The 120005-nt window shown below is 39.3% G+C and overlaps 2 protein-coding genes across 4 annotated transcripts; one reads left to right on the forward strand and one right to left on the reverse strand.

Moving 5' to 3' along the window:
• Positions 1-551: 551 nt before the first annotated feature.
• Positions 552-9557, reverse strand: LOC146509568 (protein phosphatase 1D-like). The gene is made up of 6 exons (XM_085175318.1): positions 8867-9557; positions 6989-7217; positions 4814-4938; positions 4518-4699; positions 4054-4281; positions 552-2724 (listed from the first exon to the last, which is right to left on the reverse strand). The coding sequence occupies exons 1-6, from the start codon at positions 9381-9383 to the stop codon at positions 2287-2289; spliced, it is 1719 nt and encodes a 572-aa protein (XP_085031444.1). The 5' UTR covers positions 9384-9557; the 3' UTR covers positions 552-2286.
• A 5176-nt stretch (positions 9558-14733) lies between these two features.
• Positions 14734-112830, forward strand: LOC146509569 (roundabout homolog 1-like). Of its 3 annotated transcripts, XM_085173928.1 has the most exons (31): positions 14734-15021; positions 22015-22146; positions 23498-23584; positions 48520-48846; positions 84951-85108; positions 88467-88587; positions 89976-90114; positions 90224-90354; positions 92983-93107; positions 93206-93377; positions 96652-96857; positions 96949-97030; positions 97115-97283; positions 97402-97568; positions 97670-97791; positions 98769-99003; positions 99137-99258; positions 99409-99580; positions 99912-100109; positions 100756-100782; positions 101438-101477; positions 101669-101823; positions 101973-102332; positions 102429-102548; positions 102639-102774; positions 106160-106312; positions 106405-106850; positions 107529-107669; positions 107763-107984; positions 108175-108329; positions 108461-112830. In XM_085173928.1, the coding sequence occupies exons 2-31, from the start codon at positions 22062-22064 to the stop codon at positions 108473-108475; spliced, it is 4788 nt and encodes a 1595-aa protein (XP_085030054.1). In that variant the 5' UTR covers positions 14734-15021; positions 22015-22061; the 3' UTR covers positions 108476-112830. The 3 variants fall into 3 exon arrangements, with proteins under 3 accessions (XP_085030054.1, XP_085030055.1, XP_085030056.1); XM_085173929.1 differs by lacking the exons at positions 14734-15021; positions 22015-22146; positions 23498-23584 and adding an exon at positions 27108-28371 and having other exon boundaries at positions 108461-112827; XM_085173930.1 differs by lacking the exons at positions 14734-15021; positions 22015-22146; positions 23498-23584 and adding an exon at positions 27109-28371 and having other exon boundaries at positions 90227-90354; positions 108461-112825.
• The last annotated feature ends 7175 nt before the right edge of the window (positions 112831-120005 follow it).

Genomic DNA, 120005 nt, shown 5'->3' on the forward strand with positions numbered 1-120005 from the left:
GTCTGGTAAAGATGGCATTCAAACCCTTTACATTGCTGCCATCTACTGGATAATAGCAGCAAATGCATGGTCTATTACCTCTCTTCTCCCCCTCTACAGCAGCGGTCCCCAATCCCCGGGCCTTGGACCGGTACCGGTCCGTGAGTCGTTTGGTACCGGGCCGCGAGAGTTGAGGCTCAGGTACGAAATGTATGGTTTTCAGGGTTTTTATCGGTTTTCAGCGTTATTTTGTTATTGTTTTTATCGTTAACTCGGTTTTCCTTGGTCTTTTCACGTGTGTTATGAATAAATCTTCCTTTTTCCGGTACCGGTACTAGTTTTATTTTGTTGTATTTATCCGCGACACCTTAAAGGCCGGTCCGTGAAAATAATGTCGGGCATAAACCGGTCCGTGGCGCAAAAATGGTTGGGGACCGCTGCTCTACAGTATATCTCAGCGCCACGCTAACTCAAGACTATATACTGTGCACAAAAGTCTACTGATTAAGCAGCTTTACCGAACAGCTAATCTAGTTATCAAAGTTGGGAAACTATTGAATGATGACGCTGTGTGAAAAATGAGAACTTTATTACAACACGCAAACACTTTATACCCAGTCAACTTTCAAAGTCTGTAACTTACACAGTCAAATCTTGAAAACCGGCAGCATTTGGATACAAAGTCAGACCAAAGCATTTTAATTTGTCATAACACACCACATGCCCATTAACACCCATCTGGACACGTCACAACACATGGAATAGATCTGAGCATGCCAGACTCCTGAAACACCCCCATTACTTTGCATAATGATGTACTGTACAAACTTCTATTGCATATTGACGCACCGTACAAAAACGAACAAACCGCTCAAAGTAACAGGAACAAAATATTAACCACGCAGAGCAGATTTAGTGTGATGCAGTGCAAATGGTAGAATTAGACTAACTGAAGGTGCGTGGCGTTCGAGGCCGGGCCACAGAGATTGTCACCAGTTCGGTTCCCGAATATGTAAAATAATGTGAAGAGCACGTCGGACTCGGCTGTGCTAAGGCATCCATGACATTTTAAAATGGAAAAAGAAGGCAACGAATGAGCCGGGACTTTTGCTGAGCTGCCGTATAAACACAACACCACGAATCGGGCACTTAATGTAGTCAACTCACGGAACATAAAGTGTTGCCTTCGCAGAGTCAAACAAGCTGCGGATGCAAAACCATGCATACAAAAAGAATACAGTATAGAACAACAAAGAGGAAGACATGTTGAAGTTGTTAGTTAGTGCCTAGTGGACAGGTAGTGTGCTTGGCTTTTCCAATACGTAGACACCCGTTCGAGTCAATAACCTCTTTTGCTGCCTTTATTAATTAAAGTTGTAAAGAGGTCCAAAAGTGTCATTCAATTGGCCAAATGATAAATAAAAATAAATTAAGGCGAGTGGAACAGAACAATAGGAAAACCCAAAAATGAAAAAAAGAACTTTAAAACAGTAAATGACCATTTCACTCAAATTGTGTACAAACAAGTACAAACTATTATGAGAACATGTAATCTGTGTGAAGTTAGCTTTTAACACAACACAAGCTATGCATGAAATTCATCAATCATATGAGTAAAAGCTGTGATCATAACAGCACATAATTAATACAGATTAAAACCCGGAACCTGCATAATTTCCTCACACCTGTTGCTTGAACCCTAAAGAACAAGTACTAGAGGCATCTCTCCAAGTGAATACACAGAACCTGAGCCTCCCCATTTGATGTGAACTGGCTCTGAACCCTTTCCAGATGCTGAGTCAGTAGCACATTTAAACTCAGCAGGGATCCAAACAACTGATGTGAAATATTAAATCTAGTCAAACAAAGGCTAGCATGTAATACCATCCACCAAGTTAAAAACAACAACAACAAAAAAAAACCCAATCTACAATAGTTCATGAATAGTTGATTAAAAATCTCGAGGATCACATGCTTAACAGTTCTGCTGAACTGATGTTGTGCCAGATTTTCTGATCTCCCATTAGCTGGCTTCTGAATATATTGTACAAACTTAAAAGTATGACACTCGGTAGCGTAAACAGGGCAAATCAAAACTCAAACACAAAGTGGGGGCAAAAAAAATATAAAGGAATAACATATTCACAATATCTGATATATTTACAAAAGAAAAAAAAAGGACTTTGTAGTAAAATTATACATTTAGGAATAGGCCTGTGGCACACCTGGTTCAAAGTCACATGTGCACATCATTAGTTCATTAGTTCAGCGTCGCGGCCACAAACCACCTTGTGTATGAGACCGGATTCAGCACACGCACAAGGCAGCGTTGTGGTGCTGTGAAAGGATGCTGCGTTCCTCAGAGGAGCTTCTTTCTCTGCTTTGAGTTTGAAGGGACTGTTCGTTTTCCGGCTCGCCGTGAGGCGTCTTTGGGGACAAACCTTTGTTGGGGGGCCGGCCGAGCCGACGATGAGGACCTTTGAGTTCTGGGGAGACGTGCGAACAGCGGCGAGACCTTTTTATTGGCGGAGGGGAAGTAGCACAGTCCATCTGCGTGGTCGAGTCTTGCTTTTCAAAAACATTGGCTGAATCGTCTGAAGGGGGCAGCGCGTCCCCGACGGAGTCGATGTCGGGTAAGAGCTGTGTGGTCGCACAGAAAGCGGCTTCGTAAAACCCAAATGCCTGCTCCAGAGTTGTGGAACTTTCTTTGAAAGGCGAGGGAACATTCAGTGGTTCGCCACTCCACTGAAATAAAGCGAAAATTAAAAAGTTAGCATTATTATTGAGTGATTAAATAGAATTCCAAAAACTAAGTACACATTCTTTTATTTTGAAATCCAAACACAGTTGTCAAGAATAAACAAAACAAACAAAAATTTGCCATTTAATAACTTACGACTAAAAATGAGATGGACCCATGGAAGCTATATTATATGAATGGAGACATGGAGACAAACTCAGAGATATAAAAATGAATCTACACTGAGTTTTATGTGTATTGCATGCACATGTGATAAATGTGCAATTGATGCAAACAGTAAATATCGATATATGACTGGCATCTGAAAGAATGATAAAGGTGAGTAAATGCAGTCCTAAAAATTCCCGTCGTCCATCTGTCCGCCTAAATAAACTGGTCATCGTTAACAATGATCATCTTCTCTGGAAGTGTAAATATACTCTCCCAATGCCATCTCACAGCATTAGATGAGCTGCAGTTCAGAGTATGTGTAAAAGCGCTCATATCATAAACTCATCATCAGGGTTACCGTCTTCTTGACTTTAAGGATGCTAAAGGCACTGGCGTCAATAAACACTGAAAAATTTGACATTTTAAATAAGATCTTTGACAGAAACTTGTAACACAATTCCTAGACTGATGCCAGCTGTTGTGCCAGTGCAACCTGGGAATAATCTGAGAACAGCAGCCGTTTCACCGTCTCCCACCACTGGTGCTCATTTGTCAGTAATGTTCTGGTAAATACCAATGAACAGATTTAAATAAACAAAAGCGCTACATTGGAGGTAATAATACCAGTATTTCAGAACAAATTAGCTTAACCGGTTGAACAGAGATGCGGTCATCCTTTGATCCAAACAGCTGCGTTTTCCTATCAGATTCAGTAAGACCAGCCTGGATCTTGAGAAGGGCAAATCATGGGCTAATCATTTTTGACACATTTTCATTACTGAGTCAGTCACCTCACTACCACTCCAGGCATGTCCATCCCTCATGTTCTTCTCCAAATACCTCATCTTCTTCATAAAACATGCCATCCACATGCTCCGCCTGTTGGGCCCCGAAAACAAAAAGTGATTTGGTAAACCATCGGTCTTCTGATGGAAACTGGTTGTGTGACCTTTGGCTAATTTCTCTAGGTGTTTACCAATAATCATATTCCAACTGGTGAAAGTATTAAAATGATAATTAAAAAAAAATGGACTGAAATATATATATATAGAGGACAATACAGTGAATAGCCAAAGACAAACACACACTGTGAACACACTGTGTATATATTTTAATGGAAACGGAGCAAAAGGAAAAGGCTAAAGAAAAGCTAGGGCACTGACCTTTGGGACCTCACATGTGTTATAAGTTGTCCCTGGGCCAGGAACGTGGTCAATTCCTGTAGCCATGTCGACAACAATCTCATCTCGATGCATAGGGATAGGTGGGCCACCGCGTTCCTGTAGGGCTAGGACGATCACTGTCGTATTATCTGCACGGAGCATGCGTTCCTTCCAAAACAACAGAGCTGTGCATCCCAGCCGGCGGGCACAAGACATTCCCTTTGGCCCCTTAATAAATTAACAGATAAAGAGAATCAATGTTTTCAGGTTTCCAGTGATACCACTTTAATTGAAATTGTGTTTACTTGAGGTGAAAGTGTGAAAATCAATTCAAAACTGCCCCACTCTAATAAGTACAGCAGGCATCTACCTTAAGAAACGTTGTGACCGTTTTAAATTCCAAACCACTTTCTATACTGCATGTAAACATAACGTAAAAATATTAAAATGGTACTATTACGTACCACCATTTTGTCGTGACTATAACACATATTAACAGCATTCTTGGGTGGCATCATGTTCCACAGTCCATCACTGCCGAGAATAATGTAGCGATGCCGTTTGGGGTCAAGGGTCATCACGGTGGTATCAGGCTCAGGAGAAACCACAAACTCTCCACTGTAGAAATCATAGCTCCAGAGGTCACCTGTCAACACACAAGAAATTATAATTAGTGGGAATAGATTTTTTTAAAAAGGCCATTACTCACATCGTGCACTTACATTTAAACATCTCATAAATAAAGAGTTAAATTTCTCACCAAGGGATCGGGCTACAGCCAGGAAAGGGATCTGGTCAATGACTGTACTCCTCCTCACAGGGCCATTATGGGTCAGCCTGGGCCTCTTCCACACAACACGGTTCACCCCAGATTTTTTCATTACACTACAAAATAAAACAAAGAAACGCTTCAATACAAGGTTTTGCTCAAAATCATTGTTATTAATGACACCTGCACACATCAAGTGAACTGCAGTCATCATTCTACTGCTTGCAGTTAATTGCAGCTTGTGTTCACACAGTGTTGATAGATATAATCCTGCACAATGCCAGTTAGGCTGATTTGGGCATGATAAAAAAAAAAAAAACACATCTAGTTAGTTCCAACTTGCTGGCCAAACATCCTCTGACTATTACTGTAGATAGATAGCTATAGATGCACCCATTGTCCAGTATGTTAGGAACACCTGTTCAGCTGAGTGTTAATGCAAATATCTGATCAGTCAGTCACATAGTACCAACGCAATATGTTTAAGGCATGTAGACATGCTCAACACGAACTGATGAATTTCAAACCAACCTTCAGAATGGGGAAGAAAGGTGATTTAAGTAACTTTGAACATGGCGGCGTTTTTGGTGCTGTCTGAGTATTTTGGGAACTGCTGATCTACTAGGATCACACACACACAACTATCTCTAGGGTTTATACAGAGGTCCCTCCCCAAAAAAGAAGAAAAAAAATCCAGCAAGCTGCAGTTCACTAGGTCAAAAATGCCTTGTTGGTGTCAAAAAAGGGCCAAACTGTGTCAAACTAATAGGAAGACAACACTAACTCAAATAACCACTGGTTACAACGAAGGTAGAAGAAGATGATGCAGAAGAGCAGTTCTAAATCGACCACACACTGAACTCTGAAGTAGATGGGCTACAGCAGCACAAGACCACACCCGGTGACAGTCCTGTGAGCTAAGAAGCCTCAGGAAACTGAGGCTACAGTTCACTGGGCTCAGCAAAACTGAACAAGAAAAGATTGGAAGAGCCTTGATTTCTCCTGCAACCCATGGATGTCAGGGTCAGAATCTGATGTAAACAACACTAAACCATGGCCTGGTGGTGCAATAGTGTGTGGGGGAAGTTTTTGTGGTACACTTTGCGCCCTTTAGTGCCAAGTGAGCATCCTTTAAACACCACAGACAACCTGAATATCGTTGATGAACATGTCAGTCCCTTTAGAACAATGTATCTAGATGCTTATGGCTGAACTTGTGATGCTCATCTTGTAAACAAGGACCGAAATGTCTGAGGAATGTTTGGTTGCTGAATCTATACCATGAAGATTTTTTTCAGTTCTGATGGTGAAAGTGGCTCCAGTCCACTACCAACTAGGTGTACCTAATAGAATGTCTGCTTAGTGTAGTCAGTATTATGAGAAATGCTAGCTAAAGTTAGAAAAATTGATTTGAGAAATCCCAAGCTGATGTATCAGTTCAGTCTCAAGAGTTTGGACGAAATAGCCATACCCATATTTATCTGAAAGGTTACAATAACACTGTTTATCATCTGGTTAATGCTAAGTAATATTATCTAATATGCAACCAATGCAAATTGCTCAATAGCCGAAGGAGTAGCTAGCTAGCCTTAGCAGGCTAGGTTTCTAAAGTTCCCACTTGAAAAATGCTAAATGGATTCTATTTTATGCTGGGACCAAGCACACTTGGTTATGTTTATTTCATGATTAACGGACTCCTTTTCTGCATTATCATTAACCAGTTTACGAACAAGCATAATCAAGACAGCTTTTGAACTTCCACTGAGAAGCCAACCTTCAACCATTACATGTGGCTTAAAGGTATAAGACGCCACCCACTGAGACATTAAAATATTTTCAGACATTGGTAACAAAAGGTGTTTAATACATGGACAAGTTATCCAAAAGACATTTAAGCTTGACAGAAGATCAGCAATGCTGGAACTGAACAAATGCCTGGATTTGAATGGTAAATGGGCTGGTTCTTATATAGCGCTTTTCTACGCTAGCAGACTGGAGCAGACGGGGATAGAACCACTAACCGTCTGATTACTAGGTGACCTGCTCTACCTCCTGAGCGAGAGCCACTTTACATTTATTATTTGACTATCTGACAGAGCCTCTAACTCTGTAGTCTTGACAAGTTCCTCACAGAAGAAGTTCTCTGAGGTTCTGTTCATGACTCACCTGCCACCAAGTCGTTCAATTCTTTCCTTCTCTTTAGGGAGTTCAGGTTTATGGTCTTGTGTTACTTCAAGTGCCTGGAGCGTGATGTCAGAGTCATTTTCTTTCACTCCAACCACTACAGCTGAATCCCCTACGTGGGCAACATACATGTGAACCCCACGGATGACAATGACACTAGCTGTGGTGCCCGATGTACTGGGCAGCCCGGTAATAGTCTTTGGCCACTCAGCTGTAAGGGGAAAAGAAAAGTCAAATGTAAGTCAGCTTTCTGAGACCACTTAGCAAAAATTCTAGACAAGCGTACCAATATAACAAGACATGGTACATTAAAAGGTAAGCAGAAGTTACATTAACATTATGAATATGATACTTAGAAACTTACTCCAGACCTATGAAGCATAGAATTATAACGAATGCAAGGATTAACAGTGGATTTCTGTTTGTGTGTTAAATCTATGCCTTAGATAAGTTGTAAATAAAAACCTTAAGCTGATGTAGGTTATGCCGTTGGCTCTACAGAGATTCACAAGTCTAAATGAAGCTTCAGTGAGTTAAAAAGCTGATCCAATAAAGGTGTTAGCACTATCAGAACTAAAGGGAAGTGGTTTCAAATGGTCCAATGATAATTGAGTTCATTGATTCCCATTATCAATGTTGGTATATGTTTTGTTTGTTTCCCCTAAAGTTGCACTGGAAAATAATGATGTTAAACTCTTACCAATGGAGCTGCTCCCTGCATAAGTCACACACAAGAGTATTTTTTTCTTTTTGTCAATATTGTATGATAATAAAAACAGATGCATTGACTGTAAAACAACAAAGAAACAGAAAAATACAGGCCTGCTTTTTCCCTGCATCGAAAAACAAAAAAAGAAACTGAATTAGAAATCTAGGCAGAATCACAGTTGGAAAGCTCATATCTAAAACAGCCTACCACATAAAAAGAAAAATTACAAGGTCAGCTTGCATAAGCGTGAGAGGCATATGTTCACTTTTGAACCCCGAAATAAAATTTTATAAAAACCTCTACACTGCCTTATAACCTTTAGGGAAACCACAGGAAAAAACACTGTTTTTTCACTTTTAAAAAATCCAGTCCCATAAAGCTCATGTTACCATATATACTTTAAAACCCGCAGTCCCATGCTATTTGGGAAAGACTGAACATTGACTCGTGGTTAATTGCATTTCATTCCATTTATCAAAAATAATGAAACTATGGATATTTTCTTCAAAGTTCTCAGAAAAAATAATCTCTAAAACAGTATTTTCCCTGCGTTTTAATCATTAATGTCTTTGGCGACCGGGCTCAGGGGGTTGGGAAGCTCATCTGTAACCGGAAGGTCGCCGGTTCGAACCCCGGGCTCTCTGTCCTGGTCGTTGTGTCCTTGGGCAAGACACTTTACCCTTCCGCCTACTGGTGTTGGCCAGAGGGACCGATGGCGCGATATGGCAGCCTCGCTTCTGTCAGTCTGCCCCAGGGCAGCTGTGGCTACAACTGTAGCTTGCCTCCACCAGTGTGTGAATGTGAGAGTGAATAAATAGTGGCATTGTAAAGCGCTTTAGGTGCCTTGAAAAGCCCTATATAAATCCAATCCAATCAATTAATGTCTTTGCATCCTATCATATCAACATCATATTGTGACAGCCTCGAAGGCTGAGTCGAGGTCAGATGACAGCTCGCTGTTCATTGTAACGGGATTGGCCGTCGGGGGAGCAACCAGCTGAGTGGGATGCTGCCTCACGTGACAGCATTTTGCCATCTAAGATGTCGATACTCGTAATTGTTAGATTTTACGCCCGTCGTGCTGCAATAAAGATCACAAGCGAAAAAATATGAGGGAATAAAGTGCAAGTTAGATAACTTGGATGACTCACGTAGCTCTTTCCACATTGCGTGGTGGCAAGCGATGAAGCCTTTCCGTAGAGCGGTACACACTTCGCTGTGATCCTTCGACCAAAACCCCCGTTGCCTTTTCAGCAGACCCCACAGATTCTCCCTGGCGAAATGTGCTGCTTCTCGGCCCCCGTGGCCATCGAAGACGGCGAAAAACGCCACGGACCTTCGAGTATCAACTAGATTTTCCGCGTCTTTTTGGTCTGATGTTGGTGCACTGATGTTGCCGCTATTCCCGTCTGATAAACTCTCTGTCCACGCTGCAGTAGCTGGACTCGACTCGGCGGAAACCTCGTGTCCGTGGGTCTCACTCTGAGTCTGTTTGATAGCTTCACTTTCCGCTTTCCCCGGTCCCCCGTGTCTCTGAGAATTTGGATAATCTTCGGCTGGCGTCGGCGTCGGCTCGTACTCGAGTCTTATCTCGACAACATCCTCCATGTATTTTCTCCCCCCTTGCTCGGAAAATGCACTCATACGGAATATCATTGCGTCGTCCATGACTGTGAACTCCGTGTGGCACGTACCTAAGCAATAAAAGGCTGCATGTAGTTGCGAACTGCAGCTCCAAGCTAAAATTTTAAACCGATTTTGCCGCGATTGTGTAGCCGAAGGCTTCCTGTCTTTTTTGTTTATCTTCTCAGCGACGTCCCGCTGTACGTAATGACGTCGCTTTACTCGCTCTCTCCCTCTCTCTCTTTAAATGCATCAACTCAGACACTTCGCTTGGCACTCCCGCCTGTCGTGCTGCCTTCATGGCAGCTCGAAAACCTTGCAACGACAAGCTCATGTTATATTACACCTGAAACATTTGCTTTGGTATTATAGTGGTAACAATAAATAATTTTCAAAATCCGACTCTTTATTTGGCTGTAGAAAATCACCCTAAGATGGCAAAAAAGTAGACTTATTAAACATTATTTATTAATTTAATTTATTTTATTTATATAACCGGACTATCAGTGACTATGTGTTCAGAAACTTCAGTTTCTATAAATTGGGAAAAGACATTTAAACATAACTGGAAGTTATGCAAGGTTTTGGTCTCAGTTATGAAAAACCGATCTGAAATAAAGCCAAAAAACCTTGTGCTTTTCAAGGTAAAGGTTTCCAGTTCACACAAAAATTACTTACTAAAATAACTGTATCCCACTCAAACTAGTTAAGTATTAACTGCACATAATTTGATGGTGGCTGTAACAAAAGCTTATAGTACTAGAGATACTCTACAAAAAAATAAAGAAATAGATAAAAAAGTTTTTAAAAAAATTGTTTTGTCTCCCTCCATGGTTCCACCCCGCTTTGCTTCCTGTTAAAAATGAGTTTTTCCTTTCCACTGTCACCAAGTTGTTGTTCATAGGGGTTCATCTGACTGTTGGGTTGTTCTCACTATTACTGTAGGCTGTACTGTCTTTATCTTACAGTATAAAGCACCTTTAGTCGACTGTTCTTGTGATTTGGAAATCTATTGAAAACTAAAAATGTATTGGAAACTGAATTTAACTGTGTTTTTATTGATTGATTTAGTTATTTTCCCTTCATACTCAATACCTCAAATTACACAAATTTATCATGACTAAGCTAGCAGTTGTTCCAGTATCCTAGCATTGTGTATAAATTGTGCTATGAGAAACAATGTTTGTGCTCACACAAAGCTACAACTGCTGGACAGAAATCTCCAACACATTCCAGATAGTGTGGAGGTGTGCGCTGGTCTTGTTATCTCTATAAGCTTTTTTTCATTGCTTGGGTAATGAAAACATTAATGTAAAAACCCACTGTGGAGATGCTTCTTACAGAGAGCTTATTACTGCGAGTGTTTGTCGATAGTATTATAATTTTGGTCATAGTAGACATTTACTGGCATAATGCTCGTTTCTTGCGTAGCACTTAGTCTTTCCTGGCAATGGAGATTGATCATGTTGTAAAATAAAACCACAGATTTCATTAAAACACACCACATGAAATAATGTACAAAGTTTAGGACTTCTTACTCCAAAGCTGTGGTGGCTTTATGAGCACTTCGAGTAGTGTTACAGTAATGCCAGGTGGAGGCAGTGTTAATCCAGCCAAATAAACTATCCCTTTTTTTAACCTTTTCTCTCATATTCAAAGATTTCAAAGCATATAATGTATACTTTCATTTAATATAAGAAAAGAAAATATTTGATCTTATGTGTCATGGTAGGACTATCATGGTTTTGTTGTTCTTCATATAAAAGGTGCTTCCACATTCCCTGTCTTGCTACAAGTAAACCAGATACACAGTTATTTATGATTTGGTAATCTCATCATTGACTCTGGCTATAGTGCATGTTTAATGTGAATGTCTAAGCAAACATTCAAGTTTGAGGTCACAGGTGCTACTGTGCATGCATGCAGCAGTTTTGCAGCAAGCATGGAGAAGCAAACAATAGATTGGCTTTGTGGCTTTCTGAAGCCTGAGAGATGTGTCGATTGTTTTACTCTTATCCCACCTCACAGGCCTTATTTCTTTTGGAATATTGACATTTTTAAATATTGGTTTAATTTGTGATATGATCATGGAGAAATATTTGATATAAACACGAAAGGAAAAGAAAATCTTGCATTCAAACATGTCTTACTGCAATCTAACAAGGCACTGAAACATAGACTATATGCATTTTCAACAAGTGCTTAGATGTGAGCTTTGTGGTGGATGTTTGCACTTTAGGGGGAAATCTTTATGTCTCTTTTTAATGTGGGTATGTATTCCTGTCCACATGTGTGTGTCCGTGCATGCGAGAGAGGGGGAAGGGGAAAGAGAGGATCCAGGTTTAAGTGGAGAAAAAGGAATTTCCAACATTATGCTTTCTCTCAGAGTCTCTTCTGCTGCTTTATCCCTTAATACCTAAAGCTTTGACCTTGACTTTAACCCAGAAAACCCAGGTTTTAGTATACACCCAATTTTCTTTCTTCTTTTTCTTTCTTTCTTTCTTTCTTTCTTTCTTTCTTTCTTTCTTTCTTTCTTTCTTTCTTTCTTTCTTTCTTTCTTTCTTTCTTTCTTTCTTTCTTTCTTTCTTTCTTTCTTCCTTGTTTATGTCCATTAATAGTCCAGCCCTCAGAGAGGTCCTGTCTGCGTATAGACCACTATTACAGATGAAGAGGCAAAGTGATTTCCATGTAAATGGTGTCAGAATGTCATTTTCAAGTGAAGCTGCTGAGAAAATGAATTCCTGAAGACGAGAGAGATTACCAAGGGGCAATGACACCTGGATTGCATTCTCACAGATTCCCTGTGCAGCTCTTGTATAATAGTCCATCCATAAAAATAGCTTCTTCTTTTTTTTCTTTTGGTTTTCGCACAGAGTAGATACTAAAGTGTCAGTCAGGCCAACCAAAGAGGGTAAAGGAAAAAGGACTCAAATATTACCATATAAATGTATGCTAATATAGTCATTGGTCATTATTTGATATGAGCAAATCACAGTTAAACTGAATGTGAAAGAATGTGAGCAATCTTACCGAAGAAATGTATTTACACATCACTTTGTAGTATAAGTACAAGTTGTCCAAGGTAAGTAAATAGATAATGTAGAAATCACTAGACCTTAAATGTATGCTTTGTCTATGTGACACGTTCACAACGAAGAAAAAAAAAACCCAGCAAAGGAAAGACAAAACAATTAAGAATGAAAGATGCCAAAAAGGCTAGGACCAAACGTCAACATGTTTCTCAAGCCCTTCAGGAAAAAGCCTGTTGCCAAATTTCACAAACGTTGATATAGTTCTTCATCATTGCTGTGTGACTAACCTCATGGAACTTGATACTGAGAATTTAAATGAATTTGAGATTCTAGGAGGTTTCGCTTCTGCTTTGAGAAATATGCAGTGGCGCATTTCATCTGTGTCTGCAAATGCAAATGAAATGCACTACCACACAGCTAATGCGGATACAAATTTCATTAGCATTACGATTAGCTGTTTCCTTCATTTAGTAATAGCTTTAAATAAATAACTTAGATCGAACAAAATGCAAGAGGATATCATTCACAACATAGTGCTTTTTCTGGAATAATGCACCTTTTTCTCTTCAAAGTAATTTGTGCAGCTATTGCTGTTTTCACAGAAGAACTCCAGAAAACTTACTTTATCATTACCACAAAATACTGCATTATATAAATACCTCTCACGTAGGTATGAACAACTGGACATCGCACAGACTTTGTACCATAAAGCTGTTGGGTTAACAATGATTTAATATCTGATCTGAGTGCATTGAACATTTGCATCGGCACACGCAGCTCTGTCAAGTAACGGCTAGAAGTTTACGATAATGAGTGATATCAAAAACAATAACAAGAATGATAGCTATTATAAAGGTGACGAGGAGCTCAAACACCAGATTGTGTTCATTTTTATCAGCCGAACACTTAATAGACATAAACAGGGTTGTGGCAGTCATTTGCATTCATTAAAATACAAATATTTTGCTCTATGATCAGCTTCTCCACACGGCCTCTCTTTTGTTGATTCCACCTCGGGTTCAAACTGCAAGCAGCCTGGTCATTCTAATCACCGAAGCAGCATTCCTGCCAGATACAGCCATGTTTCCTTTTGATTATCTTTCCACTGTCACACTCACAGGTCTGCTCCTGTTAGATCGATGACCGTGATATTGACTTGAGGTTAATTCAAAGCTGCACTGCCGAGTTAGATGAAGGATTTCGATAAAAGTGCTGATGATAAGAGTGCAGTTGAAAAGAAAAAGGCTTTGGGTCACATGCCCTGACATTCCTTCATTGCAGCATCAGACTATGTACGGTTCCCCATCTTTTTTTTTGTAAGAGCACTTAAAAGCTGTTATTATATGTGGTGTGTACTTGAATCTACAGTGCATTGCACATGTTAGCTTAATCCTGCTGATTTACTGTTGCTGAATCCGGTATGACACATAGCTGTTCAATAATCCTGCGGATCAATTTCTTTTGTTAAACAACATCATTTCACACAAGAAGATGCATTTATCAGTCGACATTGCCCTCATTAAAATAACATAAAGCCAGTTGCTGCTGCTGCACAGGTGACGTGTTTCTGAAAAATGAAAATCACACAGAAGTGTATGGTGGGAGACAATAGAAAAGGGCAGAGCTTAATAGTCATGCGAATCAGGTGGCCTCAAAACCTCTAAAATTTCTATAGGTGAGAATGTGTTTGTCTTTGTTATCTCTATGATGAATTGGGTATTTTCCTGCTTTGTGACCTATGCATCTTCAGGTTCGAACCACCCCCCTCAACGTGTATAGCTGAATAGAAATGAGAAAGAAGAAAAAAGCATTTCAATTTCACTCACTGAGAGCACCGGCAAGAGACGCAGGCTGGTTTTGCTGCAGGTAAACGTGGATACCCTGTGGGATACTTTTTGCAGATTGTGAGCCACAAAGCAAGGCTGTTTCTCCACATTGCAACAACACACCATGGTTCTTTGCAGGTATCCTGAACTATGCATCTTTATCGAACAGGTATACACAAATGCACTTGTTTCCAAATTGTGCCAAATCATCCAAGATGACAGAGCTTTCTGCTATACATAAACAGTTGCGATATAATCGTTTTTGTAAGAAATGAGAGGGTGGTGTTGAGCACAGATGCAGTAAAATTAATAAAATGCACATTCATTTAGAGTTGAGTGCAAAATAAAGCACTGGTATTTCTGAATACAAGAATATATTTCCTTCTCTTTTTAATAATCCCAGAAAATAAGACCAAAAATATTATTTTATTTTAGTTGAACAGTTTCTAATGTCCTTGAATGTGTGGGGTGTTAGTCCTCATCTGTAAGAATAAACTGTTAGAGTGTAGCCTTAGGACCCTGAGGATATTGGACCTAGGTTGCTGCAGAGGTAGGTCTGTGATTTGTATTCACCCCAACTGATAGCGTCTCCTAGATCACAGATGGATTATTTAGGCTCTTCCTCCAGCATAGGATCCCTCTTTTAACCCCCACCACCACCTTTTTAAAAAAAATTTTTTTACACACGTCTAAAATGAACCCTCTTTTTCTTTTTCTTTCTGCTTTCATTGTGGGCTACTTGCGTGCCTCAACAACACACAGTGGCAGAGACTTGGCTTCACTGGGAAAAATGAACCAGTAATACTTGAGGAATAACCTGGAGGGGTAAGTTGTAAAGTTGTACTCATTCATATTACTCATTGCTTAGTAATTTTGCTGCTGTTAGTGCAGTTTTTTTGGCATAGGTGGCTTCAAAGGCAACTGAATCCTTTTTCAATTAATTTAGACTTACACGCACAGACAGTCCACGTGGTGTAGTGCTGAAAGTTGTTCATGTAGGCAGTAATGCTATAGCGTACCTGTAAACCTTAACCTTTTTTTTCATTCTTTAAATGTGTTCTGATTATTAGTAAATCATCATTGAATGATTCTACAATTTGCAATCTACTTCACATTACATCTTAAATAATAGCTCAATCATAATTTTTCACCTTTGTTATTAGGTCTTAGATAATAAAATGCTAGTCTATACTGTAATCCTAGTGGATTTGAATGATGTCAGACCAAAAATAACCCATGCAAATTTTAAAAAGACATAACAGCCCTTTAAGAGAACCCCTTTGATTTCTAGTTCTAAAAATACGTTGGTGGTTCTAGATGCATTTGGCTGTGAATGTGTGCAATTTAATTATGCTAGAATTCAAAAGAATAACTCATACGTTCCAGCTTCTCTTAATTTGGTAGTTTTTGTTTATTTATATGCATTTTAAAAGTTGCTTTTAAATGACTTTCCCAGCCAAATTAAGGTAAACAGAATTATGATGAGCATGCTGTACTACCCACTGAAAATTAACAGTTGTCACACTGAGTGGAATTAGTGTATGTATTTCCCTTGAAATCTCTTGATCTGTGCTTGTGCTGTATCAAGTACTCGTTGCTGTAATTTATTTGTTGTTTTCTTGATAAAATCTAAATTCTTGATTACATTTTTACTGCTACGAATCCAATAAATCCACAGAAATAACCCATATTTTAATAATTATTTGTTAATAGAAGCCAAGAACATCTTGGACTATGAAAACTCTTGGTCCTGACATGCAGGGTAATTCATCCTCTGGGGTCATGCCCTTTGAGGCTGCTCCCTGGGACCATCAGTTATCTTCTTGCTGTGGTTCCTGCTCCACAGTGCCTACTCAGCTGACTGTGACTTGTTACTATGAACCCTGACGGAGCTCTAGACATATCCTCTCATACTTTTAATATCTTTTGTCTTGCTCTGATAGCTCCCTTAATGCATTATAGTGGCAGTGATGAAAGCTTGTATTTGTCTCCCTACCATCCATTTCCCCCAAAAGACATTGATATGTCACCAGTAACTGCCAAGCGTTGATAAGAACTCCACAGAACTCCTTAGTTTTTCCCCGAGAAAACAGTAAGCCCTGTATAATGTAAAAGTATGTGATGTATGACTTTACCTGAGTGACACTAATATATGCAGGTGGGATGCGTGTTGTGAGTACATCAAATATCTAAGCCTCTCCTACTCAATAGCGTGAGCCTCTTCCTTTACATACCACCCACTGTGGCCTTGATTTAGACTCCAAAATTGTCAGCGAATCATACTTCCTGGTGGTGCCCCCTGCTTTCAGTTAGCACCCTGGAGCTGTTGCACTGGAGAAGTCCTGATCAACCATCACAACCTGTGCATAGTGATTTAAATATGCTTGATGTTAAACCATGTAAAAATTACGTAGTACTTATTAATCATATGCAGTAGAGTCCTGCAAGGTGCATTGGATATGTCTCCTTTGCATTTTGTATCCATAGTTTCTTGACAGACGTTCTATGTATCTAAGTGTCTACACTCCGCCTTTTGACACGGTACACTTGGCAGCATATTGCACTGCACGTTTCTGTCTCCATGAGGACATGGGATTAAATTTTTGGAGGTTGAAAAGATGGGAGCGTGTGTATGTGGGGAGGTGTTGAAAAGTGATTTTGTTCACGGTCCAGTGCACTCTACAGTATTCGATCTCTCTGCTCGGGTATAGGGGGAGTTCTAGTCTGCAGCATCTTATTGACAATATGTTAGATGGTGAGCCGTGATTATTTCCCAATAGGCAGAAAACGGAAGGGGACATCAGCACTTCCATCTCCTGTGGACTGCACTCTCTTCCCATTAGCTCAAAGCCTGTGCAGATGAGCCTAGTAGATACTGTCTTTCAGCAAGGGCAGCTCTGTAATCAAATCATCAAATCATCAAAGTGTCACACAAAGTAGAATGCAAGCTATTGAAATGCTTCTCACATACAGTAGAATTGTACTATTATGATGATTACAGATACTTTTAATCTTTACATAATGCAACTTTCTCTCTCTCTCTCTCTCTCTTTGCTTTTACTGTAGATTTGTTGGTGTGATTTTCTTTCCTATGGAGTTTTCAGCATATTATGCATAACCCTATATGCCTTTTCTGGTTGATTCATATTTTTCTTCCGCTGGCATATTTTAAAATTACATTTTGATTTATACATCCACTTTCTACCATTCCCCTCAGTATTCTCCAACAGATGTTGGATAAAGCTAAACAGTGCAATGTTTTTATTACCACCCACATTTAATATTCAGCATACTGCAAAAATCTCCCTCGCTCATTATGTTAGCAGTAGATTTCAATATGAATGTTATTCATATTTCATATTTTATTCCTATGAAATATTATTGTTTCTGGCTCACGCTTTTTGAGACATCAGCATCTTTACTAGATTTGCAGAATACTGAGCCCATCACAGTAGGATAGCTTTGAAGTACCTACAAATATGTCTAGCACACAGTGTTTTGCAAGACTCTGTGAATAACTATTAACTGGATAAAAGAAAAATAAAAAACAACTACATAAAACTAACAGTTTGTAAAACAGTTCATTGGAACAGAGATGTTTTAAGCTAGATCGTTTTTGGTTGCACGTTTAACAATTCAAGTTGTTCAAATTCTAAATCGGTGTGTTAAGCTAATTTTTACTCCTTTGTGTTGTGCCACAGCTGGCACACGAAGGGTTAACTGATGGCACGACCGTAGCTGGACTGGCCATCAGCATACCAGGCATTTGCCCGGTGGCTCGATGGGGATTTTTCGGTTTTATGGGCCGATTTTTTTTTCTTCTTCTAACGGTATAAACAATGAAAGGTGGTGGATTTGCCAGATACTGGCATTTTTTGGTGTAAAAATCACTCAGTTGCTTGGCGGTGGCTATGGCGGAGCTTCCACAGAGGCCAGCCAGCGGGTGGATGAGGGAAAGGGGTGGCTGGAGTGTCAGGTGAACTGAACTTCAGGTAAGAAGTTATGACCTGCAGTCTATCTGGGTCAGATATAAACCAAGTTTAGGTATAGTTTATTTTCGTTGTGCTAACCTTTTACAGTCAGTTACAATAACTCGTACTGCGTACTAGCTAGCATGACAGAGTTTCTATACACCTGGGTGGGTGCTATGATGTTACTGATAATGAACTTTATTTTATTCACAAGGTTAGTTAGTAGAGTTGCTAACCGTCCCGTAAAAACCGAATCGTCTCTTATTCAGAGAAAATATTGATTTGAAAAGGAACACAGTTTGTCCCGGACTTCAGCTAGAATGGAAAAAGACACAAAGCTGGAGTTATATGTGTCTTCATGCTGTCAGCTGCCTCTTCTTCTCTCATTCTCTCCCCTCCTTCTCCTGTTGCTCCTTCAATCATAAAACTGATCAATGATCAGCTGATCGGCTTTTCTCTCTTGTTTGTTTATCACCCACTTTGAGCCAGAAAGAGGAAACCAGCAGACGTTGTGCTAAAAAAACAGCAGCACGTTTAAGCTTGATCAGCTGTTGTTAGAATTTATTTAATATTAATTTCTAGTATCAGCTGATGTTTGCTGGAGCCGTAAAGCTGCTGGTCATTTTGTCGGTTTGGTTATCTGGTGTAAGGGAAACATGAAGATGAAACCAGGAGATGTCCTTACTGAATCATCAGAGCTGTGATGGAGAAACAGGTTTACCTTTTAGGTGACATGAATGAGTTGAAGGGAAGTTATGAACTGTTTCTGAGAGACAAATAACACCAGGATCCTTTTTTTACATAGCTGACAGCTGGTAACTGTGCAGGGGCGGGTCTAGCAAAGTTTTGCCAGGGGGCCAGGTAGGGCATTAACAGTGAAAAGGGGGGCACAAAGAAATACTTTTCTTTCTTATTCTCATTTAAAATTTCTCGCCTTTAATAAATAATTATCTGAATCTTACAACCAAAGTTTTTATCTGATGTAAATTGTATAGAAATCATGCATATATCAACAAGACAGTGTTCATCACTGTCACCACAGCGTTTGTTTTCATTCAAAGGCTTTATGGCTTTTCCCATAATACCTGGTGGGCTGGTCTCTAGTCAAAATGCCAGGGCCGATTTTTTTGTCCCAGTCCAGCCCTGTGCACGACACGCAGTGAGTTAATCTGAGAGGGTGCATTAAAAAATAAATGGCCGGGCCAGCGGTGCACATTGCAAATTAGCTCGCATAGACACATTAGTTGTGCCGCTTCCCACAACAGGTATCTTAGCTAACAACCCCAACTACCAGATTCAACTTGTAATTGGCTAAAAATCACTTAGCCTACTGGTGACAGGGACGTTGCTGGCTGGCAGTTTTTTTCAAGCGATGTTGAAATTTCTACATTCCAACATTTCAAACGCTTCAGGAGCTGTCTGCTCAGCGCAGCATCAGCACTGCGAAAATACACGGATACATCCATACGCTCAAGACAGAATTCACAATGCTTTTTCTGGACTTTCAGGCGTATGGACCAATGTTTTCTTTTCTGATCAAACCAGAAAGCTTTAATGAGCAGCTGGATTTGTCTCGCATTAACTGGCTGAGTTAATGCCAGTTAATGCGACATCGAAATGCAGCTGATTAAAATGAAAACCTCGACTCTGTGGGGATCAAAGTTTGCAGAACTACGAACGCAGCTGGAATCCATAGCTGTGCGTGTTCATGGAGCTTTTATTTTCACCTGCTGGACATCATTACCTGACAAGTTTAACTGTCTTCAGAACATTGCAGAGGCCTTATTGACAGTATTTGGCTCTACATATCTGTGTGAGCAGATTTTCTCTCACACGAAGAGTGTCCTCAGGTAGCCGTCTGAATGCTGGACACTCAGAGACCATGTAACATGTGTATCTCTGTATTAACAAACATGCCATATTGGCCCAGTTCATTTTTCTTATCACTGTTGTGAGGAGACCATAAATAGCATTTGCATTTTCTCTTGTACAGTTCATTTGCTGTTATGGAGTTCTTGTTATGGATAAAAAGTGTCTTTTTTGTTTCAAAATAGCTGATAACTATTCGCTGATAGCTGCCAACATCTGCAAACAAATTCTATAAAGTTGTTCTATATAGTGTGTAACTGTTAATATAGAGTGTTATTAAATTTATTGCTAATGCAGTCATATGGCACACTGACCTCTGAGGAAATGTTAGATGGCACTCATCATCAGAAAGGTTAGCCTACCCCTGCTCTAAGGTATCACCAACTCTGCTGTTGAAATATTTAAAAATCACAGATGTCAGCTGCTTGAGGATGCTGCGGTTTAAATATCCATCCATCCATGCATCCATCCATCCATGCACCCATCCATCCATCCATCCATCCATCCATCCATCCATCCATCCTTCCTCTTTCCTCGGGCTGCACCTGAAATGCCGGCTAAGCTAAGCCACTGTTCATCTGCAGAAAAGATACCTGGCGGACCACCTGATCTTTTTTCTGAGCTTAAAAAAATGCCAACCTCATTGTGGAATCAGAAGAAAAGAAAGTTATAAACAAAGTAATCTGAATTCACGCTCTATATCTCTCCAAACCTTCTAACAGAAGAATTGTAAAATCAGTAATTGAGATATTTTAGTCCGGTGTGATTAATTCACATACCTTTATACATTCCAACTGTCATATCTACAAGTTGACTTTTATAGAAGCACAATCAATTATTTAAGTAAGCAATTATTAACAGTCTTCAAATAGTCCAGCTTGATTTGATTTTCTTGGTTCTAAAAAAAATGAGTTCAATTTTAGATATCTAAATTAAACAAATCAAATTTTTAAACGTGCAGTCATGAATCTCATGAAACACTCACAGTTTGTCAAACGACACAAAAAAAACCCAGAACCTTAAGCTAGTACAGTACCCCTTTACATGCCAAAACCCATATCTTTTCATTGCTATGTGCACAGAATATTCATGCTTCATTCAAGTTTTTGGCACATTCACAGTGCTGGCTGTTGGTGCGTAATTCTCAGAACAATTAAAGTGGTGCATGGAGTTGATGGCCACAGGGTGCCAAGACATCCCAGGAATCTGGCTGTCCATCAGACAGCTAGGAAGAGTTGCAGTGCTGTTTGTACCACAGATGGCTGATCAGTAGAACTGATTTCTTTTTTTTCCTTGCCTGGAGCTGTCATTGTGTCTCATCACCACACTCACTTGAGAGTAATGGTTTGTTTCATTTCACTTTGTGTGTGAAAAATGTGTATTTGCAGCATTAGGATGGGCTATGCAGCAGGTAAACGTGACCATATTTCAATGGTGTTTGACTTGGAATATGTATGAGCGCATGAAATTTTGATGGAGCACTTCAGCACAAAGCGTACTCCTACTCACTTTTCCACAAAACAGACAGAGAGCGTCTTTAAGATTTAGAGGCTCGCCTGTGTTGGGGTTTGAAAGGAAATTCAGCACAGACACCACAGCAATCTGCATTCACTTGTTAAGGTTGGACTGGATCAGACTGAAGCAGGCAGACCCACAGTTTGTCTGTATTCTGGATGCATTTCAGAGCAAAGTCCATCTGTCTGCCTCTTTTTCTTTATTGTAGAACTTTTACACAGAGACACGCCTGCACAAACTAGCCAGCAGCATAGATGATGGAGAAGGAATGATTTCACTTTGGAACTGTAATAAGAATATCTGTGGTAACAATTTCCTACATTTTTTTAGAGTTTAAAATGGTTTAAAATAGCAATAAAGCACACAAGGAACTACACATATAGTACATTGAGCCATTTATTTCTAAAGGATGTTCCAAATTTGAAATGTGCTAACACTCTTTTCCCCTATCTTTTTGTCCAAGCTTCTTTTTCGAGGTCTTCCCGAAGACCCACTTTGCCTTTTGGGACTATGCTGGTTATTCAAATATTCATTCTCATTGGCCTGCTTTGTATGAACAACCTGCAGCAGGGCTGTGGCATGGACTTTTTATCAGGTGAGAATCTCATACGTGGGTGTGAGAACGATGAAGAGTAATATATTAGAACGCACTATTGTGATTTACTAACTTGAACTTCTCCTGTAGGTGCATTTATGTTGTCCTGGATGAAAACATGAAAACAAGGATCACTTGCATCTGTTCTTGTCTTTTTCAGTGAAATGCACACCCTGCCTTACTGTACAATGCGCATTGCTGCTCTGTGTATGCAAACTTTCATTGTAATCGAGCTCACTGATTATAATTATATACACTTTGAGCTGTCTTTGAGTGAGATTATCTTCTACCAGTTATTATGTAAAATAGATTGGAATTTGTAATTTTGCTTGATGTTCTGTTCTTTTATTTCAGTTTCAAATGACTAAATCTCCTTGTCAGATATGTAAACCTTTAGCTTTTCTTATATATTGGCGTTTATGGGCATCGTTTAAAAAACTTAAACACTTAAGGACCGAAACTATGAAAGCCCAAACATTATGCCTCTGTTCCATTTTCTTGCACCCAGCTCTGCTGTATTGATTAGGCAGTGGCGCCCTCTAGTGGTAGATTTTTAGAAAATATCTGAAACTATACAGCATATCACTCCCATACCACTCACCATTAATTTCCCCCAAGATTGGGACGATCTTGGGGGAAATTAATGAACACCTTGAGGTTGATCTATGTGAGCATACGCATATGAATAGAATGACTGCTCACAGTATTGCAAACACACCTAAAACATTTTGAGAAATGTTTCATTCTCAGTTTAAGGTCATAATACACATATATGAATGTCAGTAAGCTATACAAAAGTTTTACTGCATACCAAGCTAATTTTTTTATATCATAATTGATGTTGCATTAGATTTAGTTTCGGCTTACACATAAAAGATCACATTCCTCTTGTGACTAAGTCATTAGGAAAACTTCTGCTACTGCAGGATTAAATTTGAATACACTTCACAGGGTTGGCATTTATAAAAATGTGCTTCCAAAGCAAAATGTATTTATCTACTGGGAAACATCTTCTTAACTTCATCTATTTATTCACTTCCACCAGCCCAGTCATCATTTCAATACCATTAAGTCCTTTTCTAAAATGTCAACTGAAGTTCATAAAACTTCTTTGTTAAAAATGCTTCTTTCTTTCGGGTACTGAGAGATGATTTACATTTATTTGTTCTTTTTTTTTTTTTTTTTAAACCTATCTTACAGTGTTCACAATCATTCTGCAATAATTTTCAGTGTAGTTACTGTTTGTGGATACATTTAGGCCATGAAGATATAGATTACATATATTATGTAGGTCAAAAAATACTGTATTTTTTTTACACTTGCTGTTGTTTTTCCTTGCAAACAAATATAGACAAACACAGAGGAAACCACGAGGTCATCACCCAGTCGCCCACATCTGAACAGGAAGTTGAACAAGGCAACAACCAGGGGTATAAAGGTATGATCCACTCATCAGTCTTGCGTAAAGCATCGTGTCGTTGTGACTACAATGCGCAGAATGCTGGAATTAGTTTGGTTTTATGCTTGCATGTTCCTAGTTTGCATTTACTTTTCATTGCATTCTCTATTGCCAGTAGTTGTTCAACTAATCCTGTTGCTTTTGCTTTGGTTTTATCTTGCAAAATAGCTTCAAAGAAGCGTCTGAAATAAGCTTCAACAAAGCTGCCGGTGAAGTGTTGCCCCAGGATGTGCTGATTCTGTATTTGTCCTTTGAAAGACACAATTTTGATCCCATTTTCCCAGGAAGAATACCACATTTCCTTTTGCTGACAAAGACTCTAATACCATTTAATGCCAGTTCAGCAGCTGTCGACCGCAAGTCCTGTGTCCAAAGCCAACACAGTTCAATCCTCTATCCCTTTGCTCTGACATTTTATGGTGAGGGCTTTGACATGGGGGTATACTGTGGTGGAACAAAGCTAAACATTTAAGTGTTCTTCTGTCTCTGCAGTCTCTGTGGTTTCTGAAGATGAAAAAATCGCCCTCAATAAACTGATTTATATGCTGAGCACTCTTCCTAGCCTCTGAAGCAAAGTTAAATTAAACACAAACAGAAAATGACACGCCATAATAATTATGTGAGTGTGTTTTTCTAATCCATAATGGGCACCATGAAGATGTTTTCTTTTTCTCTTATGAAATCAAAAGTGGAGTTCCATTGTCAGCTTATGTGGCACTAATGGGTGAAAGTGGAATTCTTGATCCCTTTCTCACATCTAAAATCTTAGTAGACCAGCAAGGAAAGAAAAAAAAATGTGAGATGGCGCAAAGTTGAAAAGATATCCAAGTCTTAATGAATGATGAGACCATCCGGGCAGCTGCCAGTTTGCCAGTTTGGAGGAAGACCGAGAAAAACAGAAGGCACGGCTGTTGCATCAGCTTTTCTGACTGTGTTGTTAAATGTGAAGGCAAGGGCCGCTTCTCATTTTGCCTCAGTACTTTGCATGACCCTGAGCAACTGTAGTGAAAGGCATTTGACAACTATGATGCAAACAAGACATGAAAAAGCCAACGAACTGTCAGATGAGGAGCAAAGAGCGGTGAATCAGCATGGAAATTACAGCTAGTAATGGGTAAAATATGTGAAAAGGAGCTGCTAATGCAAAAAATATCATGAAAGATCTTTTGTGTGTGTGTGTGTGTGTGTAACAGCTTTTAAAACCTGTCTGCATCTTTAGTGGATAAAAACAGTTGATAGTGCTTAACAGACGATCGAGGCCAAGTTTATTGCTCTGTTGAGATTCCAAATTATTTATTTTTTTGTAAATATTTTTTTTGGGGGAGGGGGAAGAGGGGCGATTTGGCTTTGTGCTTACTGGAGATATTTTCTCCCTTGGATGAGAACCAACTGGATATCCACTCTGGGGTGAAATAAATAAATAAAATTAGGTCTCAGTACTTGGCACGCTCTCCTTGAATTCCTTGCCATTTTATGCGCTGTGTTGTCGTGAAGACGTGCACGTCTTTGTGTTCATTTTTTTTCCCATTTTATACCATCTGTTCCTGGAAATATTGGTGCTTTGGGTTGTGAAATACACAACAGAATTCACAAACTCTGCATTTAGCGGCGCACACTGCACCTGGCATTATGTAGAGGCCACGCATGCATGAAACAAAAGATGCATGGGTGAACCTCCGTTTATCTTCTTTTTGTTGTTCTTTAGCTCTACTGTGATTCCAGCCAGTATATTCATATTAATGCAGTAAATTGAGACTAATGATGCAGTTATTACATCACCAAATGATATGTCTTGCAATACAATCACAGGCCTGCTCTTCCTTATAGTCTCAGCCAACTGGGTTGCCAGAGAGTCATATTGCAGGGATGATATTTACGTGCGAGTAATGAAAGAAATGTGGGCAAACAGAGACCCCCTTTGGGAAAATAAGAAGGAAAATGCAATATGTGCAGTAAATAATTCAAAGCGAATAATGGAGGAAAGCACTGTCCAATTATCTTTTTTAATATCACTGTGTTGTTAAAATTATTTTAAACACTATAAATGGTTTAGAAAGGTAGAAAATGCATAAAGGCGGCAGAGAATCTGAGGTGTTTACAATGAAAGCCATTGAGTGCGTGTTTTATGAAGCCAGACGAGAGCTCATAGTGAGACTGTAATTTCCCATATTTTACTGGTTGTTTACCAGCTGTGATGTCTTGGCATGGAAAGCTGAATGCATTCGACAGAGCCACCAGAGGTCCACAATGGGCAATTACAGGATTTGAGGCATGAGGGCAGGGACGGCTGAGTAAGTAAACTTTGTTCAGTCTAAATGTGACTTAAAAGAGCAGAAGATACTGAAGATTACCACTTCTGTGGCATGAGAGTAGGCTGGGGTGGTCACATTTACCCTAAATGCATAATTACTGTTTACTCCTTTTTTGTTACTAATTTCAGTCAGATATGTGGAGGACTTTTTTAATTGCATGCTTATTTATTGCAAAAATTGAGGGGTACCTATTATGCTCATTTCCAAATTTATTATATTTCTGTTTTTTTTCTACTCTGCTAGAGTGGCTTTGCATGATTCACGGTTCAAAAGAATACTTATTTATTTTTTAAAATCTGTATGAAACAAACCATTTTAGCTCCTTTTAAGCTAGCTTTCTTAGATTTGAACTGCGGGTGGGTGGAGCGTGTGTGCATACAGAAAAATAAACATATAAGTTATTGCTGTGCCATACTCCAAATTTTGGTATCAATCCAATGCAAGTAATTACAGGGCTAATATTGCCACTACCACTATCAATACCAATACTTTTACCCATCTATAAAAGCAGCATATGTAGGAGAGAGAGCAAAGAGATTAATGGGATGTCTCATCATTAATTTGGAAATTCTGAACACACTTTAATGACTAGTGACTTTGACTTACTTAGTACAGCAAAACACACCATTCAAGTTTTTATTGACTTTGGCTATCAATAAATTAGATATGACAGTCAACACAGAAAGGTTCATACACACACACGTGCACACACACACGTGCACACACACACACACGTGCACACACCTACACACACACACACACACCTTCACACACACACACACACACACACACACACATTTAACATACTGAACTTAGAAGACAAAAACAAAGTATTAATCCTGTTGCATTAGTAATGATCCGGGGTGACAGAGTCAGAATTCAACGTTAACATTTCTAAACTTCTAAATTTCTAAAGGAGAAGCGAAATTTCTCAGGAGCAATCCTTCCCATGGACTGTGCTGCGCTCTTGCAGCCAGCAGAGGGAGCCCTGACCCGCTCAGACAACAAATACATTTCTTTGGTTCACTAGGTTAGAGAATTAGACCAACTGCCAAGTTTATAGTTTTCTTTATGGATAGAAAGTATTTATTTAATCGGATTATAACTGAGGATGTCCAGTTATTACTTCAACGTGACATTAGGACACAATCCACGAGATATTACATTTCAAATATCATCCAATTTCACAGGAGTATGAGTGGGGGTCAGAGGGTGCGATCTGGATCGATTTTTTCAATTTCCCTGAAAAGCACAGTGACTCTTCAGCCTCACAGATGAAGGCACGCTTTACCAGCTCATTAAGATTGTAGCAGTTCTTTGTGTGTTGCCCGAGCCTGTCCCTTTTGGATATAATAAGAACACAGTGCACGTCTCTCTCCTTGATGGTGGGATAAAAATAGTATAAATCATTCATCAAGGTCATTTGTTCACTTTCAGCAGTAGTCACACTTTAAAATATCGAGTGTAGTTTAGATGGGGGAAATCTGCATGTGACTAAAAGCACTTCTTAAAATATTGGGTAATGATGGGCACCTGACAAAGGGTTTAGTTGGAGTTTACTATAGTCCTCTGCAGGCTGCCGCCGTTCATTAAACAGGACTGATGTTGCTGGAGTTGCCTGATGTGTTACATGATCTTGTGACACTTTGCTATTTAATTTATTAAACTGGATATTCCGCGTTTCGATGGTTTTATGACATATATTAGACTTCTTCAGCCTCATCTTTAAAAAAGTTGAGCACGATGCAAAGCCTACTGGAGCCTTTTTGCTGTCAGTGTATCCGTATGCGGTTAAATGGTGCCTGATTCGCAGGAATCTCCTCTGCACAACAGAAAAGCCTGTGACTGGGTAGGCAAGCCAGACCAGCTCTGAGCGCAGAGACGCACGGCGCCTCATCCAACCAGCGTCAGTCCCACTAAATCGGGCTAACACTACACATTTTTAAACCATTAAAGTGACTGCAAGTGGACGTTTCGGATCTTTTTTTTTTCTTCTTCTTCTCGATCCTTTCTCTTCATTCAGCTGCGGAAATCCTCTTTCGAAGTCGGACAAATCTGATCCCAGATGAATTCCGTGAAGTTAGCGGCATTTGGAAGTGAGGAGCTGGGTAGTGGGAGTGGAGAAAATCCAAGTGGTGTTGAGTGGATTAGGGCTACTTGTCGGATAACCCGTAAGGATGTCTCCGACTGATTCGAACTTTGATTCAAACACAAACTCAGTGTCCGAGGAGCAGTTGTGAACATTACTGTCTGTATTACCGCGGAGCTCGGGAACTCTCCCTCCGCCCCGATCCCCCCTCTGTCTTCGGCTCTGCTGTAGAACTTCCTAAATTAGATGAAATAGACAAGAAAACGCATTCTCACTGGATTAACACCGTTTCCAGCTGCTCTTAGAGATGCCTGCTTATCTCACAGGAGTTTACCTTCTGCTGGTATTTCTAAACATTTCTTCAGGTATGAGTTGCTTATTGCCTAAACATTTTTCCCCTCTTAGCCTGTGTTCTAGTGATGGAAAGTTTCCAAATAATACCCGATGGGCACGTGCATATGCAAAAATGTAGCGATGGTGAAACAGAAAGTGAAGGGAAAGAAGATGATGGATTTTCTCAGTTGTATCCGTAACAGCAGCCCGCAGGTATTTGGGTCACCTTTGCTCTCTGCAGACAGCAGCACCAGTGTGTGGCCCCTGACCCATGCTGCGTGCTGACTGGAGTAGCTGGAGGTGACCCTGCTGTCCAGTGAAATACTTTTTATAAACCACTTATTATAATTCATTGGAGCTCACGGCTGAATGCATGGGCTGCTGTTAAGTTTATGTGAGAACTCTCAGTTTTGCAATAGCATGAGATCATTTGCATGACTAAGTGCAGGAGGAGTTAGCTGGACTGGTAGGTTGTCGCCTTTTTAAATTCATTATATAGGGGTGTACTTAAGAACAGAGGCTCTGCAAAATATCCTCTCATGTTCAGGCACTGCAAGTTGGGAAATCAGCCACCGGCCATCTTTAAACATCATTCTCACTGGGAGAAATCTAAGACAAAGACTGAAAAAAGAGAAAAGCTTTTGGATTACCAGTATGCACATTGATTATTACCCACAGAGTTTTATTTTTGTCTATTGAATGACCAAGGTTAACCTTGAGCAGTGAAGTCACAGGTGGAGGTTGGGGGTGCATAACCTGAAAGAAAGGTTTTATTGGAGTGTTTTGTGCAATTTATTGTGATGTGTAATTTGATAGATTGGCTCAGTCTATGTTGAATAACCCACAATGACCATTTGAAAGCACGCGTTTCCAAATGTTTGCAAATGTAGCCTTAATATGTGTGCGTGTGTATTTCTGAATGCACTTTAGACTCAAAACACATGAAATGACATTTGTTTCATTCACTATTTATATATTTATTTATTTATTCCTTCATTTAAAGAAACCCTGATGCTTTGTGCTGGCGCCAGACTCGTTCACTCTGTAAAGCAGAGGCAGCTGTCAGTAACATTAACAGTGGCCACAAGCTGCAAAAGAACTGCTGTGTTTTCAGCACTAGAGCTTTCGTAAGTGTCTGACACTGAGTGATGGTTTTATCTGATGCAGAACTTCCTTTCCTTGACAGCACACAAGGTGATTCTTCCAAAGGTTACAGCAGCTCAAATAACTTCAGAAAAGACGTGTGGCTTAAACACAACCTTACTTTTGGATCACATTCTTTAAAATAAACATACGAAAAGTTGTATTTACTTCACACTTTCCAAACCGCTGAATATGTCCTAAATGGTCTTCCAGGCCACTTTAATGAAAGCAAAAACAGCGCACAGCAGTAACGTGGCTATAACGCAGCTTTTAACCTGCTCTTTTCTTAAATTTCAGTGGCCAGTCAAAAAAAGGGGGAAACACGCTAAAGCTTGCCCATCCTCTTCACCAAGAGCACTAAAATGTGCCTGACACCAATTTTCCAGTATGTTGTCTGTAAATTTGCACACCGACAAATTTGGTAACCGCATAATTCCAAGAGTTTTCAGGGAGATTTGAGAAGTACGGCTCACTCGTCTAGTTTTTAAAAAAATAATGTCTCTGAACTCAATGCTTTTTTTTTTTGTCAGGATATAAGAAGAAAACTGGCAAGAGGAAGTTTCAAGTGAACATAATAACTTCTGTGTGGTTCATGTGAACAGCCCTGCGATGAAATTAACCCCTTAGTAGAAGGCCAAATATTAATAACAGTATTTACTTCATTCTCTTTTGACTAATGCAGTGGGCAGATTTTTTGACAAATGGTCACCAAGTGAGTTGGAAGAGGTTATTAGGTGCAGAGTACATGCAATACCACAGTTTGAACCCACGAGAGCATGCTCTTATGATTGATTATAGAGAGTTTATACCTGAGATAGCTGCCATTTCTCTTGCAAATGGTCCAAATTGCAATCAGAACGATTACATCGTTTTCCCATTTCTAATGTGTTTTCTAATAAACACACCTAAATATGGCAAAGATCCAGCTCTTCAAGCTGGATGTTTGGTGACTTGATCATACACAGAAACCTTCAGCTATCGGTGTCATTTTAAGTAATAAATCAGGTAATAAGGATGATGTTCAATCATCTAAATGACGCACATAAAAAGCACGTGCTCTTGTCGAGATGGCCTTTTCCTTTTCTTCCCATGTGCACATCTTAATTATGCGTCCCCAGAGTGTTGTTGTCTCACCATTCTACCTGCTTTGTTTAAAGGTCTGCAAAGACTGCATAAAAAGGTACTTCAGGAAAATATAAGATCGGCCCATTCTGTTGTTCTTCATTAAGATGGCTGTTTTACAGCTGCGCTTTCAAACTAAGTCGAGGGTCATTATAAAAACACTGCCAGCTTAACTGTCACTAGGATCATTACTTTAGCCTTTAGCAATAAGTATCCAAATCCTCTGAGGTGACATCTTACCTTTATAAACCTTCTCATCCATGCGCTATCAGTGGATTAACTCACTGACAGCAAAACCATATTCTCAGTCAGTATGATTGTTAAGTACAAGAGGGACTCAGAGACCAGCAGGACACAGCCCAATTTTATAATCGCTGTGAACGGCAACCCTGCAGAGGGTAGTTTAGCTGAAACATCTGGCCTACCTCCTGGAGCTTGCTGTACGCAGGTTACAGATCACACATACTTATCATTTTGTTTCGTGTCCTGGATGCTATAGGTTGACTTTTGTGGCTGGACAAAACGTCCAGCACCTGTTACTCAGAGCTAGACCTCAAGCAGTAATGGTTTGACTGGGGGAAGCTGACCCTAAGCTAACAAGACTCCCTACAGTCGTTGTGATGGTGACAGTGATGAGATGACTTCCACTACTAATGAGGATTTCTTTGCTACGGATGATAGGGCTGATAGGATGTCTTTGTATGCCTTTGTATGCCAAGAATTCCTTTGTTTGTTGGTTGAAATTGTGTTCCTTAGGAATAATGCAGCTTATAACCTACAGTAGACATGTGTTTGGTTGGAAAGAATATTCATGAATGTTTATTTTGGTTTGAATACACCAGTATGTGGAGTCTTCTTCACACTGATTGAGTACACGCTTCTTAAACAACCCTAAGCTGGTTGCAAATTTATGTGTCCCCATGAGTTCCAGTAGCTTTATGTTTTCCTTACTGCTCTTTAAGATACATCAGACTTATACATCTGGACATCAGATTATATGGAAGCTTCATTTTAACCATTTGAATGTGATAGATATCCTAAATCCTAGTGGAATTTTTCATTGTCATTCAAAGCATCCAGATCAGAGAGTGTAAAAAAATTAGGTCGTTTCACATGAACGTTGTTTGACACAAGCATTTACTCATGAGAAGCTGGCCCATCAAGAACTGTTGAAACAGAATAACTAAGACTGCATGTTTACTCCCCCAAACCCCTGCAGATGTTGCTGCAATTGTTTGGTTCAGCCCGAATGTGCATAAATGCATACGCAATGCCGTTAGCGTGAGCTTGTTTTTAATGTGTGTTTTCAGATTGTCTGCTGAAAGCTGTGATTCATAATTGCTTCCCTTGTTTACTCACTTGTTTCTCGCGGTGCTGTGGGGCTGAATGCGGTTGCTTGCCTGGGGAGGAACAAGCTACTGGGAGCTTCGACGAGTGCCTGTGGGCCTGTGGGCAACAGGTCATCACACCTTCGCACAGACACACAAACATACACACAGAGAGGCAAAAGTGTTTGCACATCTCATTTTGAGGGGGATCGATTATTGTCTGCCTCCCCTGCGAAGGTAGCAGGTTGCTTGCCTGGAGGATCTTCACAAATCTCTACTACTGTCTCAGTCTTTTCAAGTCATATTTTAAAAATAGAACACAAACAAAATAATAACGTAATAATAAGAGTTTAAACTGTTTACCTCAACAGGATAGTATTGATACAGTGTCACAACTTAGTAAAGCGTAACAGCAACTCATGCATGTGTGAAACAAATTATGTTGTTATAATTAAAACGTTATTAAAAGCATAAAGCTCAGCATAAAATTCAACTCTATGTCTCAGTGTAATTGTTACCTCACTGTGTATTCAATCAGGGTGATATAATATATAGAAAATCAATGAAGTTTTGTTCATTTGGTGTGAATCCAGATCAAGACACCCTTCCCCCCCCCTCAATATTTGGTGAGCTTTGCAGGCTTTGTTCAGCAGCAATATTTTCTTTGAGAAGAAAAAAATAGTGGTATGATCTCTCCAAATTTGCAGACTATTTACATGCACAAAAACTGTATTGTACACTAAATGGAAAGACCTAAGAAGCAAATATGGGAAACCTTTATTTTTATTTTTTTTAATTTGGCTGTTATGCTTGTCAATCTGTGGTGTTGTTCTTCATTCCTCAAACCCTGTCAAGAAAACCTTAAATAGTAAAGCAATAGCTTTGCTCATCTGGAGAGAAAAAACGTCTAAGCTTCAGAAATGGCTGTGGGTTTGTGGTTTTCTCTGGGTTGTTTGTACTCCTCTGGCCATAGTTTCCTGTTCTGAGGTTATTGTCCAGCTATGTCTGTGTGTTGAAGCACTTAGGATAATTACTTCTCTAAATAAATCAGCTCTCCATTGTCCTGAGGTTTTATAAATATTGTGATATTCTGCACCCAAAGTGTGTGGTTAATCTGCATAATCTGTTGTGTCATTCTCTGACAGTCAAGATGGGTTATGGCATGCTGTGCTGATATTTTCAGGGAAATCTCTGAAATTTGTCATTGGGACCCATTTCCCATTGGTGCTAGCAGTGATTGGAGTGCTATAATGGTGGCAATACTTTAAAATGTAATTATCTATCCTTCCAGGGTTTGGATTTGAAAGGGTCAGAGTAACATGACCTCAGAGATACTTCTTGAAGTGACCTCTCTGAGTTATCTCCTTTCCATCCAGGCATACCAGTAATCAATAGAGTCAATATTCTGTTTGATAGGTCTTTAGAAGTCGTTCCATCGTAAAGCTCAGACATACGTGGAAAACCACATATATTCTCTTACATATCTATTAGGCTACCTCTGACTGTTAAACCTATACAGTAACACAGGCTACCAAAGACAATGGCTGAGGATTGCGATAGACCCCATCAGTAATGCACATTACCCATTTCCTCAATCCTTCTCATCTTTCACCTTTATTTGTCTCCTGTCTCTCCCCGTCATTACTGACAAGCTTCAAAGCTCTCTATGTGAAGACTCCAGGATAAAGAACTGTTTCCCACCAGAGCATCTCCCACCGAAGAGCCCGAAACGTGCATAAATTTCTTTTAATTAGGGCACCTATTATTAGTTAGCACTTGAAACACTGTGCTTTGGATCAGTGTTTCCTTTAGGATTTTGTCAGCATTGGGGTGGGAAAGGGTTTTGTTGTTCCTGGGTAGTGCATGGGTAGTCTGTTGGAAAAAGTGTTGGGAAAGCGATGCTTGACTGTAAAACATTCTAAGGAAATATTAACTGGCATCTATTTGTTAATACATAATTCAAATTTAACATGCGACTTACAGGATATACATTAGCCTAATTGGCATTTTATTTTTGCAGTCTGAGTTAGTACACTTCATTTTTGTGGACGTTTGTGGAAGCAGAGTGTTCGATGAGCAGTAGATAAATCTTGCTGAGAAACAGAGGATATTGCACTTTCATATGAAAGTGACTTTTTAATGTGATCTACTTTAGGAATCCCGCCTCAAAAAAAAGAAAATGTCACAATATATTGTGAATTAATCACGTTGTTTTGCACGTTGAAGTATAATAACAAAAAGACTGAAGGCGTTTCATATTTGAATATATTCCAAACATGTTTTAGAAGAAAAGTAAAGAGGAGCTTTTCATCACACTGGATATTTTCAGACACCAGGATAGTGACAGATGGTGTGGTGTCAGCTTCTCAAGTATATGGAACTGAGCCACTGGGTGCTAATAATATATTAGAATTTTATGTCATTCAAATTCAGACGCCGAGATGAAACGCAACAGTCTCGAACAGACGAACAGAACCTCAAAGCCAAACACTGTACCCAATATTCCCGTCATTAGACAGAGGTTGACGCAGGTGAAAGCATCTCAAGCGTTTTGATATTAACTCTCATTAGCTTGTGAAGACAGTGGAAAATATGTGCCCTATGTGTTAGTCACCATATGCATGGACATGTGGACTCTGTGTGTAAAGATTCAAAGTATTCTAAACTTTAAAACCTATAACTTTGGTAAAGTTAGGAAATATAAATATATATTCATGTAAAATGTTGACGTCAGTCATGTTTGGTGTTTTTGTTTTTTTAATAGAGGGATATGAGCATCTGACAGCTAATTTAGCATGCTCTAAAAGCATCAAACATACATGTTACAAATGTATGATGCACATTGTATTCAGTTTATCTTTCACTGCTATCGCTGAATAATAACCATTTTAGTTAAATAACCATTTTCTTCATCACTTTTCTATCATTTTTCAGCCACTCCACAAGAAAAAGAATTCTTTTTATTTTTTGCCTGCTCTCATCAAGAATTTTCCATCTTTGAATTCAGCTCTAGACTTTGTGTAAATAAGGCTGAAACTAATATTGTAATAAAGCCAGGCTTAGCCTGCTTACTAGATTCAATTTTCTCTCTAGCAGTGCTGGGCTTCACTGTGCCTGAAGGCCATTTTTTGATAGTCTGTGAAACTGAGGCTTGCTGAGTGATACGATACGCCACCGGCCAGTGTCTCATCCCATTAGAAAATGGCTCAGGTTAATGAGAGAGAACGAAAGGAGCAAATGTTGACAGGGATGGCATCGGCAGGCTTTGGTCACGGTGTTGTGAAATACGTTAATTAACCCGTGTTCAGAATCTGTATGAAAACAGAGATAAAAAGAAAGTTCAGTTGCTCATTCATCTCACAGAGGTTGTGTTCACATTGACTTTGATTTTCCAATGCAATGAGAGCTAAAAGAGCAGATTTACACCATATTTAATTCCAATCCACAAAAAGAAAATACCTGCGGTGTTTTTGCTGACTTCAAACAGCTACTTTGTCATGAACTTGATCAAATGAGAACTGTAGCCAGATTTGGTTTTATTTTCCACAAATCAACTGCGTTTACATTGTGTCAATACAATCTTTTGTAAGCAGCTCATTACATCATTATTTCTGAAACTGAAAACAACGTGTTAACTGTTAACACAAGTTTGTACAACTCACAAAGAAACATTTTTACCTCAGTAACACCTTTTTTTGATAACCGCGAAAGCATAAAGAGGTTATTGGATCATTACCCGTCAAAGAATCCAAAAGCAAACCCAAAAGCTGGGCTTATGCGTCAACAATCAACCTAAGAGCCTGTGCCAACACGTGCGATCTACAGCACCATTGCACATGGAGCCAAATAAAAAGCTGTTCACACAGATAAATTCTCAAATTGCTGCCACATGAGTAATCACCCTGAAAAAAATCTATTGGCCTCTCCTATGGTAAGCTTTTATCTTTTACAGAAGTAAAAAAACCCAAAACAACAAAACAAAAACCTGAACTTATCAGCGCTTTAGTCTTTCAAATAGCAGATATAGAGTGAAAAGAATAATATCTGTGGAGTGGAAGTGACTGACAGGATTGTTAAAAATAAAGAAATAATGGTCAGGATATTATAGACTTCCAGAAGCCAGCTCTCATTCGCTCACTGCTGTGCTTTCTTGCCACTTGTATGTTACTGCATTACTGCTTCATGCTTTATATGTGACATTGGCAAGTCAAACTCCCATAATCAGTTTGAATAAATAGCATTACCACCATTTGTTATTATATGATTTATTTTAAGCAGTTTTACAAATGGGGGAATGTGGGAAATACTACATTTTTTAAAGAAAGATAATAAAAAAAAAACCCGATTCAATTGGATTAAAACTGCATTTCGCATCGCAAGTCCACTAAGGCCTAATATTTCAAATGAGGAATGTGTTTTTATGGTGGTAATATAGCACCAGCAGCAGCAGCAGAAGCGGCAGCTGTGTTTTGATAAGACTTACATGTGGTTCCTCGGCATGAACGCTGCCAATGTGTGAAACACCAGTTGGTGTTTTTAAAATGTTCAGACCTAAGATTTGAAACTGTTTTGAGAAAAGACAAAATTACATTTAAATGTCACATACACTGCTGTATAAGCATTTCCAGGTGAACCTGCTGATTTGTGGTTAAAAAGTAACATGCCACGCTTCATTTATTCAGTACTTGTTAAAACCAGCTTTCAGAGAGTTTCCTCATTAGAAGGAACCAAAGGACGTCTAAAAAAACAGATTCCCTGAAGGTCTGATGAGTTAAGCAATCAGAAGATATTTATTTCCCTTTTCTTTGTTCCACAAGTAGCACGAATAAGTCCAACAGGTGTCAGCCAGCTAAGATAACAGGCTGTTAGTATCATAAGAAAGTGCAATGTGCTTTGCAAACTGAGAGCGCAACCCATTTTAATGTCTTAATGTGCAAGAAATGAGCCCATTTTAAGAAATGTGCTCATTTAGTTTCTTTCCAGTGATTAAGATTAAGAAGACTATTAACAACCTTAATGTGTTAATTGGTAAACGTCAGAGATGCTTGTGGATGGATTTCCTTGTCTTTAGTCAAAGATTCCCCTTTCAGTATTTAAGTTATACTAATAATCTGCCTGTAGTAGACACAGGTGAGAACAGAATTGATCTTAATATAATTCTTGGCAAGAATAAAAACACAAATATTGTCTAAAATGTAGAATATGTGTCAATGTAATCTATCTGCAATGCTAACAGCAGCACTAAAAAAGAGAAATCCAAAAATTACAGAACAATATAGCATGAAGGAAATTTCTGTATTATTTTTTATGGCTATTTTTTATGGATTTTTTTAACTTCACACCAAATGTTACTATTTAAAATGTACAGAAATGCCCCAAAACACCTGAAAAAAAATCCAAGACATTATTTTTATTATTATTGTTATTTCTCTTATTATTATGACAATGAAGTGTATACTGTATATCGGGTATATGTCTACATTTGGGGCTTATTGCACAGCAGGTGAAATTGATTGAGCTATAAAACTAATAACTGTCTTAATAAGATCTTGTGTTTGCTGTAACTATCTGTACAATCCATGACTGTGGCATCGTGTTCTGCGTCTTCATTATAGAGACCGAATTTGAGACTTTAAGAAAGAAGGGTTTGGAGGAAATTGCAAGCTTATTTGGGGGTTTAATTGTAAGTGTGTCCATTAATATTATGACATGGCATAAATAGCGTGTGTACAGCATGTGTTTGTGCATGAAATGGGATTTTGCCAATGAGAAAGACTTCAATTATAGTGCTTCAGTTTTGTAGTTGAATTTAGTGCTTTGGGCAAAGTCTGGCTCCCCTCACAGTGTGACAGTTAGTTCACATCTGGGCTGTCACTACCAGGGGCACAATTAGGACCAAAAATAAATGTAGGTCATGCACATGTGACATGCAATAGCGCAGCATGAGCCTAATGGGACATTAAAGTATTGATTTATTTAGTTTAGGAGAAAATGTTTTATTTAAATAAAACATTTATTTTTTTAAGTTTCAAGTCTCTAAGGGCACAGGGAAGGAAAAAAAACATAGACTACAGGTGGTCTGATGTACTCAGTTTAACTGATTATACTAAGACTGTAGACTGTACACTGTAGCTTCAGCTAGTGAAATGATAAAACACACATTAAAACTTTAAATAATGCATTTCATTAAAAATCTAAATGTGTAATAATTCATTACAGATATACAAATGTGTGTGTGTGTGTGTGTGTGTGTGTTTTTCCTGTAATCATAACAAATGACCTTTTTGCCAATTCACTGTCTCTCTATTCATGGGAGGTTTTGCTCTCGGGCTCTGCTTGAGTGATAATCAATGGCCTGTACAGCCACTTTACTTTCCAGTGAACATTTAATGGAGTGAGAATAAGCCTCTCAGATGGGCTACTGGCCTTTCCAGGCAGTAGTGTACCGGAGATAAACGACTGAAATCATCTCACCTTAGCTTATGGTGCAGGAATAAACAATATGGTCAGCACATAAAAAGCCAAACATGTAGAATCTATTGACAATATTTCACAAAGCAGACTTTACTTCTAAACAGCATTAGCATAAGCTGAACGGCAATGAATGAATGGACTAATACAAAGGGGGAAAAAAGTTATCTGATTCTTTCTCTCTGCAGGGACATAAGACACGTGCAATATGTTTGCCCCCTTATGTGAGTTATAGACAGGTTGATGGATTCATCCTGCAGTTAATGTGTCCTGGTGACCTACTTGGCTCAGATGATTATCATGTACCAGCAATGTTCTGGTTCGAGTATGCCCAGGGGACTTTATTGTGTGTTACCTTCCCAGTGAGCATTTAACAGATGGCAACCCAAAGTGTTTTTTTTTCCTCTCTCTTTTATTTACCAGCCATAAGAGCCTGTCTGGGTTTTGTTTTCACTATGCGAGTCTGTATGTGTATAAGTGTGACAAAATGTGGTACTGCCCACTCTACTATAGTAGAAACTAGTACAACAGAGGCTTAAAGCACTTTTGCAGCTGTTTGGAGAGGATGTCTGTCAGTCTATGAATAGATGCTTTAAGTTTGGTAGAATCTTCAAGATGCAGTCCAGAAACAGCACAGAAGCTTTAAAATTTAGAAGATGGGTATGGTTTAACCAAACAGCTCAAAAATTAAGCCTATAAACACACAAGTGTCAAAAACTGCAGCTTCTCAAATGTCCATGTCCAAGCTGCTGCTAACAGATTTTATTTTAAGATCACATTTACAGCAGAAACAGACACATTTACAGCTGGTACAGCCTGTCTTTGATCTAACATTCCCCTTTATAGTAGCTGTTCATAATAGCTGAAGGGATGTGCCTGAAAGAATCAAGCTAGCTAGTGTCTGCTCATTAATTAGTACTCCACCTTCTTGTCCAAAGCTGGTCATTTCTGGCTCAAAGAAAAACAGAACACCCTTTGCATGCAGTACAGTGAGAAAATATTTCCCCCTTTCTGATTTCTTAGCTTTTTTTTTTTTTTCAAAAAACCTAAAATCAATTGTAATTCACCACATTTTTTAAAGGCTCAGTGTTACTTGCCACACCCAGGCCTGATTACCTCCAGACCTGCTGAATCACTTAAATACAACCTGTCTGACAAAGTGAAGTAGGCTGAAAGATCTCAAAAAGCAACATTTCGTGTCACGATCTAAAGAAACAGCTGAGAAAAAAAGTCATTGACAAGGATCAGTCTGGAAAGGGTTAAAAGTCTGGACTTGAATCCAATTGAGGTGCTTTCTTGTGACCTTAAACATGCCATTTATGTTCAAACCCTCCAATGTGGCTGAATTCTGCAAAGAAAAGTGGGCCAAAATTCTCTGCAATGATTCGAAAGACTCAATGCCAGTTATTGCAAAAGCTTGATTACAGTTCTTGTTGCCAAGTGTGGCACAACTAGTGATTAGGTTTAATTGTATCTTCAATTACTTTTTCACACAGAGCCAGGTAGGTTTGGATAGATTTTTTTTCCCTTATAGGCACCAGCAAACCTGCCGCATTGCTCGCTTTGTGCCCCGCCATTAACATCATCATACATCCATTTATGCCCAAAGTTATGGTGCAGGTAGTTGCTGCAGTATTTTCCTGAATGATAGGTGTTGCAACTAAGATTAAACCCAACATTAGTGCTGATATAGGAGGAAAAGTCAAAAGCAAAGGGATTGCAGAGTTTTCTTTTCAAACTGTTGCAACATCTCCCTCTGTGTAACCGGTGAATCGGTGAGCTTCTGTACTGATGTGTCATTAAAACGGCAGTAAAAAGCAAGATGATTGTACACTTGTGTCTTCAACCCAGCTGTGGTGGCAGCAGCACAACAAGGCCGGGTTACAAAAATCGAGAGGTGCACGACCTGCAGAGACGGCGCCCGGCGATAGCGACATGATGTCAGTGTGAATAAATAACTCAAAATGAGTTGCCGTACTCCCACCTTTATCTGACATATTTTATCTTACCAAACAAAAGGAGGTGCAACAGATTATTTTCAGATTTATATGTTTAACAAAAGAAATGACAGTTGCTTACATCATCTCTTTTGTGACTTGTCTCGAGAATTTTCTTGTACCTGCTTTGGTCTTTTCACTGCTTATACAATCATTCATACTGAGGCTGCTGGTTGAGCTCTAGATATCTTTAGCATTAAGCTCTTTACCTTTGTCAGCTTATTTAAACCACACATGTGAAGCTTGGGGAAAGTGCTTGAAGTTTTTCATTAACAATGTTCTTATAAATATTTTTCATGGAGGTTCCCCTATGGTTGACTTTGGCGAAGCACTTTCATAATGTCATTGAATGCAAATGATTAATTGGACAGGCAAGGAATGGTGGTTGGTTGGAATTTGGTATTCATTTAATTGTGAATGTAATCATTAAATATTAATCTCAGAATAATTTTAAAAATAAATGAAAAATGAAAATGCCTTTAGTCCAGATTTTCATTAAATCTAATTTTAGGCCTGTGGTAAGCCTATTTCCACTCTGCTCATATCTTGCCCCAAACATCTGGGTGCTGCAGTTGGGAGGTGTTATCTTGTCCATGACCTTGACTGTCCTCCCTGGAGACTGCCTCACTGCGCATTGTGTTGCAGGAAGAGAAGAAAGAAACCCTAATTTACAGCATTGCAACCAAAGTTGATCATAACTTCCCAGTAATTAGAACCATATGTACAAATGCAATTCAAAATCAAATGTTTCAGCAAAATATGAGACAAAGTGCGGTTGTAGACACCTTGTCCTGGCCGCACACAAGCGCAAAAACACACTCACATTCCTTTTCCTGCATTCTTGTGTGAATGACAGTGTTGAACTGCTCCACTTAATTGTAGTTTATACAGCCTGAGAAGGAATGTCTGGCATTCATTGCGTCTTTCTGTTTTACTTAACAAATGAGTATGTGCGAATCTTTGTTATATGTCTCTACCACAGATGCGTAGCCTGATTGCTTGACAGTTTGGGAAGTGCCTTTCCGACCAAGAGTGAGCTGAGAATATGGTTGCAGCTCTCACATCTTTAATATGAAGCCACTAGCACGACATGGTTAGCTTACCTCAGCATAAAGACTGGAAACAGGAAATTGTAAAAAAAAAAATGTAAAAACTGTAAAAATGAGTTGTGGTTTGATGGGGGGTTATATGCTAGAGTATATCTTGGCAGGTAGAAGCTCAGATCACTTTACCTCCAGGCTGTAGCTTTTTAATGAACAGACATAAGAGGTGGATCTTCTCTTCTGACGTTTGTCAAGAAAACACACTTGTATATTTCCCCGAAAAACATGTCGTTATTGTAGAAAAATAAAACCTAATCTGTTTATGAGACTTTTCACTCTATGATGTACTTCTGTGGCCTTATTAAAGCCAGTATTCTTGTGAGAACTCGGAGCCATTAAACAATAGCACATCAACCTTCCTAAAAGCCTTAGCGCAAGGCCTCATCTTTGATCGGTATTTCCCTTTCTTTCGAGTTTTATAAATGACAAGTTAAATAATATGAATATTCCTCATTTGACATTCACACTGATCAATTGTTAAAGTAACGGGGGCAGTTGCGACATTTACGAGCTCCCCTTTTGTGATAATTATGATTCAAGATTGGAGAAAATTAATAGTGATAGTGTTAATAGTGACACTTTTAATAGTAAATTAAAAGTGACCGTGTGGGCTGCTTTTAAAATCACTATTACACCATGCAGGATTTTACCTTTTGTTTCCATGTAACCTTTAGTACTACACAGTTATGTGAAACAAGCCTCTGGTCTCTCTTGCAGTCCCTTTTGATATAAAGCTGAATCCACATTAGTGAGATCATGGCCTTAGAGAAGTGGATTTGTTAGGTGTTATGCTGACATTTTAGTATAATAAGATGTGGTTAAAAGACCCAAGGTGGTGCAGCGATGCAGAGCAAACACTTGCATACTATCATCTTGTCACACTAATACCTTGGTGCTCTCAGTTAAGTCTGTGAAGCACTCATTTCTTATCTAGGCAGAAGTCATTTCATACTGAAGCCAATATTTTTTTTTGAAACTGAGGTGTATGTAGATATCTGCCCAAAGGTGGAAGTAACAACTTTCATGTGGCACTTGCTGGCTCCTCGATTTAAAAATATTACCTTTTCTCTTTTGGCTGCTACCTAAAACTCAAAACAGGCATTTTACCAAGTTCAGTTAGTTTTATTGTGCTCCAGCAGTGCTCGTTGATACTATGGTGGTCATTTGGTTATCAACGGGACTTGTCATGGCGGTCTCTCAGATGCTCTTTTAGCCTTTAAATCTGTCTTGTTTCAATCCCTTTCCTTAAACTCTGCCCTGAGAAGCTGTCTGTTCAAACATGCGCTGTCATTTGATGCACAAGTACCGAATTTAGAAGCTTCTGGAAATCTCTGCCTCTCCATTAAATGTGTGGACTTTGATCCGCGATCTAGCCCAAGGCTGACGAAAAAAGAAAGCTAAATGACTTTTTCCACACTGAAACAAAGGGACTGCCTTAACAAGATGTAGCTGTTCCACTTATTGCACACTCTTAAGCCTCACAAAAAAAATCTGCCTGCTTTTATTAGCTGTCTCTGAGTCCTGCTTTTCCAAAATGGCCTTGCCGTTCAAGCACAGGTAATCCCATTGTACTGGAGGTAGAGATTTACCACCACAAGAGACTCTGGTAGTCTTGGCGTCAGCGTTACTCTTGCTGCTGCTGGCAGCTGTATGATCGTCTCATACAGCTGCCAGCAACAAGGTAGGAGGAAGCCGCTAAGTCTCCAGCATCCTACACTTGGTGCTTTTCTAGTACTTGCTTGTTTGGACAAACCACAAAGAGACAATTATGCACATTGTCTAAGAAGCGCATCTTAAGACTGAAGAACAAGATTTTGAGACTGAATGTGAACCAGAGGTGAAAACTGTAACCCAAGACTACAAGTGAGGGTCCAGAAATGTGTGTTAGCATGTGTGCTCATTTGGTTCTGCTATTTGATATGTTTCTTTGACTTGTTTCCAAACTGTCATACACCCCTTTCATGCGCCATACATCCATACATTATTCTACAGTAGATGACACTGGGGTGGGCTACCTAAGACCACCAACATTGTGCTAAATTGCATTCCCATTGTGTTATTACAATCTCGGTGGTTATGATTTGTTATTTTAAAGGCCCCTCTTCCCCTATTATTACATCCTTTTTCCTCCTATTATATATCCCCCCTTGCATTCTTTTCTCCCTTACATATTCAGAATTTGAATGGCATACAAAATACCAGCCTTGTTATCCAAATATAGTTTGACTTTCTACTGCATTTAATTCTCCAGAGAGATGCACTATTCACCTCTTTTCTTCACTGTCTGAAACAAAACTACACAGACATCCGTACAAGACAACAGCACTGCCTCAGGAACGACTAACTAAAAAAAAAGAAGGGAAAAAAAGATTTTTAGGTTCATAGGTGCTACAAATGACCTTTGTTGTGTGCGTGTGCACTCCATTGTGCACCTTTGTGCATGTTTTTGCATACTGATTGTCTGCTGGCTGCTGGCCCTTTGCAGATAAAGCCTGGTCTTTTTGGGGGCCACTTGTGGCAGGCTGATATTGCCTTTCAGTAATGCCAAGGAGCTCAGGGACTTCTGTGGACCCCTAGGCATCAGCCCAACACAATTAAGAACAAGGAAAACAGCATGTGTGTTGTGAGCAGGGGCCGAAGGCCACACTGGCTGCCTTGTTTGTATTGTTCTGATACTGGTTTAAATGTCTAGACAGTGTGTAAAATTGCACTCAGATTAAATATTTACAGTTTTTGCACACAGCAGTATTGGTGGGATTGCCTTTTCTGTTTTTAAATATTTGGTTTGAAAAGCTGCAGAATGTGTTTTGCTTTTCTTTGTAGTGGTTAAGATTGCTAAACATCTTTTTTCTCTATGATTCAGAGCTTTTTAAGCATCTGCTTCATCCAAGCAGCATTGTTTTCAGCTTCAATTGTGGGATCAGAATGATGCATTAGAGATGCTGCCCTGTGCTGCTACCTTCACAGGCTGTGCTACTGGAGAGTTACTTACCCAATTTATTCCCCCCCCCCCCTCGGAGCTCTAGCAATTTCAGTGCACATCTTAAGTGCAAATGTTAATGGTGTCCAGAGGATGAATCCTCAGAAGCTTTACTGATTCACCTACATTTAATCAAGTACATCAGATCCATTTCTTACTTCCATCAACCAATGCTTTAAATTATTATATTGTATTATTGTTGGTCCTCTACCTTACAATATAAAGCTCCTCGAGGGGACTCTTGCGATTTGGCGCAGTATGTAAAAATCCATAAATAAACCTTAAGATGTTAACATGTACATGCTCATCTAAGATGCTCAGAATGGTAAGGTGTAAGTGCTACAGCTTACCATTCTCAATGTTAAGGTGTAGCATTTACATTTTACTAGTGGGAAAGGTGTAAATATGACAGATTATTAGGACCACATTAAAAAAAACCAAAGCAATATTACTGCGAAATTTTGACTTTAATCTGGAAATTCTGACTTTATTCTCAAAAAGGTTTTTGTTTTCTTAATGTTGCCCTAATATTCCTTCATATATAAGATGGAGGGTTTGTGATTGAATGGGGTCAAGCTGGCAATTAAATGCAGTTTATTTGGGATAGTACAAGTGAAAATGGCCATCTTCACACACACAAAAGTTACATGAAACAGAAATTCACATTAACAACAAATGTTTTACCACCGATAAACAATGCAATATTAATATTGTCATGGCCAACATATAAACGTAGCATCATATATATCATTACCAAGCAACTGCTCAAAACACCACAAGTGTTGGAGACTAACTAGCATTGCTTCAACATTGTAACCATCATTTTGTAGGCAGAAATCCCAGCTGCAAAAGAAAAAAAAGGATAGTTAAATGGGTTTTCTAACTTGTACAGTGGTTCCAAATGGTCCCTTGGTGGGGAAAAAATTTCCAGTTGATTCTAATTTGATCACTATTGATTGCATGTGACTGTACTGTGAACCTTGTGAAAGCCCTCTGATCATTTAGACTCAGTCAGTCTACAGTCAGTGTTTCAAGGCTTCCAGTTTGTGCTACAGTCGTACTAGGGAAAACAGTAGTCGAAGACCACAGAACATTAGTGAGTTACTGCAATTGTATGCAGTGAACCTGCAATCTCCTTGTCTCTGAAATAGTTGTTTGACTAGGCCACTTGCAATTAGTGCCATCTTCAAAGTGACTTTGGTGCTGCAGGATGGCGATTTTACTGCAAAATGACAGTAGGTAACCAGAATACAACCAGTTGGCAACAGGTTGAGCCCCATACTGCAAAGAGACATGTCACAGACACGTTTTACTCATAAGTTCAGACTGACTTAAGTTGATTGCAACATCTTGTCTGCATCTGTGTGCATTTAAAAATTAGACGGCTGTTATTTGTAAACCTTTGACAATCTGATCGCAGTTAGTCTGAGTCCAAAAACAACTTTCTGGAGATGAGTTGCCTCCCACAAGATGACCTGTGCAGTCACCTTGCAATTGAAAGTGATTTGACCACTGTAGCTACTTATAATTTGTCACTGAGTGCAATCACTGAAAAACCACCAATATTTCCTAGTTGCAAAGAGGGTTGCTGTACTATTGTCGTTCTAGCGTGACTTAGCTATTGGCTGTCTGTTATACCTTTTCCAAGAGCTAACTGGACTTTAGCTCTGTGTTGCGTGCACTGATCTCTTTAGGACAACAGGAGCTTTTTAAAAAGATACTGAAAGCGATACATCATTTTCAGACACCGAAGCAATAGTTTTAAGACTGCATTTTGAGCAATGTCTCCCTCTGTATCTCTCCATGTGATTGCCAGCTTGCAGTAAAAGCCCACTCAGATGGCCAAAATCATGCTCCATGCTTAAAAATTCAGCGCATTCATTTTCAGGCATCTGTTTAAACAGATTTGTATCATTGCTACATGCCTTCAGGCTACTTTTCCGCCATGCCAAGGTGTTCTTGTTAAATAAGAAACTGCTGTGGAGCTCCTGCTTGATTCTGAGGATAATTTTTTCCTTTACATGTGTAATTATCTGTTTTATGTAGAAATCAACTTTTGCCAAATTTTGCATTCATTAACACGTAGCCTATTAGTTAGATCAATCATTTGACAGAAAAAAATGACCAGTAGACAAAGGAAATAATTTGGTGAAAGGTAATAAAAAAAATTAAAATTCATGGAGTGGGAGGACTTATCTCAGCTGTCTTCATCCATTTAGTCAATCGGCTACTGTCCATGAATTATGGAGTATTGTGGATGCAAAAGATACAAATTCCAGCATATCTTTCAGTTTTAATGATAAGCCTGCACAATCCTCACCTTTTTGTTCTTATCAGTTTGTGTACTGTGTGGTAGGGGGTTCTATTCTATGTACTATTTTCTTTTCTTCCTGAGAAAATTCAGTTTTATACAAACACCAGAACTGCACCACACTACCCAGTAGATCACATTCTCACCCATTTCACAAGGTGTTATCTATCTGAGTAAACACTTGTCTGTGTGGGATTTATTGGTTGCAGCGGGAGTGTAGGAGCTCATCACTCTCTGGCACAGTGTGATTATCAGCTTTACAGGGCCATTGGTACGTTAATGCAAGACCGACTGAAGGCTGTATAAAGTACTGTTAGAAACAGCAGGAAAGAACAGAAGTGTTTCCACAGTCATAGAACGGGTAAACAGCAGTTGCAAAATGGCCATTTATGTCCTCCCTCTTCTATTGCGCGATGCTACCGCCTTTGCACACACCTAGTTGTGCATTTTGTGTTAGGGTTACAGGTAATCTAAACTAATTCTGGAAAACAATAACACCTGTGGCAGTCTTGCAGAATCCACCCAAGATTCAGAAAATACAGGAGGGACGGAGGACAGAAAATGAGTAATGGTCTGTTTGCAGAGCTGTTGGTAGTGTGCTAGTGTGTGTGCTTCAGTGTGATGGGGGTTGGAAAGAGATGAATAGAATGTAAGATGTACAGAGGCATTGGAGTTGTGTACCTGGCTCTCTCATTAGGGAGGTTTTCTTTGTCCTCTGCCTCGTTGGGATTCATTCTTGCATGGTTTCTTTTAAAGACCAGTATGACTGACATCTCCACAGTATTTCATGGATTAGAGGTGATTTTGTGGGCGTTTTGTGTAGGTGTGGCTGCAGATTTCTCATTTCATCTTGGTTTGTTTAACAATTTCTGAGGCGATGGCGAAATTGGCTTCAGCTGTAAACACGTATCATAAATAAATGTGTGTAAAAATATATATTCAACTGAATAGGTTGGGGAGAAAGTGATGGTTTATCCTGAGGACAGGCATTCAGAACAGGCAGCTGCAAAAAATACCACAGAAGCTCCATAGAGGTTACACAAAAATATTTTGGAAACTATAAATTCCCTGGGTCATTTATAAAGTATACTTATTGGAGATCTTTCTGCCACTCATTTCAGTTTTAACTGAAGTACAGTCTTACTACAGTTAAATAGGCTAAATATTTAAACTAGCACAATAAATGCAAAAAATCTACATCCCAGTGTTCAGTGGGACCACAGATAATGCCGTAATCCTATTATAGTTCAGCTTAAAAGATTTTCTTAAAAGCTGTGAATACTTACGTCTTATAAATACACATTTGAAGGCTAGACATGCTTTCAAAGATATTACTTCCTGAGGATTTTGCGTGTCATCATCTTTTTCTTTTCTTTTTAATTTACACTGCCTCGTGGGGTTCCAAACTACTAAACAAGAACAAAACATATTATGGGGAGGGATGTGTAGTATGAGAGGGGATGTGTTTGTGTGGTAATTACTGTCAGACTGGATTATTGCTTAATGAAGGCACTTACACATCAATAATAATGTGCCATGTCTAATTCCTTTAGAACTGCTGCTGTTTTGATTACCACCACTCTTTATTGAGTGGAAGGATTATCTGTTATATTTCACTGTGGCTCGTTGTTGGGGTGTTTTTGTGTTCGGCTAACATGTATCTACATGTGGCTTAATTTCTAATAAATGCTATGCCTGAAATCTTGTGCCATTCTTCCTCTCTAGGGTCTCGTCTTCGCCAGGAAGACTTCCCTCCCCGCATTGTGGAACACCCCTCTGACCTCATTGTGTCCAAAGGGGAGCCAGCCACTCTCAATTGTAAGGCAGAGGGTCGTCCGCCGCCTACGGTGGAATGGTACAAAGATGGGGAGCGTGTTGAGACGGATCGGGAAAATCCCCGTTCCCACCGTATGCTGCTTCCCAGCGGGTCCCTCTTCTTCCTGCGTATCGTCCATGGACGACGGAGCAAGCCAGACGATGGCAGCTACGTGTGTGTGGCCCGAAACTATCTGGGCCAGGCGATCAGTCACAATGCTTCTCTGGAAGTAGCCAGTAAGTTCCTTTTAATTTGTGTGTGTTTTTTTTTTTTGTTGAGTTTTTTTCGTTGTTGGTGTCTTGGCAATGCCATTAAAGAAAAAAGATGCAAAACACCAGGAGGGTTTTATCTATCAGACACTGCATCTTACAAACAGGATCAGTGGAAGCAGTCAAACAACACCAAAGTATGTCTCATATCTGTAAGTGTTTGATCAAGAATTTAAAAGTTCCATTTAATACCCAGGTCCATTACCCACACGACCAGATTTTAATCACCTAAGCTTTTATAAACATTTTAATTAAATTTTCCAAAGACAGTGATAGCAGCAAATTTAATATCTACTTTAAAAGAAAGCTTCTTCTCATTTGCTCACTGTTTCCTCCATATAACCTTACAATAATCTACATGATTAAAGTTATTCAATTATTTGTACTAAAATGAGTGTTTATTTAAGTTTTTGTTTTTTTTTTTGACACCTTCCAACTTAACCACTTTCATGTATCTGATTATACATGAAAAGCATCATGCAGTTCCAATCTTCTTTTTATTTTGTAACTTTCATTCCTAACTAGCTTGTTGTTGAGAGACCATAAAGGAAATTCAGACAGGTGTCAGCTGTGTGTTCCCAACAGGTGACAACCTCAACTTGCTGAATCATGGCTCTGAAAACAGCCAGCATGGGGAATTGCCAGTTAAACAGTCCCTTTACTGCACTATGTCACAGGCAGGAATCCATCTGCTTGCATGCAACCAATCATACGTGTGTGTTTATGTGTTATCTTGACTGTTAGAATGGACCATCTGAAGTAGAAGAGGCCAAAGAGCAAAAGGTCAGGACTTGCGAGCGTCAGAACAGGGTGTGCGCATACACTGACAGTCTTTTAGGCATTTTTTGTAAGAAATACCAGGATTAGTGTGAATGAAACAGGAGTAAATAATGGCCTGAAAGTGCTGGTGACAAGGGTTAATAACCACGACCGTGCCCTCACACACTTCAGAGCTCCCCATCTTTTACTGTCAATCCCCAGTTCTGCTCAGCTGCGTCAGCTTTGCAGTGCGCTACCCAGACTCAATCTCATGGGCAGACATCAAGGTTTTCGAATAATAATACCCCTCCAGTATCTGGTTCACCTTTTGAATTATAATGAAAGAGTTGGTCAAATGCGATCATGGTAGTGCTAGATCAGCGCTCCTACCTTGAGAAGCTCAGCCCTCCAGGGAGAGAGTTTATTACTTGTAGTTCACTAAATTTACTGCCAGGTTTTAAGGTTGAGGGGGAACACAGAGAGGACTTGTTGAAGCTGCCTGGATGAATTATGTCTCCCGGCTTTATCCTTCAGAGGTCACACGGATTCATGGGTCACCCTGGGGCTACATGGTAAAACAAAATGCCCTCTGGCAAATGCTGCTGAGTTAAGGTGTTTAGAAGAGAGAGGTGAGGAGCTGGGGAGTGTTAAAAAGGGGACTGACTTTACTCTGTCAAAAGTGTGTGAAGTAATTTGTTCAGCCTCTTTAGGGTAATAGTAATGGTGTAGGATTGCTTTGTTTGAAGGAGATGCTTTCAAAAAGGTGGCAGTGGATGTGTTACAGTTTCTCTTTAAAATTCAGCTGTTTCTAAAAAGTTGCGGTGCTCTGCAAGATGCAGTTAAAAATGAAATACAGTGATTGGAACATTTTTTTCAATGCTGTATTTAATTAAAATACTATATGCACAGTTTCAACATCAAATGTTTGAATTTGAAGCCAGCAACACCGTGTAAGTGCTCAGCAACTACGACGGTCACTTGTTGTAGTTTGTAAGAAAAATGTTTTCTCAGTCTTTCTTGATAAAGGCTTTTATCTGCTCGGTCACTGAGGGCATCCTTTATCATTTTTCTTTGTTTATCAGGGGGCTAAATGTTTTCTGTGGGTGGTAGGTCAGGTGACAGGCACCTTTACTGCCTGGATGCTGTAATATGTGCAGGAAGTGGTTTAACATTGAATAGTTTAAATAAACAAGGCCTTTCATTTTAAAAAAGACAATGGGGTTCATTCACTAGCATGTGCAGAAATGTCCTTACCCTGCTAACAGAGCAAGTGCACGCACAAAATTATAGTTAGATACAGTAAACGTTCACACCACTGTGCATTGTGTTTGCTATCTGCAGTCTGTGTAGTGAGACACAAACTGTGCTGGTTAAAAAGAGCTGGAAGCTGGAAGAATGAAGCAGGTGGTGAAGGGCATCAGTACAGCATAGATTCATGCATACAACACAATATGCGAATGAGATTGCAGCATATTTATTTAAGCATTTACAGGTAGCCATATATATGTCCCACACCTGGGAGGACTTGCAATCACATGATGGCATGCACTTTGCATCAAAAATTAACTCAGGTCAAATGAGGTTTTTCTTTATGAACACATGACAATAGTCATTTGCTATAACATATAATATAATATTCTTTTTTACTAATGTCCCCCAAAATCATTAAAGAGGTCATAGTCAATTAAGATGGCTGTCATTATTATGCTGCCACTTTATTAATATATGTTTTTTGAATATGTTTTTGTACTGTGATTGGAGATTGCTGGAGTACACTGGCAAGAATCCCACAGAGAGATTTAGCTTTTTTCATCTCTTAGCGACAAAGAAAATGTGAGCGCTACAGTGGGAAATAATAACTTACTAAAACCTCAACTCAATTCCAAGTGAATTTACTGTATTAAAACCATTTCTGCTGCCGTTACAATTTAACTAACATCGAGGGAAGATGATGAAAAGCTTTGAGACGACTGACAAAAGGCTGTTGAAGGCTGACAGATGTAAAGTGATGGGAGCAGGAAAGGAGTGACAGAGACAGACTGGAACAGAAGACATGGAGGAAGAAGTATCTGTCCTTCAAGGCACAGAAGTGGAACTTGTTTGCAGAAAATTGAGGTGAAGTTGTAGAGACAGTGACAGATGTACTATGTGCTGGTGCCTGAAGCATGACCACAGGGTTGAAATACTTTGTAAGCATGCACAACATCCGCACATGCATGAGCACAGGCATACACACTCTCGTGCACGCACTGTGTAGAGGAATCCTCTCTAAAAGTGGAAGAGATGAAATTAGAAAAAAAAGGGGAAAAAAATCTAACTTAGTTCGTATCCAATAAATGTCACTGAAGACACTCAGCATATTTTTTCGTGCCCGCAGGGACCCTAGTGGACCCTGGGAAATGAACATATGTCCTGTTGACCTCAGCCACTTGATTCAATCATGGAGAGCTTTATTGAGGTGAAGGCAAAGTCACAGCTTGTGTACTCCAAAGGTTATTGTGTAGTATAGCAGTTTTAGGTTCAGTAAGAGAGAGAAATAAATGTTATTCTTAATGAAATTGGACATTGTCATCTGCCAGAGGAAAGTGAGGCTCATTGCAGGGCTGAAGGTTAAGCAGCAACACTGCAGTGATGAAGTAATGAGCCACAGGGAAAGACATCCATACAGAACCGAGACTCGTCATGCAATTACAGCGTCCCACAAGATTTCTCTGTTTGTATATACAATTTATTGGTATATGAACTAATACATTATTCATACTATTAACAGATGTGCTCTACAGAACCACATGTCCCCTGCTCACCAGCAGATGTTGCAACCCTGTTATTTTGACTTCATGAGTCTATATTGAAGCATACCATTTGTCATAACTTGACAGTTTACAGGAAGCTTACGAGCTGAAATTAGGGAGCATTTCATAACCCTGTTTTTCAGTATGCTGTAACTCAAGAAACTATTTTTGATCTATTATTGTTAATATTTTATCTTGTTCTTTTTATATTAATATATTAATTAACACCTACTGATAGGACACACTCAATATTGTAATGTACTCTCTTTTTGTTAGAAAGACAGACTTTGGAAAACTGTAGTAAATATGTAATAAGTATGCATAGTATCACTAATATAATATTATAATGTAATACTGGATGTGAAAATCTGCTTTAATGCTCAATATAAATGGGACCCAAATGGTGGTATTAGTTAGGTGTAGTCTACTGCGACAGTTATACCAAAGAAGCTGAAACTGAGTAGAATATCCTTTTGGTCTCAGTCACTGATAATTATTATAGTGTGGCATAAATTGCTGATGAATTGGAGGGTTGCTGGGCCACACAAAATATTACTGAGCCACTGTTGGCTTGTGGCCACACTCTAGAGAGCTGTAGTTGTAGCTGGGAAGTCAGTGGAAGCCATATGAAGTAGTAATTACACAAATGCGTTACATTAATAGACATGTCCACTGTATTTTTCTCTTTGACGTGGACAATGAGATATGCTTACCTCAGTCACCCTGTCAGATTGGCAGCTTGTGATGGGACCATGTCTTTTCTCTGTGGTTGAAATCTTGTGCTAAAACTGAGCAGGTTCAGGAGATACACAAGGCAGCAAAGACAGAGAGGTGGCTTCTTAGAGTGCTTGTCCCCCTCTGACTGCCCCTATCCCTTAAATGATGTCTCTTTACTTCAGATGGCTGTCACTGCCGCTGACAACATCCTGTCTCCAGTCACTCTGGATAAATGGAGTAAGAGTAAGTGGCAGTAGAGTGGTATATCACAGGAACGCTGTCATTTTCGCTCCATATGGACGGGAAGCGATGTTATTTTATAGACAACCACCGACACGTTGTGAATGGTCTTCAATTCACAGCCACAGAGCAACATATCAGTATTTATTTCTAATTGCCTGTGACAGTCTGTGGAAGCTGTGCTATCCTCTCGTTCCTGATCCTGTGTTCCGCTCCCTTATTCCCTCCCTGTTGGCCTATGGTTAGATCAGTCAGTGAATAAGTATCACACTCCAGGGACAGCTGGTTTGTGTTTACAGTCTGGAGACTGGGGGCGAGTGCTCTTCAAGTATTGTCTAAACAGTTTTAGTTGCTCTATTCCCCTCAGCTGAGCTTTTCCAAGAGCCAAGTTTGTACCAGACTGTCAGGACGTAGGGAAAGACTTTGTTTGGCTTGCAAAGGCTTGGTGAAAGGAGAAGGGAAGTAAAGCACTCAAGAGCCTCTGACAAAGACCATATGGCTCCTGGGTGTGTGGCCATATAATCATGACGCAAAAGCTAGCCCTTAGTCTGTGTCTGTGTGTATATTTTATGAGAATTGGGCTGTATATGTATGCATGCTAACCGAAACAACAGTTGAAGCGTCATGATAGAGGAAAAGACTGACCTTCACATTTTTACACTCTGGGTGATTACTGAATGACAACATTAATTGCAACCATCTTGCTTTCCATATAGTTTCTCTAAACAAAAGAATATTGTGTGTATGTGTGTCTCTGTGTATGCATGTGTGTGTGTTTAAAACAGCAGAAAGAAAAAACAAAACTGATGAATCTACTTTTATATATGATCACACATATGTCATTTAGGTTCACTGTAGGAACCCAGTTTTACGTGGCATATTGTGTATTGTAGTCATGAGGTTATGATTTTTGAATGATTTTTGTGTAGAGTTTGCTTCTGTGTGCCCATACATGAGTGGCATAAAATATATATTGGCGCATCTCTCCCTCGTTTGCCTTGCATCTCTTCATTTCTTCTCCGCCCATTAAATCATGCTAGGCAGCATTTTGCATTTAATTAATGTATTCTGCTCTAATTGTTGCCTGTTAGATACTGTTTGGCTTGTCCCATTTCCCCTGACAATAAATCCTCCCCTTGCCTTTCACGCTCTAAACAAAGAACTTTCTTGGTGGTTGGATTTTGTTGCATCCTTAGAGCAGTAATACAACCTGATTTTATCTATTTCCAATAAAAACCCTACGCTCGTTGTGTCAGGTTGCTCTGATGTCATATGCCTTTTATGCTCACCCCTTTGCTGATTTGTAACTTTGCACAAGAAACAATAAGCAGCATTAACATGCTTAACTGTAGCAGTGCATCTAATAAGTGAATCAATTAACAACAAAAACCCCATCATCAAGTAAAAACTTCTGACAAACCATTTACGGACATAAATTATGATACGTCTGCTGTGCCATTTTGCTTGTGAAACTGTCACTGTGAAAATATTAAGTGCTTACAGCGTGGCGTAGTAATCCCGCTGTCACCAACAGAAGAGTGATGTGTGTGCACTTGCTAAGATATTAGCATTATCCATCCTGTATCTGTCACACCACAGTCACCAGCACCCACCAGTCTTATGTGTGCTCAGGGTTAATGCTAACACCCTCAGGTGCCAAATGTTTTGCCTTTTTTTCCACTTTGTGTCTCATCGTATCAGCTGCTGAAAGTTGGGTGTTGTTGCGTTGAAATAAATAAAGAAATTACTCTATGCACAACTCTGACAGTCCCTTCAGGCCATGAAAATGAAAAATGAACACTCTCCCAGATGGCGGGCTGCGTAATTGTGGTTTGATGATTGTTTGTTAGTGTTTGTGAATTAAATGCCAACTTTTTGGACTATCATTAAGCACATCAAAATTCTAATGCGATCTACTAGAGGCGGGCATTTTTATTTTATTCCTGCCAAACACAATCAAATCTTATATGTTGTGAATAAATACCAGACAGCCAAATTGCTGGGAAATTCATCTCAGCAAACAGATCCTTTCAGCGCCGTTCGCGTTTTGCTTAACAAAGTAAAATTGGGACGCCATTAGAGTAAAATGCTTAGCTTTTGCTTCAAAGGCACATAGCTTCTCTGGTATTATAGCCATCATTGCTCATCTGAAATAGGAAACAAATTAGTTTTTGCACAATCAAACAGTGATTTAAGATGATTAAGCTAGTTTATAGCATTTCTGAATATTATATTAATTATGTAATTATTTTCTTAGGTCCTTGTTGCCATGATACAAGATTCTGAATATAGGTTTGGTAAATTCATAAAATCAGAATTGGCTAAATACATTTGCAGTTATTTATTTAGGTGATGAAAATAAATATCACTTTCGGCACAGTAAACTGGGCTGGTCTTACTATAAAGTAAATTACATATAGTTTGAAACAAATACTGAATAAATGTTATATTTTAAACATCATTACTGAAGCACACTATAAACAAATGTGCTATAATGAGGCCGATGATCAGTGTTGACTTCAATGTAATTCAAATTAGAGTGTTACCATGATCCCATTACATTTTTGTTGAACACAGTCATGTAATGCATTATTGTACTAATATATTAACATAGTTACATATAAAAAAAATCAACACACCCATCTCCTGTGGCTTTGTGCTGGGATCACCCAACTTGAGATTGTGTAGAGGAATGGCAAAAGTGTGCTGGGGAACATATTTATACAAGTGGGAAAAAATGAACTTATGTGATTGGAATTTCAGTTTTATTGAAAAGGATAAGAATGTGGTGTTAAAGTGCAAACTAGCTACTGCTGCTAAGACATAAACCCGTACCAAGTATGTGGAAAGACAACATGTACTTTAATGTACAATCAGTAATATTTGATTTGTAAAGTTTAAATTTGACAGATTTTACAGGTTATTATCTGGCAGTGAGTGCATGTTGCTGGGTAATACAAAAGTAATGCAACAAGTAGTGTAAAAAACTACTTTGTTCAGCAAAGGAACATTTTTAAGTAACATAAGGTGTAATGCTGTCACTTTTTGGAGTAACAAGCACATTTAATCAGACAACACTAATGGAGAAATAATACGAGAAACTGAGAATATCTCAGCAGAGTATTTTCACAGAACTCACACTACATGAAAGCACTGAGAGACACTTGGAATCAGAGATGTGAGCAGTTGCTAGTGCAGCAGCAGTGTAATTGACTGTGTATGCAGTGTTGTTCCTACTGCTTACCCACCACAACCAAAGATTCTGGTATCTTCTCTAATAGGCTGCAGATGTGGTAATTTATAACATGCAGCAAAAATGGGGGGAAAAAGAGTGAGAGTGGGTGCGTGTAGGGGGGTTGTAGGGGTGTGGTGTGTTCTCCCTGGAAAGGGGAATAATGAGATGAACAGTTCCAAGGCACCACATTCTTGTGTCTGCCTGGCTGTCAGTTCTGCATCCCCTATTTTCTGCCATTTTCTTCCTGCTTCTCCTCCTTCTGGAGCATCGTTACCTTGCTCCTGAGGGAATACTTGCCGACATGTTTGCGAAGGAGCTGCTGTTTCCTGAGAAGCTTTGATGACTGTTAATGTGTCATCCATTGTAAAATTGCCATGCCTACTACTGTACAAACTGTATGCATGTCTGTGAGGGAGATGGTAAAACAAAGGTGTGCCTGTGTGTTTTCATGTTGATGCTTCGCTATCCTTAGTTTTTTTTTAACATTAATATTGTAGCACATGAAAAAAAAAAAAAAGCGAAACATTGTTGTCATTGTCAATGTTTCCAATTCCTTTAAACATAATTGAATAATAACAGACAATTTTTCGTTTTACCTTTTTACATTTTACGATATTGTTTCAAATATGCATGTTCAATCATTTTTCCAATTAGTTGCTAGTGTGGCTGTAGTAGAAACTAAAATTCACAGCCTTTGTTTTCTTGGCTGGGTTCTTCCACCCTCACCCACAAAATAAATTCTTCTCTGTCATCAAGGCCAATTTCAGGGTCTGTGTCATGTTGTGCGAGACAGGCAATTGAATGAAAGCCTTCTCCAATCTACTACAACCTAGCAATCAGGTACAAGTGTCTGCAAACACAATTGCAGTATATGCTTACAAGTAGGCTTTCTATCCCATTGATTCTCTCAAATGTGTGGCAGTATTTTATCTTGAAATGATACGGAATATGAAAAGACACTTCATAATGCAATTTCCATCTGCCAATAGATCCCTGCTCTGTTTGGCCATCCTCTCTCAATCTGTGTTTTTCTCTGTAGAGTATTTGCTTTGCTGGTTCTCCCAGAATTCCCAAGGCTATCACAGAAATATAACAAAGAGGCACAAATGCAGACAATATATTAGAAGGAACTCTGGAAACTTAAGGAGAGGATAAAGCTGAGTTGTAAATGAAAAGTAAGACACACTGAGGAGGAACTGGAAATAATTAAAAGGATATTCTGAGTGATATGGCCTTTGGCACTGTGGCTTTGTATTAATTTATACAAATATTAATGCCCCTCCACCCCCAACCACACACACACATACACACACACTCATTTTCATATCTTAGTGAGGACATCTCATTGACATAATGCTTCCCCTAGCTGCTTCCCCTAACCCTTACCCAACCATAACTAAATATTAACCCTGACACTAAAACCAAATTTTAAGCGTCAAAAATGCCTTCAAACTCATGGGGACGCGCATTTTGTCCCTATAGTATAGTAGCATGACAATGCTCTGTCCTCTCAAAGATGTCTAGACATGTACACACACACACACACACACACACACACACACACACACATTAAAAGCAGGTAATGTGCCTATAGTCAATGTGCCCCCCCACTATTTAATGAGATATGCAAAACATGTCAGAATTCAAGTCATTTTCAAAACAGCAATCTACTGGCAATTTACCACAGTCAACCATAACAACAATTCTGTCATGCACCAATATTACTTTTTGGTGGAGTTTATTATAATGTCTCTTGTGTTGTTGTAGTGCTTTGTTATTTTCTTGCGGTAACATGTTTTCAGGGTGTGATATCCAATTTAAATATTTGCATTGTACTAATAAACATTTGCCTCCATTTCTGCTTCATGTTTTGCTACTGAGGCAAAACGACATTTACAGCTGATCTGTCAGATGATATTCCATCATAGTCACTTGTTTCCAAAGTTAAGGATGATAAGGGGACAATTTAGAGCTTATTTTATGCATGTAGAGTTTATATTAATTGATTAGCTTCTGAGAAAAAAACATTAATGAATCCTGTTAGAACGGTCTATGTAATGTATGACTCCAGCACTAGTCCCCCTAGTAATGTAGTGGGGCTTTATTGAAATGATGCATGCAGAGTAATGAACAAATGATAGCTGTAATCTGTCAAACAATGGAAAAGGACATAAATATCCCTTACATCAATCTTGCCTGGGAGTTAACTAGATGTAAAAATGTAAAAAAGATTAGATTAGATAAAAACTTTATTAATCCCTCGGGTAGGTTCCTCTGGGAAATTTGTTTTTCCAAAAAGCACAGCACCGACAGAAGTTACAGAGTTAAGAATATTATATATATATATATATATATACACACATATATAAATACAAAGACATATATAGATAAAATATACAAAGGGGATAAATAGAATAAATAGGAATAAAAATAAAAATAAAAAGCACAAAGGAAAAAAAAATCTTGTTTTAAAAAATGGTCCAGATGAGTCCACATGACTGTGAAGGTGGCTATGTAAGTGCAACAACCACCTTAAGAAAAACTAAATAAATGCATGACACAGTGGGTTGAGAGTGAGAGGCAGAATGAAGTGCCAACCACAGCTTTATGGTCTGGGAAAACAGGGCCCAGGTGTTCCCAGTTGGTGCTGACAAGCTGTGCCCCGCCCACCAGGGCGCTGGAACACATGCAGAGAAAAAGGTTGCGGGTCGGGCAGAGGCCGTCACATGTGGGTCAGTAACAGGAACGCATTTTCACTGGAAACTGATATATATGCACAGTACCATTGTTAATCATGCATTTCATAGCAAAATTTACTACGTCTAGGAAAAAATAAATCGTATTAAATATAGAAGCTTTGTTTGTACTAACATGAAATTTCAACATCTGGTCCACGCTGACTAGGTTGAAAAAAAAAAGCTCTGCTTGATGGCACCACTATTTCCTAGAGCAGCATTATGTATAGTAGCAGATGAATGACAGACAGGTACGCTCTTACAACCTAATGTGCAAATTGTCTCAGCTGTAGAGTGCTAATGTTGTTTGCTTTTAACAATACCTACACAAATGCATTTGAATTTTCCACTGAGAAAATACAACAAAAAAGAGCACATACTTCTTTTGTTTCTCAGTGTGAGATCATAGTTAAATTTTATTAACCTTCATTCTTGATATGAGAGACAAGGGAGATAATACCACCAAGATCAAGTCAACCTAGAGAGTTAAGATATAGACGGCTGGCTCGTGCTTTTTGATAGTTTTACTACTTCAGTGAGATGTGTATTCTCTCAGATCTCACCATGCATGTCAAGTCTGAATGGGTCTCATGATACAACTGAGTGTCTGAATTCCATATTGACTGTAAGCAAACCTCCTCCTGGCAGGTTTTACATCTTCTCATGAAAGATTCACATGCTGATAAGAATTTTTTTCCAAGCTCCATATTCCTATATTTCATCCCAGTGGCTTCCAAGCAGAGCTGGTTAATTATAAGCCCACTGAATTCATTTGGAGTGAACAAATTGAGCCAGGTTTCATAGCTGGACTGATAATTGGATTGATCAGGTACTGGGAGGCAAAATCTCCCTCATCTAATTTAGTGCTGTGGATAAATACTGCATTGACATAGAAATTGTTGAAATGTACTTTTTTTTTTCGTGTCTGCTTTTTGCATTCTCAGTACCATTACTTGATTGTCCAAGATTTTAAAAAATGGAAAGCTCCACATCCCTGCTGAGACTCCTGTGAACAACAAGATTCACTTTTTCTGTTTTTGCTCCAGGTTGGCATTTCAGTACGTCCCCCCCCCCCCCTCCCCTTATGGGCCTTCATCAAACCAATCTATGTCATATATGCCATGAAAAATGTCTCGCTAAAGGTCTTGAACCGAAATGTCGAGAGACAAGAACACATATACAACCACCTGTCATGCACGTCTTTTTTCACCCACTCTCTGCTTTGAGTGTGAGAGGCTTCTCAAGATGAGTGCTTGTTTAATTGACAGCTGCTTCACTAACTGGTTCCCTTCACTGACAGATGAGGAAGTTTTTAGACTAATAGCCATTGGACACCTGCACCTCTTGTCAGCTTCCCTTGAGGTTTGTTGACACCGTGTGCGGAGACAGCGACTGTGATGCAGGAGTGCTGTCAGTCTGATGTCTTACACTCTTGCTGTCGCCCTTTTTTTTCTCCTCACATTCGTGCGATTTATAAATAGATGCTGAAAGCATGTGGTGTTCTTTTATTGCTGGAATACATTTCTTTTAATGTCTGTATACAATAAAAACAACAATTTTGATTGCTTTAAATTGTTCACAATGACAGAACTACAGATATCATTCCTTCTCTCCTTGCTGGCTTTTTCTTATATGAACAGAGCTCAGTCTTGAATCGGCCTCTCTCTGCCTCTCTCTGCCTTCTCTAGCCAGTGCTGCTCTGTTGGCATTGATTATCTCAGACCCGAGGTCTCCACTGTGTGTGCACCATATGTGTTTATGTGTTTCTCTGTCTCCAGCATTGCTGCATGCTGAGAAGGCAGATATCTCCAGAGGCACTGTAATAGAGCAGATACTATTGCCTGCCTCGCTTTGCCATGGGGGGAGTTGGAGGTGGTGTTGGATACTAGGGAGGAATGAAAAAGAGAGAAAAAAAATAGGGTAGAGGGCAAGGGATGAGAATATCTGATGCTTGCTTGCAGATACATATGAAATCCTATCTGTTTGATAAACCTGTTTACTCCACATTTCACACCCATGACTGAATTGTGTGTCTTCAAGAGACATTGTAAATGTTGTGTACTTGTCTCGGTCTGGATCAGTGGTCGGTTTGCTGCCATTCATTTTGACATCATACATCTTTCATGTGTGAACTTAAGTAACAACTGAAAGATTGATATTGTAGAAGAAGATTCAGTTCAATCAAATATTATTTATACAGCGCCTTTGGCGACAGTGAGGGGAAAACTCTTTTAACAGGAAGAAACCTCCAGCAGAACCAGGCTCAGGGAGGGGCGGCAATCTGCTGTGACCGGTTGGAGTGAGAGAAAGAAGACAGGATAAAAGATGCTGTGGAAGAGAAACAGAGGTTAATAACAAGTATGATTCAATGCAGACACACATAGTGAGTCAGAAAGGTGAGTGAAGAAGAAATACTCAATGCATCACGGGAATACCCCAACAGCCTAATCACCTGGTCCAGCCATAACTATATGCTTTAGCAAAAGCAAAGTTTTCTGCCTAATCTTAAAGTAGAGATAGTGTCTGTCTCTCGAATCCAAACTGGAAGCTGGTTCCGTAGAAGAAGGGCCTGAAAACTAAAGGCCCTCCCTCCCATTCTACTTTTAAATACTCTAGGAACAACAAGTAAACCTGCAGTGCGAGAGCGAAGTACTATATGTCATTAAGATAAGATTGGGACTGATTATTCAAGACCTTGTATGTGAGGAGCAGGATTTTGAATTCAGTTCTGGATTTAACAGGGAGCTTCACTCTCTGTGATACAAGGGTGTGACAGAAGTACAGACACTGCTCCAAATTAGAAGGGAGTTAAGGTACTCTGGCCATCTGATTAGATTGCCTCTAGGTGCCTCCTATTGAAGGTCTAAACTGGGCATGGTCAGCTGGGATGAAACCTCAAAATTGGCTGAGAATCTGGTAGAGAGTTTATATCTCCAAGTTGGAATGGGAGTGCTTGGGAATACCCAGCGATGAGCTTGAGAAAACTGCAGCGAACAGGGATGCCCGGCTTTTCCACTTTCCCTATCGCTACCAAGACATTAGGTTAAAGATGTACGCCTCACTGTTTTAAGATGTTCATCTCTGAAATGTTTTCATCTGTCCTAATGATGTAAAAAAGAAATCTGTTTGTAGAGTACCAACACAAAAGAAAAAGTATATTTATAATGTTCATGAATTAGTGTCCTTAACAGGACAGTTTCAGGACAGAGCAGAGTTTTAGAAGAAGCAGACCAAAACTGTGGTTAATGATTTTTTGGATAATACAGAATGTAGTTTCAATGCAATGAGTAATGTTCTAGAAGGATATGTTGCTCTTGAGGTTTCATTATCTAGTATTTTCAGCGCTGTGAGCCTAACTAAGAATTATACAGTATTTCCCTCCACTGCACTAGGCTGTAGCAGAAATCTCACAGCCAGTTATCCCCTGTAGTTGTTTGAGAACAGTTTGTTGTAAAGACCAAATGTAGGCAAGGTTGGTTATTGAAGTCAGAAGCATGTGCTTGGTTGAACATTTTCTTTGCAATTCATTTCGTTTATTGGGAATGCATAACTGTGATAGGTATCTGTGTTTCATTCCTGTGTGTGAAGACCTTTATGTAGTTAAAGGCAACAGTGCCACTTGGTAACTCTGGTACTGAATTGCTTTTGGGAAGGTAAAGTGGAAGATGCTGTATGCACTCATGAACACACTGCAGGACATGTGGTGTACATTGTTTACAGTATACACAGTCTGCTGTTCAATAGTACTCCTTGTCGCTCCCATTTGGTTTCTGAACAGAGCGACAAGCTCAAACACACCAGGACTTTAACAGCCCATGCATGTTAGTCAGTACGCTTCAATGAAAGCTATTAAACATGGGCTACCTTCACCACAGACACCTACTGGGTCTAATCAAGGGTTTCAGTCCCAGTAAGGCTCACTGTTCTTTGCCTTGTAAATTACTGTAAGACTACCGTAAAGGTATGTTGACCTCCCACTTTTTATTCGAACCCCCAAGCAATTGCATATTTATGTCAAGCAGAGCGGAAGAAAACAGCGTGTCCAACAACAAACCAATTAATTTGGACACATGCTGCCAAATGAGACAGTGAATTGAAATTAAGAGAATGGAAATCAACCAAGGCTAGATTTAAAAACATAAAAGCCTTTGTATGACGTGGAATGGGGTGCTGTATTGTGTGTGGGAGTGGGAGACTGGAGCATGAATGATATTTTACTCTGACCTCGTCTCAATGCTAATTCTCTCCTCTTTGTGTCGCTTTTTTCTCTCTGCTGCCTATAGAGACATAAAAGACTCTCAACAGACTGTGAAGGACATTATTTAATTTTAGCCCACAATGCAAAAAGTGTCTTCCCAGAATAAGGTTATCCCTACCCCTAACTGCTCTCTTTCACATTTATTCCTATTTGGATCCAGACAGTGCTGAGTCTGCTTAGAGCCAGACAGCTGGAGGGATTACAATGAACTAATTATAAGCTATCTATCCATAATTGCAGCAGATTATGCTATTATTCATACACAGCTTAGCTGCATAAAATGCTCTAACCGCCATCACATTACGTAGCATATATTGCTTTGTATTATTCATTATTTGCACAGCTAAAACTAAATACCACATTTCAGTTTGAGTAGCCTTAAGGGTAAAGGATAACCAAACCTCATTACAGTATTAATGAGGTATCACTGATGACTCGATTAGGCTCATACATTGTGGGCACTGATGTGCAGAAATGAGGAAATGATACTGTCCATTCAGGTTATTGTTTTTGGAGACTTGCACGATTTGACTTCTAGGCTTAAGGTAATAAATAGAGTGTCAAGGAAAGCATTACAGCTTAACTTGTCTATACTAATACTAATACTAATACTAATGTCTATACTAATACTTCCTAAGGCTCTCTGAAGTTTTTCTTTCCATATCTACTGCTTTTTCACTAATTTCCAGTAGGACAGTGTGCAGGGTGAGGAAATTGGATAAGTGGAGGCCAAAAGAAGTGGTAAGTCTTACAAAAACTATCAACAGTATCTGAGGCCTCATCAGAAATGTTCCGAATGGAAGGGTGGCTGTCAAGAAGCCATTTATGAAGACATGAAAGAGCAGGAAAGGCTGAGGTATGCCAAATTACACAAGAACTGTTCTGAAAATCAGTGGCAACAGGTCTTATGAAGTGACGAATTCGTGTTTAAAAGTTCTGATTCCAATCGTCAATCAACATGTACCAAGTAGGTCAAGAGATGTGCAATAGTGAGTGTCTACAGCCATCACTGGAAGATGGTTTGGGGCTTCGTTTGTACAAATCCCGTTGGGGATCTTGTTGAAATTGATGGAATTATGAATGCTACTGTAATATCCACCTTTTGATCCACCAGGAAAACACGGATGCCAAACAAGCTGCCAATTCAATAGAAGTATACCTTGATAGAAAACACACAATGGGGCCTGTATTGAAGCAGTGTTATCTTGACATGGAATCAAACAAAGGGCAGTGAACATCCAAAGAAGAACTTTGAATGTCCTTCAGGAAGCCTGGAGAACTATTCCTCAAGACTTCTTCAAGCTAAGAAAGCTTGGATAATACAGTTCAGGCTTCGCGGAAGAGTAAATGTGCTTATATTGATTTTCAAGCTCTGCTTTAGTCTTTCCATGTATGTTTGTACTAATCAGTTGTGACATTAGGTTCCCATTTTTCTACCAACATTTAAAGAAATTAGGTGTCGCTCAAGAAATTTGCATGGTGGTGTACAATTTTACAAGTAAGCCTGGAAATCTGTTTTCTTCATTGAGTAGTTCTAGTAAGGTACACTGAAACACTGTTAATGGTTTACTAGACTAATGGCCATTGATAAAAAAAAAAAAAAGCTGTTTGGTGCAATAGTACAAGTATATTCCACTCAGATCAAATGGTGAAGTGTACTGGAGCAGAGCTTTATGGTGTTTCTGTCTTGTTTGAATATGCAATCAAGACAAAATCATCATTTTCATTCAAAGCAGACATTCTATATTCCCTGGCAAGGAGGCTGCATAGTGTTGTGTACTGAGTAAAACTATTAAATGTTAGTCTGATTTGTACAGTTAACCTTTAGATTATTGAATAAGAGCTATAAACAGCTTAAAAGAGTCACAAATGCTATATCAGAGTAAAAAAGAAAATATTTCAAGACGCCTAACTATTGGTTGAACCTTATTGGTTGGAACAATAATTATCAAGCATTCTTTAACAGCTTTGTTAGCATGGCCAAATATTAAGATTGAAACGCCAAACAAAGAAAAAAGAAGCAGGCTTTTTCTCATCTCCGGTTGTTTTGCAAGAAAAAGATCGGGAATAATTGATCTGGTGGTCTTAGGCGTTACTTTAGTTATCAGCATAAATGCCTACCTCTTTTCTGCTTCTTTGTATGGTTCTTGTTTATGACTTTGCAGAACCAGAGCAAAATCAATCCCCTGCCTCAGAGCCTTGTGTCCTTAGTGACCGCATTGACTAAACTCTGCTTTCAGCATCCCAAAAAACTCATTTTACTAGTGAGATCATACCCACTTACCCAAGTTACAAAGCAGAGAAAGCACTTGAGGGTTTGAGTGGGAATGGAATAGATGCCATTTGCCCTTCTACAATTCACTGTGTAATCAAAATGATTACCACATTATAAAAAATGGGTTGTAGTCATGTTTGAATATCATCCAAAGATCTTATTTTGTGATCTTCTGCTTTTGAGACATAAGTTTTACAGCTGCCATAGAAGTGCAGAAAATACCAAATATACCATGTAAAATAATCAGTATTGAATAACCTGAAAAAACATCTGTGATATCACAACTTGTGTATACATCATTTCAGTCTCATGCTACTTTTGCTTACTTTTCTATAATTGTCTTGTATGGCGAGTGGGATAAGGAAAGAAATGGTTGGTAACATACCAGTAAAAGAGTCTTGGCTAAACATCGAGAATGATTCACAAATGACCAACAACTCTAACTACCCCAGGATATTAACAACACCAGACAGAAATGTGTCCTTTGCGTAGGCTTCAATGGGATTAGAGGCAAAGTGAATATTTGCAGAGTATGGTAGTGTGTGTTTGCGTGTCCTTCCATCCATCTGCATCCCTGCGTTTCCAGGCTGACAGTATGTTGTTTATCAACCTGGCTGGTTTTTAAAATAATCTATTTAGCAGTATGTTCACTTTGCTCCCTCCTACCTCCTACCCATCAGAGCAGCTGTCTCTGTGCACATGGTGCAGCAAGCCAACCTTAACGTTTTCTTTGCACTGCTGCTAAAACCAATTAAATTTACAGCAAAGAATTCGCCAGATTCTAAAGCTCAGCCTGCCCCGCCCTCTTTCTTTCCCCCTGGTGTGTGTATTCATGTGTGCATCTGTGTTTGCATGCCACCAAGGGCAATGTTAAGAGCTGATCAGGTGGGAATGTGACATACTTTCAGCTTGTGTGTGCGCCTGTCTGTTTGCTAATCCATATGGGCACAGCACTAATTAAATCCAGAGGCTCAGCCATTCACACCAGTGACTGCTTGGCACTGAGCAAAAAAAAAAAAAAAAAAAAATCTGCTGGTGTTCTGTCAGGTAATATGACAAAACCAGCAGGGAGAGTTTTAGTGAGCGTGTGCGTTGATGTCAGTGAAGGAGACCAGGGTGTCGTTTTTGGGCTGCAAAATGATTTTGTTTGCGTACAGAGCAAGCTCGTCTATAGAGGCGGAAACATTAATTCTAGTCCAGTGTTTGTAGATTGAACAGTCAGATTGGCAGCTGATGATGTAGGTATTTGTGTAAGAGGAAAGCTTGTGTCAGCAGGGTTAATAGCAGAGGGGGACATCATGTCACACGAGGCACCTCTCGGCTGAGCCAAGCCGGTCAGAGTCACCGAGACAGACTGGCTTGTCTCTGGAAGTGGATGCCTCACTCAGCAATTTCCAGGCCTTATCAAATCTAACCAGTATAAATGTTGCCTTCTCGCTTCCCTGACCTCCCTGACTCCCTAAAGCTTTTTCCAGCCTTCTTCCATCTCCACAGTAGAAACTTATTACCGGGGTTATAAGTGACATGTTTTTGCCCCCAGATTTATTTTCTGAGTGCATCCTTTCTATTTTGCTTTCTCTCTCTCTCTTTTCTTTTTTAGCAGGAAATGCTTTGCTGTTGTGTTCAGATGCTGTGAGTAATGGCACTTCTCTGAAGGGATTCTATAATGTCTTTTTGATGTGTTTCTTGCTTTCTTTCTTTTCTTTTTTTAATCAGGAATGTGTTCGTGTACTCTACACATTGTGCAATATGCTTGATTAGCCTGCTTGGGAGGGCTAATGTGTTGGTTTATTGGCATTGTGTTAACTGGATAAAGATTTATGGGGGGGCAGGCCAGCATGTGTTCTGCAGTTCACACAACACATAGATAAATAAAGGGAAATTGTGTCCATTTGTCACTGTCTCGGGCTGCTCGGGATGCCGTCTACCTGTGGAGTGCCGAGCCCAGCAGAGATGTGACAGTTTGTCCTTGTCGGTCTGTTATCGCGTTGTCTATCACGCCGGCACCTGTAAGCTTGTTGCAGCCTCCTGCCTGCACTCCTACTGGTTCACTACTCCGAGGCAGACAGCTACAAGGATTGTTTGAACTCCTGCTGTTTGTGCTTGTACATTTTTAGAAGAGTTATCTCTGGCTAAATTTGTCGCTGTAATGAAGAGCTACATGGAACAGAAAACCAGCAGGATCAAGATCCATAGTTTCTATATTTTTGAGGTGGGAATTATTTGTACACACTTTTTTTTTTATTCAAATTCAGCACAGAGAGTCATTTTTTGATTGGCATTTCAGCTTCTTAAAATAACTAGATGGAGAAAGTGGATCCTTTATGTGTGAAAGTATTGCAGCTACTTGTGTCTCCAACTCCACTGGATGATTTGCTTCAATTAACTTTTTTTCTTCAGTATTTCTCCCAGACCACAATCTATCTGTAACCTCAGAGTGAAGCATAAAAATAAACTTTAATTGAGTCTGAATGCTCTGACTCTTCAGTGACAACTATTTGCAAACATATTACTTTGTCAATCAAAACGGTATTACTAATGCCCTTAACGTTTCTAACAAAACATATTTGCGGCAAATTAGTACTGTGAAAACATAATTTCTAGGAGATGGGATTGTTTACTAAGCGGAATCCTCCTGTTATTTCCTCGGGGATATAAGTTATGGCACAAAATTGGGGGGAAAAAAGCTTCTCATGCACAATATTTGCTGAGTTTATCAGAAGCAACAGCAGTTTCTTGGGAACATGGAATAACTGGGTAAGTATCATGTTTAATGGTAGCTTCCACGACTGCATGAACAGAGGAAAGTTAAACCTAAGCAGTTTTATTTTTTAAAAAAAGAAAAAAGGCTGCATGACCCCTTATTAGTTAAAGATTAACAAATAAAAGAATAAGCAAAGAAAAACCTTAAAATATTAATTTTAAGGTTTTTATTTGCACTGTGAAGCATTCTTTTTGCTTTCGTGTTCAGCAGTTTTCAATTCATTTTTTTGTACCCCACTTTTTTATAGATGGAGTAGAGAGACAGTGAAGCAGAGACAAACATGAAGCCACAGTGCAGTTGTGCGGTTTACTCTGGTATTCTGCAGACACTGGATCCATTAGGAGGGTTTGCAGGGTTGGGGGTAGGAGGTGGGGGGTGGAGAATGCACAACAGAGCTGGAAGAGAAAATGAGGAAAGCTCAGGCCTAAAAAAAATAAATAAATAAAATAACAGGGAGGAAAATCTAGCCTTGCCGAAAGACTTTACAGCAGGTTTGAAGTAGAGGAAAAGAAAAGAAGATAGGGAAGAACAAAGCCCTGGGAGATTGTGAGATGGCTTAGAGGAAACAAAAGGAGATGAGAGTAAGTAGAGATTGAAGTTAGAAGACAGGAAAACACAAGGGGGGGAATGAAAAGTGATGAGGGTGTATGCAAGGGTAAGTCGGAGAGATGAGAGAAGGAGAGCTGGTGGGTGGCTGATTCAGCTTATCTTTGCGATGATGGGGAATCACAGGCACATGGCAGGACCTGCATAAGAAAAATCGCAAATGAAGAATGTTTGCAACTTTCGACATCACATTACAGCAAAGTGCCATCAAGAAATATCCAGGTGTGAACTTGCCTTAACCGAAATTGCTAATGACTCACACCACTGACCCTGTTTTGGCCTGCTAATTTGCACACACGCAGTTAGATGAGTCACCTAATGTTAAAGCAGGATAAATGCAGGCATTTATTTCAGCAGCGTTTATTCATGGGATACCTCACCCTAATGAAAAGGCAGAATATCTGCATGCACACTTAGTGATCTTTCCTGTGGTGCCCAAATTATACCCTCCTCCCCTGTCATCGGCAGAGCCTTGCACACCACCGGGTGGGAGTTTCACAGTATTGGAGGCTTGGAATACCTGGAGGTTAGCGTCTTCCAACAGCACATCAGTCAGCCATATTTAAGTGGAATCAAACATCGATGGATGAGTGTCTGTAGCCACGGGGCTGTAAGCAGTGTTTGTGATGGGGAGCGAATGACAGGCGCTGTATTCACAGCATTTTCCAAAGCGCTTCATGTAATTACGGACAGTCCTCAAGGATGTTCTTCTGCTCACTTTGTTCACTTTCGTACGAACATTCCCACATGCAAATGTCCACTCATCCCAATTACTCCTCTGACCACGACATCAAACGGAATGAGCGATCAGAGACGAGCTCTGCGAAGCGTTCCAATATGAAAAAAAATTTCTTCGTATAATCACGTTTTTCTCATCCCTTTCCATATCGTTTTGGAGCCTTCTCCCTTTTCCCTCCCCCACACCTATCCATGGACTCCAATCGTCAGAAAGACAAATTACCCATTGGGCTGCTCTTTTAGCTGTGCTTTCTGTACAATAATCAATTTGAGGTTGAGGGAAAGGAGAAGGCTAGAAAAACGTGAAATTATTCATCAGGGTCTCTCAGTAGCGGGGTTGAAGCGGTGTGGGGGATGGTAGGGGCTATGTTGTCCTCCACGAGAGATAATTAGGAAGAAGACCAGAAAGCAGAATTAAGGGGAGGACTGCAGGCCACAGTGAAGGCAGGGCGGGGGGAGACTACAGATTGAGAGTAGTTGGTGCAGAGAGCACTTTGTCGGGATATTTGGAAATCTTGAGGTGGTGTTTGGCTTGTTGTCCCAGCAACAGACAGATACACAAGGCAGAATGGAGGCTAGACAGCTGCGACTAGCGATGAGTGAAGGGGAACTGCGAGGAGGAGGACGAGCTATGAGGGGAGCATGGCTTTGAGTTAGCTTCAGTTAAACGAGTCAGGAGAAGAGGATAGGAGCGGGCAGAGAAAAAAAATGAGCCAGGCTGTGTCTCATGACAAGTGTTTATTCAGAGTCCTCTTGTTTCCTACCAATTACGGGGCTGGGGGCCGCTTCGGCACAAATCCTCCTGGTTGTCTTCCCTCCTGTGCTCCATTTGCAATTTTGGATCACTTAAACATCTTGACCATGGATGTTTACATACGTGTCTTTACTCTTCGAGTCTACCTTTCTGGCATTTTGACACATGTGCTTAACATATAAATGTGTGCGTAATTATCGCTTTCAAAGTTATCCTTTGTGTGTTTATCTCACGTTAATTACTTGTATTATCTGGAAACCTGCGTTTGCTCTGTTCTTATCTGTACCCTTCCCCGTGCTGCTGCAATGACCCAATTTCCCAAGAGGGATCATTAAAGTTTCATCTTTCACCCCTCATTCATTTCTCTTCCCATTCATTCCTCCCCGGCGCAGCTCGGTCCAAACCAAACAAGCTTGTCGTAATACCCCATTTCTGTTCCCATTCCTACTCTAAATTACTGGTTTTTAGCTTCATCATGACTTGAAGGGCTTCTAAGTGCCAAAGACTACTGCGCCTAGGCTGTTTTTTTCCCCTAAACCATTAAAAGGGCATAGATTTTATTTGTGCATCACTTATTAGGTTTTAAATGATCATTTATTTCATTTCCGATGACCTCTGGCAGTTCATGGTAATAAGGTGTTTAGATATTTATGTTTATCCGGTGCTATTTTTTTGGTAGAAAGCCCTTTTTCCAGAAGAATAATTTTTTTAAAGAGAGAAAAAAAGAGAGAAATGCTTGCAGAGCATGACTGAAGCACCGATGCTTGCCAGAACATCCTATTATCAATATCTGACACCTGATACGAAGCACTAAATGGATGTAAATCAGCCAATCATTCGTTTTTCCCCCACTTTGTGCTGCATCTTTTCACACATCCTTCAGTTACGCGGAAATTATCGATGGTGCGGTGTCAAACCTTTCGTGTCTTGGGTTCGTGTAATTCTGCTATCACTTCATGCAGTGTCAGCATCTTTGCATGTTCTCAAACCGCAGTTTCTCCCGTTTGAATGAAAGCATGGGCTCTGGTGTGTTGTGGTGCTCGGTGCATAATGTATATCTGTCAGTCACTGTAATATCCTCTGGAATATAATGCTGTAGTCTCAAAATATTTGCGTGAACACCATCTGTTGTTCCGTCTCGTACTTTTCCTCTGATTTATATTATGCTTTTTTTTTTTCCTTCTCTTTTCTTTTTTTTTTCTGGCACACCACAGTGCATTACATATTTGCCCACAGCCTCTTTTTCTCCTGGGCCTTGAGTTGTCTCTCAGATTGATGATGAGGGAGAGACTAGGGCACCTCTGGGTACATTAAGATGCAGAACATAGCTGTAACTATGAATGTGTATATTGCGTGTGATTTGTGTGTGTGTGTGCATGTGTGTGAGAGTGCGTGTGTGTTTTAACACATAACTCCTGCATCTTTTGGCACCTGCCTCGCCATAAAGCAAACAGTGACTACAAAGTTGTCTTATCCAGTGCTACAATGACTATACCTCTTTGTTTCTTTGTGTCTATATCTCCACTCTCCTGCTTCTGTGTCTTTGTCTGGCTCACTTTTCTCTTTGTTACAATACATTGCCCTCCCCACTACCAGCTCTTCCTGATCCTCCTCCTCCTCGCTTTGTGACCTAGGTGCACTCTTCCCTTGGAGCATCTCTCCTGGGTTTTGCACTTTATTATTTCCATCGCTACCCACTTTGTCTTCTTTCACAAACAAAGGCCAGGTAGAAATTAGGGTAGATACTCATTTAAACATTGAGTTGCCCACTCAGGGTTAGATTTATGCTCTGTCTGCAGGGTGTAATTGCACATACCCTAAACTTTGCCCCTCTCTTCTCTTTGTGTACAGTTCATGAAGGGTGCTTATTTAGAAATCAAGCTAGCCCAAGGAGATTTTCCAAACACTATTCTAAGGTCATGCTGCTCAAACAAAGATTTCTATGGGCCAAAATGCTGGAATACATTTGTCTCAAGGTCTGACTACTGTCTACTATCCAATTCTTTTGTTTTGCCAAACAAAGCCGGTAAAGTCTTTCACACCAATCTCTCTCCTTCAGGGGGACTCATTGGACCTATTAGTGGAAAATCTGCAAATGTGTTTTTGTGTCTGCGAAAAAAAATTAATTGACATACTCGCACACGTACTTACACGGACGCCTCCCTCCGCTTACCACATTTTATCTACTCGTTAATGTTCCCAATTACTCTGTCAAACACTGCCAACGTTTTGCAGCGTGGCACGCTTATTGAAATGGTAATGCAACCAACTCAAAGTGAAAGTCTTTCATTCGCTGACTTCTAAGTGGATTTATTCATGACAATTTACTGTTCTCATGCAGGATTACACTAATGAGAGGGTTAAAGTGTGGTGTGTGTGTGCGCGTGTGGCTTTTCTGCTTTCATGTGAGGGACTCTTGCCCCAGAGAGAGAGGGCCACTCTTCTACTGCCTCCAGTTCTCTCCATTATTCAGAAGAAGAGGACTTGATTGGGTTTTGTACCATTCCCATTCTCACTGACATGCATTTCCTGCTTTCTAAAGGATTCAGGTTTTTGCTATTGCTGTCACAATTAATAGTTATGTTTTTTCCTTTTGTGAGGTTTTTGATGCTTTATATCACTAACAAGTGTATATCCTGACAGCCTCAATACAAATCTCAGTAAATTACATCACACATGGAATAGGCTTCAGGAGTAACAAAGGAAAGCTGACTCGGGACCGTACTGAAAGCCATCTTCTGGCATGAGATGCAGTTCTAATAAGCAGGTGTTTTTAGGTGAGATCTCAGCATATAGATCATTATGTGTTGCATTAAATAGTTCCTGAGTTTTCCACCCATCTAACCAGACTCCTGTTTTAGCCGCATTATTCAGTTTTATATTTTATTGCGTTAGCGAGTGGCTATATGGATTTATTCCATTTGGTCTAAAAGGGCTTGGTGTGCAAAGTGGGTGCTATTTCCAAAGTAACGGGTGAAAAGCACAGACACAACCCACACACATTTTGTTTAGACTAAAAGATTAATTAATGCAAGGCTTGTATCACTAGAAACCTGAAGTAGTGCTTCATCCTTGCAAATAAAAGACTGCAGGAAAATAATGGCAACCTCATACCTTTAGCAGATTATATTTCTCTAACATGTTTCATTGAACGCTGCATTTTCACAATTATTATGTGCCCTAAGGAAGGAAAACGTTCCCTGAATGCATTTGCACTTATTAAATTGACCAAACGGGGTCTGATTTATTCTCTGTTCATTTATTTTGTCCAATACAATCTTGATTTAATTAAATGGCACACCTTGGCGAAAATTAATTAAAAAAATACTTGAAAATAATTAGCTTGTTCAATAATTGTGTGTATTCAGTGCTTGCAAGATGAAGCAGTATAATACAAATAATTTTAATTTAAAAAGAAAGGTGTGAGACAATCCCTTTTGATGACAGGACACCGTGTTGTAAAACTATGGGTTTTCACATTCCTGCGTCATTTTAAATCTAAAGGTAGTTATTTCTCATGTCACTTGCACACTTGATATTTGTTTTGCAGTGCTGCAACACAACTTTTATACCTTATAATGACGCTATTGTAACAATTTATGAAGTGTATATACAGTATGACATCAGAGATAGGTATATAATCGGCAGGCCTGATTATCACTACTGCAAATTAAATCATTATACCATTAGAGCAGAAACAATAGTTGTAATGCAACGCACATTAAGGTGTGTGTTAACACACAACCTTCACCAGAGTGGATGTCCCAGCAAATTCAAGTCAGACCATAGTGTAACCATGCAATCTCATCTACAGCCCACAGTTAGCATGCTAAATCCTAAAAGTTCACGACAGCACAATTACAAAATGACTCAACAAGTATGTCTTACTTGGAAGGACTGCCAAAAGAAGGCTTCTTCTCTCTAAAAAGGACACAGCAGCACAAGACTTGTGGAATATTTTCCTTTGCACAGCACATGAGCATGACACCTCATACTGTCAAGTATAACTGTCTAATATAACTGTGAAGCACAGTGGTGGAAGGGTGATGATTTGGGCTTGTTTTGTAGCCACAGGACCTGAGCAACTTACAGTCATTGAGCTGACAATGAACTCAAAGTCAGATGTGGGACCATCGGTCTGACAGCTAAAGGCTGGCACAAATTGTGTCATACAACACAAGTGATATCCCAAGCGCAGCTGTATTCTCCAATGTGAAGCCATCTGTCTAACAGCTAAAGCATGGACACAAAAGAAGTCATACAAAAGAATGATGTTGCAGAATGATCCCAAGCACACTATCATATCAAAAACTGAATGGCTGAAAAAATACAACGAAAATAAATGTAAAAGTTGTTGCTGTGACCCATTTTTTGTCGAGATGTCAAAGTAAATGAAATGCTGTGGTGGGAATTTAAGGATGAATGCCCCTGAACTTTAACTGAAAGAGAACTGAAAGTGTAAAGAAAAATGGGCCAAAAAAGGGGGTTCTATCAGATATAAAATTTATGGATTGTACTTCATTTTTAAGTTAGCTGCTTAATTAAAATTTGAAATAAGAAAATATTTCTGGTCATATGGGAAATTACATGAAAAATCTGTGAGGACCGCCCACCTGATCTCGTCAGAATCAGCATTTCTTTGACTCTTTTTCATTTAGTCCGAAACAATTGCCAAATGATAACTGTCAGATTATTTTTATTCAAGAAATTAAAACCACAATAAAGTGAATGAGTAATCACTATACAACATGTATAAAGGTGTCATTTCCACATTTAACTTTGACCTTTTGCTGATGGTATGAGAAAAAGTCCAGTCCAGTCATGACATCAGAAAATGATGCTTTCCCAGCTAATCTTCATGTGCATGTGAGTCATAAGCTGATCAAAGTCAGTCCACATAGGAATTTAACTTGAAGACTCAACACACCACCTAGTGTTCTGACAAAACCTGATAGATCTGTATACCTATACAGGTGGCATTTTAACAAAGATATTTGCCACAAGACAACCTATTGCAGAAATCAGTCATTGTAAGAACTGGAGGGACCTGTGGACCTATTTAATGCCTTACAGCCAGAGCTAGTTTGCAACAAACCAACAGCAGTCACATTCTGACTCCATAAAAGCTCTTTGAATGGTCTACTTTTTCTAGACCAACAACTTTTTCTTGATGCCAACAAAGCACATGTAATAGTACACTGCAAATCCAACAAGAAAGTCCCAGCAAGATGCAGCCATACTTTACTACTGCAACAGCATCAGCAGCGCCATATTTGGCAAACGTCTATGATAGTGTATGGTGCCTTGTATTATTTCTAGGTGTTGAGGAAAAAGATATTCATCTAGAAACAATCATTTCCTTGTAGAAAAGAGATACCCAGATTATACATCATGTGACATCTGAAAATGGAAACAGGCTGACAGTACAAACTAACAGAGGTAGAGAAATAAACTGCATCAGAGCAAAACTAGAAGGCAAGAAGGCAAGGCCACCGCATTGGTGTATTTTTTCTTTTTTTAAAAGAGAGAGACTATCAAAAAATGGATGGATGAACCTGTATTATGTTTGTTTTGACAAGCCAAGTATGATATATATACCCACACAGTTGGTATGTGTTATTTGTATGTATTGATGTGTCGCTTCTCCTGAACGTGTTTTTTTCTTAACCAAATATATCCAAGACAGTAATTGACAACTCTACTAACCCTATTAGAGCTGTTCAGCCTCTGTTTCACCCAGCTCTTCTGCCACTTCACTAATTCTCCTAATCTTCTTCATGCTCGTCTGTCTTTTCATATCTCCCCTCTCCTTATTCTCACTGCAATGCTTTACCTCTTAGGGAGGGATGGGATGAGTGAAGAAGATTAAAATAGAGGTCACGCAATCCTTTTAGCTGGTTTTAATATCTGCTCCTCGAATGATATGTTCTGCACGTACATCAACAGGATTAGAGTGTCAGAACTTCCAAGAACTGATGAAGCAGTGCATCTATCCCTGTACGCACATTCACATGGCACTGTGGTACACATCCCCTGCCAGGATGTAGTGCTGCTTAGCAGGTGATATGCTTGTCCATTTTGCACATACAGTGTCTTTTTTCAGTTATTGTCTTTTCTTTTATACATATGTGTGTTTTAAAGAAGAGAAATAAGCAACACTGCCAGCATTATCATTCTCTAACAGAGGATTTCGATGTATTGAGGCGTTAAAGGGTCGTTCTCTGAATCTAAAAGGTAAGGACAGCAACAGAAAAGCAAAAGTTCAGTATTAAAAGACCCTGCAAATATTATAACATGGAACTTTATCATATGAAGTGAGCTACAATATTGAGTTAATTGGTTCGCCAAACAAAGATAGATATATGGCCCTGTGTGCAAGAAAATGTTTGCCCTGGGACCGTTTTTTTTAAATAATGATTTCATTGTGGAAAATGAAATTCAAATTGGGGAGCCCATGGAGGACAAGCAAGGAATTTTTGTTAGTTTATGAGCCTTATGCACTGTCTTCTAGATGCTTGTGTTTATTTTACAAATCTCCTGTGGCATAGTTATGAGACTGAGCTCATGTATGTATTCTAATTTGTATGTGTGAGACCCTTTTATTGGATTTGCTTGGTTGCAATTCTTATTATGTTATTGGCTTTGGTGGGTGCTTGCAAAGGAGAACAGGGCCCACTGGACCTCCCGTGTGAGAGTACAGTAAGTGTTTGTTGGTCTCACTCTCTCGCTCTCTCTCTCTTTTCAGTCTATATTACCAACTATTAGACATGAGCTGCGCATATTGGTTTTTCCTGTGAAGCAGCTGTTTCTCTCAAAGCTTTCTGCCTCTCCAGACTAGTTTTTTAAGAGCAAGGAGAAGAAGAGGAGGTGGTGGTAGTGGAGGAGGGTGGTTCATGGTGGATAAACACACCAGGGGGTGGGAGTAGCGAGAGGTCAGGAGATAGATTGTGAGAAAAGCCAAGGATTTCATATCTGCTGGGACTGAACGATAGCTGTATTTTCAAGGTTAGCTTTGGGTATTTATTGCATGCCCGTTTCCAAGTTGCTGCTCTGTGATATTTTAGTCAATAAGGGCTGGTTTGTCTTTGAGCTGAAACAACAGGAAATGCTTTAAGCACTGAGCGCATTAAAATTTCACAATGTCAGTTCTTATTTTCGATTAATATTACTTGCTCTTATAATATCATGTTTTTTGTGCGGTCACTGTGATGAGTGCCAGGAAACAGACAGAACCACAATACTGCTAAGCATCTGCCTCTTGCCCTTTTCATTTCAGTACGTACACATCACAGACAGGCTGAGGCTGATCTATAGTAACAGTTTAGCATTTTGGGAACCCAAATGAACCAATAATCAGTAGAAGGTTAAAAGACAGTCGCTACTATCTTACTATTGGAACTGTCCTACAAGTGACTCCTTTACGGTGGCCCTGAGAGGCCAAACGGACTGCAACTTAAGAAAACACCAGCAATAAGAAAAACGCTGCAAAAGCACACAAAACACAACGGAAATAGGAAAAACGACAACGGAAATAGGAAAAAGGAAAACAAAAATGGGAAATCGAAAACAGAAATACCCTGTGCGCCTTAGCATATGCTGCTTCCGGTGGGGAAACTCCTGTATAGTGCTTCGTTTCCGGTGTGATATTCGCTCCTTGTTTACGGTCAGGTTTTCCAAAACAAGTCAACCAAATAGATGAATCAAGCGGTGATTTACATTTCTAAAGATGTCTTGCGCATTTACCGAATATATCTGTAGATGATGTTCATTGACTTGAGCAAAAGAGAGAAATGATTCAAATTCCGCAAAGTAGCCAACTTTATTTTTTACAATTATTATCGATGTTTTAAGGCTGTAAAAGCCCTTAATACACACTTTATACACTTTTCTCAGAGAGGCATGAACATTTTCACACTTTTCTCTCTTGTTTAAACACTCTTAAAGTTCAAACCTTTGTAGAAAAATAAGTCCAGTACTATAGAATGAAACCAAAGATCAAACCCTGTTTTCAGATCCAGAACATCAATGAATCAGAAGTCCAACTTTTTGTGCGATGGTTATCTTCTTCAGAGTCACACTGCTAGCGATCGACGTAGTGATTCTGTACAGTACAGGAGAGACAGCACAGAGGAGATCGACAATGGTCTACAGCCGATCACGACTCAGAACACAATGTGCTCTAAAAAAAAAAAAGCATGCAAAATTGCCCTAAAAAATCCACGAAACAGTGCAGCCGCGAAAGGTGAACTGCGTTATAGCGAAGGACCACTGTAATTTTGAAGGTAAGTCACAACATACCCTTCATAAATACTAATGTATAGAAACCTTTACCAGCAATCATTCATTTATTTATTTTTTGTGGCTTCTTTTCACGGTTTGTTGACATGCTGTGTAGGTGTGTACTTGACTAGCTGATATTGACATAATGGGGGAAACCTTTGACTATTGTTCACCTGTAGTTTGAATGCTGAACATTCCCCTTTAAAATCATAAGAACTGACACTATACAGAGATGTGCTTCTGAATGTGAACGATGTGTCTTCTGATTTTGGAATGCAGTTCTGCTTGTGTTGAGTGATGTAAACAACCAATTGATCTACACTCTTCAAAAGTCAAAATTGATCATTTAATTTTTTTTATGACACAGCAATGGTGAGTGTTCGCACCCTCCGCTCTTTGTAACTTAACGCAATCGTACCGTTTTCGTGTTTTGGACATGATTTTGGAGTCCATCGCAGTAGCGACTGACCGCAAAATAAGGCTACCAGAAATGTACAACCCTACACCCGGTCTTAAAACAGGAAGTTAGCATTTTCTTGTGCACAGGGTCTATTGGAAAAAACAGATTTCCAAAAGCACAAGTGAAGTGTTTCTAGGGAGGCAATAACCCGACAGACCAGTTGCAGGAAAACAAAACATGGTAGGTGTGTTTTATCATAATTCATATAATTCTGATGACGGATTTTTAGGCTAATAGTTAGGCTAACACACTTACCTCTCATCTTTTCTTTCCTCACAAAACCGATAGATCCTCCACTTCTTTCAAGTGTCTCCCAGTGCAATTCTTAGCATATTTTGGTTCCTGCAACTGGTCCGTCAGGTTATTGTCTCCCCAGAAACACTTACCTTGTGCTTTTGGAAATCTGTTTTTTCCTATAGAGATTGACAGACCACATGACTTTGGCGCATTGCATGCTCGTGGCAAAGCAATCCAAGTACCGCATCAAATGCAAGCATTTGCAGCACCGCAAAACGTTCATTCTCCGGTTCCAATACCTTCTTGCTTTTTCTTTGTCCCCCAAAAAAGTTATGTACAAAACGCAGGAGAAAAATGCCGGTCCGTACAAAGACAGACTTGATGAAAAGTCAAAGAAAAGATACGAGGAAAAAATCAAAGGAGTGAAAGGTTTAGACCCGTACGAGCACACAGAGTGGACAAAAGACTTTAGCGTGCTGCCCAACTTTCACCACGCTCATATTTATACGGTTCTTGGAGTGAGTGCATACACTCATGAAGTTTAGTAACTTCAGGTCACTGCAACAAGCCCAGGTACAGTTTACCGACGGATGGGTACAGGACCTTGAAATGCACCGTGTAGAACGAAAGACCATCGTATGTATCATAAGTTTACCAGTCTCACAAATCGTCTTTTATAAATACACATTCGTTAACCGTTTATTAATAGGAACTTTAAGCTCAACGGTAATTAATTAGTAGTGGAAATAATTTCTGGTGCGCGTTACAGAAATGTAGCAGTGACAATAATATTCTATGCTGTAATCGTACTGTGCAGTTAGTGATACAAAACTGTTTTATCCTGTGAATAAAAGTATATGTTTTTGTCAATATACCATGGCAATAACAGAAGCGAAACGCAATATTCTGTCAGGACAATTCACTATTTATGCACAATAAACAAAGGAGCATAGCAAGACAATTTCTGTTCAGCGCCAGGCTTGCTTGTAACTTATATCACCAATTATGTTATGAAAAATGACGTATTAACTACTACAAAACACTGACCTTTGTGGAAATGCTTGGATCAGACTAACATGTGAGCTGGAGTGTTCTGGGACGTTATATTTGGTCTTTGAATGGCTGCAATCCAGGCCATCCGTTGCCTCTTTGTTACTTTGGAAACATTTTCTCTTCAACGACGTAATCCGATACCAACCGATCTCTTTACCCATCGGCTTCCCGTGGCTGTCATGCGACCGGCTATTGCAGTTAATAATACAACAGCTTCTTGCCATTTTTTGTGTTTCTTTTTATCGCTGTGTAATGTAATTTCAATTGAAAGCCTGCGTGCGCTAGTACCTCTTGCCACGAGTTCCCAGAATCCTTTGCGGTTTTACCCCTGAATGACGTCACATTTTCAATCTCTATTTCAGTTTTATTTTTTCCTATTTCCGTTATCATTTTTAATATTTCTGTTTTCCTATTTCCGTTGTCATTTTTAATATTTCCGTTGTGTTTTGTGTGCTTTTGCTGCGTTTTTCTTACTGCTGGTGTTTTCTTAAGTTGCAGTCCGTTTGGCCTCTCAGGGCTACCATTCCTTTTTTTTCCGTTTCAGTTTTTGTACCGATAAACTCTTAAGCTAAATGGCTACTAGATAGCTTTGTAGGATATACAATGATTTCTTTTCTCCATTTAAGTCTTAACCAAAACAGCAGTTAAGCATTACAATGTTAACTTAATATAAAAACAAAACATTAGATATTAGGTCAACTCCTCTGACGAGTAAGGAACTTAACTAAATATCTTTCTAGTAGTAGGTTATTGCAATAGACTATGAGGGTAAAGTGTTATAACAAGATATAAGATTTATGAAAATACACATCAACCAGGTGATAAAAATGCCAAAGTGCTCTGCTTTGCTTTCTTTAAAATACTAAAAAGGACATTCAAATGCATTTTTTCTCCAATATAGCACAAGGTGAAATCTTTAACCATTTTAAACCATCAGTGTCTTAAGGTAATATTACTATTGACTTTGGGACATAAAAGTTATGTTTTATTATTGCAGTATGCAATAACTCTTACTGCTACAGGATAGCAAATAGTAAATTGAGGAGAAAATTGAGACCATCACCACAGAAGGTGTATATGGCTGTCGTATACAATGATAGTGTGATAAGGTTACTGTCTGTGGCATATCTCAGGCCTGTCCTGATTTGATCGTATTTCTTTGGTCTAGTTGGACTCTATAGAGAGGATTATTGGAGCCCTGCTACAGTAGGCCTTTCAAGCTGTGGTTCAGGCTCCAGAGGACTAACAACAAGTCAGACGCTGTCAGATCCCAACTAGTGAGGCCAAGGGCTGATGCTTTGAAGTGGGCTATGCGATTCTCATCTGGAGGGATCAGATTGAGGCAGAAAAAAAGACGAGGAGAGGTGCAAAGCTTGAGCTAAACAGGCAAGTTGGGTAGGCCTCAGAGGCTGGTGAGGTGGTTTTCACTGAATCAGACCTACATGGATGCTACATACCATCAAAAACATACAAAATTCCTGTTCATTATGCAGCTTGTGGAATAAACAAGTGTGATTTGTTTTTAAAACGGAGTGCAGAGCCTTAAAATAGATGCAAGGCATGTACAAAGAGAATGGAAAATCAGATTACACTAAAAGTTTTTAAAGTTGGCGGGAGGACACAAAAGAAATCATAATAGTTCTGGTTCTGCAATCAAAGCATGCTGAGAAAAATATATGGTAAGAAAGAAGGTTTAATTTGTGCTGATTGTTCCTTGCATAATTCTTCAAATCCTCTTAAAATCAGTATGATTTTATTTTTTTATTATTATTATTCTCCATGTAGCTTGGTCATGCAAATGCTGCTGACTTGGGAAGATTTAAGGCTAGACAGTGTTGTCTAGCCTTAAATCTTTAAATCTCTGAGCAACATCACTCCCAAAAAGTAGGTTGTCAGGATATACTTCTAGATAAGCAGAAATTATAGTAATTGTCTGGAGCCAGTAGATGACGAGAGAAGACAGTAATGTAAGAAAACAGGAGGATTTGACGACTGTCGAGAAACTGGAGAGAAGAAAACAGTCTTAGTATGCATAGTTTAGGTTTGGAGATCACAGTACATGCACTGGTGTGTGCTTTCATGGTTTTTACTTGGGCATGCATAATTTCCTATTACAATGTAACAGGCAGATACTTTTTCCAAACTCAACATAAACAGTCAGTTTTACAATCACAGCTTTTAGATTATCTGTGTGCTTACCCAGCACAATAGCATAACATGGAAAAACTAACCAGTTTCTCCTTGTTCACACACACACACACACACACACACACAAATGGGTGCACACTTACAAAGACATTCCTTCCTAACCTTCGTATGCTCCCTCTGATTTTAATCCTTATCTCTTCTTGTCTTATTTCTTATGCTAACTGCAATGCTATCACTGAAACTGAATCTTTAACAAAGGGGTTTATGGATGCAGTCCAGGCTTTCGATTTCTGTGAAAACATTTGGACCTCACACAATAGTAAAAGCAGATGTGCAACCCACCATTGGAATTAAGCGATAATATCAGTCAATCAGTCAACATGCACGCACGCAGTGTGCACAGAATTATGACGGTCTCCCTTTCTTCCTGTCTGAGGTAACCCCAACCATGTTTTTCGCGTCCCACAGGGAGTGCCTTTTATCATGCGACATGGTGGTGTCGGCATTATTGGGGGGAGTTGTGGAGCGGGGGTGAGGTGGGGTCGGGTTGTCAGACAGCTGTTTCCCATCAGCACTCAGTCAGGCGGTCGCAACCCTCCTCAGAGGATCAGAGGGGGCAACGCAGCGAAGTGAGTCTCAGAGATATGCGTGGGCCAAAATACTTCCAATTAGAAGGTCATCCCAATTTGTTCTCTCATATCCACGGTGCTTATCAGGCGTTTCGGGCCCACTTGGTGTTATGCACAAAAATACGAAACCAGAGGTGAACGGGTTGTTGCTGCCATATGGGAGTGATTATGCGTTTTCCTCATTGTTTCCTGTCTTTTCACCCCAGCTCTACTGAGTCTTGCTGCTCTGCTTGGTCTGCGTTGGCTCGGCTCCCTCGGCTTGTTTCAGGTTCTAAGCCCCTCCTGTAATTTAAGTCCGGGAATGCTTAACAACAGTCACCCATGCACAGGCGTCTACATTAGCACGTGTTGTTCACCTCATCTGTGGTAAAACTGTGCTCACCGATATGGAATTAAAGTTGTTTTTCATCAAAAGAACTTTCTTTTTTGTTTCTCTCCTACATATCCTAATTTCACTTTTATTCTTGCTGTAATTTTGCAAATGATAGCCCATTCAATATGATGCAGGAATCTAATAAAAACAAAAACTGCTGCAAACACCACAATATAATGTCTATGGTGGAGACAGGAAAAAGCTCTCTCTGACCACCAGAATTCACGCTGGAGTAGATGTGAGTTTGCTTTGTCTCTGATACAGCTGGTGGCTGGAAGATCTTTTTCTGCACACAACCTAGTCGTTGTGGAAAGATGATAAATTGCTGTGGTAGCTTTCCGCCTCCTGCTAGTGTAGGCTGCTGGATCCCACCTTTACTGCAGAGCTTTATATCTTCTCATCTTACTGTCAGCCATTAAGAACAAACTTTCTCAGCAGCTAGTCTCAACAGACCCTGCTTGAGCGAAGGAGTAGTCCCGTGAGGGATCCTGACAGCCTGATAAATGAATACAATTTAGATGAGTGGATAATACTAATACTATACTATATTAATACTAATATTATCAGATATTATTTATTATTATCAGATTACTAACAGTGTAGCTCTGTAAATTTATTTTGTGTAGGTGTTTGTGTGTCACTGTCAGAAAGTGGGATTGACAGAGCTAGTAAACAATCAACTGAAACTTGTACGGTTGTGTTTTTGACATGGGAAGTCAAGTACAAAATATCCCGCTGGTCAAGCTGTTAAAGACTTGGGATCGCAGCCCAGTTCTACGAACAAAAAAAAGGTGTTAATATTGTTACCAAGAGCAAAAAAGCAGCTAAAGTCCAAACTATAAAATTTGCACCTTAAAAATAATAGCTGTTAATGCCACATCACAAAAGTCATTGAAATAGACTTTTTGACATACTAAACACAGCCCCACAAGACACCAATGATACGAGGAAGTATTCACCTTCTTAACATCATTAAAGTCCTCTCTGTTTTCTGTTCTGCTTGTCTGTTTTTTTCCAGTCTTACGTGACGAATTTAGGCAGAATCCTGTTGATGTTATGGTCGCAGTGGGTGAGCCTGCGGTCCTGGAGTGCCAGCCACCCCGTGGACACCCCGAGCCCACAATCTCCTGGAGGAAAGATGGCTCCAACTTAGATGACAGAGATGAACGCATAACAGTAAAAGCAGCTCTTTTGATTTCACACATTTCAACTAATGATAATTTATTCAGTTGTTGTTATATCATTATATTCATGGGAAAGTGCAAGTCATTACATTGGAGATGCTAGAACGTTGAAGTTATGTGAAGAACAAACTTTGACATGAAAATTGGTGGGGTTCAAAAAGCCTTTCAGTGTGAAATTCTGATGCTTAGTTGCCTTTTTTGTAACATTAACATACAAATTAAAGCTCTGCAGGAATTTGGAAAAGCAACCCTGTGAAGTTGCAAGATAATTTTCTTGTGGTCACTGAAACCTTTTCTGGTTCTCATTACCAAAATGCTAGTAGGGATTTTGGAGAGATGATTTATTTGGCTCATACAAAACCTTACCCACAGAGCAGCACATCAGAAAAAAACCAAAAGTGTACATTATACTGTACAGGAAGGAACAGCATCGTGTGCTAATGTTAGCTACTGTATAGATGTATGGTCTTAGTCTAATGTATTAGGTCATGTGGCACGCGGCAGACAGCAGTGATTTTCCTTTTCATGCTTTTGTATATCCTGAATTTATTTTGCATTTAATGGCTTCCTGCTCCTTTAACTTTGGAACAGAAACTGGTTTCAACAACTCAGATAGCTGTGTGCGTGCATGTGCGTGTGTGTCTGTGTGAGAGAGCTGATTTGTTTATTTGAGTCTTCGCTTCCATGCTCCCAGGAACACGCAGGAGATTCAAAGCTCATGTTAGTGTGGAGTGACAGGTAGAGCATCTCTGGGGAATTGTGATGGACAGAGCAGCTATCTCTGATTTAAGAAGAGGAAAGGATCAGAGCCAAGGGGAAGGCTCCTCTGAGGGAAATACAAAGGCTGCTTTTCCCTTTGTACTTGCTACGTGCCTGGCTTCGTCCTCCCTGATCATCTTTTCTATATGGAAATGTGTCTTTGCCATGAGTGTTCTCTCAAAGACATTACTTACTGTACAAAGACCAAAGGAGTCTACCACAAGTGATTCATGGCTACTTTTCCTTTTGAGTGTTTCCCTTGTGGCCTTTAGCTGTCAGTTATTAATAGTGATATGCAGATCAAGTTGTGAGTTAACAGTTGGATTGAATTTTATGGATTTTAATTAAAAAGCTGAGTGTCTTCATTGCAGGAAAATACGTACACATCACACTAAGGCAGCTAATGTGTTTTCCCTCAGGGTATCTAAGACTATGTAAAAAGGAAATAGAAGACACCGAGGCACAAGAGGAAGAAAAGCTGAGGTTTCAGTGTCCGAGATGGAGGACTGACAAACCACATTTTCATTTCTTTGCAGTGGAATTTTTGCTAAAAATGAGGAGCGGTCAGTGGAGGAAATAAAAAAGCTCTCAGTCTACTCTTTAATCAGCTGCTAAAGTTACAAGTGCAGTAAACAGAAAAAAAAGTTGCAGAGCATAAGTATAACATTAGCCAGTGGCAATGGTTAGATCATCTTTGCAATCCTCGAGAAAGACTTGCAGCAAGGGGTAACTCGCAAAACCCTTTCTCCAGGATTTAAATAGGTAATCGCAATGAGCCAAAGTCAGTAAACTCTTTGAAATGTAGAAAAGAAATGAGACCAAATAAGAAATCTTTGAACTGACATTGCACTTGTTCGAAAAAGAGCCTGTGGTATATCTGTCTGTGTCATCCAGTCCCTCTGCAACCCTGAATTGGATAAGCAGTTAAGAAAATGAGTGGATGGATGGGTTATTCATGAATCATTCACAGCAGTTTAAACACCCGCATTGCATTATGTTTTTAGTGAAATACAGAGCGTTTTATTTTAGTGGCTATAATGTAACTCCAAACATCCAACCCTAATCCAGTGAATACTGACAGGAACGGCTGAATCTGCAATACTAGTTCCCGAATTCCCCCACGTGCCCCCTGTGATTACCAGTGGTTGGCAATGTGCATCTCAAGTACACACAACCACAAGTCACCCCGCAATTTATTAAGTCTTCCTCTTAAAACCGCATGATTTACAACAGATTTGAAATGGTATCCACTCTTAGGCCACTCTTGGTCTTTTTATTTTTTAATTTTTTTGTTTATTTGGTGGACAGTGTCAGCCGTTTGTGGTGGAAGGTTAGCCTGGAGGAGGCTGACTAATAAATGAAAGGCTGCTGGTTTTATCCCTGCAGCAGCGATTTAATGATGTATTCCATTTGTAAGCTGGAGAGTTGAGAGTTCCTACGGAGCCAGGTGCTGTCTGTCATGTTGCTGAATTACTCAATGGACGCAGCTCTGTAGGCAGCCTTGACCTCTGAACTCTGTTAAGAAATGGCAGCGCTGTAGCGTGTGTCGTGTCCCTAGCAAGAATGCATGAATAGTTTGATTCCATGGCCCAGTGTGAGCAGGGAAGAAGCAATCTAAGAGCATAATAACTGGGCTGAGAGTTTAATTGAAGTTGATGCCTGGTTTCACATGTCTGGTTGCAGAGAATGGCTTTGTGTTTGTTTGGAGGTCAGCATGTTTCCCTTCTCCAGTTTCTCATCTACTCACTACTGCTCTGCTGTCACCTCTAACACCAAGCTGCTGCATACTATCAGTAGAGGATCTCACATTCAAAGTACCTCAAAGACATGGTGTGTGGAGGCGTGTGGTGGACAGAAAAGGCTGAAAGCAGTGGGCCACCCCAGTAGCTCACCTGGTAGATCGCGGATTTCTCACTGAGCCTGAGTCCTTTTGTGCAGAGCCTTGTGTTTGAATGTAGGGTGGGCTCTTTGCTGCATGTCATTCCTTCTTTCCTTCATCTACCAAATAAAGAAGAAATGCCAAAAAAAATAAACCTGAATGTGTGGGTGTTGTTGCTGTGTGTGTGTGTGTGTGTGTGTGTGTGTGTGTGTTGTGTGTTTGCCGATATGCTTAGAGTAAAGTTTGGGAAAGGCAAAGTAGGCTGACAGAACATCTAAGGAGCGTCTCTACAAAGAGGCAGTCCCTTTGTTCCCAAGGTTCTCATGTAGTACTAGATATGAATTATGTAATTTCATAATGGGTGACCTTCTGTGAAGATTGAAAGGCAGTGGAAATTCTATTCCTAAGCAATAGAGAGCCAGATCGATGCGCACAGGTTTACACAACACCATGCACTTCTTTTAAACGAAGGACAGTCAAAGATGTGACCATGCAAAAGACGGCATCATACTTTCAAGTAAACATGTCAAAAAGAAGACTTGAGCTGAGGCATATTTTATCACAGAATACACAAATAGCAGCCAGATTATTACACGCTTTATGGATGTGATACTCTGTTAGTAATTCACAAACACGGTACACATACAGATGGCTAGATCCTCCACAAATACAGCTGTGCAAATATTGATATTTTTTTTCTGTTGTCTTTTAGATTCGGAGTGGCAAACTAATGATCACCAACACTAGGAAGAGTGATGCAGGGAAATACATCTGCGTTGGAACCAACATGGTGGGAGAGAGGGAGAGTGAGATTGCCGAACTCACGGTGCTTGGTAAAATATACAGCTTTTTGATTGCATTTCACAATGTTGCAGTACTTCACTTAGTCTAAGTACTTCCAGTTCTCAGTGCCTTGCCAGTCCACTGTATAATGCTTTTTTCACTGGGGTATAATAACCCATTAATTATTTTGATTATACAGCTCTACCACCCAGTCTACCAGCTTTAGCAAATTTCCCCGCTGAACATGCACTGAACATCTAACAGTGCTACATCTAATGTTATAACCTTTCAGTATAAGAGCTCCCTATGGTACTGTGCTTCTTCTAGTGCCGCCTCCTGCTTCTAGCCTCTATTCTCAATCCCCCACTTATTTTCCCAACACTTTCCATCAGAATAGAGCTCTTATCTGTATCACATCGTTAGATGACTTTGGTTCAGATTGCAAATATACAAGGTAGTGGCTCAAAGAGCCTGTCAAATAAATGTGGAAAATCCCACTGAATGCAGAAGCATATTAACATATGCTGTTTTCCAGGCTGTACAAAATAAATGGCTTATGGAGATAAATATATGATTATCTATAGAATTTCTTTATGTTTCACAGTCATGTCAAACCTGATTTTATTGTATTTATTTCATCCCAGCAAATAATAATTTATACTTATTTGGGTGAAAAGTTGAACCACTGAAAAATAACATACTGATTCTAAAAGTTTGTTCAAAACTCAAATGTACCTCAAATGATTTGAAAAAGTCATTAATATGAAGGACTTTTTCAGCTTGTTCAGAGGGGTTAAAATCAGATGACTTTGGAAGAAAGTTCATGACAGACAGCATTTCATGGTCTTCTACTACAATAGGCCTTGAGAAGCCATAACATGCATTAGATCCCATTATTCTGCTGTAATGTGAATCGCACTGCACAAGCATTTGATCTTTTCCCCAAAAGTGTTTTGTAGAACCAGAACATTTTACAGAACTTTTGCTGGTTGTAGTCCTGATTTCTGTATCTCAGACAAGTTGCTTTCCAATTTTTAACTTTTGCAAAACTTGATGTATTGATGTTCTGTTGGTGTGCATAGTCCTCAGTCCAGCCATGATATGATGCAGAGGAGAATAGAATAACAATCTGACTTCTGACGCTTTAGCTGTTCGAACACGCTGTTTCCCACACAGAGTACTCAGTAATAAACTCTCAACCATATTATAATAGGTGAACAATTGCAGCAAGTTGATTTACTTGGGTGAGCCTTTGATGAGTAGATTAAATCAGTCTGAGTGCCGTCTGATCCCTGCTTCAAAGGATTTGATATGATACAAGACTTCTTTCCATTTTTGTCAGCTTTTCAATACAGTCTCATACCTTCTGAGCCCACAAACACGATGAATTGGATCCTGTAATGATGTTTGTCCCTCTTACTACTGTGCTGCCCTATAGAGCGTCCGACCTTTGTGAAGCGGCCCAGCAGTGTAGTTGTGCTGGCAGAGGAGAGCGTGGAGTTCAGCTGTGTTGTCCAAGGAGACCCTGTTCCCACTGTCCGCTGGAGGAGAGATGATTCTGACCTGCCTAAGGGCAGGTAACGCACAAAAACCCTCTACATTCAGTAACTGACCATGCAAACATGGTGTTTCCACTTGTTCTTTCATCTCTTGGGCATGTGTGTGTGTGCATGTCTGTCCTGCCAGCAGATTTGAAATCCTAGAGGACCATACCTTGATTGTTCGCCAAGTGACCTCTGCAGACGAAGGCTCTTATACATGTGTGGTGGAGAACATGGTTGGGAAGTCTGAAGCGTCTGCCACGCTCACTGTACATGGTCAGTACAACCCAGCCTTCACACTTAATGCTCTACAATCAAAGCACCTTCTTCTCATGTATATGCAGTCCACATTTTTTTTTTCAAGGCCTCAGGTTTCATTTTAATGGATGAGAAGTGTTTGCCTAAGAGTTGTTCCTAACAGGAGACCTAATCCTGTGTCATAGTGTCACAAATTTACCAAGAAATGACTTTTACACAGCCGGGCGTTCAGCATGACCACGCTTTCATCATTGTGCCTTCTTGTACCGAATAATTGTTTCTAGGGTGCGTTTGTCTTAAGGCCTGCGGGTCATATAACAACAGCTAAGAAGGCATAATAAAAGTTTGTTTGTGCAAACTAAAATGAGCATCAGAAGGAAATGTTTGTGACTACAGGAGCTAAACTAATTTGGTCTAAGCTGTAATGCCACAATGACACCCTTAAGTTCTTAAATCAATGACAGGAAATAGGCAGTGAGATATCTCTCATGGTTGCACATGCAAACCAGTACGCATACATACACACATACAGAGAAGCAGTTGGTGACACATACTGCAAAGACAGTAGGACTTAATTAAAGATGAGCTGGTTACATGCTGGGGACTGACATGGTTCCAATTACATTGTCTTCCTCCTCCTCCAAAAACCTGAGAAAATGAGCATCGGGGGGGCATAGCTAAATTTGGCAAACAATGGAAAAGACCGGGAATACAGCATTTGATGTTGTATTACTAGATTAAACAGATAGTTATTTTAGTGAATGCATGTTTCATATTAAAAAAGAAGAAAAGAAAAAAAAGCCCAACCTCTGTATGGCTCAAATCATAGTCACAACCCTAACCACAGAATCATTTTTACTGACCTAGAACATTTGGTTGATATTAAACAATTTCCAGTATAAACAGTTGTAGTAAGCCATAGAGCTTAGTCATAATAATTTTGTACAAGTTCCAAGTATGACATTGTTCTGAAATTACTAAATTAATATGTATTTATTCTGCCTGTATTACCTCTCTACTTTTCTCTCTCTCTCTCTCTACTCTAGAGATGTGGATAGATATGGCTATTTATACAGAGGGTGCTTAAGCCAGGCTTTACCACAGTCTCCACAGCAGTGTAGCTCCAAAAGCAGCTGGTTAGCAAGCAAATCATTGCACTATAAATCTAGCTTTGACATCTTAAGATTTCCAGTTTTTCCCATCTACAAATGCATGTTTGTTAGTGTGGAAATTTTACAGTAGCTCCTACTTTCCCCCTCTATCCAGACACAATGCTTCATCCGCATCTCACCCTTTATGAGTTTTATGTCCTCATTAACCAATTGTACGTCTGTTAAACTATGCCTCTAGGCTGGCTGGCTCTGACTCAAACTGGCAATTACATGTGTTTTTCACACGTCACAGCCAATGAGTCTGCTGCACATAACTGGGGATAGACAGCCTGCTTTACTCTTTAACATCTGTGCTTTTCTTCCATTTCTTTAACGAGACATTGTGGGGGGGTAACCTGTGCCACTTGAGATCCCTTTGAGAACACTAATCATATTTTTTTTAAAAAAAGGTCAATACATCATACATCACACTTCATAAAAATAGAAGAGAAATAATAGTTTTGAAATGCTACTAACCACAATGATGAAGAATAACTGGAAGGATTATTGAATTTGCCTAGTGTGCACAGTGCAGGGTACCGAAGGGGCCAATGAGTTCCTAAGTAAGATCTTTTCATTTAACGTGACCAACAATGAAATCAGTAAAAGAAATTAAACAACTAGCTTTCACACACGCACTACAGTCTTTACGCATATTAGCGCAAATGTCAGAAACAGTCCAATCAGACATTAAATAGACCTCAACCTACCATGTGTCCATGTGATGTCCGCTATTGCATTATTTTGCAGTGTGAAAATAGCTTGTATTACAGTCTGATGAAATCACAGCAAGCAAGGCTGTTCTTCTGTCTGCACGTTCTACCCACACAGCACCATCACATAAAGCAGACAGAGCATTTCCTAAAGTAAGCAGGTCGTCTCTTAAGGAGCACCAACAGGGAGAAAGTGTAGCTTTGGACACCTGATGTGAACTACAGAGAAACTAAATGATTTCAAGCTCATGAACAGCCAAAGAAATACACAAACCAGCCATGGAGAGACAGAGCGAGAAAGGGAAAGAGATAGAGAACAACCACAAGGTGAAGCAGAATAATAACAAAGCACCTCTTTGACAGGAAGTCTTGCACATGTGATCAGGTGCCTACAGTTTCATAACCCTTCAATGAACTGCAGAAAAAAAATCTTTTAAAACTGTCCCTGCATCATTGCAATTGTGTGTGCATTGTGTGTATTCACCCTGATTATTCATTGCGCTGCTTTTTTGTGTGTCTTTTTTCCTTGTAGTCAATACTGGTAAGTTGTCGTCCATCCCTCATCCACCATCAGACAGCAACAAGAACTCATGAGTCCCTGTCACTGTCCTATCTTCACTGTAATTCCATCCACCACTACAGTATGTAATTCATGTTATGTGTGGGTAAATGAATAAAATATGTAAAGCTTTTCTCACACACACACACACTAATGTTATAATGCTGAGAATGATAAAAATGTGTAATGCTGACAGGTAATTAGGACCTCTCTTCTTCTGCAGTGCCCCCGGCTTTTGCCATTCGTCCCAGGAACCAGGTGGTGGCAGTGGGCAGGACGGTCACCTTCCAATGTGAGGCTACTGGCAACCCGCAGCCTGCTATTTTCTGGCAGAGGGAGGGCAGTGAGGTGAGACTGACCCTTAGTCTGTCATCACACTACTAAATCACTGCACAGTGTAAATAAAGATAATGAATGGCTAACTGTGATCTTCATCTCCCCTCTAGAGTCTTCTCTTCTCCTACCAGCCACCGCAGCCCTTTAGCCGGCTGTCCGTCTCCCAGATGGGCAGTTTGACCATTACCAATGTTCAACGTAATGATGGCGGCTTTTATAGCTGCCAGGCTCTTAACATCGCTGGCAGCGTTATTACCAAAGCGCTGCTGGAGGTTACAGACTGTGAGTAAAAGGAGGTGGTGATGGAGGGCAGAGGAGGGGACTTTTGTGTAGCTCTTTTGCAGCTTCATTCTTTTGTCTTTTGGCTAAGTGGACTACTTTGTGGCAGGAGTCTTGTTTTGTTGAGCAGGTAAATTAAACTACAGTTTTGTTTTGGCTACAGACGGCAGTAATATGGGTGTGGTGGTTTGCCTTGGCTTCAGTCAGGAGAGGGATTTTATGAGATATTGTTCACATGTTGGGCTCAGAATAGTTGGTTTCTGCGGTGACTGTCTATAAAGAGTGTCTGTACTTACAGCGCTGTGCAAAAGTTTTGAGCCAGTCCTCAGTTCTTTATATTTACTTCCAAGGGGTCAGAATTTCTTGTAATTTTTTCAAAGTGGTTTTGAGGAGTAGTAGTTGTAGTAGCAGTAGTTTTTTTTTCTCTTTTTTTTATGTTGGTTGCTTTTCCACAGTAGTTTTATATTTTCAGATTAACACTTATTTGTTTATTTTTATTTATTTGTTGTTAACTCAAGCAACAGTATCTGTAAGTCAGGTCCTTTCACAAATGGGGGAAAAAAATCCAGGAAAGACCTGACACTGGACCTGAAAGATGCATCTAGCTCTTCAGCTGATCTGTCTACTTTTGGATGAAGCCTCACCAGAAATAATCTCAGTGGAATGGTGGCTGTCAACTAGCCGTTCTTAAGGAAAGGAAACGGGGAGAAGAGGCTGAGATATGACAAATTACACGAGAACCATGCTAAAAATCAGAGGCAACAGATGCAATGATGAATCCAAATTTGAAGGAGGTGCTCGGGAGAAGTACAACAGGAAGTGCTTACAGCCATCTGTAAAACATGGTGGAGGCTCTGTTGTGGTTTAAGTATCTTGTCAAAATGGATGTACTTATGCAGAATATGTGCCATCAGATTTTGATCCACCATGCAAAACCATCTGGACAGTGTCTGATTGGCAGCAGCTTCATTTTTCAGAAAGACAATGATACCACACTGCCAATGCAACAAAAGCATACCTGGATAGAAGAACTTGGGATTGTCTTGGCAATAAATAAAACAAAAGGAAGCTTTTTCTCATCCAAAAAAAAGAGCTCATAGATCCAAACAGTTATCGTAAGATATATTAAATTGTAAGGTAAAGACTCTACTTAAAGACATTACAAGAAAGCTTGCCTAAGAGAGTTCAGGCTGTGTTAAAGACTAAAGGTACTCATGCCAAATATTTTTGCTCATTAGAATTGTACAAACTCTGTTTGTTCCATGTATGTTTGCAAGTTTCAATAAATTGCTTCATGTGTTTCCGGTTTTCCCAGCAACATATAAAGAAATGTGTTTTGACTCAAGACTTTTGCACAATACTATATAAATCTTCTCTTAAAGAAACATTTCCTAACCTGCAATTGTGCAGTAAATAGTCTAAATAAAGATGGCTGCACTGATCATCATTAATCATTAGTTTGCCTTAACACAACACAGCACAGACTGATTTATTGTACTCTAGATCTAGAGTTCAGTATATGAGGTTTTTATAGAAATTGGTCTGAGGGACTCTCATCCAAACTATACATGATGAAATAACTATGCTGATTGCCTTAAAAAGCAATTTGAATGTGCTCGGAGGCCTACAAAAGTAATTGCAGACACAAGTAATTGTGCACCTGTGTGGTGATGAATAACTACTTGTACGTCTGTGTGAGTTCTATGTACGTAAATACATTAAAGAAAATAATTGCTTCAGTTTTGAACAGACTGGTAATGCATCTACACATTGAGTGGATCAGTGCAGCTCTGTCAGTTGTCGTGGACAGTATTCTGCCCATACCGATAATGTGTCCTGCGGCCACCTTAGTATGAAAGTGAGAGTCTATTCAGTAAAAAGGAGGTGGGCTGTTCATGGGTGTTTTTAGCATTTTTTCCAGCAGTCTGCACAGCTCTACACTCTCACTTGCACATTTTTTTTCTCTCCACTCTTCCCTCCCCTAAATTCTATCCATCCTACCACACGCCTCTCACCCCCATTTAGAGTAGTGCATTTGTATGGTAATAACTGGTTCACATTACCTCTGGCAGTTTTCAAGGCACACTTCCATCACCTTTTTTGGAGGGTTTTTTTTGTCTTTTTTTATCTAGAGCCCCTGCTCCCATCCAGGTTTTTTTTTTTCAAATGTAAGAGAGCGAGAGAGTCTGTTATCTAAGTTAGACTGTTATTAGTTGGGCTTTGCCGACATGATTGGATCCGGCTCTAGCAGTACCTACAACCCAATGAACGATTAGTTGCTCTCCGCTGGAGGGGAAAAGTTGATTTCTTTTTCCTCCACTGCCTGCGCAGCCGCCTAAGCTTATTGTTCTCCCTCTTTACCAATTTACCCCTCAATATCTTCTACATCTTATCTGTCTTTTATTTTTTTCCCAGGGCTTCATTTTCTCAACTATTCTCAGTTCTTATTTTTATTTTTCTCTCTTTCTTTATAACTTTAACATTTTATGAAAATGAATTCCTAATCTCAAACTCTGTAATATACCACTGGCAATGACACTGTTGTAGAGAGGAAAATGCAGAAAAGGGTTGGAGGGGGAAAAGTGTCAGCTAAGATCTCACTTGTCCCCCAGCCACTGCCCATATATACATATGCATGTATATATATATATATATATGTATGTATATATGTATATATATATATGTATATATACATGTATATATATATATATATGTATGTATATATATATATATATGTGTGTATATATATATGTATATATGTATATATATATGTATATGTGTGTATATATATATATATGTATATATGTATATATATACATATATACATATATATATATATATATGTATATATGTATACGTATATATATATATATATATATATATATATATATATATAATTTACTATCAAGACACTTACTATCAAGACACTGTTCACATATATTGATGTGTTATAAAAAACAGTGAAACTGAACATGCATTAAATATAGCAGTTTAATTCTTTAAACATTCTTTAAACGTTTTTTTCACCAAATTATTTGCATGCGTTTATTTATTCTCACAAGTTGCAAGCAAAATATTTGTATGTATTTATTTTGTTGTATTTTATTGCCATTCTTTTTTTTTAAAAAAAAACGTGTTACATCTGTTTTTTCAAAAGCTTTTACACCACATGCTGTTTTGACACTGACTTCACTGTGTATTTCCAATGAGACATATCTATAATTAATACATGTCATTTTGTGGTTTAGTCATTCACTTTTCCATTTTTCTTTCCTAGCTGGGTCAGACCACCCTCCTCCTGTCATTAGACAGGGTCCGGTCAATCAGACTGTTTCTGTAGACAGCACAGTAACCCTGGGTTGCCAAAGTGTTGGCACTCCAACGCCTGCCGTTCACTGGAAGAAAGATGGTGTGGTGGTGTCTCCTGTGGACTCCCGTATGTCACTAACAGAAACAGGATTGCTGAAGATTCACTATGCTAAGGTAGTAGATAGTAATACAGCACTTACTAAGAACTTGCACTGAGCCAAGGCCACCTGTCAATGTCTGCCTCCTCTGTATCTTCTATCCTTAGCTGGGAGATACAGGTTTCTACACCTGCGTTGCTTCTAATTCCAATGGAGAAGCTTCCCGGACAGCGTACTTGCAAGTTGAAGGTAGGCTATTCAGATATACAGAAACTTTTGCCAAAGTCCTGCTGAGTTAACTTTTGCATGATTTTGTTGCTGTCTCACTGGCAGAGTTTGGAGTTGTTGTCCAGTCTGGTCATCCCTCAGACCCTAGCCTGATTCCCAGTGCTCCATCTAAACCTGAGGTGACTGACATCAGCCGTACCTCTGTCACTCTATCATGGAAATCTGGCCTCAGTGGCACTGCACCACCCACCTCTTACCTGATTGAGGCATTCAGGTTAGAGATTTTTTCAGGGTCAAACGTGTTTTAACGAAGTCATTCTGTTTAACATGGATCAAGCTTGACAAAATATTCCCTGTGTTTGTGTGCTGTCATTTTTGGCCACTCTCTGCAGTTACACATTAGGCAGCAGATGGGTGACCCTGGCAGAGCATGTGAAGGCGCAGACCTTTGTCCTGAGAAACCTGAAGCCTGGAACTGTATACCTCTTTATGGTCAGAGCAGTGAATTCTTATGGCCTGAGTGACCCCAGTCCAATCTCTGACTCCATCAGAACACAGGGTCAGTCTGGATTTTCCATTAGTTTTTAAGCTTTTTAAATGCCAGCTTAGCCACAAACACACTGAAATTTTATGCTTCTGTCCTTCCTTTGGTACACACAGACAGCACTGCCACTATGCAGGGAGTGGATCATCGTCACATCCAGAGAGAACTGGCAGATGTTGTTATCCACCTGCGCACGCCAACTGTCCTTTCGTCTTCCGCTGTCAGAGTGCAGTGGACGGTAAGCGAAGCGACTGGCTTGAAGTTAATGTAACTACAGGAAAAAATATTTGCCTTGTTTGTTTTTTTTAAACATGTGGACAGATTTAACAAATGATATGAAAACCAAGGGGTCAGGATTTTAAAATAAAGATTATTGGTGCTGGCAAACCTTTTATTTTAGGGATTCTTGACTGAGAATCTAGACTGCCCAGTTTCCCAGCATTTATTAGTAGAGAATAAAGCACAGCACAGAGATGCAAATTTATTGGTCTGTTACATTGCCAATTTGTTCCAAGCACATAAGAATGTCTGATGCATTTTTCTGTGTGGATGCCTCCACAAAAATCTTTAAAAGCATCCCATTTCGTAATTCTGTGGTTCAAATGGAAAGTGCTGAGCCCTATGCTGGCTTAATTTTAACCAGAACCTTACTGAATGGAAACCATAAATGACTTCATGTTGAGATTTACAGTGAGAATTCACAGATGAGAAAATGATAAAATGCATCACCCTAAAGGAAAACTGAATTAACTGAGTTTTAACAGATCTGTTAAAACTGGTAGATGTTTAACTCACATGCGAATATTATTGTGAACCTTTGAATTCAAAGGAGCTTGCAAAGAAAAGCGTCTGGACTTCTTTAAGTTGCTTGAAGACGTTTCACCTCTTATCCGAGAAGCTTCTTCAGTTCTAAGGTCAAATGGTGGGGTCCTAGATTTAAACCTAGTGGGAGTATCCCCCCACAGAGGGACAAAAGGACCCCCTGATGATCCTCTAATCACCTGAGCCAAGGTGTGAAACTGGGTGTGGGTCCCAATCAGCCCGGGTTTCGGGTGAGCTCCTTTGCAAGTTCCTTTGACTACGATAACCTGGATGACTGACAACCTTCACAGACATATGAACCTTTGAATTGAATTTGTTTAGTTTCCGGTGTTCAAAAAGAGTCTCATTGTGATGTGGTCTGATATCTTAACAACATGTTTTTATCTCTGTTAGGTTGAGCAGCAGTCCCCGTACATCCAGGGTTACAAAGTTCTCTACAGGGCGTCTGCTGAGCATGGCCAACCAGACGGGCAGTGGATTGTCCAGGAGTTACGTGCCCCACTTGAGGACGGGGTGGTGATCAGTCAGCTGAAGAAGGGATCCATCTACGAGTTCAAAGTGCGTCCCTTCTTTGATGAGTTCCAGGGAACTGACAGTGAGGTGAAGGTGGTCAGGACACTGGAAGAAGGTGAAGTTTTTTCTAAGACTATCTATAAATACCAAAGAGATAGTGATTTTAAATATCATTGTACATGATCATCATACAATATCAGCGACTCTGTTAATGTCTCCATTATTAACTGTGTGCTTCTTTGTCTTAGCCCCAAGTAGAGCACCCCAGGGAGTGACAGTCACAAAGACTGAGGCCAATGGCACTGCCATTCTCGTTTCCTGGAAACCTCCTCCAAATGCAGAAGAGGCTGGAATCATTCAGGAATACAAGGTTATTAAAAAAAAAAAAGACAGCTATCACTCACTGAGTCTGTGTATTGCACCTAAAATGCAAATTGTATCTCTGTAAGACTGAAGGTGCTCAGTGTGTCCCTCGGGCAATCACTGCCCTCTCATCTTCATCTCACCTTCTTCTCGACAGATCTGGTGCCTGGGTAATGAGAGTCGCTACCATGTAAACCAGTCAGTGGATGGCTCCACCTTCTCCGTGCTCATTTCCAGTCTGGCACCGGGGATTCGCTACAGTGTGGTGGTTGCAGCAAGCAATGGTGCTGGACCTGGAGTACAGAGTGACGTTGCTTTCTTTCAGTTAGGTAAATGTTCTGCCAAAATGCAGTGTTAAAATTAGAAAGCCACAGGTCTGAGCACAGCAACAGAATGTTTTAGAGAAAACCTCCAAATGCAGTTGATCAGAGCCTCCTTTGTTTGTTCAGTGAAAAATCTGAATGGAGCATAATGCTGTTCTTAATCTATTCATGGTTAGATTCACATTTTTTATGTTTAAGCAATGCCTTTCTCTCTTTGGGCCCTTTAACATTTTTTTTTAACATACTAAAGGGTTCAGTTATACTTTCTGCAGTTTCTGTACATATGTATGTGTGGCAATATATGTTTGAACCTTCTCCTTTTGTTTTTACTGCTCAGACTCTGCAGGCCAGATGATGGATATCAGCGAGGAAAGAGACACATTGTCCCAGATCTCAGATGTGGTGAAGCAGCCCGCATTTATCGCTGGCATTGGCGCCACCTGCTGGTTGGTTCTCATGATTTTCAGCGTGTGGCTGTACCGTCACCGCAAGAAAAGAAGCGGCCTCAGCAGCACATACACTGGCATCCGCAAGGGTGTGTGCCTTTTCCCTATGTCCTTACTGTACAGTAGTAGATGTAAATATCAATTTCACATCTATATGGGCCAAATGTGCCTACATCTGAAGACTTTTAGGACTGTCGAAGGGATCAAGCCATGACATGTTACCACCACACTGATCATCAATTGTCATTTCAGTGATATTAAGGAATATTTTCTGTGGCTGATAAGCAGATCACATCAAACGGTCAGACGCAAAGACTTCAGAAACAAATTTGCATTTGCAGACATTCAAAGGCTGACCTTTAATTGCTTATTTGTAGAGTGCCATTTCCTCAACATAGCACAGTTCATGGAACCACTGGCCTGTCAAACTGCCATTGCCATGTGTCCTACAATATTGCTGATATTTCTTCCCTGTCTCCTGGGTCGCCTGTCACCCTTATTAACCTTCTTCTGGGCACTTGTGTCAGAGGCAGCACCAACGCAGGTGGCATGTGGTTATTAAAATACTTGTACACCTTAAACTTTTACATGAGGAGATGCCCATCACACAGCAGAGGTTGCATACAAAGGTCTGCAATGTTATAATGTACTATGGTAGTATCTAATAATTTAGATACTAAAGTAACTAAGTTACAAAAGAGTAAAACAGATTTTTCTTGTCGTTTGTTCCTTCAGTTCCCTCATTCACCTTTACACCTACAGGTATGTACTATGTGCTTTAGCTGCTAATACATGTTAGATTTTATGTGGCAAATGATTGGATATGTTTATTCATATAAACATCCCAACCATCTGTACTTAATTGCAATCTAAAATTGGAAACAGTTTAACATTTGTTTCATAGAACAATGGAGAGAAACACATGTCGTATGGACACATTGCAACAATGTACTTGTCCTATTGGACCAAGTGCATTGGCACTTGGTCCAATAGGACCAAGTGCCAATGCACTTTTTTATTACAATGCATTTTATTATTTTAAAGTTAATTTGTTTAAAATTTTTAAAATATGGAATCTCTCATACAAGATTAATATCTTTTATATGACATTTTACTGCTGGAGAAACTGTGAACAAGTGTTACTAAATCGTTGTTGTGAAGTTGTGTTGTGCTGAGATGTGTAAAGGAACCGACAATTATTTGTGGTGTCTTCATGCAAATTAAACCAGACAGTTTAACAGACACAGAAACCAGACACAAACTATACACCCCATGGATAGAAGCATGTAGACTTTTTGCTTTAAATTTTCTCTTATTCTTTTTTTGCTTAGACTTCTTTCATGTTTTTTTCTGCCTTTAGCGCTTCATCTTTTTGACAGCTCATCAAGGCTGAATGTTTTCCTCTTTCTCTTTGCAGTTGCATATCAAAGAGGAGAATCAGTATGCAGTGCTGGCAGGTGAGGTATTTTTGTCCCTTTGTGTTGAATAAAAAAATAATAAACGAAATGCACTTGCACAGTGGAACCACTAGGGGGAGGTGTCTTCTTGCTTTAAATGTGCTGTAAGGCACCCAGTCCATGCTCACTCATTACTCATTTATGAAGGTGGCAGGTTGTGATTGACACCTCTGTGATTCTCCTTGTTGCAGACCTGGCCTTCTCAGCATGGGTGAACCCCTAAACCAGCTGTGGCTGCCAGACAGTTGGCCAAATGCATGTGCCAATCATAAGGACTGTAGCATCAACTGCTGCAATAATGGCAATGGCACTAGTGACAGTAACATGACAACATACAGCCGACCAGGTGAGTGCAGTCTCACAAACTCAGACTTAATTTAGTTCTGTTACAAGCTTAGATACATATTGCTCAAGTAATAAAAATCATACACCTTGTAGCTGTGCGAAAATTTGTGTTCTTGCATGCTCATGTGCTGCTTTGTTTCACGTACTCAGCCGACTGCATAGCCAACTATGGAAACCACCCAGAAAACAAACAGGAGGGACAGCTTGGGTCTGAGACAGCCATATACACTGATGTGAATCTCTCCAACAAACTCAATGAGATTAAAACATTCAACAACTCCAACTTGTGCTATGCAAGTCCAGGAGGGGATTCAGCAGCCACATATGAGCCTATTCCATATGCCACCACACAGCTCATTCAGGCCAGCATTAAGAATAAGGCAGCCTCTGGCGGCTCAATAGCAGAGCCTCTGGATATACCCTGCTGGAAACAGCCCCCCAATTTGCCTCCAATACCAAAGGAGATGGCTGCACAGATGCAATACAACTTGACTGAACAAAAAAGTAATGGTAGGGAAGACCACCTTGATATGTTTTACACTATTTTTATTTAAAAAAAAAAAAAAAAGAAATACAGGTACATTTTTCCTGCTGCTTTGTCTTCAGATCATTTGCAAGGAGGAGAAGGAATGATTCATCCTAAAGCTATCCCCTACAACCAGACCCGAGATCACAGCACAGGTGGCTCACACCACAGTTCAGACAGAGGCAGCAACAGCACCTCAGGTGAGGCCAGCAACTAGTCTGTACTGTTTAATATTAATGAGGCAAACTGCAGGACTTTGTTTATCTTTATGTTTATTTTTCATTTCTCAGGGAGTCAAAATCAAAAGAAGGCAATACGGGTCCCAAAGATCCCAAAACATAATCCAGTAAGCTGGGGAGAAGCCCTATCTCCTCCTCATGCTAATGCCTGGGACTGTGATGAATATAGCCTTCCCATGGAAAGAAGGTAGGAGGAAAAGATACTTGTATTTCTACACAGCACATGCTGATAGACAGATTAGCATATCCCCTTCAGTTGCCAAAAGCAATATAGAAGCAATTAGAAGTTTACATAGACTCATCATGGGCATGAATGCGATGGTAATTTTGGGATTCTAACAACATCTTTCTTTTAACTGTTCTTTTTCCAAGGTGGAAGGGTTGTACATCGTAAATCTTTAACGCTTAAAGAAAACAAGAATTAGCTTTACAAATTTAAATTCATTTTGGGTTTTTCTGTAATCCACACAAGGACAATAGTATATTTACAGGGTCAGATATATACATACATCCAAATTAATATTTGGTTAAATATCCCTTAGTAATTTGCCCTCAGCCAGATGCTTTTGATAGCCACCAACAAGCTTTCTGCATCATTCTAGGTGGATATTTGACCACTCATTTTGACCATTCTCTTTCAAAGAATTGGTAGAGTTCATTTAAATTGATAGGTTTCCTGATCAGGCCCAGCTTTTAAGCATAGTCGAGGTTGGGGCGTTGGGAAAATCATTCCAGAAGCATAATTATAACCTACTTTATCCACTCCAAAACCAGTTTTAAAGTGTATTTGGGATCATTGTTGTGTTGGAAGACCCAACTTTGCCCAAGTTCAAGTCATCTATCTGTAGAGTTGAAGGTAAAGTTGAAAAATATAGAGGTCAAATCAAATCAAATCAATTTATTTATATAGCACTTTTCACAGGATAAAAACCACAAAGTGCTTCACAGTAATATAAAACAGAAATACATAAAATACATTAATAATAAAACACAGCACAAATCTAATTAAAAGACAATCTAAATAAATGAGTCTTAAGCTGCTTTTTAAAAGAATAAATACAATCAAGGCAACGTAATGATGAAGGGAGAGCATTCCACAACCTGGGGGCCACCGCTCTAAAAGATCTATCTCCTCTGGTCTTAAAACGAGTTCGTGGGACTACCAACAGCCTTTGATTAGAAGACCTCAGGCTGCGAGAGGGAGCGTGGGGTTCTAAAAGATCAGAAATGTAAGCAGGGGCATCACAAGACAAAGCTTTAAAAGTCAGTACCAAGATTTTAAAATGAATTCTAAAATGTACTGGAAGCCAGTGTAATGAACGTAACACTGGTGTAATGTGCTCTCTTTTTCGTGTCTTGGTTAAAAGCCTTGCAGCAGCATTCTGGACTGACTGGAGACAGTCAAGATTCCTTTTGCTCAAACAAAGAAAAAGACTGTTACAATAATCTAAGCGAGAAGAAATAAAAGCATGAATAACCATTTCTAACTCAGACTTAGACAGCAAAGTTCGCAGTTTGGAGATGTTTCTTAACTGAAAAAGGCAGTTCCTAATTAACTGGCGAGAGTGTTGTTCTAGGGACATGGCAGAATCAAAGATCACACCAAGGTACCTGAGGCTCAGGTGAACAGATGAGCCAAGAGAACCAAGATGCTGTTTGATTAGAGATATCTGGTTGTCAGGGGCAATAATTAATGTTTCTGACTTCTCAGAGTTCAACTGTAAGTAGTTGTCACCAAGCCACTGTTCAATGGAAGCTAAACAATTAATTAAAGAGGACAGTTTATGGACTTCCATCGGCTTAAAAGAACAATAGAGCTGAATATCATCAGCATAGAAGTGATAAGACACCTCAGGGAACTGCCTAATTATAAGTCCTAGAGGTAACATGTACAAAAGAAAAAGAATAGGACCCAGAACTGAACCCTGCGGTACCCCACATGTCAGATCCTTAGAATGTGACATAAACCGATTCGCAGAAACACTAAAAGATCTGTTGGAGAGATATGACTGAAACCACTTCAAGGTGGTAGTCCTCTTTCGTCATTATTCCATTCACTTTGTGCAATGTACCACTACCACTGGGTTCAAAACAGCCCTTGAGCATGACGTCACCACCACCATGCTGTGCAGTTAGTACAGTGGTCTTAGGTTTGAAAGCCTCACCTTTATTTCTCCAAACATAACTCTTGTCATTGTGGCCAAATAACTCAATCTATGTCTCATCTGACTATAAAACATTTCTCCACAAGGTATATGGCTTTTCCAAGTGCACAACAATAAAGTTCAGCCAAGCTTAAATGTGCTGATTTTGGAGTAGGTGGTTTTTCTCAGACCATCTAAACGTTGTGGACAGTGATGCTGGTGTTGCAGTAGTTTTCTGTTCATAGCAAGCTTGAGCCTTGGTGGTTCCTGTATTCTTCCTAACATCCTAACTTATTTACTCACATCTAAGTGTAACAGTTTGAAGCTTCTTCCAGACCCTTGGCAAAGTGGTGACACATTGAATAACTTGTACTTACATACAATTGTTTAAACTGATAATCTGGAAATCTGCAGTTTATTAGAAATGGTTCCAAGGTACCTGTCCAACTTGAACTCAACAGTTCTCTCCTTCTTAGATCTTCACTAAGGTCCTTTGACTTTCCTATTGTTCTGAATATTGGTTAATCCAATGAGTTCTGTCAGACAAATTGTTTATAATACGGCAAAGAGAAACTACGGGTTGAAGTCAATCATGATCACTAACAAAAAGTTAGTAGGCCTGGGCTATTTAAAAGACATTCTAAAACCTTTATAACAGTTTAATAAATGCGTAAATGTATACGTTTCAAAATTGTGTCCCTTGTGGATAAGGCCAAGTGTGGATTAGATTAGAAAAAATCCAAACTAAATTCAAAGTTGTGCAAAAAAACCTTGTTTTGTTTTGTTTTTTAAACTGTAAAACATGTATGTTATACACATAGGCATAGAACACCTTAAAGAAATAATTAAAAAGCCCCAGATTACCATGACATTCATGGCTATGATGAGTGGATATAAACGTCTGACCACAGCCTGACATAAAGTAGTGCATTTCAAACAGCTAGAAAACATGCACTTCTTTGTGCAAAAATATTATTACTTTTAGTTATTCTTCACTGACCCCCCACCCCCTGGCCCAGGACAAAACACGGTCTCATTGTAACAGCCAAACCAATTACAATATTCACATTTATGGCATTGTCTGACAGTCAGTTTACTATTAGAGCAGGATTATATAACTGGAATTACATTATGACATGTTTAATGAAAAAAAAAAAGTTGCCATGCATTTTGCAAACCACTGGTTTGTCCAAGGACCTTAAGGCACCAATTGCTGCTGTGGATAATTTAATCTGTCACAATTGGGCAATTAAATTGTGCTTTTAGTTCACTTCTGTATGTTCTGTATTTTTCTTTGATTTGATGTGTTGATAGTGCACTGAGGGCTTTGCATTAATATCTAATGAATTGTGACTAATATGTCAAGACTTTGGCAAATGGTTGGACTTCTTTAGCCATTTGATTATGTCAGCTATTCTTTTTTATCAGTTTTAATCCAGAAGAGAGAACTGAAGGCTGTCCAACTCCACCAGTTAGAGGGCAAGTCTCATCCTCTACTGAAGTATCTTATAATCACCCACCTATCACACCATCACAGGGAGACCTGACTAATGGCCTACACAATCCAGCAGAACATCTCAGGTAACCCACGATTGAATTCGACATGCATACATTTATTAAAATATAACTATTGTCATGACAGAATTTGACAAATTTTTAAATTCATTTTACAGTCAACACGTCACAAGCAACCCTCGCCCTCTTTCCCCAACACATACCTACAGCTCAATACCCCTCTGTGTGGATACTGATGGACAGGAAGAGAATGATGAAGATTTGGAGGAGGAAACAGATGCAGAGCTCACTGAAAGTCATTACAGCCAAGACCACAACCACGAGAAGCACAAACACCAGCTGCACCACCAGTCCCCACACAAGCAGCTGCTGCATGGACTGGACCAGACCCCGGCCTCCAGCACTGGAGATCTGGACAGATCAGTCACAGGGTCTATGGTTAACAGCTGGGGCTCAGCATCTGAGGATAACATCTCATCAGGCAGGTCCAGTGTGGTCAGCACTTCAGAAGGATCCTTCTTTACAGATGGAGATTTCAACCAGGCAGTAGCCTCATCGCGGGATATTGTTGGCCTGCGCATGTGCAGATACCCAGAGGAGTCAGGTGAGGAAGCATATGGGGAGTTAATACAGTTCAGTCCATAAGTATTTGGATTAAGACACACATACTAGCCATACTAACTATCAAAATCCTCAAAGCACAAGCTGAAGAGGAGTGGCAGCAATCTCTGGCTTATTTAAATAAAAAATAATCTGGTATTTGCGTGTGTGTGTGTGTGTGTGTCAACGTGCAATTCATGCAGTATTTCACTAACTTTTATATGTAGCCCATCATTTTTAAAGGATCAAAAATAATTAGACAAAGTAACATAATTTTATATGAAAGGGTTTATTTTAAGTATTTTGATTGAAATCTGTTTGGTTTCATTAGCAAAAAAGAAGTCCCAAAAACATCCAAGCACCACCCTAACCTGGATGACTGACAACCTCAGACCTCATTAAAGAACATTTGAAATAGCCAAACTGTTCAACTTTTGCAGAAAATGTAGGGCTGTATTACTCACAGAAAGAAGCTGGTGGAGGTGTTTTGGCATAACTATTATTATTATTATCATAGAGACAAAAACAAAGTCAAATTCACTTCCAATTATAATAATAATGGATTGCATTTATAGAGCGCTTTTCGGGGCCCTGAAAGCGCTTTTACAATTACAATAATAACTGTAAGTTTACCATATGTTATATGTTAATCTGTGCTATCTATGTCCATGGGATGATTTAGGGCGGCGGCAGCAGCGACCCAGCAGTCCCATGTCCACAGATAGCAACATGAGTCCTGCAATAACACATAAAAGGCCCAGGCGACATAAACAGAACCAATCTGCTCCACAGGGTTACCAACCCAAAGACGTCTTCAGTGATGGTAAAGAAAGACCCACGGATAAGTTTCACTGTTGCATACTGTGTCTCTTAATGATTGCAATATTTAAAATTCTGTGCACTGCTCTTTCCACAGACACTTGTATGCCTCTGGATTTCACCAGCCAGATGTCCCATGGTGACTATAAAGTGAGGGGGGCCACGCTGCCTCGGATGGGCCCTGGGGAGGCCCGGGGTAGACGAGGCAGCACTGGGACTCACAGGGTCAAAGAGGCTACAGTTGAGGAAAGAGAGAGCCAGGAGAATCACAAGATTCCATTAGCAGGAAAAGGAAGCAGCAAAAACCGACAGCACTCTGGTACTATATGGATAACGTTGCTCATTTTGAAACTTAAATTTACACCCAAATTATAATGGAGATTTTTTGCATTTTATTATTTTATGTGATCTTTTTTGTCTCTTATCATTTTAGGCCATTGAATGTGTGATAAATAAATAAATTAATTAATTGACTGACTCTTTAATTGATTGATTTTCTCTTTTTCAAGAATTTGGGGACATTCTTCTGTACAGTCGTCCCTCTTTCCCATCAGGACAAACTCAGACAGTGCCAAATGAGTCAAATTCATCCAAATTTGCATCATCTGGAGACTCAAGGACTAAACAGGGTGGACAGGTGGCACCTTTGGGAGAGGTGGAAGAGGTACATGAAAATGTGTAGCTTACACTTGTGTGTATATGTATATATATATGTATATATGTATTCATGTGTGTGTGTGTGTCTGTAGGAAAAACAAAAAGAGGAATGAGACTAATGCTGTGTTGTTTCCACAGTTCCTGAAAAGCTAAGAAGCAATGTGAGCTCAACAGGAATATCCTATTGTTGCTTCAGAGCAAGGACTACAACCTTTAAAAAAGTGGAAAAGACTCCAAAAATACTGCACAATATAAGTTTTTTTAAAAGTCAGATTTCTCATTAAGTGTTGGAAAAAAAGGAAAAAAAGTGCTCTCATCTTTAAGTCACTAGACTTTTATTTGATGCACTGTTTATTGTTTGCTTTCTTTTGCTGACCAGACTCCAGGACACTGACCTGTTGGAGGCTGGCTCTAGTAATATAAATGCACATTTGATGGCGGTTGTGAGTGTCTACAAAAGTATTGTCCACAATGACTGCTTGATGCGGTCCAGTATGATCTTTGTTTGTCAGTTGTCTTGTTACTTTGCTATAATTGATATACAGTCATTACCTGCCATCTTGTAAATTGTTTACTGCCACAGAAGTGCTTCAAATTCAAATTTTATATAACAGTGTTAATGTTTTCTAAGTGATGTATATGTTGTCTTTGTATTATTTGTCCTACTTTGGTTAAAAAAGCACAATCACAAAATTTTATTCTAAGTCATTGCTATATGAATTTTCAGTCCTACAGAAAACACGTTTTTTGAGTCTTGCTGATCATTTCATCATGCTGAGAAAAAGATTGTTGATTGTGATTGTGCATTCAGTTGCGTACATTTCAGCTGTTTTCATTCAGATCTGAACTATCTGTTGTGTGTACTGAGAGAATTGCATGCAGATTCACCTGTAGGAGGTTTTACTTAACACCATGACTGCTTTGTCCTCCCACTGGGATGATGAAAGTTTGTTCACGGACTGGTTTCATTTATTGTTTCTCTTCACTGAATTAATTCTATCTACTCCTCTGTTCCCCTGACCCTGGCCAACTTATGGTGTAGAGCTGGACAACATGCCAGTTTGCCAAAATAAAATATGTGACTCGCTTACTGATGTTAATTCATATATTGTAATTTGAAATACCTGCTTGAAACCACAGTGACTACAACAGTCAGTGATATCCAACTACAAGTTTAGCAAACCAAACTGTTATCAGTCCAGAACTAGACTGAAGAAGTTGCTTGAATGAGTGACAAAACATTTCTCCCACTGAAAAAAGTTTTGTCCAGATGAACAGAGCTGAACTTTTTGGGAACTAGGCAGCCAGTTACCTAAAATGTTAAACCGGTCATATGTAACCAAACAAATGTTGAAAGTCCATTTAAGTAAGGTCAAGTAAAAAATAACATTTATATTTAAAAAAAAAAATCATATTTAAAAAAAACAAAAACAATAATTTTACTGTTTATGTGTTCTAGAGTTTAGTCATATTGTCCAGCTCTATTCTGTAAGTTAAATATGGAACAAATATGTCACTTTAACTACTCTCTTCAAATAAATATTGCTGTTCATTAAGCGACAAGAAATAAGGTAGTAGTTCATTTACTAACACAATACTGACAATATTTATTCCACTTTCCAGTTTTAAAGGAGACAATCGTTATCACCTCACGAAGAATATATATGGCTAAATCTGGCCACTGTACACACCATGACATGTGTATTTACCCACATTTTTTGCATCTTTTTTCAAAAGTTAACAAACTTTGTCTTTGAAATGTATGTTTCTTAATGTGAGATGACAACCCCAATGCTGGAGACAAGGGTAGGATGCAACATGCATACAGACAGTAGCCTTTATTAATCAAATCAAAAGTCCAACCATTAGACTATCTACAAGGTGGAAAAGAATGATGACATTACCCAGTGGAAACAACCAGCGAACAGGACGTTATAAAAGGAAACACAGGACTATACAGACACTGAGAGGGAGCTAATTACACAGTGAGACAACGGAATGAGCTGACCGTTGGTAAAAAGAATTCGTGACAGGCAAGGACAATGGAGGGAAATGAACAAAGCAAAGCTCAAACTACGCACAACAGAACACTATGGCAACATAAAACGGGAAATTAGAAAAAAAAACATGCAGAACAAACAAAAATACAAGAGAAGACAAGAGGAGAGGATGGAAATAAAACAATGATGTGAAGTTGTCCTTTTTCAGCTTTTGTCTGAAAATACAGAAAACACAAAATCCTGAATGTTTCCCCAGTGCTCAAGAAGTTCAAGTTATATGACATACAGTTCTCTGAAAAAGTATTTGCCTGAATCCCGATTTAGTTTTTTGCATATATTTCACACTTATACATTTCAGATCATCAAACAAATGTTAAAATTATACAGAGATAACACAAGTAAATAAAAAAAATGCAGTTTTTGAAAAAGTAGTTGCTTAAACCTACTAATTGAAAGTCACATTGCAGGGGAGGAATTTTAGTCCACTCTGCTTTGAAGAAAGGGAGGTCAGCCACATTGGAGGTCTTTCAAGTATGAAAGTTTATGCTCATGAAGGATCACAATTACATATGAGTCCAACCTTTGAATATGGCATATAAAAATCTTCATTTGTTTGTTTGGTCATTTTGTTCATGTTTTTAATTTAATTTACAATATACAAGAAGAGAAACTGAGATTGTGTGATGGGATATACATTTTAATTAACATCATATAAACAATATAAGCAACAGAGGAGTAAAACCATGTGAAATAATTTTAAAAAATTTGGTATTTCATATGTCAACTCTCCCTGGACTGACACAGTAAGTGGTATGTCACCCACAAATAATTACTGTGATTAATTCCACTATAGTGATGATCAGTGTTGGGGAGTAATGGAATACATGTACCGCTGTTACGTATTTAAAATACAAAATATGAGTAACTGTATTACGTTACCATTTTAAAAGGTGGTATTTAGAATACAGTTGCTTTGATGAAATGAATGGATTACAGGGCTGTATTTTCCTGTTTCATATGTTCGGCTATGCCCTCTCTATTTTTAGTTTCCACGCCGGTGGGAACCCAAACAAAACACGCATTAAGAGACTCTGATGTCTGTGTCTCAATTTCGCGGCCCATGTCACCTCTACTTGCGGCCTGCAGAATGACGTGAAGAAATATTTTTATAAATTATTCACAAAAATTATTTAATATGAAGGCAATAGGCAGAGTGTTACAGGCATTGCCTTAAAGAATGTAGCCTCATGGGCAGTGTAGTCTGTGCTGCAGGGAGAATGGACTGCCATACCCCTTATGTGTCTGTGAGCGCGAGGAGGGAGAAAAAGAGTAGAAAAGTACGAGTTGTCACCGACCAGAAACGGGAAATAGAAGCATGTAAATATAATAATAACCACTGCAGCCAAAAAGAGTGACTGACGAGCCCAGTTGTAAGTAAGCTATTAAGACTCAACTGTACACTGTGTTCGTGTTTTCCTCCGAAACAATAAGTTCCGTTGGGGAAGCCTTTGCCTCTCTCTGTCTCTCGCAAAGTTGACCCAGACAACAAAGTGAAGCTAGTTTTCAGCTACGAGCCCAACATGGAACCCAACGTATTAGCCAGAGGTCCCTTTACGGTTTTACGCTTTTACGGTTCGGCGCTCCGAACCTGTTTTACAGGTGCGGAATAGTTTTCTATACAAGATCGCTGCAAAAAGTGCAGCCTTACCTAATGTCAATCTACTGTTACTTATTTTATATTAAGATTTCAAATGTAGTTGGTATTGGTATGGCAAATAACCTTCAGTAAAAGTAATAAATCACACAGCAATAGTACATTCATGTAGTTGTAAAAAGCATGATAATATATTAAGTAATCCAAAGTATTCAGAATACATTACTCTCATTGAGTAACATAACTGCTACGTTACAAAATACATTTTGGGGCATGTATTCTGTAATCTGTAGTGGAATACATTTTAAAAGTAACCTTCCCAACACTGATGAGAAATTTATAAACATAGCAGAATAATGACCTTTTCATGTGTGCTGGACAAGCACATGATTATGCTCCAGAGTACATACTGCTTTAAGCCCTTTGCAATGATCACCTGAGGTTCTGTAGCTGCCCTTTTGCTTTGCTGAAATGATATTCAGGAGTTTCATGACTGAGCCACAGCAATACTCAAAGCAACCTTTAAACTGTGTAAGAAATTTATTTATGTCATTTTGTTTTAGACTAAGCTATTGAACTTCTGCCCAGATATTTCAATATGACACCTCACCTTAGAGTTTGATTATCCATGTAAATACCAAAAATTGTGCAAGTGTCTTCAACACCACTCACTTCACCAGAACTTGCAAGCTAAGAATGATCATTTTTCTCACCCTACATTGAAAATCGAACATTAGTCAACTGTTTAACAAATGTTTTAGAGGGATTTCAGTTCTTCAAATATATAGAAGGAAATTGGACTCTATCTATCTATCTATCTATCTATCTATCTATCTATCTATCTATCTATCTATCTATCTATCTATCTATCTATCTATCTATCTATCTATCTATATGCTAAAAGTCAGACAAAGGTTCAGTACATTCAGTCTTGTATGATGAAACAGTACCTAAATTACATGATCTGTATACTAGTAGTATAGACATTTTCCATAGAATTATGTCTTCATTACTTAGGAATGCTGAATCTATGCTGACTCATAGTGCTACTTCTTGTAGCGACATCAGATGCTAAAATATTTATCTAATGATGGTGCCAGAGCCTCTCTAACATCAGTTTTCATTCCATATATTCAGACTTCCATTTAATATATTCGGATTTTCATTCAATATATTCGAAGTTCATTAATTTCTTGATTTTTGACACATGGTCAACTGATTGCCAAGAGGACACTAGGAGCCAACATAATCTTAATAATTAAAGCCTTTTTCATTAATTAAACCTTCATCTCTTGCAGTCCATTGCTCCACTCAACCTAGAAACAATTAATCTCTCTGTTTGGCTGTTTACCAACTCTTGCAATTTGGTGTTCAGAATGTACACAGAATGCCAAGGGTAGAGGGATGAATGGATGTTCTCTTGACCTTGTAAGTAGGGCTGCACATTGCACTGAAGTCCCTGCTTCATCCTGCTCTTGCTTTAACACAACACAGCTGAAACATTTTGTGCAAAAAACGCAATGTAAAGACCTTGGTGGGTTTCAATCTACAGTCACCATCATCCAAGTTTTATTTTACAAGTGCCCGGAAAAGTTATCTATCATTCAGTTAGAGGACTTGTTGGACAACACCCTTGACTCAAATTACATAATCTCTGTCATGATAACATGAACCATTTACTCGTGGCTACAATTTACAGCACTCTACACATTCATTTGCTACATTACAAAAGAAAAAGACACAAAATACTGACACATTGTGGAGTTAGTAATACATATTAGCTCAAAATGTTTCTCTACAAAATGTACTTCAGTTTGCATTACCATCTGCTCCTTAATACAAGCTGAACTCTACTGACCCCATTAGACTTCTTTTAGTTAAGTGGCACAAATAGCCATTCAGTTGAGTAGCATTCTTGGAAACCTTTATGCATTGCAATATGCCATAAACAAAGTTATAGACATTGATTTTGCACAGGACACGATAAGAAGCGGGCAACTGGAAGAATAACAGAACATATTTCGTTTTCTGAGAAGAGAAAAACATGTTTGAAAACAGTACAAATATTGTGCTTTTACTTTTCAAGGTTTAATCAACCACTTCATGTGTAAATAAAACCTTCCTTCAATAAAACCATGAGACGATATTATGTGTCCAATATGTACATAAAGGTTGGCTTCATTTACAGTTGGATTTCTTGAAAAGCTTGAGCGATATGACAGGTGAAACTAGTCAGAAGGTAATGTCCATCCCAATTCTCCTATAGCGTTTTTTAAAACAATCTGAACTAAACTAAGGCTACGTTCACACTGCAGGCGAAAGCGCATCAAATCCGATTTTTTTGACCCTATGCGACCCATATCCGATCATGCTATGACAGTGTGAACGGGACAAATCCGATATTTTCAAATCCGATCTGGGTCACTTTCACATGTGGTACTGAATCCGATACATATCCGATGTTTTAGAAAGCGACTGCTGTTTGAACGGTCATGTCGCATTAAATCCGTCTTTTACGTCACTGACACAAGACAGACGCCAATTATCGGCGCCGGAGAAGCGCCCGCGAAGACATCGCGAACGCTTCCTGGCCATCCAGCGTAGATACCAGTGAAACTGTTGGAAAGACAACGTGAACATTTTATTTGTACTGTATAATCTGGAGATTCTGACAGAAATTTGCAACTTTCCTTTGAAGAACCGCTCCTCTCTTAAACAGCAATAAGGATAATTATTAGGTTATCTACATTATTATGTAAATAACAAAATAACTTAAAGCAAAAATTGGGAAACGTAAAGTCCGAAGTCTTTATATTAAGGGCCGTCATTCAAACAATATTGTTTGCTCTGGGTCTAAACAGAGCGTTGTGTGTGACATCTTCTTTTGCGCATGCGGGCCGCTTTGAGTGTTCACACTAGAGAGCGTTTGCTGTCGCATTTTATTTGCAGTGTGAACAAGCAGACAAAAAAAATCGGATTTGATCAAAAAATCGGAATTGAGCATTAAGACCTGCAGCCTTAGTCATAGATAGTATTAAACACAGTCAAAAAAAAGCCAGTGGAGTACCTTAACCTGCATTCTATCCAAAAGACACCAGATTGTGTGTAGTTGCAAAAAGACAGGTTTATGGGAAAATGTATTTCATACATTATCTCTGTAAACACTTTCCTGGTGAATTTATGGTACCACTCAATTGTTTTATCTGTTTTGTAAGTGATTATCTTTGGTATGAAACAGCCCTCTTATTGGCTAATTGGTTGTCGGTCACAAATCATTAGCCCTTCCTTATCACATGTTTGGTTTTACAGCCAGCATGGTTTTGCTCATCTAGAAGCTTCAGAAACAAATGGGTGACATCACTGTAGTTACATTCACTTTTTAAACTGTCTGTGTTAGTAATATATTTATGAGAAAGCAGAGCTTCACCTCTAAGGTGATGATTATATAACCATTTCTAAACAAACAGGCCCTATTTAAATGAACACACTTACATAATTTTATCAAGTCATTCATGCAATAAAGAACCTTTCCATTAATAATTTCAGTACTTTGATTGTAACTACATTGAATTCAGGACAAGATTAAGTTCTCTGTGTAATTCTGCTTCCTTCTCTAAAAATTATTTCTCAGCACCATGAATGACTGCTTTCATTTTTTCCCCCCCAAGGACAACTGTCTACAGTGGGTTATTCAAGTGTTTGCCTTGGTTTCTAAGATACTGGATGTGCATGCGTGTGTGCCTGTGCATGTATGTGTGTGAGCTGCCAAGTTTCATTTTCAATTTTGCTCTGTTTATCCAGCAGATTCTCTGCAATCTGTTGACAAAGAGGCAGCCATGACAGCTAGGGCAAATGTGGCAAAATTGCACAGAGGCTGACAGAAAAAAAATTAAACTGATGGCTGTCAACTCTGAACAACTCTTTATAAGAGGACAGATCTATAGAGACAGTATGGCTGAGTGCTGTGCTGCAAATAAAAATGTCGCTTCTGAACTAACAGTTGAACCGCAACTGTATCTCAGTTAGATGATCAATTTTCTCCTCTTATCAACTTCAAAGGTTGAATTTTAATTTGTTGTGTTATCATTGGTGGTTGAACTCTCAAACACGTACGTGCAGTTATTCAGGCAACAGGATTTTCAGTATAATGGAGTTTATTGAGGATGTGCAGAAAACACTGTTGTGGGAAAGAAGCCCTGAGGTGATGAATACATCGATTAGCTTCACGGCGGTGAAATAAACAGGTGGTGTCAGAGATAGGCAGCTTTTCTCAGCTCTGAGAGGCAGTGTTTTCCATTGCCGCTGACAATCTTGGTGACAAGGAGGGTGCCAAGGTTGAGGACTAAGGGCTGTAGAACACAGGTGTTAAATGAGAAGTTATGAGTGGGGAGAGGGGCAAGTAACAGACTGCAAATTTATGATTTTAAATTTATTACAGTTGTGTTTGAGGAAGATTACTTTCTCTTAAAGCAGGCAGTTGGTAAGGAATTAGGAGGCGACAGAGATAATGAATCTGCTGGTGAGGCGGAGCTCACTGCAGCAGTGGATAATTCAGATTTGTTTATGGAGCTATATCACTGTCTGTCACTATAAAATTTCACTGTGCGCAAGGGGAAGACGCGTCGCTCCGTGCCAAGACATAACTTACTGTGGCAGATGAGAAGCCAGGGGTAAGATGTCGAAAAGCTGCACTCTAAGCAAACACGGTGATACCAGAGCTTCATTGTGACATCACAGTTAGCATCAGGGCAAAATTTTTAAAACTGGCAATTAGTTAAGAAGATTATAAAGTGATATTTTCTGACAAAGTGAAAGTTTCTTGCAGAGTTTGTAGAAAGTTGTTTGCTAACATTTATATTTTAAGAGCAAATGGATAATATAGTGGCAATTCATCACTTTGATACAAATAAATAATTTCAACCAACATCATTATTAGCCATTAATCTTTTTGAGGGGGGTCTTAATTCATGTTGATGATTGGTACATGATGTTGTTTGAAAAAAAAAAAAACATCTGCATGATAATCTGTTTCTATTTTGTTCTAAAGAAGTTTAATTGCACTAACCCAAAATACATTAATATGGGGAAAAAAATCTACATGTACCATATGAGTACATACTTTCCATTACATTTATGTATGCTCTTTATCATCGTGTTTGCCTTCCAGGTTGTAAATCGCCAGTGTATGCATATCTTAAACTTCAAGGTGAACATAGCTAAACACCCTTTAGCACATACATGTGAAAGTAAAACCGCCTTCTTATGTCAGGCTTGCCCTGGCTCAAAGGAACTCCCATGAGAACAGCAGAACACAATAAAGCCAAGGCTCTTAAAAAAGCTATTTTGGCAATAGTACAGAGACAAGCTAACAAGAGAAGCTAAAATACAGATTTTACTCTCTTGGGGTCCTCCAGTAACTAGAGATGGATTTTGTTGCCAAGAATAAACAGCAGAACTTATCTTGGCTGCCACTTGTACACCGCGAGTCAGATCAAGTAGGCATGGACAAAGATACATATCAATATTGGCATCCATTTGGATTTACTTAGATACCTTGTATCACAGACTGCCAGGAGAGGCTTCACTGCTTCATGTCGGTGGCACAGTGTGAAGTGGTAACATGAAGGATGAACCATTAGGGTGAACAAGATGAAAATAAATTGGCCACTGAGGGAGCTGAAGGCCACTGGCCTTTAGCTTACCCTCAGGGTAGCGGAGCCACAGAGCAGGACTTGGGGTCTCAGGTGGGGTGCATGTAAACCACCACACTGTTTGAATGTTGCAATTAGCCAAATGTCATGAGTCACAATTCAGCCTTTCGAGGCAAGGTTACACATACTCAGACTGAAAAGGTTGTCTGCCACATGTTGGGAAAATTTCATGAAATGACACCGCTCATGCTGAACTGCAATCTAAAAAAAAGCGAGCGAATAGTTCTGTTTTTTTCTCCTTTGAAAGTGAAAATAAACAAAAATTGCACAGCTGTTCATGTGCTATCTGAACAGCTAATGTAATTAATGTAAAGTTGAGCTGTCATGTACACTATTTCTAAACCAAAAATGCATTATAATGAATGCAGCTCACTCTGATACCAGCTTATATTGGACTTTATAATGTTCTTTGCATTTCAATTTATACAGTGGCTCTTTACAAGCTCTTTAATCACTCTATCCACATTTCCTCTGAAAATGGATTATTCTGACATTTCATGTGTCTAAAATTGGCTCTGCTCTCGGGTGAAAGCGCCACAGATATGAATATCCTGTACTGAAATGTGTTAATATCGCTTTACATGTTGACATTATCTTAAACAAAAATGTCTACTAACAGGAACTGTGTGAGGCTGACTTTGTCAGTGTAAATAGCAGACTGTTAATATTTCTCTTTTGCTGTTTAAAGTGACAAACCAAGCTGAAATTACTAACAACCTGCAACCTGGCTAGTTCAATTCAATTCAATTTTATTTGTATAGCGCCAAATCACAACAAAAGTCGCCTCAAGGCGCTTCATAGTTTGTGGTAGCAATTCCCCTCCAAAAGCTGGAAGAGCTATAACATCTCAAGCCCTACGATTTATTATAAATACAAAATGTTATAAAACATATACCCTACACATCCTTAAAAGATAAAACTTATTCAACAGTGTGGCCAAGCCTGCAAACCACCAACGATTCCTCTGAACACTTAACTTTTTACCCAGTAGATTACTTCCAAATGGATTTTCCATTAAGAAATGAAATATAGCCTCTATAATCAGTTCAGTGTTGTTTTCTCATAATAGTGTTATTACTACACTAGAGTTCAAATAATATGCAGAGTGGATTGTTTCATTTTTGTAATCAAATTGTTTTAGCTGTTTTGTTGTCATTATTACTACTTGTACCACAGTAAAACAGGGACTTCATTATGAGTATTTTTCATTTGTTCGCAGCAATATCTGAAGAAGTGAAGCAGTTTCAGGCCAAATTGGTCCCCTGAGGGCTGAAAATGTATCTCAGCAATAAATTTGTTACAGTAAACTGAATTTTTATTGAACCAAAAGCCATAATGACCCACAAAGTCAGCAACATCACCGCTAGACCGATATATTAATGTATAGCTTTTATCAGACTGAGGTGTAGGTATTGAAATGCAGGGACCTTGTAATTGGGCTCTGTGGGCTAGGTTGTGAGTCTGCTCCTGTATTAAAGTCACATGTAGTACAAATTGGGTAAATTAGGAGGAGTCACATTTGGTGATGGGATTGCGTCTGTGTGCTGTGTTGTCCTTGTGATGGGATGATAGGTAGCTAAATTGAGTGAAAGTGTGACAAAATTGTCAACATGATGCTAATTTATCTGTCCTTGTGGCGCTTCTGGAAACCTTAGCAGTGGGATATAGAGTTTAAATGGTCAATTGAACATTGTACTCCTTGTCTGCACAGTATCTGCAGCCTGTCCTAATCCCTGTCCATCCATTTCCGAGTTACTAATGCTGACAGGCTGGCCCACCCTGTGCATAGCACCCATTGCAACATTGCCTGAAGCTACTCTCCACAATGCCGATAGTCTCCAGCAACAACAAAAAAAGCTATCTCTATGTAACATTGAGCTGTCATGGGGTCCCGAGATAATGATGATGGAAGTTGAGCCTGAAACTCTGAAAAAGAACCAGCGTCAGACAAAGTTAACAAGAAGGCAAAGAGGTATTTTTTTTTTTTCTAAGACACGCCAGTGTTTGAAGTGGGTACACTATTTTTACATATACAGGTATGCCTATAAAAGTGGATACATTGATGTTACACTGTTTATAATACATCTTTTTTTTACATTTATGCACTGGTGTGCAGCTTATTTTTGAATTATTGCTGAAGAACAATTGGCGTGGTTTCTAAAGTTTGTTTTAAGATTCCCTGGATAGACAATTTACCATAGCTTTTATATATATATATATATATATATATATATATATATATATATATATATATATATATATATATATATATATATATATATATATATATATAAAACACCCAGCACGCCCCTGCGGGC

Source organism: Neolamprologus multifasciatus, chromosome 10, assembly GCF_963576455.1.
Source record: "Neolamprologus multifasciatus chromosome 10, fNeoMul1.2, whole genome shotgun sequence".
In the NCBI taxonomy this organism is placed as follows: Eukaryota; Metazoa; Chordata; class Actinopteri; order Cichliformes; family Cichlidae; genus Neolamprologus; species Neolamprologus multifasciatus.

Excerpts from the sequence above, each read along its gene's own strand:
- LOC146509569 (XM_085173928.1), top strand. The coding sequence starts at position 22,062 with ATGCTGGTTATTCAAATATTCATTCTCATTGGCCTGCTTTGTATGAAC. Across the intron at positions 102,333-102,428 it reads GACTGAACAAAAAAGTAATG|ATCATTTGCAAGGAGGAGAA; the intron begins GTAGGGAAGACC and ends CTTTGTCTTCAG. Across the intron at positions 107,670-107,762 it reads CAAAGACGTCTTCAGTGATG|ACACTTGTATGCCTCTGGAT; the intron begins GTAAAGAAAGAC and ends CTCTTTCCACAG.
- LOC146509568 (XM_085175318.1), bottom strand. The coding sequence starts at position 9,383 with ATGGACGACGCAATGATATTCCGTATGAGTGCATTTTCCGAGCAAGGG. Across the intron at positions 7,218-8,866 it reads CGCAATGTGGAAAGAGCTAC|CTGAGTGGCCAAAGACTATT; the intron begins GTGAGTCATCCA and ends TTCCCCTTACAG. Across the intron at positions 2,725-4,053 it reads ACACATGTGAGGTCCCAAAG|TGGAGTGGCGAACCACTGAA; the intron begins GTCAGTGCCCTA and ends GCTTTATTTCAG.